Source organism: Dermacentor albipictus, chromosome 1 (assembly GCF_038994185.2).
Source record: "Dermacentor albipictus isolate Rhodes 1998 colony chromosome 1, USDA_Dalb.pri_finalv2, whole genome shotgun sequence".
In the NCBI taxonomy this organism is placed as follows: Eukaryota; Metazoa; Arthropoda; class Arachnida; order Ixodida; family Ixodidae; genus Dermacentor; species Dermacentor albipictus.
In genome coordinates, this window is record NC_091821.1 from 58,507,523 (window position 1) to 58,638,931 (window position 131,409).

General features: G+C 47.2%; 1 protein-coding gene across 2 annotated transcripts; it reads left to right on the forward strand.

Moving 5' to 3' along the window:
* The first annotated feature begins 49,630 nt into the window (after window positions 1-49,630).
* LOC135899374 (sterol O-acyltransferase 1) lies at window positions 49,631-118,295 on the forward strand. 2 transcript variants are annotated; one of them, XM_065428634.1, is made up of 14 exons: window positions 49,631-49,901; window positions 81,411-81,498; window positions 83,345-83,478; window positions 84,952-85,008; window positions 86,735-86,842; window positions 88,442-88,590; window positions 89,086-89,213; window positions 92,352-92,427; window positions 95,282-95,384; window positions 96,494-96,767; window positions 104,826-104,924; window positions 114,175-114,307; window positions 116,064-116,206; window positions 117,895-118,295. In XM_065428634.1, exons 2-14 carry the CDS (start codon window positions 81,445-81,447, stop codon window positions 118,006-118,008), a joined length of 1,572 nt encoding a protein of 523 aa, XP_065284706.1. In that variant the 5' UTR covers window positions 49,631-49,901; window positions 81,411-81,444; the 3' UTR covers window positions 118,009-118,295. The 2 variants fall into 2 exon arrangements, with proteins under 2 accessions (XP_065284706.1, XP_065284705.1); XM_065428633.2 differs by lacking the exon at window positions 49,631-49,901 and adding an exon at window positions 66,950-67,494.
* The last annotated feature ends 13,114 nt before the right edge of the window (window positions 118,296-131,409 follow it).

Below are 131,409 nucleotides of genomic sequence, written 5' to 3' on the forward strand. Positions count from 1 at the left end.
AAAGGCACAGGATAGGTGCGCTATATATTCTACGACGAGAGCCAACAGTAGGAAGTCAAGCAGAAACCTCAACATGCCATTAGAGTAATTAGAGACAACGAATTGAGAGCCACGGTTGTGGATAATCTCAAGCGCGCATTTAAAGGCTGGCTTGATGAAGGCCAATAATGACATTCAAATGCTCAGGTTTAGGTCACTCCGCTCTTTGATTTATTAGTATAATTGGTTATTTGTTGCTTGGTGTAGCTTACACAAGATCTTTCGCCTTCCGAGTCGGTATGGACGAGAGCGCGGCTTGCAGTCGCTGCGGCGGCGAGGACACTATAGAATATGTGTTTTCCCACTGTCCTCAATACAGCGCGCACCGGCTGTCGCCAGCGGCCGTGTTGGCACGCCTTGACGACAGGCCACTTCCAGAACAGACAGTCTTGGAATGCCGACATGAACTGTCGTCGCACCGAAAATCGGTCAAGGCTTTGTTGACCCTTTTACGTGACAGTGGCCTATTAGAAAGACTGTAATGATCCCGTCCTTCTTTCTTTTTCACGCCTTTCTTTTTGTCCCCGCTCTGCTTTCCTATCTTTACTTCCCTTTTCCTTTCCCTTAGGGCAGGGTAGCAAACCAGAGGCTCTAACTCTGGTTAACCTCCCTCTCTCTCTCTTGTTTAGCATTTGTATGGATTATTATTATTATTATTATTATTATTATTTAGACATCGCAGTTATTCCAGGGTACGTTCATTAAGTCATAAACATTGACTAATTGATCGATTGTATTGACTCAGTCGTACCAGCTTTTATACAGCTACAATGCATCAAAGCTGTCCTGTTCCTCACGAGGTTATCTTCAATAATCGATTTGTACGCGCGCACGTTCGCGAGTGCGCCGGTGACATGCCCTTAATTTTTGAAGACTGCCAAAGAAAAACAAAACTTTACGTTGTCTTCCCTCTTTCCGGAGGTCTGTCGAAGCGCTTGCATAGAAAAGAAGGGAGTGAGTGAGAGAGAGAGAGAGAGAGAAAAGAAATATACTAAAAACCGCTCCGTATCTTCCGCGCTCGCTGCGGCCGGTTCCTATAAATATGCGCTCGGCTTCTGCTTGCACAAGCGCGCTTCCCGTCACGAGTTCCTTTGCTGCTCTAACGGCGGAGCGAGTTGCGCTACGGACTGCGCGTTCTGAATGCGTAAGCAAGCGAGGCCCGAGCCGCTAGTTTCCTTTGCTTCACCTTCTTCTTTTCTTTTTTTCGCACACACAAGTCCAAAGACAGACGCAATTACGCAGATCAGCGCGAGACGTTGAGTTGCCGTAAACAAGAGCGATTGGGCTTGCATATTAAGGCAAGCAAAATACCTTCACGTACTCACCTGTGCAGGCGCTGCACGTACACGCATCGCATGCGGGCAGCTCGAAATAATCTGCCAAGTTGCAAACATTGCTGCTTCGGCAGAAATACCGTCTAAGGTATTCTCTCCAATTTAAGCATAGCCAAAATCTAACCAAGTACTGATTGTCAGGACAACAAAGCCCTAAAAAAAGAAAAGCAAAAAGAAAAGGTATTTTCGTTGCTGCGAATCTGCGAATCAAAGCATCAGAAGCGTTAAAAAAATTCGTGGTGTCGCAACGTTCATGCGGGGATGGATTACCAGCGAAGCGTTTTAGGCTGCGTACAAGGATTGCATACATTATGACATAATTTTTTTATACGGCAGCACACAAAGCCGACACAAGTGCCGCCGCGGTTACCGCACCTCCCGCGCCCTATAAGGAAAATTACACCCTTTAAGACGTATCTTGCCACACAACAACAATCGTCATCTGTCTTGCCCGCATTTCCTTTCTTTAACGCTGCGAGCCCGGTACTTCCAAGTCATGAACGGCACGCGCGTTATCAGCGTGCACTCTACACTCTAATGCCATCTTCGGCTGGTCGTTTCTGAGCGCTCTGGAGCGCTCTCGCGAGCGGCGTTGTTTTCGGCTGGTTGAAACAGGGTGCGCGCCCTGCGTTCGGCTGGTTCTTCTCGATTGCTCTTTTCCATCTTCGAGCGCTCTGAGGCGCTCCGAGCCCTGTCGTCGGAGCAGTCGTCGAGATGGGAACGTCATCACAGCGTCGCATCGCTGCTGTTGGCGACGGCCCACCGTAACCTATACATAGTCAACCTAGGCCACTGCATGCGGGCGTCTCGACGAACGCTCGTCCCACCGGCGCGTCCACCGGTCGGCCGATTTACGCTCGAGCCGCCCATCGCCGCAAGCCGCACTGCACGCTTGCGGTCGCGCGAAAAATTGCCCGTATCCAGCACTTGTGCACAAATTACCATTTACACTGTGTGCACAGTGTATACTTTACACATTGTAAACCGAAATTTGTGCACAAGTGTTTGACACGTGCAATCTTTCGCGCGACCGCACGCTTGCGGTCGCGCGCTTACGGGAGCCCCGGTAGCTTTGGATAGACTAAACATCGGACGTTGGCAGCAGTCGCGTGGTTTCGCATGTGCCATTTCCTCCTCCGAGAGCGAGTCGCACGTTCGGCTTGCGCGCTTGTTCTCTACCTCTGACCTCGGGGAACGCCGGATCTGACCGACTCTGCTTCGGGAGATGGAAGCGACCAGTCGAAGATACCATAAGAAAAGTTTACACCCTTTGAGTCGTATCGAGCCACGCAACGATAAACGTCATCTGTCTTGTCCACATTTCCTTCCTTTAACGTTGCGAGCCCGGTACTTCCCAGTAGCGAACGGCATGCGTGTTATCAGCATGACATAGCATTCCCGACAGGAAAGTAGCGGGCGCGGTGTTTTCAAGAAAGGAAATGCAAGCAAGGCAGATGACGATTATCGTTGTGCAGCAGATATACACCCCAAAAAGTGTACATTTGCTACATTGGTGTGCATTGGTGTACGATGCGGCGAGCGCTCGAGTCGGGCGGCGGCAGCAGCTCGCGCAGGCGCAGACGCTCGGGGAAGGGAGTCTTGAACCACGTCGTCTTCTTTATTTATTCGTATCTGTTTGTTTCATCGTATTTGACCTGCATAGTTATTATTGTTGAGTGCCTTTCGCGTCAAATAAAGACCGAGCACATTGCGCCCACATTTTGGTGTCTCTTTCTTGACGAAGCGTATTACAGTGAATAAATATACGTGCATGCACTCAGTACCCCGGCCTTTCGAAAGAACAAACGAAGCATGCTGTCAAAAGAAGTTTGCAGAACGTCGCTATCGCCGATGAAGTCTCAGAGGTTGGCGTCGCACACCGCTTAGTAAACAATATGGGCTCAGTTCCCACAGTAACGATGAAATTCGGGCACTGCTCCTTAAAGTAGCACGCTTCCCGACAATGCGGCCAGCGCGCCGCCGTAGCAGACGACATGGTTGAAGACTCCTTTTTCCTTATGTTTGTTCATAATATCACTCAAGCTGTAACTTCTAGTACGCTCAAGTTTTGTCATTTCCAATGGCGGCATTCAAAAGGCAGATACAGTGCACCATATACTTGATTGTAATCTTTTGGCGCTGACACAGGGTTGCCTGCGCTCTTTTCAACGCCAGCGATCCGTGAGTTCCGTGGCGCGGGTTTTGCGCCGTCTTCAAGAGATGGCGCCTCGCTACGTCACTAGGCCGGCAGCGTCCGGCGCTGCCGGCCTGGATGGTTGTGAGATGGTTTTGAGTAATCGTCCTAATTACTCCAACCAATCTGCTTTGCTGGTAGCCACTTCATGCTTACATCTATTCTTGATTAGGGGAGAGCCGGCATCTTTTTCCCCTCTTCTTAAATATGGATCATAAGTTAACAGCGCGTATGGGACTTTAGTACGATTTCAATGAAATGGTCAAGAGAACGCCACACAATACACATTACACGAGTCTTTCGTAAACACACAGTGAACGAAACAGACTCCTGAAGGAAATTTAGCGAGTTATAACCAGTCACGCAGTTTGAGACCACTGGGCTATCGTGCAGCGACGCCACGGGCCCGGGACACCGCGGACCAGGGGCCTCAAGCCCCTGGCAGGCGTCGAGCCGCATTGCCGCATCGTGTCTTGGGGGCGCAGGGGAACATATGGATGATGGTGTGACTAAACGTTGACGAAGGCCACGCAGACCGCGTGTACGAAGTTGGTGGCCCGCATGGAGCTCACGGGCCGTCCTGCCATACAACCTCTTCAGATGTGCTTAATTGTAGAATGCGTGAGTTGGATCCGTATCCCCGAAGCAGTTCGTATACGCTGTGGTCGATAGTCAATGAGCATTATATGGCCAGTCATGATAGCGAACGTTGTCGGTTGATGACAAATTGCTTCGTACGCTCTTAATCTTGTTCCACATACGTTCCAGATGAAACAGCGTTGCTTATATTCTATGCGGAACGAACAAGATATTTACGAGGATTGGGCGGCTTTGGAGAGTTATATGCGAACCAGCAGTTTTCTTTTGCTTGGCTAGCTTCTAATGCGAATGGACTAATACACAACTATTGGCATTCGTATTCGAAAATGAATTTCGAATACGAATAAGAATTTGGCATTTTTGAATACTCAAAACTTACCAAATCTTTCCCAACAACTGAATGTTAAAGTATGGTTACTCTTCTCCGTCGGCTGAACAAGATATCGCAAACTATCAGAAATCAGACAACGACAAAATTTATCGAAGCAATGCAGGGACAAACTGGATAATGCAAGCTCTCTTCTTGGTTTCCCAGCGGAAGCCTGCATGGCAACTTCTGATTTTGCTTCTAGTCTGTCATGCAGTGTTTTTGACAGGCTAGTCGTGTAGCAGTTTTGTCTTTCAGGCCACAGTCTGTGATGTTTTCCTTGCAACGGCCCATTTTACATCTGTCTACGGCGCACAAGTCCTGCAGCAGCTTTTTTTCCACAACCTAGCTTTCATCTTTTTTCGGCAACCATTTATTTAGCGTTTTTGGAAAGCTGTTGTCGTACAGCAGCAATCCTTTCTTGAAAAGCTTGTTTGCAACCACACTCTGCTCTTGTTGAGAGACTGTTCGTGCAGCTTTTAATGACAATCGGTGATCTTGTGTTTAAAGCAGATCCTTTGTCATTGATAGTTACGTCTCTCTTGCACTAGTCAGTAGAGATATGGTACATTTACAAACCGAAATGAATAGTCCTGCTGTAGATATATTCACCAGTGTTTGACTATTCGCTATGCGATACGAATACGAATAGCAAGTATCGAGTATCTACTCGATACTTGCTATTCGTATTCGACTCGCATTCGAAAAAAGTTGATCTTCGCCCACATCTAATGTTTACTTATTTACGTGAAACAGCTCAGTATTAAGCGAATCACGCTCTTCGTTCCAGCTACCATATTTGATTGTTTTGCTTCCTGTTCTAGTAAAACCTGCAATGTGAGGCCGTTAGAATTTTTGTATCTGGAACCTGTACTCTAGCTATCGGTAATCCTTCCTATGAATCCTTGCTTCGTCTACGAAACTACTGCAGTGGAGGAGCGGCACAAACACGCGCCAAAATTCCGAGTTATACGTCTGCATAAGCGTGGCGACGGTATCGCGACCCTATCCGCATTTCTTCAGAACGAAAACACTTTTTCCATAAAACGCTCTTATCTGTTGACGCTTTAACTGTGTCGGTTCCTTGACTAGCTCCTCATAAGCGGCATCTGTACTCGGCAAAAAATGTCGTGTGTTTTGAACGGTGTCCTTGTGTGCGAAATGATGCACAATTTTTGCGATGGCGGTGCTGTGGGGTTCTTGCAGCTATCGGTTAAATCACCCGGCAGACTTTGCAAAGACCGCGGGGTTGCCCGTTCGTTCAGGCTATTTGATTACATTGACAATCATCGTCGATGGATTTTGCATAGTTTTGATGCGAAAGCTTCGAATGGTCCACTGAGCGAAAAAAGTCGGCGTCTCTCATCTGTAGCCGCGAAACGGCAACTAAACTCACATTGCCAGTGGCTGCGACGCCACGTCACGAGCGCGCCTCGACGGAGTTCCCATTGGCTGCTACGCCAAGTCGCGAATTGCGCCTCGACGGAGCAAGAGTGGGCGAAAGGGAGCCGACGTTAGCGCGCCAGATGTTGCGTGAGGGGAAAGGGCATCGCCGCGACGCCACGTCACCCTGGCTCTTGCTGGCGGCACGAGCGCTCCTCGACGGAGCAGAGCCAGCACATATGGCAGAGCTGGCGAAAGGGAGCATCTGCTGCTGCTTTAGCGTGCCAGATGTTGCGTGAGGGGAGTGACAGCAATGAAAAAGGCTGGATTCTTGCTCAAATGAAAACTGTTTATTATCTGCAGAGCGTCGGCGTGAAACGTGTTGCTGCCTTCCTCGACCGCGTCTCTCGTGCGTCTCCCATGCCGTTCCTCCGGTTCGGCTCTCTCGCCTCGCTCGAACCCCCGTGTCTACTCGCTGGCCTCTTCTAGCTTACAGTCCCAGGAAACATGGCAGGGCATCGGTGCGAAGAGTCTTTCCTCGTGTTTACCCAAGGGTCTCTTGAAGGGAGCAAAGTACCATGCGGGGCGTCTCGTGATCTACGGGATTGCGGCGGTGGAGCACGCTGTCTGACATGTCGGCGTAAAATGCGTGACGGCTAAGTTATGAGTGCGCGCCGCTCACAGGAGAGGGCATCGCCGCGACGCCACGTCACCCTGGCTCTTGTTGGCGGCACGAGCGCTCCTCGACGGAGCAGAGCCAGCACGTGCCAGAGCTGGCGAACGCAAACATTTGCTGCTGCTTTAGCGCGCCAGGGGTTGCATGTGGGGAGAGGGAATCGCCGCGTCGATGGCATGCGGCGTTGGCACCGCAGGCTGCTGCTGCTTGCTGGCTGTCGCAGCACGTACCGATGGTACATTACTTGCAGCACAAAACTCGAAGGACCATTCAGCGCCGTTCAATTGGACATTGATGCTTTCGCATTCACAACTCGCAAGAAGTACTTAAGTGTCCTTGGATTTTTTTTATTACAGAGGTCTGAAGTGTGGCGAGACAGGAAATAACTGCCTGCCTGCCTGCCTGCCTACCACCTGCCGCAACGTTCCTAGAATGAGGCAAAGAATGCTTTGCATAGTAAAAAAGTTTTCAGCTGAGGATAATCACGCAGAGGTGCAACTAGCGAAAAAAGACGCGTAGAATCAGCTTATCAGCGTATGCAGCTAGTATTTTGGTCAGTTCCTAAAACTACAGTCCACGCTGCAGTGGATTAAGAGGAAATGTTTAGTTTACCATTGACTTTTTACTGCCGTCTGCCCTACCACGTCATGTACCTTGCGTCGTCTGCAACTTTTGGTGCCCTAGTTAATTACTTAGTGGATAATGACCTTAGACCGGGAATGCAACATAATGAAATTTTCGTCGTAATCATGCTCGAGATCATGTATTTCAAGCCTGTGAATGCAAAGACGTCTGAGGTGAAAGAGCGGGCTGTTGAGCTGCTGAGACATGCACTTGGCATACTGGTTTAAGGATACCGACGTTCTTGCCATTTATCTTCTACTGGACGAACATGAGAAAACATCAGGAGTGAGCGTTCGCTTTGCCTATCAGTCAGTACGGGATATATGGCTCGAAAAGAGCAAGCAGTTGGTGGAAATTAAGTCTGAAATATACATGCAAGAAACTCTATAGCAAAGCGTGTGCGATCTCGACTCTGGGTAACGAAACAGAAGGCACATGAAAATAACTTCCGATTTCTACGGCACATCATAGGCCGACGCATCCTTGTAAGACGTAAAGGTGAGCTAGTGATAGTTTTAAAATCAAAAGATGGTCTGGCCCCAATTCATTAAGTGTCATGAGACAGTGTAGATAGCTTCCTTTTCACAAAGTACATCGCACCTAATAAATTATGCGAGTATATCGGTAAAAGTACTTGTCAGCCACAACACACACACACACACACACACACACACACACACACACACACACACACACACACACACACACACACACACACACACACACACACACATATATATATATATATATATATATATATATATATATATATATATATATATATATATATAAATATATATATATATTCGTAAACGTGCAATCAGCAAAAATAAACACGCAGTGCGAGACATGATTTTCAACCAGGTTAGCTTTCAGTTTGTTGTCATCACTATTTTTGAAACGTAGGATGATCAAGTCTTTATCCGGTTATAACGTATTTTCATCAAACATTGCGGAAGACATGGTGGTGTCATTACTTGTAAAGGATATGTACTGCTGTGACATTCTCAAAGCACTCACAAAGTGACTGTCAAATGCTCTTTATGTACTAATAAAAATGTTTGTTGTACCAGCTGAGTAGCGTGCTGTCCTCACAATACTAATTTTTCCTATTTGCTTAAGCACATTGAAGGTATTTTTCATTACGTAAACATAAGGAAATTGCACGTGGCTTGGGGCGGTGACGTGAATTTTAATAATGTTGGAAACTTCCCCGGCGTCACATTAGAAGAAATCGTGGATTAAAAGGTTTAGTTTTACGAATAACATCAAGGTGTATACAAGAGTAACTACGCAGTCATCTGTATACTAATCGACATCTCTCTTAGTAGCTCCGCAACGGGCAATAGAAAAGCAGGGGTTTTATCATGTGACCTTAGTGATCACCTTCCAATATTCATGTCCCTTTTGAATCGTCATAAAGAGCCCGGATCCGCCTTCTTATTGCGGGACATATTAGTTCAAAATCTTGATATTTTTGGCAAAGAATAAATAGCATGCCACAGGCTGAGGTACTTAGCTCACGCGATGCAAATACAGCTTTATACATACTTCTTGAAACTTATAAAGATATCATAAAGCTGCAATTATAAAGCTAAAACATTCAATGTATGCTGAATTCCTTGCGCATCATGATCCAGACCTATTAAAGAAATTAAAAAAATTCCCTAATCGTCTGAGTAAGGAAATAAAACGTGTTAGTAATGAGTACTTTAACCATGCCTTTCTGTCGCCGCCGCCGCACAATAATACAGCCACTCCGAAAAAAATTAATTCGCTTTTCGAGTATAGAAAAACCAACAAGACCAAGTGGAAACCTTACTGAAGTTTAAAATTGAACATTGCTGGCAGGACTGTAACAGGAAGCAAACCGGCAAACGCATTTAATGATTATCTCGGGAATCTTTCTTTTCCTACAGCAACCAAGGACTGCAAGGCGGTACGTGAAATAGGTGTGGGCTAAATCTTTTTCGAGTTCCGTATCTAAATCAGAGGTTATAAAAGTATAATCCTGATGTTTTGCGGGCCTAGTTATGAGGCACGCCGCAGCAGGCTGCTCCGGAATAATTTTTACCACCTCGGTTTCATTAACATGCGCCTAAATCTAAGTACACGAGCGTATGTTTTTTTTTTTTTTTTTCATTTCGCTCCTCATCGAAATGCAGCCGCCGCGGCCGGGATTGCATCTGTGATCTCGAGCTCCGCAATTCCATAGCCACTAACGGATTCGCGACGGGTCAGAATTAGAAGTTTTTTTAGCGATGATTATCAATTTAAAACACAGTAGCTCTTGCAATTGGTTTTGCATGCAAGCTCGGCCAATACGATTGTAGCAAACATTACTGCCGGTCGACAAACTTACTTATTTAACGTTTGGTTGACAACGAGTGCTTTCCTTCCCAGTTGCAAATTTCTAATATCAGCATCAGTTTTAAGAAAAAGGACACAAATAATTTGAATAATTACATTCTTCATTTTCATTCATTTCTTCAAGTCTTCATTCATTCATCATTTTGCCTGTACTTCAGAAACTTTTCGTAAGCGTTATTCTTTCTCGCTCAATGTCTTTCACAAATAAACATAAATAAATGACAGATTCGCAGTTTTATTACAGAAAGTATCGCTCTATCGAGCTTGCTCCGCTCAAAACGAACTTATATTGCAGGACTCTGAGCGAAAGAACCTTTTGTTTGGAATATTTATTGATTACTCGAAGGGTCTTCGATTCTATTGACCACCCTTTACTCCTGTGGAATTTGGAAGCCTACGGCATACGTATTCTGGTGCTTGAAATCGTAAAGTCATATTATGACTATTTAATTTGGAATTACTCTTATTTGCCTAAAAACACCCCTTTGGTGTTCCATAGGGCAACATAGTGTAACCGTATCTATTTATCATGTTTATAAGCGACGTCGTCAAAATAGACTACTCTGTAAAGTATATAATTTACGCAGATGATACGAGTTTATTCCTTGAAGATAATAACTACAGAACTATCATATATCCAGGAAAGAAAAATTTATCCAAGTTACCTGTTTGGTCTTCTAGTAATTGCTTGATTATTAATGTGAAAAAAAAGAACTCCGTTTTTCCAGAGAGAGGCAAACATTGAATCCGGCTACCAACACTTCTTAAACGCTGTTCCAACACCGCAAATTACTGTTGTTCTTTTTTTACTTCTATACCAGTCACTTATAATTCTTGCGTGAATTACCATTTCCTCGTGTGTGATACTAGAACACGTACAAATATCGACAGCATCACTCGGGTTCAAAACAGGGTTTTAAGAATTATTTACAACTGTCTCCATGATTTTCAGCAGGACCTCTCGTTACAAAGTTCGGCTTAATTAGCATGGAGAAATAGAATGGGTTTTGCTTACACAAGATATTGCTGAAAATAGTTGAAAGACTAACTTTTTGACAAGTTTGGCTCAACTAGCTGTAAACAATCATTTTTACCCTACCCGAAACATTGAACACTGGACAGTACTGGACAGTATCCTTTTCAAAAAAAGAAACGGCCTGTGGGCATGCATCAGTTACGTAATATAGTTCCCTGATTCTTAAACAACCTGTCTACCAATTACACTTTACATGAGTCCATTCGAATAATCAAAGCTTTGCATGCCAAGTGATAAACTACAGTGTTCCAAGTATGATGTTTTTTTTTTAGCTTTTACGTGTTTCTATTTACATACATGTACTTGTATGTCTAGATAACTGCAAATACTTGATGTGTCGTATGTGTTATATACCGATAGTGTATAATTATAGATTTAAATGTTCTGTTCTGGTAAATATATCTTTTTTCTTTTGTATAAACATATATCGGCACATCTCTTTTACAATAATTTTATAACACTATTTCGTTTCTCGGACACCTGTAACTTGTTAAAGTGCCCGTTATGTACGGGGTCTGAGAACCCGTCAAGCTGCCTATATCGCAGCTTCTTTTTTTTTTCTCACACTCTCAGGTAATGCGAAAAATGAAATGAAGTTTGACAATGATGCCAAGTCGCTTATTACTTAATCGCTTTTTCTCTCTCAACCAAGTCTCATAAGGAAGGCATTCTTTTTTTTTTTTTATCCACAGCCTCGGAAAAGGGGACCTGAACGCGTGGTCTCACCGTAGCAGAAGTGTCTATCTTTGCGAAAGTTGGGCGATCCCTTTCGCGTCGCAAATCCTGGGGCACTCGCCGAGTTTCTTAAAGAAACTAATACTGGCAGGTCGCTCAGCGACCAGCATTGTGGTTGACGAATATAAGCAGTTCTCTACATCATGATGGCATGCTCAGGTCTGTGATACAGTGTGTAGAAGTGCAGGCCAGGGAATGAGCTGTCCCTTAGACGTGTGATGGGTGTTTCCTTGAAGTCCTGTACAAATTTTGAAGTCCACCCTTTCATGTTGGAAAGATGGCGTGTTCATTTAGAAATCAGGGATCTGTATAGCATCTACGGTTGCCCCTCTCCTAAGTGATCTGTTCCTGAGTGAACTTGGTCGTCGGGTGCAACGTGTTTTGGAAGCCTCCGTGATTAAGATATTTCGATCTGCCGATGATAATTTGGTTTCTACATCTAAGCACGGTGGTGCCAGTATGATTTTTAAACTGATATTTTCAAAATGGAAGTAGCTGGACTGAACTCAATGCCTGAAAGGCCAAGTGAAGCTGAAATTCCGTTCCTGAATATCACCGTGCTCTTTTTCTTTTTCGCGATTAACATATGCGCTGGCAATAGGCTCCTAAGCAGTCAGGACCCTTTCTAAATATCAGTTCAAAACACTCGAATATTTCAAAAAAAATGATGTTACTGTGACTGTGCCTGAGCTCTTCCCATCGCAAAGGCGTGTCCTCGCTTAATGAACTCCAGTTTCATTCGTCATGTCATTCATCTGAATTGAGCTGGTTTCCCTCTTATCACTACATCCACGGTTTTTTGAACGCCTCGCGCGGATGGTTAAGCCAGGCAGCAAGTACAAGGTGACCGACCGCAGGGGTAGTAAGGTGACGAAGGTATTTGTCATTCATGCATTGTTTGTCTCACAAAGTGAAGAAAATTAGTTGTTATATATGTGGCGTTGATATATACATTCACAACAGAATACGAGCTACGGAAGCCTGTTCGGCTCTAAGGTGGTGTAATAAATATCGGCTCATAGATATAAGGAGCCCTGACACGGTCTATTTGCACGCAGTAACAAGACAGGGCCAGTGCTATGGCCGCTTCCTCTGCCGCTTCGGCATGTGCCGTGTTCACGGTGACGCTCGTGAGGTGGTTGCCTCGGTGGCTAGTAACTGCTGCCACGAAACTCTTCCTGTCTCGATAGCGGGCTGCGTCGGTGAAGACCGCATCCTTGTCGTTAGAGTAACTTTTGTTCATTTGTTGTGCCCTGTCTTTACGCCTCCCCGTGTGGTGTTGGGGGTGCATGTTGCGAGGCAATGGGGGTACGTATAGTTGCTCGCGTATGGGTCTTGGAATGTCTACTTTGACGCCATGTTGCGAGTGGTATGTGATGCCGAGATTTTCAAGCACGTGTCTGCCCGGGCGGGTCTTGGATAGGCGATCAAGTTGGGACACTTGTTGCGCCTCCACGAGTTCTTCGAGCGTATTGTGTAGGCCTAGTTCTAAGAGCTTGGTGGTGCTGACTCCAGGCGCAAGTCCCAACGCACATTTGTACGCCTTGCGTATGAGCGCGTTGAGCTTGTTTTTTTCCGCAACCGTCCAGTTGTGAAACGCTGCCGTGTACCTTATCTGGGAAATGACGAAGGCTTGGATGAGTCGGATGACGCTGCCTTCGCGCATGCCCGCGTGTTTGTTGGTGATGCGTCGAATGAGCTGCATCGTGCTGGTGGCCTTTGCCGTTATCTTGCGAAGTGCTTCGCCATTGCCACCCTTATGCTCTATCATCATTCCTAGTACCCGGATTTTCTCTACTATCGGGATGGGTAGGCCATTTGATGCCGTTAATTGGATCTTTTGCTTTTCCTGGGGGGTGTAGCATTTAGGTGGGCGCCCCTTTCTGACTGGTCTATACAGCAGCAGTTCGGATTTTTCGGCCGAGCAGGCGAGTCCCGTGCCCACGAGGTAGTTTTCTACGCATTGGATGGCTTGTTGTAAACGTTGCTCGATCGCTCCGTCGCTGCGTCGCTGCCCGTTGTCGTCCAGATCGTAATATCATCCGCGTATAGCGTGTGATGCAGTCCTTCGATTTGAAACAGTTGGTCGGGCAACCCCAGCAGGACGAGGTTGAAGAGCATTGGCGAGATCACCGAGCCTTGCGGGGTGCCCGAGCTGCCGATGTTGATTTGCTCTGACTGTAGTTGCCCCACTCGCATGCGAGCGGTTCTTCCCGTGAGGAAGTCTCGGACGTAGTTGTACGTGCGCAGGCCGAGATTTAGATTGTCTATTTGTCGCAATATGGCATCGTGGCGAACGTTATCGAAGGCCCTCTTCAGGTCCTTCAGGATGTCCTTCAGGATGAAACATTTGTTTTTTTTTTCCGCGATCGATGCACAACACTAAGCGGCAACTGCAGCAACAAGCATTTGGAACGAGTTTAAACGTTTTTACCATAACAGCAAAAAGTTCTGCCAAACTGAGAGCCCACATATGCTCCATTCACATCAGTAAATTCAACAAACAAGAGCAACAGCACTGAAAAACATAACAGGGGCTGCACAAGACCACACTACCAACCACAAAACGCGCTCCAAGGCATAAAGAAACGAGCTGCTCCAGCGTTGCGCCCAAGTGTGGCTCGAGATCGCAAGCTCGAACACCATCCGGTTCTTCCAGCGCAACTAACTAGAACAACATTCTATCACACAACACAGTAAGAAACCGTAAAATTGTGTTTTAGCTAAGCTGAAACGCTGAAGCAGCTCCAGCAGCGCGCGCAAAACTATAAACCGGAACACGCCATACTTGTTTAAACAACGTCATCATAACTGTGACGTCACTTCCGTGCGTGGCAGCAGCGTTTTGGTATGGCATTTCGCTTCTACCACGCGCGTGTCACCAGTTACCGCCATATATATATATATGCGTGCGTGCGTGCGTGCGTGCGTGCGTGCGTGCGTGCGTGTGTGTGTGTGTGTGTGTGTGTGTGTGTGTGTGTGTGTGTGTGTGTGTGTGTGTGTGTGTGTGTGTGTGTGTGTGTGTGTGTGTGTGTGTGTGTGTGTGTGTGTGTGTGTGTGTGTGTGTGTGTGTGTGTGTGTGTGTGTGTGTGTGTGTGTGTGTGTGTGTGTGTGTGTGTGTGTGTGTGTGTGTGTGTGTGTGTGTGTGTGTGTGTGTGTGTGTGTGTGTGTGTGTGTGTGTGTGTGTGTGTGTGTGTGTGTGTGTGTGTGTGTGTGTGTGTGTGTGTGTGTGTGTGTGTGTGTGTGTGTGTGTGTGTGTGTGTGTGTGTGTGTGTGTGTGTGTGTGTGTGTGTGTGTGTGTGTGTGTGTGTGTGTGTGTGTGTGTGTGTGTGTGTGTGTGTGTGTGTGTGTGTGTGTGTGTGTGTGTGTGTGTGTGTGTGTGTGTGTGTGTGTGTGTGTGTGTGTGTGTGTGTGTGTGTGTGTGTGTGTGTGTGTGTGTGTGTGTGTGTGTGTGTGTGTGTGTGTGTGTGTGTGTGTGTGTGTGTGTGTGTGTGTGTGTGTGTGTGTGTGTGTGTGTGTGTGTGTGTGTGTGTGTGTGTGTGTGTGTGTGTGTGTGTGTGTGTGTGTGTGTGTGTGTGTGTGTGCGCAAGAAGTTGCAGCTACTACTAACAAATATTTGGCTTTTTTTTCACGAAGGCTGCCGATGTGGTTTTCCTTTTTTCCGGGCTCAAAGAAAGCGTGCGAGACCAAAAAGATACCACTTGGGTAAGGGCCCTTCAACATGCCCCCATCTAATGATCGATGCTGCAAGCAGACAAGATAAATGAACAGGCCGGAGATGCATCGAAGATAGCGATAGTGGCTACCACTTTTGGCAAGATATCTTATCCTCTGAAGCAATGGAGCGCGATTCGAGCCATGTGTATAGCGATAAGTAGCGCATGGCAACTCTTGAAACTCTGTCAACTTTCTTGCGGTTGGCAGACTGCGCAAAGACTGAAGAGGTGCTGGCGGCGGATGGCGATGCGTCCCAAACGACTGTCACGGCCTCGTCTCTCTACCGTCATTTCTGCTTGCGCTCCATTCCTACGCTCGGCCTGCGCGAAACACAGATTATTCGTTCTAAACCTTGGCGCATATGACGCTGCATCTTTTTTTTAACCCGATTTGCATTCTTTGTGAACAATAAACATATTGCGGTGTGTTTGTTTGCCCGTGCATAACCTCCTTCGCATCCCCAGTGACCCCAAGTTGTCTTCTAGCTTGGACCATTAGGTTTGTGTGGCTGCTGTCCTGCCGAGCAGACAGCACGGGTCATTATAGGTAAGTGCCCGAATAGACCACTTGCTGCTGGCTGCTCTATGGCCTAGAAGGCAACTTGGGTCGCTGGGTTTGTATGTATGTATGTATGTATGTATGTATGTATGTATGTATGTATGTATGTATGTATGTATGTATGTATGTATGTATGTATGTATGTATGTATGTATGTATGTACGTACGTACGTACGTACGTACGTACGTACGTACGTATGTATGTATGTATGTATGTATGTATGTATGTATGTATGTATGTATGTATGTATGTATGTATGTATGTATGTATGTATAACAATTAAAGATAGCACGTCAAACATTTTAGTAAAAACTCTGCACTTGTATACATATCTCAAGTCTGTCGCTGTCTCGTTACTTCCGTCATCTTAATCATCACAATAATCATCGTAACATTTAAAACATATCGCCAGTTACACACCCATAATATAGGACAGATTGCTAATCGCGTTAACGTCACCAATCCTTTATAAAGAATGGATGATACACCCTTTTTTAAAAGGCTTGGCACAAGTTAGCTGAAGCCCGAATCGCCCTGTATAGCGACGCGTTTGAGAGTTGCTTTCATGAACACGCCTTGATTTGCTCAAATCATTTTAATAGGAGACACTCAATTGGTACATGCCAAGTGTGGTTTCAATCCGTGAGGTTGGTGACCTTCCTAGGGTCCTCTTGTGGAGTAACTGTGTACTTAAGCCGCATTACAAAGGCATGCCACTTCTATTCGATCGTCTCGCGCAAAACCAGAGAGGATAAGCACAGATAATAGTATGTAAACTAGCCTTTTTGAAAGGCAACAAAGAGCAGGCAGCTTAACTCTTCAAAAGACTGCTAGGCAAATAATTTCGCTTGTTCAAGATTCTACATCAAAGCATCTCCATAGCAAGGTTAATTGTGTCTGTACAGTTCTTACAACTCTCGAGTAAGCCCCATAGCTCACCCGCAGCCTCCTATTCGCGCAACGACCACTGGCCCTTCGGTCGTCACAGATGTGATCAACGCACATCATCAGCTATAGAACTCCACTTTGGTGTTGCGGTGCTTCACTGCACCCAGTCAACATTTCCTTCCACTTTTCTTCTTTCTATTCCCCCTTTCCCTCACCCCTAGTGTAGGGTAGCAAACCGGATGCTCGTCTGGTTGACCTCCTTGCCTTCCCCCCCTCTCTCTCTCTCTACAACAATAATTGTTTTCAAAGTTTCGTGCCCGCTGCTTGTTCAAGCGTGAATAAGACAATTTCGAAAATCCGAAGCTACCGTGACCTGAAAATAACCATAATAACGGAAAATGAAACGACGTATTTTTATTCTAAACAAGGAAAAGGCAGAGCTTCACTTGCAGACTACCAAAGACTGCATCAGCATTTATGCATGCTCACAGAGCTGAAGAACTAGAGTGAACATGACCATGGGTCACTTTGCAAAAAAAAAAAGAGCACAGTAAGGTCGAATAAAAAAAAAGTATGATTTGAATGCCCTATCTTTCCTGTGAAATTTTACGATACCCCAGAAACGATGCGTTTCTCATTAATTGCAACCCGACTCCTCCACGGTCATTAATTAAATTACGGGGTTTTACGTGCCAAAACCACTTTCTGATTATGAGGCACGCCGTGGTGGAGGACTCCGGAAATTTCGACCACCTGGGGTTCTTTAGCGTGCATCTAAAATTACGTACACGGGTGTTTTCGCATTTCGCCCCCATCGAAGTGCGGTCGCCGTGGCCGGGATTCGATCCCGCAACCTCGTGCTCAGCAGCCTAACACCATAGCCACTGAGCAACCACGGCGGGTCCACGATCATCCATATACGAATAACAGGAGCCGTCCAGAGTAAAACATCAAGTAATTTACACTGATAATTCTACTCTCATCCCTCCCGTGTAAAGAATGCGGCACTTAAAGTTTAGTGTTGAAGTCAATGAGCAAAAATCACCTCGGACTCTTGAAGAAGCACGAGCTTGCTACCGACACGCAAAGAATTTGCGCAATGCAGTGAAAGCTACACGTAAAAACAAGCAACGAACTTAGGAGGTAAGTTGTCTTTCTACAGAAATTATGAAACGAAGAAAACAGCCTCCACCCAAGAGCTATTGGGGAGAGGCGGTTAAAAAGGCGAGTAAGACACATTCGAGTGACCGCGAATAATGGCAGAACAGAACTAAACTCGGGCCAGTATTGTGTAACGAATTCTTTCGCCTCAATTCTGTTTCTTTCTTCTCATGCACTTCCCACGACCGGCCGATCCTGGTGATAGCGTAGACGGAGCGCAGATCGGATTACTGAGCGAGCACCGGCAAGGAGAAGAATTGTAATAGGATCGTTGCACAACACACACACACTGTGTGTGCGAACGAAAAGAAAGGACACCGAGGGTCTATTAGCCATATCATAAGAAGCCAACAAAATAAATACCCCAGACAGTGGAGGGGAAAACGGCGCCTTGGTAGCTCAATTGTTGAGAGCTACGCACGCGCAAGGCGAAGACGTGGGGTTCGTGCCCTATATGTGGCCAGGTGTTTTGTCATCCACTTTCATTTGCATTAATTTATCATTTGTTTCATTAAATTAATAAGTACATGTAATTTCCCCTATGCTGCCCTTGGTGCCTTAGGTTATTGGCTTCTTATGATTTGACTGAAACAAGCACACTTAAACCTTACTCTGCTCACTATTCTGCAGTGACACAAGAGTGTACATTGGGGGAGGGGGGGGGGGCATTTCGTCTGCTGCTGAAGTTGTGATTGGCTGGGCTGGAGTATGCGTCAGAAGGAGACAGGCACCCCCCGCCAATCAGCACTTCAGCAGCGGACGAAATGGACGTGTCCACTCGGTGGACACATTCAGAATATGCCCTCTCCCCGCTCCAAACCAAGCTTAGCTTTAAGAATGAGCAAGTTTAACAGAGCTTGTCTGAACACCTTGACCAGCCGCGGTAGACCAGTGAACATGGCGTTGCTCTGCAGAGCGTGAAGTCACGGGTTCGATCCCGACCGCGGCAGCCGCATTTCGACAGGGCCGTATTACAAGAACGCTCGTATGTTTGGATTTAGGTACCTAGGTGCGTGGGAATGAACCCCTGTCAGGGGGTCCCAAATTAATCCGGAGTCTCCCACTACGGCCTGCCTCACAATGATATCTTGGTTTCGACACTTAAAGGGAAGCTGAAACACTTTTCGAAAAAAAAAATGAGTCCCCTGCGGCATTCTACAGTTTCAAGTCCACTGAACACGAATATATGGTTTAAAAAGGGCGGAAACAAACGCAAGCGGCTGTTTTTTGCAAGAAAACGCGCACCAGCGCCTCAGGGCATCGCGCGAACGCCGCTGTTGCCCGTGATTGGTCGGGACCGCTTTGACGTTATTCACGGGGACCGCCAGTCGGCGCCGCCGTTTCAGAGCGTAGCACGCTGTTCTGTTCTGGCTTCACAGCTGAATTGTAAGCATTATGGAACGTTCTCGCTATCTCGGAGAGCTTGTATTTTTCGCCGTACATGTTCGAACCGACAGCCGATAAACGATGGCGGCAACGGGGGCAACGACGATGTCGAGTGTGCCAACAGCGAGAGCGATGTGTGCACCTTCTCGCGCGTTGGAAATCTTAGCTGCTACATATGTCTTTTCACGTAGCTGCTCGTTCCAATGACGGGAGAAAAAACGCGCTAAAGTGTCACTAGGAACTTGCTGCTGGAAGAATGCCGAAGCACTAACATCTCATTATTTTGTAAACACGGGTGCAATTTCGCGATGTCATGCACCTTGCCGCTGCTTGTCTAATGTTCCGTGGTTTTTTCGTGTTGATACACGATCGCGAACATAAGTGCCGAGTTTGGCTACTTCAAACTCTTCAACATTATCTGACCGTGTCACACTGGCTGCTTCAAACTGTTCGATTGGTGATGGTGGTGGAACAGGTTCATCAAGGGCTCGGTTCTCAAGGTGCTCTGCTAGAACCTGAAAGAGTGCAACCTTTGCACTCTTGAGGTGAGTGCAACCTCACCTTGATTTTCAGCATATCATGCATATCAGCAAACATGACAACAGTTGGATTACTTACAGTAATTGGAATAATTTTTCAGTAAATTTTGTGATGGATTGGTTGTCTAGTGATTTAGTAATGTGAATTATTTGGTGGCTGTAATTTCATGGCTAAAGTAATTTATTAATTGCGTTAAATATGCACCAGTAAGCTGTGTACGGCTCCAGAACGTTGGTAGTGTTGTGAGGTGTTGTGGAGGCAGATGGGGGAGAGGGCATGAAATGTTGGCAAGTGTATGTTACCTTGAAGAAAGGTTGGCGTCCTTTTATACTTTGCTTATTGCTTCTTGTGTGCATGAAAACTTTTTGGAAGCAATCGTAAAGTAATACCATTACTTTTTCAAAGCGGTAATTGGTAATGTAATTCAAATCAATGAGCGTAATAAGAAAGTAGTGAGTTATGTAATATAATTACTTTCAAATAATAATTTTGTCATGCGTGATACATAGCTAGTTAAAGGCAAGAAAACATTTTTTGTCCAGCAGCGATGCCTGTATTGGGCTAGACCACGTCGAACGCTGACAAGTTCAATACCTCACAACGTTACTTCATTATTTGAGCCCGTTCGCCTTGCCACGGGCGCGGCTGTGCCGACGTTCGTTTTTGCGGCATTGCGCTGCTGGTATAGCAAGCTGTGAGTGCGAAATCTACGGAACGAAGTTTTTACACGACGAGTTCAACTACTCTAACGCGAGCATGAAAATATTACCGTAACGCCTTATGTCGTGCGATTTGAACACGAATGCTGAACAGCTAAACCTGCGGGCACCGCGTTGTAGGACAAATAGCAAATATCACTGAATGCGCAAGCGTACCTCCGGCCAGTTAATTCACCATACCAAAACAACGCCGAACAAACAGCCGTAGTACAGTGTTCCGTGACAAAGCGGAGTGGAAAAACAGGATGTAAACGGCAAGCACTTTGCACGCATGTGCACATTCCCGGCTGTGCCTCCACCTCGCTTCGTCATAGGCCGCTGTAAGGCCGTTTGTTCGACACTCAGGTGATCATCCGTTTAAAAAATTGCCCGTGTGCACATTAAAACCCTTACCTCGCCCTTTCTCCTCTTGGCGAAGGCCGCTTTCGGAAGTGGCGAGGTGTTTCTCTTGTGCGAGAATATAGACGGAACAACGCCGGCCTTCAGTCGCGCTGATTTAATTGGAATACCGATTGCCCGCATCGTTGTCAAGCTCCGATGATAATCACTGTCGCGGAAATGGTCCGAACACAGCGCAGTTGATTTCGTCGGCAAAAAATTATCTCTCCTTACAGCACGGACCCACTGCGCTGCAAGTTTCTTGTTCTTCGGGAACATGTGAAACACCACATCGTCTCGCCCGCCTGTGTTCGCACAGCCGAATGCTGCACAGAACGAGGGCATGTTGGGCGCCCTTGGCTGTAGGCACTCACGCAGCACAGAAAGGAAGCACAGTTCACGAAAATCGCAAAAGAAAACAAACGTGCGCGGCGGCACATCTCTCGTAGCGTCGTTTAGCAAAGCGCAGGACGGAAAGAAACATGCCAGCACATGCCAGCACGCCGGTCCGGCAGTACGTTCCCCGGGAATGACGTCACTCTCGCCGGTTCTCTCCTCCGGCTGCCTCCTCACCCGGCGCACCGGGAAGCGACGGGGGCGTGTCCGCGGGGGGGATTTAGAAAGCTATTTCTGCCCCTTATATTAACAAAACAAAGAAAAAAAAATGAGAACCGTAAATGAATAGGTCTGTTCTTCCCAACCCCAGCAATTCATGGAAATTGAAAACCGTTTCAGCCTCCCTTTAACATCCCAGAATTTAACTTTAATAATAAACATTATATAGGAAGCTCTCAGCATAGTCGTTGGCAATCGTTCGGTCCTACCCGCCGCGGTTGCTCGGTGGCTATGGTGCGGTTGCTCACTGGCTGCTGAGCACGAGGTTGCGGGATCGAATCCCGGCCACGGCGGCCGCATTTCGATGGGGGCGAAATGCGTAAACACCGGTGTACTTTGATCTAGGTGCACCGGGGATCTAGGTTATAGAACCCCAGGTGGCTAAAATTTTCGGAGTCCTCCACTACGGCGTGCCTCATAATCAGAAAGTGGTTTTGGCACGTAAAACCCCATAATTTAAAAATTTTCGGTCCAGCTTAAAAATCAGTTTTCCGCTTACAAATCCGGCAAAATAATGCTACAAGCTTAATCTGGGCGCAATACTATCTATAGTATCAAAAAATATACATGAGGATACATGAAGCAGTTAATTATTTAAATTGAAGAATAAAACTCAACCATGCACGAGGCCGAATCTTGGCTTTGTCATGAGTGTGAAGTGATAAGCTAACCTAACAGTTTGAAAATAGTCAATCTATATTACCTGTGTAGCGACGGTTCACTTAAGTTGACTCACGTGACCGTACGATAATCCGCGTGCCCTGCGCACGTAGGCCGCATCCCCCGCAACAAAGTCCGAAGCTCCGCCCCCTTCAGGTACCGCGCGGATTCGCACGCTCGTTGGTGCAGTCATACGAAAATAGGAGAGGAGGAGAGCGCTATATCAGAGTCGTTCCACTTTTCCAAAAACATGGAAGGACTCTGGCAATATCTATCAGGGCGCCGCTCGTTACTCTCCGCAGCTGCTCCTGCTCTCGGACTGCAAACATGGCTTGACCAAAGAAGATTACATATTTTACATATGTAAATACGAGTATATTAAAGACGACAGGGACAGACTGGTCACGTACCACGACATACTGACACACTACACGAAACAAAGAGAAGCATACCCACAATCCCACAAACAACTCGACAGGTCTCAAGAAACAGATTGGAGAAGGTTGCAAACCAGAACGTTCCGAAACCCAGTACACTTAAACAGAATAAATTCAACACAATATCCAGACGCAAGCTGCAAGCTCTGCAAACACGAACGCGCAGACATGGCACACATCTTGTGGAAGTGCACACAGATCAGTTCAGTATACGTAGAGGACAAGATAGAACCGGACCTTCTCGAGGAGCGATGGCTAAGCTCTCTGACTAGCTCAGAATTACACGACCAATTATGGGCTATCCAGCGGGCTCGGGCAGCGGTGGAAAGGCTATGCCTCACCGCACACAATGCCCGGGTGGCCTGAGCCCGGGCTGGCAACCTCGCAGGTCCTTTTTCCATTAAAGTTTTTTCCGTCCGTCCGTATATACAGGGTATACCAGCTAACTTTAGTCAGAGCTTAAAGATATGCGACTGCCGCGTAGCTGGACGCAACAAATGTAATATTGTTTACTGCCGCTTGGAGATACTCAGAGTATCTTTTTATTCCGCCTAATGATATAATTATTCTTGATTAATTAATCAATCAAATTCACATATATAATTATATGAAAAGTGTCAATTAGAAAATTGTAGAGTGACATGAAAAACTCCCGATGCAGCTTTCTGTTGCTCAGTAAGTGCTGCATAAAAGTGTTTTTCCTAGCGTTAAAGAAACCCACAAATGGACGCAAAATTGCGGCGTGACTGACCGCTCGAGGCACTTTGCGCGTATTCGCGGCGTTCTTTCACGCTTGGAAAAACACACTTTTATGTAGCACTTATTGAGGAAGAGAAAGCTGTATCGGTGGTTTTTCATGTCGCTCTACTATTTCCTCATTGACCCTTTTCATCTAATTTTAATGTTTGAGAAGTTGAATAATTAATTAAGAATAATGATCTAATTAGGCGGAATAAAAAAGACAGTTTGAGTATCCCAAGCGACGGCAAATAACCTTACCTTTGTTCTGTCAAGCTACGTGGCATTTGAATATTTTTTCAATTCTGGCTAAAGTTAGGTGGGACACCCTGTATGTATCGTGGCTTTATATGGGTGATACCATTTGACCCTTCCATATAGTGCCTGGTCATTTAAATAAGGACGCATTATATAATGCTTCGCACCACGATCATTCCCCTTAAGGGAGTTTCGGCCATATTTTTTTACTTATCTGAACATCTTAACAGAACAATAAAAAAAGGCGCGTCAACCGGATGCGAACGAAGACAAGGTTGTCGTGCATGATGATGATGATTGGGTATTTATAATGCAAGGGCCAGTTCTGAACAAAAAGCGCCAAATCGAAGTACATGGTATATGTATTTGTATCTACTAAAAGGGGGGGCATTAAAGATGATGAAATGTTGCATGATTCCATGACATCTTTACATTATTTGCATTTCTTTAGTTGCATGTTTCGGATGTTAGTTTCATGTTAGTGCTTGTTTTCGCACCCTCTATTTTATTCATCTCTGCTTCAGTATTTGTAAACAAAATAGAGGGTCCGTCAAAAAAATGACAGATCTGAAAATGAACGGGAAAAATGCAAAGGCGTCACGCAATCATGCAACATTGCATCATCTTTGATGCACGCCCCCCCCCCTCCCCCCACCACCACCACACACACACTGCCCTCCATTTCAGTACATGTATCATGTACGTCGACCTTGTCTTCCTTCGCATCGAACTTGGTTGACACGCCTTTCTTGTTCGGCGTTCGACAGTAACACGGGAAAGGAACTATGCAATAAAGGACCGTGGATGATGATTCTAGAGCGACACCAAAGACGCAGGAGTAGTTCTCGTATGACCACAGCAAGGGGCAGAACACGAAAGATGGAAAACCGAAAGCAGCGCCTCAAAAACTATGGGGCCACAACAACGCAAGCAGGCCACGCTCTCGCTAGCCAACGACTCCACCGCTACCAGAGAAGCGTCACAAGATCGTGCACAGACCTACAGCAGGTATGAAAGTATGAAATTGGAAATACGGAGTGATAGCAAGAGGATTATCCCGATCATGCGGAGACACCCCAGGAACTCTACGCCAAAGTGACCATACAGACACATTGGCAAGAAAACTTAATTCTGGCAAGTACCGAAGAGCGTGGCTGCACGCTTAAACTAGCAGAAATAACAAGCATCCCAATAAGGCAGGTCACATACGAAGTCACACCGTACCTCAAGCGCATTCCGAGCATTGTATGCGGCGTTGTTCACGGAATAGAAGAAGGGATCACTGACGCACAGCTAGATCTGCTAGCAATGACCAACAACTGCAAAATCCTATACGCTAGAATGCTGGGAAGGTCGACGTCGGCAGTGATCACCTTCGTGGGCCCGCACGTGCCGTTCTAGGTTAAAGTGGGATGTACGCTCACCCGTTGCAGACCCTAAAGAAAGTCCAGTACTGCAGATCCTGCGAGGAGATAGGACACAGACAAGACGCCTGCCCTAACCCAAATGACAAACTACGCGACAACTGCGGAAGACAGATTGCTGACCCAAACAACCACCAATGCAAGCGGAAATGTAAGCTCTGCGGAAAGCCAAATGAAACGGCAAGTAGAGACTGTCGAAGGAAGCTGAAACTGGCCTCACCACCATCGATAGTGAAGGAGCGATCAAGATGAAGCTTCTGCTACCAGCCCAGCGTAGTAAGTACCAACGACAGCGAGCCCACGATGACGATGCCACCGCCGCCACAGTCACCGACTAAGACCAAACAGGCAAAAAGATCCAGATCCAAGTCGAGATCGCAATCGAGGGGAAAAGAACAGAGCGTCCCCAGGACAACGGCAACGGGCGTGGAACCCGACAACACGCAGGGCAAGGTAAGGTGCTCCAACGTCGTCACGAGGCACAGTCAGGCGTCGAAGGAGAATAAGGGCGTTCAAAGCATAAGACACTCGAGGTACGAAGACACGATAACGATTCTCCGAAGACAGAATGAAGAATTAAAGCGGGAGCTGGAACAACAAAAGAAGAAGACACAAAAGAAGAAAGCCAGCACAGAAAAGCAGCTCGAATATCTCATAGCGAGAAATAGAAGAACTACGGAGAGAACAGACCCAACAACCGCAACAACCACCACCGCGGCGGTGGTCATCGCAGCCACGTCCAGAACCAGCAACACCGGCAAATGAAACGGTGATAACCCAGAACGACGTCATGACACTTTGAGACCACATCAACGCCAAAGTGACCGTAATGATGGAAACAACAATGTCCAAGGTATCGCAGGTTATACAGACCATGGTAACACAGATGATACAGACTGGGTTTCAGTCTCTCAAGAGCGAAATGGAGAACCAGGTTCAGGCACTAGAGTAAAAAAAGACGCAACCGGGGGAAAACTTCAGTAAACGGATCCACATACTAAAAGAAACAAAGGATACATGCAATAAACCTAAGTACCCAGCGAGAGAAGCCAGGATCCTGCAGAACCTAAGCGAACAAGATGGCGAGGCTAACTAAAGAGAAAGAAGACTACTAGCAACACCGACAGCTCAAAATTTTGCAACGGCACTGTCATTACATCCGAAGTAAGAGAAGCAACCTTGCACAACTATGCACGCACTTTGACACAGATATTATAGCCCTACAAGAAACCGAAGCTGATGACTTCATGATCAGCGGTTACATCGCTCACGTCACCGACAGTAGGATGAGGACAGCAATCCTGACCAAGAGCATCAACGCTCAGCGACATGACATCCAACACCGCATCGAGCACACCCTTTTGGAAATCATGCACGAGAAAAAGTCGCAGTTTCTTCCGAAAGGCGGAGCATCGTTTGCGATAGCAAATTAGTGGACAGCTATACGAAGTAAGGATAGTAGTTTTATCTTCCGCACAAACTTGTAAACAAAGGCATACTAAACTAAATTAACAAGCATGTTGTCACGCGCGCACAAGCAAAGATGAACAGATCTCACCCGATCGTTGCGGAAACTCTCTGTCAAAATGCTGGAATGAGGAAGCGCGGTAATAGCAGCGAGTGAATTGGCTTTCGTGCTGCGTCTCGCAGCAATGCGAACTAAGCCGCGAAAACAAATCGCGCGGCGGACTCTGTCCCTGTCGCAGATGGCTTCCAAGATACAGAGGCCCGGGCGGGCGGGCGCGGACGCCCGGGCCGCCCAGAGAAGAAGGCGCACCCCCTCCCCGCACCTACCCCCGGAGCCTTGCGCGCGACGTAAGACGGCGCGCTTCCGACTCGCTTTCCAACCTTTCGTGTGCGAGATTGAGCCGCGATCGCCGGCTCACCCTAGCAACCCTTCACTTGCACATACCGCATGCGACGCGGGGCGATGATTTTATCGCCCCTGGACTCTATTAGCCCCGAGAACGAACACGAGCGGCGCTGCGAGCGCCGCTCGCGTGACGTCAGGGCACGGACTCGCGCCTGTCGTCTGCTACAGTTCGGGCGTTGTCCGGGCGCTTTCTGCGGTGTCTTCGTTTGTTCGCCCTCGTTCTCTCTGCTTGTGTACTTATGGTGGTCGTCTCAAATATACTTTTATGACGTCTTCCTTTGCGAACATTTATTCAAAGAGCTAATTTCTTAGACAACAATGCAGCTCTCGAAGGCAACGCTACAGTGCCAGCCGAAGCGACGCAGACCAGCCCATTGCGGGTTTTTCATACGCGGATAGACAATCGCAAAAGCATAGCCTATAGGAATCCAGTTATGATACCATACCTGCCGCGGTGCAACAAGTATGTCACAAAGCTGGCTATATATGACTTCTGCAGCAGTTACGTTGATTTTATTCCGCTAAAACAGGTTTGCTCACGACGAGTAGTTCATGGTATAATATCGAATTTTTGCATTTCCTCACAGAAACGCTCGGCAGTAGCACGGTGACTTAACTAATACTGGAGCTTAGATTCTACACGCCTCATTTGCTTCTTTAACTGCTTGTCAACATTAGGCGGTTCTTCACGTGTTTATTTTTTTTTAAGCGGCGGAAATTTGAAGTAAAGTTAATGAAGGCTTACAGCTATTTACAGAGTACAAATAGGAATGTACCAATATATATTCCCTTTTCCGTGCTACACGTTCAACTCACCTCTTTAGAGCGCGTTTGTTAATGATTAATAATGCATGTTTTGTTCCTCTTTTTTTTTTCTATGTTACCAAGTGTATATCATTTATTTATTTCAATGCCGCAGTGTGTTTTGCATTGTTATCGTGGAAATATTTCACTGTGCTTTCATATATTGTATAACTGCAATGTTTTATGGCCACTATATAAATGTAATTTATATGGCGCTTGATGTGTTACCCCATGCAGCCATATTGTACCTAAGAGGGTGAGATTACCTCAAGCCGCGTCTGTGCGGCTTTTTTCCCTCATCCACCTCCATTTACCACTCCTCTGTACATGTGTGTGTGTAAATGGAAATTAATAAATCAAATCAAATCAAACTCACTTGAGAAATTTACTGGTGCTTGTTGCTTGAGGAATATACATGACGAATCTGTTTGGCAAACTGACACAGGCTGCTCGGCCCAATTCTTTTAGTGAAGTATGCCTGCTGGACCACATAGCTGCAGCCAGAAAGCAGTCCAAGCGTCAATGACTAGTAGTATGGGACATATTGAAGATATCGAAATTCCCGCTGTGGAGGGTCAGAAATCAAGTGAAAGTATATGCAAGGCTTGTGGTGCTTTCTTTATGAATGTTTGCGATTGGATTGGAGCAAACTTAAATTAGCCTGCAAGGTTCTCTTTTAAGTACCGACGAAGCGAATAGTTATCCGTTTGTATAATTAAATAACGCTGGATCGAGACATGGTGAGACAAAAGGTGCTTGAATTTTCCTTTTGTAGGCAATCTAAGCTGCGTAGTAGTAGCTCGAGAATACTTTAGCCATTCCAGTTGGCGCTGTAAAAAAAATGCTTTATGGTTTTAATTCGAAGTTGAAGTGAACTGATGGGTTTCGCGAACATAGCGTGCCTCGCCATACGGACAGTCGATTGCTACCGTTACGTGATCAGGGGTGTGCCATATTGTCGATAAAGGCTACTGAGGGCCACTATGATACATTTCATCACTTTCAATTGAGTGGCTGTCGATCTAAACAACGAAACTTTTCTCTCAGGTGATTGCTACTATGGTGTTTGTGATTTAACTATGTAAATACTCTACATGACACGCCGTCGTGTTAGCAGCCATGAGCAACTCGTTTTTTGGAGGCCTGTTTCAGAGGGGGATGAAAGTAGCAGCAAATATTTTCATAAGAAATGCGCGCCTAACTATTTTTTTACGCATTAATGAATGGCCATATTTGAATAGAACAACACACCAGAGTAATAGAAATCATGATGACAGCTTCGCTGGGCAGTGTCTTTCTAACATCGGATAACATGTTGACGCCAATTACCAAATTTTTCTTCCACGTAAAATGCAATACCTCTCATAGCTAAATACTAAAGGAATGTTAAGTGTTTAGCGAAGCATCATACACAACTTCGCGCGTTGAATTTGCAGATATTCTTTATTTAGTCAAAATTTACCGATAGACACGGCGCATATACGCATTGCAAAACCTAGTAGACCCCTTTAACGCTGCTTAGCTTGCGATATCCAAGCCGCAAAGTTTCTCGACTCACACGCTTTTGAAGTAGAAACTGTGGTTAAGGTATTGCAGCTGAAAGAAGCCGACTTATTCTTCAATACGTACGGCTCGAGCCACCTATACCCCAAGCATACACGAAGGGAACGAGCGCGCGCGGCAGCCGAGCGAGCCGGAGCGAGCGGCGTCCTGGCCGTGACGTCACTCGCGAGAGGGCGCCATTCCTCTTTCTCGGGGCTAATACGTAACCTCACGGCGACGGCGACGCCGACGGCAGAAATGCGCCTGGAGTGTCTATATAATTGCTATCACAATGAAAAGTCGCAGTTTCGCCCGAAAGGCGAAGCACCAATTGCGCTAGCGAATTAGTAGATAGCTATACGAAGTAAGGATAGTAGTTTTATCGGCCGTATAAACTTGTAAACATTCGCTTACTAACTAAATTAACAATAATAGAGTGTGTAAGTGCGATTTATCGAGTACGTTGAAATAAACAGACACACAGAGACAGCGCTGTCTCTGTGAGTCTGTTTCTTTCTACGTCCTCGTTCAGTCGCACTTACACATTCTAACATGGATTCAAACCAACTAGCCCGCTAGCGTGTTTTAACTAAATTAACAGACACGGTGTCACGCGCACACAGGTAAGCATGAACACATCTCGCTCAATGAGCGCGGAAACTCGTTCTCAAAACGCTGGAGTGAGCAATCGCGGCAGCAGCAGCGAGCGAACGGATCTTCGTGCATCTGTTGCTTCAAGGCGAACAAAACGTCGAAAGCACAGCGCATACGAAGCCACCGACACTAAACCCACTCTGCAAACATCGCAGATAGCTTTGAAGATGAGACCCGCGCGGGCGCGCATTTTGACAACGTCGCAGATCGCTTTCGAGATACGGCGCCCATACGGCTCCGCCGCAAGCAGCAGCCGCCGGAGAGGAACACCCCCGTGCCTCGCGCGTGACAGGAGAGGGCGCGCTCCTGGCCCGCCATTCTCGCTCGCGCACGCGAGATTGAGTCGCGTTCGCTGGATCAGCCTCGCACGCTTTCACTCGCACATACAGCGTATGGTGCGCGGCGACGGTTTTACGGCCCTTGGACTTTATATGGAACCTCATGGCGACGGCGACGCCTACGGCAGAAATGCGCCTGGGGTGTCCATATAATTGCTATCGCAATAAAAACAGCAGCAAAGCCTCTTTGTGGTAAACATGTACAGCCTGTCAAGAGTCACCTAAAGGACCTAGACAAGCTAATGCGACAAGTAAAGGAGGAGGAGGAAAGAAAGAGAGGAGACAGGGATGTTAACCAGAAATGCGTCTGGTTGGCTACCCGTATACTCTGCGTGAGGGGAAAGTGGGAATAGAAAATTTAGATAGAGAGAGGAGGGGGAAGACGCGGTGCGCTTGCGTACGCACGCGGAGGACCTGAGAAAGTCAAAGGCGTTCACATGGGCCAGTCGCCCTCATCACCATCGTCGTCGTCATCATCATCATCATCAGCCTGGCTACGCCCACTGCAGGGCAAAATCCTCTCCCATACTTCTCCAACCCCAGTCATGTGCTAATTGTGGCCATGTTGCCCCTGCAAACTTCGTCATCTCATCCGCTCACCTCACTTTCTGCCGTCCCCCTGCTACGCTTCCCTTCTCTTGGAATCCAGTCCGTAACTCTTAATGACCATCGGTTATCTTCCCTCCTCAGTACATGTCGTACCCATGCCCCCCCCCCCATTACTATTTCTTAATTTCGACTAAGATGTCATTAACTCGCGTTTGTTCCCTCACACAATCTGCTCTTTTCTTATCCCCCTTAACGTTACACCCATCATTCTTCTTTCCATAGCTCGTTGCTTCGTCCTCAATTTAAGTAGAACCCTTTTCGTAAGCCTCCATGTTTCTGCCCTGTAGGAGAGTACTAGTACGACACAGCTGTTATACACTTTTCTCTTGAGAGATAATGGCAACCGGCTGTTCATGGTTCATGGAATGCCTGCCAGACGCACCCCAGCCCATTCTTACTCTTCTGATTATTTCAACCTCATGATCCGGATCCGCGGTCACTACCTGCCCTAAGTACATGTATTCCCTTACCCCTTCCAATGCCTCGATACCTATCGTAAACTGTTGTTCTCTTCCGAGACTGTTAAACATTACTTTAGTTTTCTGCATATTAATTTTTAGACCCACCCTTCTGATTTGCCTCTCCAGGTCAGTGAGCATGCATTGCAATTGGTCCCCTGAGTTACTAAGCAAGGCAATATCATCAGCGAATCGCAAGTTGCTAAGGTATTCTCCATTAACTTTTATCCCCAATTCTTCCCAATCCATGTCTCTGAATACCTCCTGTAAACACGCTGTGAATAGCATTGGAGAGATCGTATCTCCCCGCCTGACGCCTTTCTTTATTGGGATTTTGTTGCTTTATTCATGGAGGACTACGGTGGCTGTGGAGCCGCTATAGATATCTTTCAGTATTTTTACATACGGCTCGTCTACACCCTGATTCCGTAATGCATCCGTGACTGCTGAGGTTTCGACTGAATCAAACGCTTTCTCATAATCAATAAAAGCTATATATAAGGGTTCGTTATATACCGCACATTTCTCTATAACCCGATTGATAGTGTGAATTTGGTCTATTGTTGAGTAGCCTTTACCAAATCCTGCCGAAATCTCGCCCTCAAGAAACACAAAAGTGCCTTCGCAGCTTTTTGGGCTGACGAGCGACGGGGACGGTCTTCAAGCAGCACCTGCACGGACAACGGCTAATCGTCCAGCCGTCGCAATGAGATAGATAATGTTTGTCTTTCCGACTGAAGTAGATTACAGTGGCACAATAGATGTTGGATGTTCTCTTCGCCGCCACAGACGTCGCACGCAGCACTGCCGGTCATTCCAATCAAAGTCGTGTATGCCTTCGTGTGCGAGAAGAAACTCAGCAAGGGCAACGGGCTGATAGTCGTTGGTGGTTTTAGCGCTCCCCATGTGGCCTGGGGTTACGCGGTCTCAAATAAAAAGAAGATGTGCATAGTGCGGCCCAACAACACCTCACTCTACTCAGTGACCCGCAGACACGCATACACATCGGCAACAGTGTGTACTGAAATATCAGCTCCGTCCTCACGTTCGTACAAGAACTCAAACACTATGAGCAGAGCTGCAGGGACGAGAATCTGGGCAGCGACCATTATACAGCGCGAACAATCATCCCACACCACAAGGTGGCGACGAAGATCGGAAAAGCCAAGATCACGGACTGGAAGGCCTTTCGCAAAGGCGAGAGTGCCGTTGGTGCGACAATAGACGACATATATATGTGAATCAGAAGAGTCGTAGAAAGGGGGACAATCGAACTGTCGCAAGACACGCCCGCGTCGACCCACACGTACTCCACCTGTGGGAGGCGCGGAAGGGACTCGCGAAACGTTAGCAGCGCAAACTGAAAATTCGAATCTCCAAGCTGGTCAAGTAGGCGAAAGAGTACTTTGAACAACTCGAAAGAAAGAGCTGGTACGAAACATGCAACAAGCTTCAGAGGACCTTAAGCACCAAGCGCACCTGTGCGCTACTCGAGACTCTCCTACCATGAAGGCGAACAAGAGCGCCTTAAGGAAGAAAGTACAGAGACTCATACGCAACCACCTGGGGAAACAGGAAGACATTATCAAAGAAGTGTAGGAGAAGTTCCTCGGTACGGAGTGGAACATAGCTGTACATTCGCACTTTCACGAGTATCGAGGCAATGCACATATATGAATGGATCGACCACTCACAGTAGCAGAAACAGAGAGGGCCCTGAGCAAGCTCACCCGCAACACGGTGCCGGGCTACGTCCGAATACACAACAAGACACTCTGGAACCTAGACAGACCCTCTATAAACACACTCTTAAATAGGAAGAGGTTAAACTACCACCGGAATGGAAATATGCCGAAGTAACCATGATTGCTAAACCCAAGAAGCCCATGAGCGTTCAGAACCTGCGACCCATATCTCTCACCTCGTGTGCTAGAAAAATCTATGAGCACATGGTGAACAACCACGTGATGGGTGCCCTGGCTCTCCCGGTCCCAATCGCCACTCTCGAAGACTGGTGTGAAGGCATCCGGAACGACGCTTCCGCGGCCACCAAGAAAGTGGAAACCGATCTCGACGTCGAGCGGATGGACAGCAGACTCGCCCACCTGATCGAGTCCAAAAACGCCCTGCTCCGCCGATGGAATGGTCAAAGGCTCAATCGCAGATTCCGAAAGAAGATCTCGGAGCTCAACAAGGTCATCGATAGCCACAGCAAGGCGCTATGTCAGCAGCAGTGGGACGATCTCTGCGAATCCATCGACGGACAGATGCGCAACGGCAAATCCTGGGGTATGCTGAAGCACCTTCTCCACGAAAGTGGCTCGAAGTTATATACGTATACGTTGGCCCAAGCTCTTCACGAAGCCAGCAGGTCTCACACGGTCGATGAACTCGTCTCAAAACTCATGCAGAAGTACCTGCCTGTACGTCGTGACGGGGATCCTTCGACCCAACTCCAGGACTACCGAGACCCTTCACGCCCCGAGCTGGACGAAGACTTCTCCGTTGCCGAGGTCAGACAGGCCATCTTCGGGCTCAACCGCAAGTATGCGCCAGTTCCGGACGGAGTCACCAACAGAATGTTGAGAAACCTCGACGACACGTCGATTGTCTTTCTCACCGACAAGATCAATGAGTCCTGTAAGAGCGCCATTGTTTCTGCAGAATGGAAGACGGCCTGCACCGTGCTCATTCCAAAGCCCGGCAAGGTCCCGAACATCGAGAACCTGAGGCCGCTTTTTATAACCTCCTGCGTCAACAAGGTCATGGAGCACGTCGTCCTCAACAGGCTTAACGGGTACCTCGAAGACAACGAGGTTTACACGTACAACATGATCGGCTTCCGCGCCGGAATCTGGACGCAGGATGCGGTGAAACTAATCAAGCATCAGACTGTGGATGGCCGTTCCAGAGACGTCAAGGCTCTGCTCGGTCTGGACCTCGAGAAGCCTTTCAACAACGTTCTTCACACCTTCATCGTCAACACTATTTCAGACCTGGGTCTCGGTTCCAGATTCCACAACTACGTCAGCTCTTTCCTAACTGACAGGAAGGCCAAGCTTCGCATTGGGGACTTCCGCTCCGAAGATGTGCCCCTCGGAGGGCGTGGCACTCCTCACGGCGCCGTCATCTCCCCAGCACTGTTTAACATCTGTATGATTGGTCTTTCCTAGAGGTTGGCGCGCGTCGAGGACGTCAAGCACACCATCTACGCCGACGACATCACCATATGGTGCTCCGGCGGCTGCGAGGGCAGAGTCGAAGAAGCTATGCAGGCGGCGATCGACGTGATCGAGGAGTATCTCCGCCCCACTGGACTTCGATGCTCCCCCGACAAGTCGGAGCTTCTGCTTTACAGAAAAGAGAAGGGAGGCAGACCCAAAGATTAAGCCAGTCTCCTAAAGCAGCATATCAATCTTCGCACTTGTGCCGGGGGGGTGATACCCAAGGTCGACGTTATTCGGGTCCTGGGCATGTCTGTCGAAATCAACGGCGGGAACCGAACGGCTCTCCGCATGATCATCGTAAAGACGGACAACGCCTTCCGCCTCGTTCGCAGAATCGCAAATCGGCACCGAGGCATGAAGGAAAACAATCTCCTCAGGCTGATCAATGCCTTCGTACTATGCCAGCTCACGTACACGACTTCTATGCACAACTGGCTGAGAGCGGAGCGAGACAAGCTCAACGCTCTCATTCGCAAAGTAGTCAAGAGGGCTCTCAGGCCCATACCGTTAGGACCCATACCGAGGATATCTTGAAGCTGGGGGTACATAACACCGCCGAGGAGGTTGCCGAAGCCCAAGAACGCGCGCAACTCACTCGCCTTACCACCACAGCGGCAGGTAAACGCATCCTCGAAGAGTTGGGTTACCACACTGCGGGATTCTCGATGGTCAGTACCCCGATCCCTAGGTACATTCGAGACAAGTTCGTAGTGGCCCCTGTGCCCCGAAACGTCCATCCCGTCCATAACGAGGGCAGACGCAAGGCCAGAGCAGCAGCCATCCTCAAACAGATCAAGCAACACGACATTAGAGCAAGCTTCGTCGACGTCGCGGAGTACAGCGACGGGAGGACCTTCGCCGTCGTTGTGGTCGACTCCAGCGGCAAGATTTCCAGTAGCGTCTCGATTCGCACTTCAGAACCCGGAGTCGCCGAGCAAGCCGCCATCACCTTCGCCCTGCTAGACGGTCGTGGGTCCGAGATCTATAGTGATTCCAAAACGGCAGTTAGGGCTTTTCAGAAGGGTTGCATCGCCAAGCAAGCTGCTCGTCTTCTTGGCAGCTCGAGTCCATATGCTCTCACAAACCATTCAACTCACTGGTTTCCCGCTCACGTAGGGTCGGTCGAGGGTGCTCTCCCGAACCTCAATGAGTCTGCTCACGAGGCTGCGCGTGACCTCACCGACCACGCTTCCTCTATAAGGAGCGCTGACTCCCCTCCTCTCTACGGTCACAGGGATGCTCCTGCTACTCACAACGAATTAAATATTTTTACATGTCTAGAAGGGTCTTTCCACCCCCTCACCCCAAGTTGAATAAGGCGCAAGCCGTTTCGCTTAGACTTCTGCAGACCAGCACATATCCGTGTCTGTCCACTCTCCACGAGGCTTACCCCGACGTGTATCGCAACGACGCCTGCCCTTCCTGCGGGCAGACCTCCACTCTAGCGCACATGCTCTGGGAGTACGGGTCGACATACCCCAGGTTCATCAAGGAAGAGTGGGACTCGCTTCTGCGTAGCCCCGCTCTAGAAAAGCAAATCCTGGCCGTCCGGCGTGCCCACGACCGGGCCGGTGGGCTAGACCTGCCGGTCTCGACGTGGGACTAAGCCGGGTGCGCGACGAGTTCGCGTCCTCACCGGACCTGCAATAAAGTTTCTTTACTCACTCACTCACTCACTCACTCACTCACTCACTCACTCACTCACTCACTCACTCACTCACTCACTCACTCACTCACTCACTCACTCACTCACTCACTCACTCACTCACTCACTCACTCACTCACTCACTCACTCACTCACTCACTCACTCACTCAACCACGTGATCGAACATTTCGAAGACAACGGACACGTCCAAAACGCCCTGTTTGGATTTAGAGCTCCCCTGACCACGCAAGACGTGTTACTGCGGAACAAGAAAAAAGTGATGGACAAACTTGACACGCACATCAAGAGAGCCATCCTCGCACTAGAAATGAAAGGAGCTTTCGACAACGTGTCACACGAAGTAATACTACAACAGCTCAACGTCTATAACTGCGGAGAAAATGTATATAATTACATCAAAGAGTTTCTGAAAGAAAAAAAAACGGCCACAGTGGGAAAAGGCAACTTGCGCTCCGAGAAGTTCGAAATACAACGGAAGGGAACGCCACAAGGCTCCTTCATTTCGCCGATGCTGTTCAATCTGGCGATGAGCTCGCAACCCAAAGATGTGAAAGAAATAGAAGGGATTGGCCACGCAATATATGCTGAAGACCTCAACATCTGGACTACGGTTGGGTCGACAGACAGACAGAAAGACGCTGTGCAAGAAGCGGTTGACATAACGGAAAAATACCTGACTGACGTGCCCACTAGAAAAGTCGAAGCTGTTGGTGCTAAGAAAGCACACAAGAGGGCGACAATCTCACGACACGGAAGTAAAGATATGATACATTATGATTCCACAGGCTACGACGTTTCGCACACTCGTACTTCTGATTCAAAAGGACGGGGCTGGAGTAGCAGAGTTGGAAAATATTCAGAGAACGTGCAGCAAGTAACCCACCTGATTGAAAAGGTGACGAGCAAAAGTCACGGACTCAAGGAAGGAGACTGTACGAGGAAGATGCAAGCGCTGATCACGAGCATCGTCATGTACGGGACCTCATACGTTAACATGAAGAACAGTAAACGAGAGAAAATCAACTCTCACAAGAAAAGACTACAAAATTGCCGTCGAGCTGTAGCCCACCACGTCCAGAGCGAAACTACTCAAAATGGGAGTGCACAACACTTGGTAAGAGCTTGTGGAAGCGCACAATGTCAACCAGCTGGAGATGCGAAAGTTGGCAAAAACGAGAAGGGCCCTGCTCCAAGATTTGGGCTACCAAGTTCAGGATCTGGCTCAGTGTATACTGCGCGAGATCGGAGGCAAGCTACACATAAGTAACATTCCCAGAAACATGCATACCGAGTGCGACAAAGGAAGGAGACAGGTGAGAATAGAAGCTCTCAAGCAAATAGTCGAACGAACCAACAACAAAGAAGAAAACGTGAGGTACACGGACGCAGCGGCGTATAGAACGAGCGACCGATTTGGCAGTCAGTGTGGTCGACGAGAAGGGCGAAGAATTGACAGCCGTGTCCATGGGTGCCAAGGACGCGAGCACAGTGGTAGAGATGGCGATAGCCCTGGTCATCGTAACATGCAAGAAGACCCTGGTGACCGCGATGATGGACTTGCAAGAAGCATGCAGAAGATACATGAACGGAAGGATCGGAAAGGCCTCTGGACACCGGGACACGAGTCTTTCGCGGCGAACCAGGCGGCGCACGCCGCAGCTCAAGACCACATGCACCAAGCCATCTCCGGCACGCAGAGAACACGGACCCACGGCTGTCACGAAGAGGATGAACGGACACCCAAGAAGTACTTGGAGATTTTTGGTGCACTACAGGAAGCAGAGGAGTCGCTACTCCCGGCACACAAGAGGCTGAGTATAGGGAACAAGCGGTGACCTGGCGGAGACTCCAGGCTGGAAGCTACCCGCATGGGCCATTGCTGCAGGCCATGTATCCGGGTACCTACGGGCGGGAATGCAAATTCTGCCCGCCGGACACGCCCAACACACTGCGCCACATGGTGCTGGGGTGCAGGAATAACCCAGCCGTACCACCGTCGTCACCACCCCTACGCGATAACGAGCAGAAAGAAGCGGAACCAGAGGCAAAATCGGAAGACCAGTGGGAGGCTCTACATGGTGACGCAAGGTCCTGAAAACCAGCTGCTGTTGGGGAACATTGCTCGTGCGGCGGCAGCGAGCCGTGGCTACCTGCACTGAAGCGACCCAGCTTTGGGCTCAAAGCGTAGAAGCCTGGTCCATCAATAAAGCTTATTTCTCTCTCTCTCTCTGTCTCTCTCTCTCTCTCTCTCTCTCTCTATATATATATATATATATATATATATATATATATATATATATATATTATTAAGGACAATATTTTTTTCATTCGCTTCTTTTTTACGCGCACGTACATCGATGTGTTCTTGACATGCTATTCTTTTTTTTGATCAACTGTCCAGGGAGACAGATTCCGGAGATAGAGCCGTCTATTGTTCGATGTCGTTAATTATTTACTATAGTGGCACTAATTACGCCCGTTGTGGTATTTTTATCTACTATGCGACTAATTCTAGCTGCTTGTCTCGTTGAGACCTACATTTCTACACCTTCTGTCACTCGCTACTATGCTCTAGATGCGCGAATGAGACGATTTTTTCACAAAGAGGCCAGAGCGATACCGAGATGTCACGTGCCTGTGTGAAGTCACAAAAAAAAAACTTGTCTTCAAAACCACCTAAACCTTTTCGGTAGTGCAGTGATATTTATAAGTTAACCCTCTCCGTCAGCGAACTGGAAAATGCAGGATAAAAGAGTGGATACAGCGCAGCAGTGTCAACAGAGGATAACTCGTAAGAGTACCACATAGCGCGCGCGCACTTGCGTACGCTAGTCTTTAATCACTCGGTAGCTTTTATTTTTGAAGCAAAGAAGGACGAACGTCGTGTGTCATCACGTCAGGACGCGGAATGTGTGGGAGCGGAATATCGTGACGTTTTGGCAGTCACTCCGGTTTGAAATAGACAACTCAGAGAGACGGATCCAGTGTCCGAGTGTCCCCGTGCTCTGCTCCGACGCGGCCACCTTCTGAGTCATGACGTCACAACGTTCACACCTCCTGGAAAACCAAACCTAAGCTGGGTAAGTATACGAAAGAAATGCCATGATGTCTTCCTCTCTCTGAACACAGTGACTAGAGGCTGTCGTGCTTCTGCGACGACCAATGTGCTTGACGTCGACTTGGGAACTTCAAGATAAACTCGAATACAAACTCATGAAATTGCGTTTTAGTGGGTTCCCAGTCATAGCGGCATAATTGGAAGTAAACGTGCGCACGAACGTGGAGAAGAATACAAAATTCCGCTCTTCAGCAACGAAGTTATCGTTTGAAACGTTTGCTAAGCAAAAAAAATGAAACCATCAGTTTACAAATGCATTACGAAAACTTTCAGTGAGAAGATCATCTGCAGCATGGTTCGATGAAAAATGCAAAAAATCAATTTTATGTGTCGTAAAACCTGGGTTGATATTCCACGTAAAGGCCACGTTAGGGTACCTGAATGGTCTCTTCCTCGCCAAGGGAGCGGCGGCGAGCGAGAGACCATTCAGGCACCCCAGGCCACGCGCTGCTTGACTGCTCCCTATACTCTCGGCAACGGCAACAGCTTCGCTTCAAACTTGAGGCTCTGGGCAATCATACATTATCCCTTGGCGAACAAAACGAGAACAAGGTGAAAGCAGGAGCCAGCGTTTCGACAAGTTGACTTGTCTTCTTCAAGGCGACGTATACAAAACGAGAACAAGGTGAAAGCAGGAGCCAACATGTCGACAAGTGAACTTGTCTTCTTCAAGGAGACGTTCACTTGTCGAAACGTTGGCTCCTGCTTTCACCGTGTTCTCGTTTTGTATACGTCGCCCTGAATTTCCATCTCCCGCATTCCCCGTGTTCTCCCTGCATTATCCCTAGGTGCAATACTTGCACCATGGCCATTTAGTGGCCTTGGAAGAACAGCTTTCAGGGCAGTGAACTACTTCTTCATAAGGAAGGACATGTGCTCGAAATAGTATAGGGACGATTTTGTGTAGTGTCATGTGTCGCCTGTTATGTTTTTTTTTTACGTTTGTATGTGTGCTTGGGTTTGCTGAAGTGTTATTTTCAATTATCAGTTTTATTTATTTATTTTGCATCTTTCTTTTTTCGCACAGAAGTGAAATGGTATAGCCGGAGGTGTTCCGCTTCTAACCTCTCCAGTTGTCTTCCCTTAATCCTACCGAAATACCTAAACCGAAGCTGGTTCGTGTCGTAGAAAAGCTATTGTAATAAATTATTTAGGGCGCTTTATATCACGGTCCCAAGTCGAGGACCGTCATATAACGCAAGAAAATGATAACTCAGAAATGTTATGTTAGTTCACCTATGATTGACCGCTCCACGCAAGGTTCGTTTTACATAGATTCCAATACGTGTGCAATTAAACAGCACAAGTTTTTTTTTTTTCTGCCGTCTAATTCTGAGGATAACATTACCGCCACGAGTCTAGTTTGCCTTGTTGGCTGGCGCAAAACAGCAAAGCCGCTTTTTCTGGCGCCAATACAGGTCACTGCGCACGTGTTTTAAATCGAATTCTTAACATTTCTCGCGCTGCCGGATGGTAGACGCTTTTTCAACACGAGCGCAACCTTAGACGGGCGTGCAGCGCAGTGCATGTTGTTTAGGTTTCTCTAGAAGTCACTGATCGAACTTCCTGTTGGCCCGTTTCCGGCTCGAGAATAAACGGGCTTCCTGCCACGCCATCCGTGAGTTCCGAGACGTGCAAGAGTAATTCTTACAAGTCTTTATCAGCTTCACAGTGAAGCTGTATATGGCTAAGGTTCCATACATGTTTGTTCTCCGTGAACAAAAACTATCATAATCAATGGCTCATACCCCCGTAAGCATTCATGTTCCCGTAAGCAAGCAAAAAATGCAATAGCTCATAGCCCCGTAAGCCAGAGGCTATAAGCACTCAGCAAAGTGCAGCGGACAGTGGCTAAATTATTTCTAAACACGCATACAACATACACAGAATAGCATATCGAAAGCTGTCATCATCAATCGCTCATACCCCCGTGAGCAATGGCTCATACCTCCGTAAGCAAGTAAAAAAATGCAATGGCTCATAGTCTCGTAAGGTTCATGGCTACTCACTTTGCGTGAATTAGCTGCAATGACAGCATCCCTGTTGTCGGTAATTTCAGTGTGTATGTGTCGGTGCCGAAAAGGGAGCGTTTTACGCGTTCCGTGTTGCAGACATGTCCCTTGTGATGCCACACCGATCCGCACCAACTGACCACCTAGTACTCCTGTAAGGTTCATGGCTACTTACTTTGTGTGAATTAGCTGCGGTGACACTACCCCTGTTGTCGTTGTCGGTGATTTCAATGTGGATGTGTCGGTATCGAAAAGGGAGCAGTTTACGCGTTCCGTGTTGCAGACATATCCGTTGCGATGCCACACCCATTCCAGCCCAACCGACCACCCAGCGGCATACGTGCATTGATTTGACATTATGAAAGAATGTTATTGCAGTTGCGAATTAAATAATGACCACCGATCAAGACAACAAACGAGTGTGCGTACCTTTCGTCACGATGACCACCCATCGAGACAATAAAAGAGTTGGTACCTTTGTTCAAAATTATGTGTGACCTCCGTGTCGTGTGCTTAACAGCTTCGCTGGTCAACCACCGTCAGAGAGTGAAATGGCTCATGATTTTTTCGCCTTTGCCCTGTCCTCGCCAGTCTTTGAGCCCTTCATCCAGCCGTTAGGCTTATGTGGCTCTCTGGCCTCCTTAATACGCGTAAATCACCTCAGACACTTCCCACAGTGAAAGCCGCGCGTCCTGCGAGCGCGATACTGTTCATGGGAAGTTTTGCTATTTGCAAAAAGCGATTACACGTGACGGCGACCGCTCTCACGTTAACACTTGGCGCGCGCTGTGCATGCAGTACTCAAATTAACGCGAAATGCTGGTATGCCGTGGTTTAACTGGGGTCCAACCGGAGAAGTTGGAAGCCGTACGCCTCCGGCTACGCCATTTCACATACAGGAGAAAATATGAATTTTTAAACAATGAAATGAAATATAGTGAAGTACGTACAATGAAATAATAATGACGAAAATGACGTTGCAACTTATACTAAGATGCACAAGAAGGGAATAAAAAAAAACAAGTTAGACGGCCGACCTCTGTCGGAAGAGATAATCCTGCAACATAGGCGTGACACAGTATACCTCATCAGAAGACTGCGAAATCATTATTGGGCTGTCCTTGCGATCCACCGGACTCAGTGAACGCCTGTAGCACTCCATAATAGATTTGTTCTCTCCTCTTCCCTTTCTTTTTAACCTCATTATCCTTCCAACCGAGTGCAGGGTAGCAGACCAGATACTTGCATCTGCAGGTTAATAACCTTGTCTTTCCTCTCTTCCTGTCTCTCCTTCTATCTCTTTTGTAGAGAGAGCCCAGAATGGTGAAATGCAAGGGCTATGATTACAATATAGTTAGAACTTTTGTATTATAATTGCATTCTAATTAGAGTCGTAATTGGAATGACGCAAGCGCTCTACCTTAGCGCGGGTTCTCATCTACTCGCACTCGCTCGATTGCACAGGGAAAATCCTTGCCTCACCATAGGCATAAAAGGGAACAAATGGGCCACCACTGCCTTGACATCGCCAAGCAGCGTTCGTAACTTTGACTGGAACGTGTATAATGCATCAACGTAGCTTCGTACACTGAGCTTCTTGAACTTACATGCGATCTGTGCAAAGCACGCGTGAGCTTTGTCGAGGTGACGGTTCTTGAAAACGCACTTGCTTGCTTTATCTCGCCGCGCCATCGATGACGTTGCGAAACGTGCGCTGTTTGCTCACGTGACTGACCATTATTAACTGGTCATTCGCCAGCCACATCGACGCGGAAAACGCCTTGGTAGCTGCCACGTTCGCCTATAACCACGGGCTATATACACAAGCGCGCGCGGCATAAAATTTTTAAAGGGATTTAGTTGTCACCATCACGCGTTTGCCTTTAATAATTGTGAACGAGCGTGTCGGAAGCAATAAGTCATGACGTAGCACCGGATGTCAACGTCGTCGTCGTGGAAGCGCAGCCAGCTATACAGTGAATTCAGGTGTATGCAATGGAAATGGTATAACCGTCTGCGTGACTTGCCCTGCCCGCCGCTCGGAGCTGAGAACTACGGGGCTCTTGGTCTGCATCGCGCAGCCTGAATCTCTATCTGATCAGCGAGCAGGCACTCACTGGATGGGACACTACTGCGCCTGTGTACTCTGTCAAAGAGGTTATATCGCGCGGGATACGATACGCTGTCAGCAGCAAGTATCGCCAACTTTTCTTTTTATTCCTATACATAGCGTTGAAATACCCCAGCAAACCACGTAGTCGTTGAGTGCTGAGTGCGCAGAGGGGTCGAGAGGAGTGTCGAAACACAATGTAAGCAATAAATGGACGAGAAAGATAAAGCAACACAATGATACAATACTGCGCGATGACCCCGGCCTTACGGGTGCAATTAACATGTAGTTATCGCGTATATCTTCAACATGAACAAAAGCGAGAGAGAAATAGAGATATAGTGAGACCATTTAAATATAGCGTACGATGCAGCGCTCAATGGCATTACGATAAGATATAGATGAAATCAGTCGAAATGAAAGGTGCGTATGGGCTGCGCGCGGCATTCTGTTGGAGTGACGTATTGCGAGTGCACGTAGTGCGAGTGCACGCGTCAAAAGCTGAATGCGCAGATTGAACGACTGACAAAAGAACTTAATGAAGACGCCTGCTGCGCCCTACTAATGTATAACGGAATTGCATATCTACAGGCAGATAACGCGACGGTCCATTTATAATTGCGAAGAAGCCGGCGACGTATATAATTTATAGCGCTTGTTACGAAAATTTCCAATTAAACATTATGGGGTTTAATCTGCCAAAACCACTTTCCGATTATGAGGCACGCCGTAGTGGAGGACTCCAGAAATTTCGACCACCTGGGGTTCTCTAACGTGTACCTAAATCTAAGTACACGGGTGTTTTCGCATTTCGCACCCATCGAAATGCGGCCGGCGCGGCCGGGATTCGATCCCGCGACCTCGTGCTCAGCAACCCAACACCATCCAATTAATGTCAGAACAGAAATGAATGAATGAATAGAGATGATTGTCACAACAGCAGCCCAATAGAGGGACGCAAGCAAAAATGAATGTTGAAGCGAATAGGCGAGCCCATCGACTACATATAGAGAGGCGGCTATATTAGCTATATACCGTCTGTCTTTCTTTCTTTTTATTTTCGAGTATTCCAATTTTTTTAAATTGTCTGTGGTAGCTAGCGCAATTCTAACCCTTGATCTAAATTACTCGATGAGCGGCGATTACATCTACGAGAAATTCAATAATTAACATAACTACCCTAACATTTTATTTAATTATCTTACGGCACATATTTCAATCTACGAATTATACCCGGTGAGTTCGCAAGGCGTATCCACTTGGAACGAATTCTCTGGACTACACCAATTTCGAGATATTAATTTTCAGTGTCCGAGAAATGCAAAGGTGTTCCAGTTAGTTTTGTACTTCGATGCATAAAACAGCGTTTTCTTAAAAGAAGTAACTGGAACGCCAATGCATTTCGTTGGACAATTTGAAAATTAATATCTCGAAACTGGTGCTGTCCAGAGGATGCGCGGCCATTGATTACTGTCTGAGGACAGAAGGAATTCATGATAAGTAGAGAGAAATGGTCATTGATGAGGAAGGGTATAGCAACTTAGGGAGGGACCATAAACGCGTCATTTTGAAAATTGGATATGTAGTTGGGAGATAGAGCAAGGAGCGAAGAATGTCCAGTCCAAATTCGTCGAGCGTCGAGAGAGAATTTGGCAAATTATAGAGTGGGAATGTTGTGAACTTTTAAGCTTAATAACGAGGGAATTAAGAAAAGAGGAGCAACACGTTTGTTGGAAAGGAAAAGGGAAACCAAAAAGCTGGTGTAACAGGGAGATACAAGAAGCGATCGCCGAACGACAGAAAGCATCCCGAGAGCACAGGCAGGAAAAAAAAAAATCGCAGTTGTTGCGGAATGAAGCAGACAGAAAATGGGAAATATACCGGGAGAAAAAAGTCTATGGCTCAAATACTGCTTCAAACAACCATTAAAAATGAAAGTAAACGTTGGTTGTCAGAAATACGTTAGAAAAAGAAGGTCACACCTGGAATATTCTTGAACCACAATAATTTATTAGGCAGAAAGTGTGGAACAATACAACGACGTATCCTAGACGAAGATGGAAACAACCTGTAAGGGGACGCGGTAAAAAATTGCATCCCAAAAATAACACCCGAATATTTCCAAGGAAATGACGAGGTTGTATTTGAGGAAAAAAAAGAGCATGAAAGATAACCAGATGAAAAGGAGCTGGTGCTGAGAAATTTCAGCTGGAAGAAAGCCGAAAAGAAAATTTCTAAGCGCACGGCCACAGGGTTAGACGAGGCTCGATCCCGTTAGGTTGATTAATGAACTATAGGACCAAAAAGTAAGGAAGCCCTGTTGAAAGCAGTAGAAAAAAGCTTAAAAGATAGGTGAATACCACAAAGTTGACGCCAAAGTAGAATGAATTTAATTTACGCGTATAAAGGCAAGGAAAAAAATACAATTCACTCATGTAGACCGCTGGCCATCACAACGGTAATATACAGGTACCCATGGAGGCGATTAAATTAAAGCGATTAAATTAAAAATAATGGCATATAGGGAGAACATCAGAATAGTTTCAAAGTCGGTAGGCGTCTAGATGCTAACTTATTTGCCCTTACTCAGTGTATTGAAATATCCAGAGAAGAAAGGAAACTGCTACATATTACTTTTTTTAGGCATTACCGGAACCGCAACATTCCTGGGGATATTCTGGGAGACGAAGGCTTAGGCAGCGACTGTATACAGCTTTCGAGAGAGATTTGCCTAGAAAATACTGTTTGCGTTGGATGGGAAGGGATGTGGAGCGAGGAGAAAGTTGATATCAACAAGGGACTGAGGCAGGGGTGCCCTCCATTCCCACTGCTGTTTATGATGTTCATGGTGAGGATGAAAATAGTGCTAGAGGAAAGTAATATCGGGTTTAATCTCTCATACTAACAGGCGAGTACAGTTGTACAGCAGCAGCTTCCGGTTTGTTTTATGCGGATGACTTTGTGACCGAGTTGAGGGCGCTAGAAGGAATCAATAACGGGTTTAATTTCTCATACAAAGAGGCGGGTACAATAGTTCAGCAGCACCCGCCGTGGTGGCTTAGCGGCTATGGTGTTGTGCTGCAAAGTACAAGGTCGCGGGATCAAATCCCGGCCGCGGCGGCAGTATTTCGATAGGGGCGAAATGCAAAACGCCCATGTCCGGTGCAGTGGGAGCCCGTTAAACATCCCCTGGTTGCCAAAATTAATCCAAAGTCCCCCTCTGCGGCATACCTCATAATCATGGTTTTGGCCCATGATTCCCCAGAATTCAATAGTAGAGCAGCAGCTTCCAGGTTTGTTTTATCCGGACTACATTGTGTTGCTTGCTAACAAGCGAAGTGATATGCAACGTCTGGCTCATATCTGTGGACGGGAATGTGAGAATTTAGAATTCAAATTTAGCGTTAAAAAATCTGGTCTTATGGTAATGAAAACAGTGAACAGAAAGTGTCAATACAAGGCCAGGAAATATCTTGGTATATGGGTAAACGAAGGCAAAAGATATATGAAAACACAGGAAAACACAGTAATAGCAAAGGGGAAGAGAAACGCGGCAATGCGCTATGGGGATACAATAAATACGAGGTGCTCCGTGGTATGTGGAAAGGGGTAATGGCTCCAGGAATTACATTTGGAAAGTCGGTTGTTCGCTTTAATTTAGGGGTACAATCAGGACTTGATGGGAACCAAAGGTCAGTGTGACACCTCGCATTGGACGCTCACGGGAAGACTACAAACGAACCTGCGCAGGGTGATATGGGCTGGACAAGTTTTCAAGTGAGGGAAGCTCAGAGTCAAATTGATTTAGAAGAACGACTGAGGAATATTAAAGAACGTAAATGGGTGCGAGAGTGTTCAGGTATTAGGACAGGAAAAAGATTGATTCACAATGAAGGAAGAAAACTAGGAAGCTTCCCAACAAGTATGTGACCGGTATAGTAAGCAACAGGGCAACAATGAAAGTAAAACGCAACGTCGGAGAGGTTGAGACAATCTCATGGGTGGCGGCACTGGGTGACGCCGTAGTGGGGGATTCCGAAATAATTTTGGCCGCCTGGTGTTCTTTAACGTGCACCTAAATCTAAGTACACGGGTGTTTTTGTATTTCGCCCCCACGGAAATGCGGCCAGGATTTGATCCCGCGAACTCGTGCGTAGCTCAAGCGAGGTACACCAAGGAAGAAGCATGTGCTTGCTGCGGTAAAGCTAGGCAAACGATGAACGTGTTTTATTAGAATGTGAAGATATCTAACCAGAGGTTTAGGCTCCTCTGGCCTCCTTGGAGCCCTTGGAATCAGGGATAGCAGGGGGGAAAGTAAACATGTCGGCGATAGAGATTATAATAATATGCGTTCGGAGGTTTGGTGGCAGAAAAGTAGGGAGACCACAAACAACGGAGGCATACCGAAACAAAGTTCCCAATAGTGGTTCAGCTAGTTTGATGTTGAGAATTGTTTGTGTGTATATGCTTTTTTTAAATGTAGGTAGGACATTAAGTAAAATAAGAGAAAGAGCTTGGTGGCGCAACCCACCACCCAATTTCAGAGAGGACACTCATCGCATCCATCCATCCGTAAAGTTTCGCACTAAAAATAGTTATAGCGTGAAACTGTGTGCGCTTGGCACCGAGTTTGGCGCATTTACTGCATGCGGATAGCCTGGCGCACACTGAGAGCATGCACGGCCATTTTGCAGTTCGTTGTAAGCGGAATCGGTTGTTTTAGAACGTTTTCCCACAGCGTTACCGCTCTGACAAGCGAAATGGAAACGTTCGCGCAAACAAAACTTTACTCGGGACGATTTCGCACAGATCGATCTGCCGCTGCAATACGCAGGTCGATCAGCACATGCGGCCGGGAATGGCTGCGGGTGTGCAGATGACTTTGCGCTGGCGCGAATCGCGATACCGGACAGTTCTATGCTAAAACGTCGTATTGGCGCGTTAAAGAACTAGACAGACACAACATCGAAGGTAACGGATCCCTATTTTCTCGCACACGTGTCGTCGGTCTGTAGAACTCGCAGCATACCAAGTAATTTCCAGGCGCAGCTCGCTGTGTGTAGCGTGCACTGCCTGGCAAGCGCAAAGCAAACGGCTGCGCAGAGCTGCCTCCACATATCTGCAGCACGTCTAGAGTGCACGTGTCTTGTACAAACAGCCTTCGAAGGCGTGAATTGAAACTTAAAACGTCGCCCCGTGGAGCCAAACTTAAGTTCTACTTTCTTCTTGTTCCTTTTTTTTTTCATGAGACATTTGCTTTTAATAACGCAGTCACGTGTAGCTCCTCCCTGATGTGAGAGAAAAAAAAAATACTTGGTCCACGTGTATCGGCTTACACTCATTTTAGCTGCAGTTCAATAAGCACGTCACATCGGTTGTGCAGGTACCAAGGCGTAATATCTCACTGTATTTACTACTCAGTGACCTTGAAAGTGTATTGAAAGAAGAAATGTTGCCACGAGCCGACCGGCAACGTTATAGCAGTATTCGTGTTACATCAGATCGCAGGCCGGCTTCGTTCATTCTCGCCGCTTCGAAATGTAAGTGCACAAATATGTTTGGCTAATGCACTCTACCATAGAGAAAACCTCTCTCTCTCTCTCTGTCTCTCTCAAATAAAATAAAGATAATAATAAAAGCCTGGACGCGGAGTTTTGGTCGTTTAAATAAAGCTTATTGTAGCTCTCGCGAACTGGACCCAGTTCGGATCAGTCTTAAAGGCTCAGCTTATCATAAGATCGTTCTCACCGTACGGCAGTATGCATCACGCAGACACTCTTGAGACGCAGACTTCCTTGTATGAGGCAGCCTCGGCGACCGGTTACAGAAGCTTATACAATAACAAGCATTCGACGATGACCCTACTATATACAGCCTTCGAGCATGCAACGCCTTTCTGGCAACAGCCAGACCGTCTCTCATGTCACCGAGTGTGTCCTCGCGCTGCGTAAGGGAAACAAAAGTGGAAAGTTGTCACCCCTGGAAAAAGGAATCGACGAGCGCAATCAGTGGCTGCTGCCAAATTTCCGCTGCTCGTTCTCCTGCGCGCCGGCTAGTGCCGGGGATATCCTTCGGTCTGAGGAGAGTCGCTGGTCTTTCCAGTGGGGTGGGAGGTGGGAGGGGGGGGGGGGGGTGACGGAAGGTAGTCGACCGACTGTGCTGGAAGAGGGGGCGGGGGAAGCCGTTGTCGACCCGCCGGCGCTTTGCCTTTGATCGGCAATCGGTGTTGAGGGAGGGTTGCCCCGGTCGGAAGGGATGTGGAGGATGAGGAGGAGGAGGAGGAGGAGGAGGAGGGTGTTAGTTGTGTCTCCGCTGAGTGCACGTGCACTGGTGGCCGCCTAGTCATCTGTCGTACGCCGAAGGGGAGCGCGTCAGTTCCGCCCGTCCGCACCGAAGGGGAGCGAGCACCCGCGGTACGCCGGCTGCGCCGTGCAGGCACTTCAACACCGACTGCTGCCGGAGACGCAGCGCGCGCTCTCGCTCCGCAAAGCGCACCAGCACGCGGACGCTCCCGAGAGGCCAAGCGACCGGACGCGCGAGCCGGCCAGCAAACAGCGAGTGTCAGTTCTGTTGCCTTCAGCGCGAACTCGCCGAGGGACACCCGAGTCAACGCCGGCGGTCTCGAGCGAGGCGGCAAAAGTTTCGTGCCAGGTAGGTTCGCATGCAACAACGGCACCCTTCGCGCAACCGTTGCGTCAGGCTGGCTCTCGCGCGCCAAACAAACAGTTCGCAAGTGTCATTCAAAGAAATAGGTAGGCTGGTCGCCCCCGACCGCAGGTTTCAACAATGATTCATTTCTCTCGGACCCTGCGCCGAAGGAAGGAGTGAAACGGCACAGCCAGCATTCGAGAAAATTCTTGTCGTTTTTATTCCTTGTTCCAGTGGCTTCGCAGGCTATCTTGCGTGCTCATTAGCAGTGAATTTCGAGCTTTGTAAAGGCAAATTGCTCGCACCCGTGTAGCTTGTTCTCGGTTTACTCCGTCCTTCGGCGCCGGGTCCGAGAGAAATGAATCATTGTTGAAACCGGTGGTCGGGGGAACAGCCTACCTGTTTCTTTTCTTTCTTATTCTGAATGCGTTCTGGCACTCTTCGGAGAGTGTTAATACAGAGAAAATTATCTTTGATCATATCTTCCATAGCCCTGCATTTTATATGGGCGTCGGTTGTCGAAAAAGAGAAACGAAAAAAAAAACCAAGAAAACGCAGGTAGCTGTTCATACAGATATCACCACTTCATCTTTACCATAGTAAATTAAGCACCCCGGTGTTTATCAAATTAGGCACAAACATCTGACTGGCTCTAAGCGCCAAGGCTCTTGCCAATGCTTGTCGGCGGTTAGCAAGGTTGAGTAAGTAGAAACTGGCCCAATTAACGTGTTTAAACTAAAGCAACATTACACGCGAAACACGACACGAGTATCGTCGTATACATTACGAAAAAATAGCATAAACTGCCCGTCTTGAGCGATGGACCGATATTTAAACCTTACAATGTTTTTCTGCCAAAGCTCGAGACATTGTACTTAGTGCAAAACTTCTGAAAAGAGAGCGAGGGAAGGGGTGGGAGACTGTGTCATGGCGGCCTTTTGAAGATGTTCACATTCGCCAATTTCATATTCTCGCCCTTGCAAGAAACTGCCTCACGCATGTTTAAAAACAAACGATAAGATTTGCCACGGTGCGCAGGGCTTCACACGAGAGTGAGTGAGAGAGATAGGCTTTTAAACTTATCCTGAAACGGTTTGTCTGGCTTGCTACTCCAGCTTGGGCTGATGAGAAATGAGACGATACGCACAGTGCACGTCACAGACAACACACCATGACTTGATTGCAAATAGTCCCTCCTTGTAGGAGGCAGCGCTCAGACGCGAAGAAAGTTTCTAATGTCACTTAGTGGGCAATAACGGCGATAAGGAAGAGCGGCTATCGCTATACTACAACTCTCTTACCTCGTGAATGCTGTCTCACTAATTCTTGTCCGTCGTAGCTCTTCCTGAACGCTTCGAGATGGCCAGTCGAAGATGGTGTGAGTGTTCTTGAGCCGCTGAGATGTTCCCTTTGCCCCTGACACTCCGAACGACTCTAGTCCACTCGTATGCACAATGTAGATTCCCCAATGGCAGCGGGAATCGAGTTTAAGTGCAGCACACTCGCCCGAAAAAACCTTGTGTAAAAAAAAAGATATTTTCAGCCTATCTGGTCACGGGAAAAAGCTCATCGTGATCAGTGACTTAGCACTATGTGGCAAAGCATCTTCCTGTGCGAAAAGAACAGCGATCCAACAAGGTCGAAATCTCGTCCAGTTGGTAATGATTGAAGGTGAAAAACCAACTAAAAACACAACGTGCAAAGGAATAGACGAGAACGGGACGAAGCTAGACTAACAAATGAAATTTATTGAGGAAGTAACAAATAAATAATACATTAAAAATTCAGTTGTTAGTCCAGCTTCCTCCCGTCGTCTTCCGTTCCTGTGCGCGTTGCGTTCTTTAGCTGTTTTTTCACCTTTTACTAGAAGAGTGATTGTTGCCCGATAAGGCGGTGCTCTTCTGTTCCCGCAATTCATTTTTTTGTGTGTGTGTGTGATGACTGCGCGAAAATTCCCACACTTAGGTACACGAGCGCTTTATTTGTCTTTTCGTTCATCATTACTTTAGAGCCGTTAAGTTTGTCAGAATCTACCCCTGTAAGCAAACTGAAGCCGCAGCACTGAAGATATTAGGGAAGGTGCATGTACTAAGGATGCAAAGGAGGATGGCAGTGCGGCAATTGTTCCTTGAAGCACAGCTGCCACTTACGTTTGCCTCCTTGCACCTTAATGTGCGGAGAGCTAATTGTTCCTTTTTATATATATCGATCTCTCTGGATTCATCAATTGACCCTTTGTCAAGAAACACTAGTTTATTCACCTGGCTTGCTCGAACTAAAATACTGTTTTCAGCACAACGGCAAACTCTACACAAACATTGCTGTAGCTAGACAGAGCAAGGCGGAGACTCAACTCCTGGTTCCTCTTGAGATTCTTCAGGTACCTCTGCTTCTATGATTATGGTCGTTACTGGGCTTGGGAGTAATGCACGGTTCACACGCTCAAGTGAACGAGTGAAGCCTTGCAATTATACGGAAATTTCCCGCCGACACAGCTGCAAAAGTCGTAACGAGAATGATTGGAACAAAAGTGCATAAGCGAAGACGGCGCACACGTAAGTCGAAGGACGAATACGAGACAAGTTCTGAACTATTGAAGTTTGTCGGTCTGTCCTTGTTCTGTCTTGCTGCGCACCGGTATTAGTCGCTAAATTGTCATCGTGGAAGCCCACGTTAGCGGGCCTCCACCCCTCCTTTGCACAATAAAGATCTTGGGAGCACTTCTTGTTGTGGTGACTCATAGTCGAGGGGCACAAATTAAGGCACACGAAGTAGACAGGAGGCGTTCTTCATGTCTATACATAGCCTGTAATCAAAACAAGACCGAGAAGTTCACAGTAAGATGGAGGCTTGACATGAGGACCAGTAGTGGAACAAGGACGTTTTCTCAAGGTATGCTTATCTCCATTATGGCCCTGAACGAGGCAACTCGCTTTGTCGAATCGTTGGCTGTAGCAACATTATGCCTTGTTCCACTACTGCTCCTCACGACTTCGCATGTGCATGTCTTCACTTGAGAACCTCGTCTAATAGCAATAGAGATCCTTCTCGAGCGAAGCTTTCTTTGCTTACACCCCTCTCCGCCGGTCCTCGACTAGCGTAGCGCCAGTGAGCGCGCCTCCGTTCTGCGTAATCAAACAATAAATCGCGACATAAAGCCTGTAAATATAATGTGGTCGCGTGTGTATCTAAAGCGCGCGGGCTTCTTAATGAAATGGCGCTGCATATTCAACGGCTTCCTTGATTTTTGGTACATTCAGTTTATAAACCATTGTTACGCCACTGGGGTTGTGCCCATTCTTGGACAATCCCCAGAATGGGCATTCTCCAATGGGGCACAATGGGCATAGAAGTCTTAAATGCACTTAGACACGTGATGTGCTCCTCTGTGCCGTACGCATCCCATCACCGTTCTTCCCTTGACAAGCACCATCGCTTTCGTGACGCGGTGAGCCAACAGCAACGAGACCGTGCGCGTGTCAATCGCTGCCGCTGCTACTTCGCTAGCTCAAACAAGCGTCGCGTCATTAAGACTTCCAACATAGCGTTCGATCTGCGTGTTTCTCAGAATCCCGCAGAATGGGTGTGTGCCATTGTGACGCAGGGGGTGTAGAAGCCTTGAAATGTACAGCCAACCACAAAAAGTTTACGGACCACGGGTTCTCAGAAAGTGTTCAATTTCCGAGCAGCCAGTAACAGTAGTCAGTAAAACAGAACATCAAATTGTTTTTCACATATACTGGTAGAGGCTGTAAATGCGAATACTAGGCTGCGTTGTGAGGCTGCGCGGACATTCAGCTGTTTCTCAGATTTTGTGTTCCGTAAAATTTTGTGACCGAGTGTACTTGCACCTGTACTGTGGTATATATTACACATGTGCCGTTTTTCTGTCTGCACTGCACCTCTCCTCACCATTCTTCCCCCGACAAGATCAAACATTGTCGACGTCTCAGTGCGCAGCTACCTAAACTGGTAGTTACTTATCGGCGTATATCTTATGAACAGTGTATAGTGTATAAGCATAGAATGACATCACACTTGTGACCTGTGCAGCGCATAAACATTGCATGAAATTACGCGTTGCACAAAATGGAAATAAAGACAATTGTACGCGTCGGCATCTAGTTGCATGTAGCTCTTAATTACCCGCTTCGCGATAATTTCGATTCACATGGTTTACAACATGCGCTTTGGATGCGCACACTTTCTATAATTACTTTTCAGTTTGCCTTCTCTGGAGTAGCGTGCCGCGTTGTGAACTGAAAAGACGAGTGACCGGCGTGGCTGTCGTGACACCCAGCGAGCCCTCGCGAGTGCCTCTGCACCGCATCGCTCGGTGATAGCCGCCTATCACACGTATCGCGCTTCGATAAAGCCTCCACGTGGCTGAAGGACGCCCCTCGCGGCGATTTCGATAGCGCACAACGACAACAGATATGCTGCTACGCCTCGTCGAAGTTGCGCATGCGCTCCGAATCGCGCCCGCTTGTGTGTCGAACGCTGCGCGGAGTCAGCGCATGTTCGGGAAGAGAGCTGACAACAAAGGAAGGGGGACAGGAAGGCGTCGCCCTCTCGTCGCCTTCTTATTCAGGCGAGTGTGCACACTATCGGGAGGCGTGCTCCTCCTTCTCTTAAGTTCCACGATTCGCAAGTCACAACCTACACACGTTCGCATTGCCTGCTGCGTGCATTCCGTGGTTGCATACACGTAACATCCGGCTATCAAATGGCGTCTGGTCTACCGCATGCGCTGACAGGGGTGCCCGCCGGCGAGTGAATGACACTTTATATATATATATATATATATATATATATATATATATATATATATATATATATATATATATATATATATATATATATATATATATATATATATATCATAGGAAGCCAACAAACATTGACCCCACCCGCCGTGGTTGCTCAGTGGCTATGGTGTTGGGCTGCTGAGCACGAGGTCGCGGGATCGAATCCCGGCCACGGCGGCCGCATTTCGATGGGGGCGAAATGCGAAAACACCCGTGTACTTAGATTTAGGTGCACGTTAAAGAACCCCAGGTGGTCGAAATTTCCGGAGTCCTCCACTACGGCGTGCCTCATAATCAGAAAGTGGTTTTGGCACGTAAAACCCCATAATTTAATTTTTTTAAACATTGACCACAAGGACCACATAGGGAACATTACTTGTACTTACTAAATGAATTACAACAATGATCAATTAACGGAAAGGAAAGTGCATGAAGAAAACAATTTGCTGCAGGTAATTTCCATTCCGCAGGTAATTAATTCCCATTAATTTATCATTTCTTCCATTCATTTATTAAGCACCAGTAATTTCCTTTATGTTGCCCTTCGTGTCAATGTTTGCTGGCTTCTTATGATATGCTTAATAAAAACCGGGCCCCTAGGTTGACCCCCTATCTTCTCGAAGGCAAGGGAACGCTTGATAAACTTAAGTTCAAGGTACGTTACGGTGGGTTTCTGCTATTTCTGAAAAATAAAACCATGCAAATATGTCCAACGGACAACTTACGCAAGGCGTGCATAAGCAGAGCCGCATTAATTAAAGCGCACCGCAGGGTCTAGGTGACACAACGGAAGCGGTAGCACGTCAGATCAACACTTCTGTGCCCGCCGCGATAGCTTTGCGGCTATGGCATTGCTTGAGGTCGTGGATTTGACCGAAGCAGCCGCATTTCGACCGGGGCGAAATAAAAAACGCTCGCGCACTTTGATTTACGGACACGTTAAAGAACACCACGGTGCCAAAATTAATCCGGAGTGCGCCACTACGACCTGTCTCATAATCTGATTGTGGTTTTGCACGTACAGCCCAATAATCTAATTCAAGTTTTAAAAAATTAAACTGTAGGGTTTTACGTGCCAAAACCACTTTCTGATTATGAGGCACGCCGTAGTGGAGGACTCCGGAAATTTTGACCACCTGAGGGTCTTTAACGTGCACCTAAATCGCATTTCGCCGCCACCGAAATGCGGCCGCCGTGGCCGGAATTCGATCCCGTGACCTCGTGCTCAGCCTCCCAACGCTATAGCCACTGAGCAACCACGGCGGGCAAATTCAAGTTTAATGCTTCTGCCACGATGCGATGTGCCATGTGAGGCAATGACAATGCTCAACCCTCTCAGAAGTTATGAAATATGGCGACAACGTCTCAAGCAAACACCTCTCTCTTTGTGTTTTTGTGTACTACGCAGGCAGACAGCAGTGCATGGTGCACGCAAGGTAACGTTGAACATCAACTTGCCACTCTTGTGTTGGACAGAATTTTGAAGAAATTAAACATTCGCCGTCAACATCACCGCTAATTATCGTCAATCAAAGCAAACAGCACAGAGAGCTTCGCTTACGTCGATTCCCACAGTGCGTTGGATCTGCATAATTTTTTTCATCCACTTTCATTTCCATGAATTTATCATTTCTTTAATTCATTTAGTAAGTACCAGTAATTTCCCCTATGTTGTCCTTGGAGTCAATGTTTTTTGGCTTCTTATGATATCGCCCCGGAAGCCGTGGCCGAGTGGTAGGATCACGCGCATCTATAATATATTTCTTATGATATGCTTAATAAAAATCGGGCCCCTCGGTTAACCTCATTTCTTCTCGTTTATATATGTATGACACACTCGCGGTAGGTCCGTAACCCCTGACGAAGGTCGCTCCACCGACCGAAACTGTTGAGCATTAAAGGAACGTTACCGCGAAGCTACCCCTTCAGGCGCTATGTGCACAATTGTGCATGCGGAGGTAGTACATCAAAATTAAAAGCACCGATTAAAATTATAATATTTAAATTATAATGCAAACATCTTGAAGCACTCCTTATTGGACGAGTGCTGCAAGGTTGAATGATAAGTGTAATGTATTTTAGTAAAACGAGTTGCAAGGTAGACGGCTGGGCGTTTAATTGCCCTCGCAGTGTCAGCTTGTCTGAACGAGTTCATTGCTTTCATTGTTTTCGCACTGTTTTACGTCAAGTGTCTGGATAGGTGCTTTCCAAGTATGCTAGACATGAAATAGTTGTTATTCTCGTATCTCCTATAAATCGAATCTCCTATAAAGCGTTCTCGCATGGAGTGCATATTTTGCAAAGTTGAGAAAACTCACTGAAAAATTGAAATTTCCCTATTGACCCTGCAAGGGCACGGTTTTCATGATTCTGATGGTACAAGAAATGTTACGAGAGTAAATTTTGAATGGAGAGAATAAATTGGCGCCGCAGTGGACTAATTTAATGTGAAAATCATTTTCATATATATGTGAGGTAAGCTGTGGAAAAGTTAACGCGAGTCGAGTTTCAGCCGGTTACAAAAGTACGTCTTTGTAGCACACGTCTTATGTCATCGAGCTAATGTTGTGACCCGGTTAAACTCCCTCCCTTCCTTTCCTGCTCTCTCTCTGGCCTACAAAGTGCAAGGCCGAGCTCGGGGAACGCGGCAGCGGTGCTTCGACGGTTTCGGCAGAACGGGCCGCTGAGAAGTTTTGAAGTGGCTCCGCCGACGCGATGCCCTTTGCCACGTGCAGTTCAGAAATCTCAAGAAATGCGAGAAATTGCTGTTCCGTCAGCTGACGTGCACAGTTGTTGTAGACGAAATGGAGCCCTTATGAAACGACCAGTGCGCGTGTTCGCACAAATGCAGTTTATACTTTTCTTGTTCTTCGCATTTATACGCCGCTTCGTCGCGCTCCTTTGTTATGGGCTATGTTATACGTTATGGGTATCATGGTCCTGCGTTATCGGTTTTCATTTTCCCAGAATGCGGAGCGGGCGTACCTTCTTTTTCTCTTAGGTGAGGGTGAGAGGGGGGGGTCTTAGACTGAGAACATTGAATCGTAGTTATACGCGAAGTATTGCAGGCCTGCAGTGCAAATGTACAGAAACGCAATACGATCGAGCGCCTGTTTGATCTGCTTGCTTATCGTCGGGAGTATCAAGCGTAGTCGGTTTGAGTGCTTGTGCAATACACGGCGAATTGTATAGATACACAGTTGCACTTGCTAAACGTTACTATGTATGGTAGCTTTCACAGGAGCGAGGGTGCCCCCCAGGAAGGAAAAGAACAACATAAAATCGACGGGTATTGCGGCTTGCACCGACTGTACACACGTGAATGGGAAAGCCCGTGCAGGCGAAGAAGTATAGTGCCTCGCAACTGTATATACTTTAAAAGTTCTGCTAAAGTTCATCGCTTAACAGCTCCTCAGCTTGGAACTTGTCGTAATAACTGTGCCACTCCTGCGTGTTGTTCTTGCGCAGCTGCGCTACCTGTGAGCTTACGTGGCTTTGCAAACGCCTCTTTTTTTTTTACCTTCGCGGTGGTCCTGTGTCACGAAATAAAGGCGGCGAGACAACAATTCGTTGGAGCAATGAGTTGCGACCTCAGCCGTACTCTATAAGGATGATGTCGGTGGGCCAAATCAGGGGCTCTGCCATTCGTAATCCCTTCTCTACGCATAGACAGGCAGAATGAAGGCATCTGCGCATTCGACTTCGTAGACGTTTGGTTTCTGAAACATGCTCCCATCGTAACAAGCGTCCGGTCATTGCACTCCAAAGGAGGCGTTCCCTGATTATATATTTTATCGCGAATGCTTTCGGCGGCCGCGGGCTTTCCTGCGCACGCTCGTCCTTATTACAGCAACAGAGCGCGTGCCTTACCAAAGGGCGATGTCCTTCAAGCGACGAGAGATCAGAAGGATCGCGCGTCCGATTACATGCCGAACGCGTTATGCACTTACTCCCTTTGTCAAAAGCGACACAGGTCACTTTGTAGCTGGTTGTTCAAGATCCTTAATTTGTAACCTTAAATTTCATTTTTACATTCCCGTTTTTCTTCCTACTTTTTTTTTAAAATCATGCGTCGCGTCAACAGGCACGGCACGGCGGTGTTCGAATCCCATCTGAGCCGATGAAGAAGAGCGAAAAGAATGAAAAATGAAATGGATGGTTGTGAAATACGGCTCCTGTTGATATATACCGGCATGCTCCTATGGTCGAGCTTCTGCGTGTGGCATTCCTGGCGATCAAAAGTTTCGAGCAAAGTTATACCCTTGTCGATGCTTTGAATTCTGAAGCTGCGGGCCCAGTACGGGTACTTCGTGCGAATACGCGGAGCAGTAAGCTGGCGTCGTGGATTCCCCGCTCTGTTAGCTGTTACGATCACGAGGTCTCTTTATTTCCTGGGCAAGAACTCGCGGTGATCTTGTTTCGGCGAAATGCCGAATACAATGCGATGAAGCACTACACCGCTGTGCAGCGGCGGATATGCTGTAGCCTTTAGACGAATGCGCTTTCGGGTCTACCATAACCTCCAGTTGACCATTGGCTTCTTAGCGGAACGCGATCAAGCTATACAAGGAGCTAATCTGAAGCACTGATGTTCGAAGCCAATATTTCCTTTTATGGTGTGCATTTAACTCGGAAACGCTACACGAAACATAGCATACCCTGACCTATTTATAGCACACTTGATGCGGGTGTGCTCAGGTGTATGTACACATGCGGAGTGACTGACTTCGGTTATACTGGTCGGTATGACTTTCCCGACCCGATGAGTCCAGTGAACTGCTCTAGATAAGGTCGAATGATTTAATGATTAATCATTCGTAACCATTTTAATGATTTAATGATTAATCAATAAATAAGTCGATTTTATCCAGAGCTCTTGTTTTTATTTATTTTTATTTTGTTTATTTTTACAGTATATTAGCACACAAAACACGGTACAAGTCATGCTGGCGTGAGTCGGTGTAATTCACCGCTAAAGCCGGATCACCCAAAAGTATTTAAATATTCGAGGCTGCGGCACGGGTTTACCTCGCAACATTACGAATCGTTACGGTTTCTACGCTAGAAGTCATCGTGGCGTTCCGATTAGAGTGGCACTGCTTAATGCCAGGTCGAGGCTAAACGCAGGCCGACATTGCGAGGCGTCCAACTATAGCAAGATAAAGAATGGTGGAAAGAGCGGAGCTAGCCTGCGTACGGCCCGCATTGTCCATATCACAACCGCACCGCATCGCTCATCTCGATGGGGGAGGCCCGGCATCGTCCCTCTCTCGTTGGCACTGATGCCAACTTGGTCGGCGGGGGGTGGTTGGCGACACGTGCGCGACACAGAGCCGCGCGCGCAATGCGAGTGTCGTGCGTCCCCCCCCCCCCCCCCCCCCCGCCAGCCGATTGAAAGGTCCCTCCGAGGACACTTGGATTCGGGCAAGACATGCATGAAAAGATAACGGATAGTTTTAGATTAGGGCACGCAAGCAGCTTGCGTACGCAAGAACTAGGGGCCACGATACTGCGCATGCGCAGTACCGTCGTCCCTAGTTCTTGCGTGCGCAAGCCGCTTGCGTCCCCAAACCTAAAATTCTCCAATGTGAAACTCCTCGCTGTCCCTGGGGCTTCAGTTTCGAAGGAGTGGCGCATGGTCGACAATGCTCGAAAGCGGATCGAGTTGTAAACTGAGCCAAGATGCTTCGGCGACACACTCTTACATGTCGCGAGACGAAAGGAAAAGCGAATACTTCTTTCTCGGTGTTAGCACTGTCTCGCAGCTTTGGAAACGAGCAACGCTTGCAGTGTCCGTAAGGACGACGCGTGGGCGCAAAGTGGTGATCGGACGGCAATTTCAATCGGGCACGGCCTGGTTTATAAACAGAAAAGTCGTTCGGCAGCATGTTCACCTCGCCCGACGTCGATAGAAGTACAGCGTTTGCCTGGATGCGAGAACAGATTGTTCACAACTCGACTTTGTTTGCTACAATCGACGAGTGTTGCTTCCCAATCTGCACATGCATTTGTCCGGTTTTTTCAGTTGACATCTGTATATACATGCACAGCCGCTCAACGTTTTCGGACGGCGAAACCCCTAAGCGTCCCATTTTATCGCAGTCTATTCAACTGAATTAAGCCGATGACTGAGGCACGCACTCCATGCTGTGCGACCTACGCACGTTCACGTCGGTCAGCTCCATGGTTGCATGCCAAGACTGTAGCCAGAAAATGATCGCTTCGTGGCTTCGGCATTATACGAAAGCGAAGTGGCCCGTGAGGCCAGTAAGTACAAAACAGGAATACGAAATCTAAATAAATTTATTGAGGCGAGATTTTTTTTTTTGCAGCGAAGCTGTTTATGGCCATGGTTCCGTGTATTTTTCTTGCGCGTCAACAAATACGCATGTCCCACGCGAACGTGCTCGTGCCACTGCTCGCGCGTTCGTCGTCGTCTCCTTCCACAGCTGGCTCGTCGGCGTCTCTCAGATATGTATTTCGAGTAGATTAGTTATAAATAGGCACCATTTTCAATATCAGTAGATCGACTTTCAGGTAGATAATAAAAGTTTCTCGTAGATTCAGCAAAATTTCAAACTGCGCGAGGAAGACAGGACATGAATACACGCACACACAAAGCGCAGTGTGTTGTTCGCGCCTACGTTTCCGTTCATGTCCCGTCTTCGTCGCGCAGTTTGAAATTTAGCTGAATCTGTGAACCGACTAGCCCAACAACATGCCTCGCTCAGTATGAGTCTCAAAGACTTTGTGTCTCCTTTCTTCCCCTCATCACCCGCTACTGTGGCTCAGGGACTGTGACGTCGTGCTAATGAGTTCGAGGTCGCGAGTTCGATCCAAGCCTCGGCGGCCGCATTCCGGTGGGGGCGGAATGCAAAAGCGCTCTTGTACCGTGCCTTGGGTGCACGCTAAAGGAACCCCAGGACGTCAAAATTAATCCGAAGTACCACACTACGGCGTGCCTCGTAATCAGATCGTGGTTACGCTACGTAAAACCACAGAATTTAATCAATTTTCTTCTCGACATCACTTACCCGCCACCTCACCCCAGCCTAACTATAGGGAAGAGGCAGTAACCCTCAGGAAATTACAAATCAACAGCTACGCCCACGGTATCCCATTGCGCCGAATTTCACCTGATCAGCGTCCATACTTCTGCACGTAATGTCCCACACACCCTATATGCCATACGGCATGGTGATATGTCGGGGAAAATGGCACCGTATACACGTAAATGCTAACCGAAGAGCAGTAGGATGTCAAGCTATCGGACCCGGACCCGAAGAGACAGCACAACCTCATCGAACGGGCACGGGAGATGGCCATGACCCGCGGCTACCCGGAATAAGGAGGCCGCCCACCTAAGGCGCAGACTGCGCTTACTCAGATTAAAGGTTTATTCTCTCTCTCCCTCCCTCTTTCTCAAAGATTTTCCGCTGTGCGGCCCGCGTCGGCCATGTCTGCGTTCGCACCACCCTCTTTGTCGGCGTTCCAAGCGGCCCCATTCCATTGGGAACGGACAACAAAAACGCTTGTGCATAATTTATGTAACTTGCGAGATGGTGAACAGCGGCTCATTGAGTTCCTGGAAAGTGCTCGCGTTCGTCCACTGATAGAACGCCAATAGGTTCACCTTAAGGAACTCCAGGTAATCAAATTTAATCCGAAGCCACCTATCCTCGCAGCCCAGTTTATTCTTTCGGGTGGTTCAGACAAAGAATTCGCTCTGAGGCATCGACGTCAACGATTCTGAGTGCGTGAAAAAAATATTGCGCAGCCAGCGTAAGAGGCGGGCAATCTCTGCGCCCTTCCTTATAAATAAAAACTGTCCTTGGAAATCTTCTATATTTGCTTCGTGGCACCTGATGCGACCGCCGTCGCACTTTCATCGTATCGCGCCGAAATCCTGTCGTGGCCACGCGCACCGAATTACAAATCGGCTTAATGCGCCGCGCGCAAACCTTCTTTCCTCGTCCTAGACCCGCGTCCTTCCACAGGGGGGGAGGAGAGAGTTGCCCTCGGGCTTCGAGCCTCGTTCACCCCCTCTTCCGATAAAAGCGGGACTCGGTGGCCTTCGCTATCGCCGCGCACAGCGTGGAAAACAGCCGCGAGCGCGGATTTCTCAACGCGGCGCGGGTACCGAACAAACGCGTGATTGACACAATGCGTAAAGCATGACGCAACAGTGGAAAGGGATCGGGTGGTTCTACTCGACCATTCGCGGTGCTCGAGGAAAATCGAGGACGAGGCGCGCTCTTTGCGGAAAGCCGAAGCGAGGCCCTCGAGGAAGCCGAGGCCCCGTGGAAGAGAGAGGAACTCTTACAACCTTGCATTGACGCCCGAGTGTACTCTTAAATGGCTCCGGTATATTACAGCAAAATCGCAAGCCTTTTGTCTCCTGGACGCGATGACTGAGGCGAAAGGCAAGAAAGTGCTCTTCGACTTAGGTTTAGGCGCACATTAAAGAGCCCCAGGTGTCGTAATTAATCCGTAGCCGCCTTGCACAACACGGCATCTGCCATAGCCCCAGTGTCGCTTTGGGACGTTAAGTCCTATGAATGAATCCCTCATAGCTGGACGCGGTAAATTTTCTTTTTTTTTCCTATGTGTCTGCGCGGAAATATTATTTAACCGGACTGAGTAGAGGGAGCAAGCGAACCACGAAAAACTCTTTATCGTCATGCGTTCGCAAGATGGTCCTGCCGGCCCCGCAGCAATATTTTCAGCTTCGCGTATGCGTATACCCCGCAGATCGACTAGCATAGGAATGATTTCAGCGTGTGTGAGCTTATACCTCTCTTTTTGTTTCTCCTAGCAGGCGTTTTGCCAGATCATTAGACGTCCGCTATTCTGTGCATTACTGCTGCTTCCGCTGATCTTCGGCGCGCGATAATATTCTCATTGACACTTGTGACGTGATATGACCTGCAGCAAGTGCTCTGTCAGACCACGCGGTGGCGTGATACAAAGAAGGGACGCATGTGCGCTCGTCGCATTCTTCGGGGATCTCGTTTATATCGGCAGACGAAACAATGTGTGAGCGCCATTGTTTCCGATGTTGCTAAGCGAGTCTCTTGAGTAAAAAAATAAAATAAAAATCTAGCAAGATACATACTTGCTACATCGCCATCAGGCGTAGTATCACGACTGTTTTGCACGCATTTATACTGGTGGAAAGAATTTTGACGCGTCACGGCGTTTTTTTACTGTAATCGGTAAGAGCTTTCTCGCCAGGTCCCGTTGAATGTTTTGGTCATACACTGCAAGTTCTAAATTGCCGTCGAGGGAGCTCCTACCATAAGGTTCTTTAATTAGAGTGTAGTAATAGCGTAGATAGAAGAAATTTTGCGAACTGATTGTGCGAAGAGGCGCGCTGCCCTCCTCGGTCATGATGAGCGGAGACTGTCTCGTTGACCTTTAACGTGGCCTCCGAAGTCGCGCCGGTGCCGGTGTGATCTTGGAGGCCCTATGCGGCGAAAAGAATTGAAACTCCGAAAAGCACCGAAAAAACACACACACTAAATGTAGTCAAATATCAAGGACGTCTGCGAAATTCCACTCGAGCAAAGGAAGGCAAATATGCGAGTATAACGACGCACACGCGCACACGCAGTCCCGCAAACAAGCGAATGTACGCAAAACAGCCCGAGAAAACGAGCAGAAGCTCTTTTTGTGACAACCCTATTCATGTTTCAAATTCCGTTCTCTCTCTCTCTCTCTCTTTATGAAGGGCCCCGTCTCTGTATTGTAGCTGCAGCACTACTTTTGCTTCTGTTTTCTTTTTGTGATGCGGAATGTAGCGCTGGAAATGCATTGGCGGGGCCGAGCCATACATTTAACAAAGATCAGCGTTCCGGTTAGGTATATATTTGTCGCTAATTTTGTATCAGTTTCGCGACGTCGACTCGGACGATCTGAACTGCACTATATACCAAAGGCCTTGATCATTGTTCAGTCTATGGTAGAACGCCTTTATAACTGAGTGCACAGATCACTTAGTTGCAAATGTCGCGCACTGCACAGCTCACAAGAGAACCGGGACAGAATCATTCCTCCTTATAGACGACATTTTGTTGTAGAGGTGTTAGTTATAGAGACGTTCGACTGTGCCTGCTCTTCACTCACTCACTCACTCACTCACTCACTCACTCACTCACTCACTCACTCACTCACTCACTCACTCACTCACTCACTCACTCACTCACTCACTCACTCACTCACTCACTCACTCACTCACTCACTCACTCACTCACTCACTCACTCACTCACTCACTCACTCACTCACTCACTCACTCACTCACTCACTCACTCACTCACTCACTCACTCACTCACTCACTCACTCACTCACTCACTCACTCACTCACTCACTCACTCACTCACTCACTCACTCACTCACTCACTCACTCACTCACTCACTCACTCACTCACTCACTCACTCACTCACTCACTACGGACAAATGAGCTCCTCATTCACGATTGAGCAATGTGCAGCGCCAGCGGCATAAGCGCACGTCACAGCACATTTGCATGAATTCAGCTCGTTGCTTCGTTTGGCAGATAGGAAACCTTGCACGCTCAATCGCTTTTATCGCACGCAACACACAGTAATAGGACGCACATTTTCGGATAGCCAGAACATTCCATTACATTGTAGCATTGCCATTTGTTGGGCGTGTTGGTAAATTGAAAGCATATTTAGCGCCAGCAAACAAGGACGTAAGGAAGACGACAACACAATGCGCTAACTTCAACAACTTGATTTTCAGGAAGTACACCTATATAAACTATGCACAGTGGCGCCACCTTATCCAAATCTTATCCATCCAAAAAAGCCGTCTCCTTATCTAATAGGTCGATTGAAGGGGCACTAACACACGTGTCTCTATTCCGCCAGATAGCCTGCGCTTCAATGATCTCTCGCACGTCTTTATCTTTGTGCTTCGCAAGAACCCGACAGGATTCATAGACCGGCGCACAGCCGCATTCTTGACAGTGGGATGGCAGATGACCGTTTTGCTTATTTTTCACAGTTTGGCAATGTTCCCGCAATCGGTCATTAAGACATCTCCCTGTCTGTCCGATGTCTGTCCACTGTGCATGTATGTCTGTCCACTGTGCATGGTTTATATAGGTGTACTTCCTGAAAATCAAGTTGTTGAAGTTAGCGCATTGTGTTGTCGTCTTCCTTACGTCTTTGTTTGCTGGCGCTAAATATGCTTTCATTCCATTACCTTCTTCCTTTCCTTGTAATACCGTTTTCTTCATTTCGCTCTCACTCTATCTCTCTCTTTGCGGGGTCCGTCACTAACGTTGCATGGTTAATGAGGGATCTTTATTGCATTGTCGTCCACCAGTACCGTGAATGAAGCTAACTGCTAGCGAGTCGCGCTTTGTACGCTGTAAAGGCACGTCCACACTGGCAGAAAGACACGCGCGGCATGCCACAGCTGACAGAGCGCGCCCCTCACGAGCAGTAACGTCTTCCTGCTGTGGAGCGAATAATTCTCGAAGCTGGGTCATAGGGTCCTCTTCTTTCATTCTTTTCTTTTTTTCCGGCATACTGCTCGTCGCCGATCGAGGCGACCAATGAGGAGCGGTCAATTCATTCACGTGGGTAAATGCGTCAAGAAGCGACCACCTTCTCTCAGCATCGCTGATCACAGCGCACACAGTCCCAGTGCTTCCCGCGGTGGCAAAGCCGCGCACATGTGGGATCATGCCGTAACTGAATACGAGGACGGCGAAAGACTGCGCGTCTGAGCTAAACACTGTACTGTGTCTGCAGTCGTCGTGGTGTTCAGTTAGGGACTGTGGAGAATCAAGTGAAGAACCATGTACAGTCGCCCGATTCCTTAACAGCACCACGCGAGCGTCGATTAGCCGGCCACGGTGAGCGCCTTCTAAGGGCGCGAAGCTACCAGATCATCAAGAGCTTGTTGATCTCTTGCTGGTGGCTCTGACTGACTGCGTTGCTTCGCGCCGTTAGAAAGCGTTTACCAGGCGCCCATTTGACGTCCGCGCGGTACTGTTAAAGAATCGGTCGACTGTACATGGTTCTCCACTTGATTTGCTAATTTCCGGCTCCCGTTCTCCCTCTCTCCGGTATTTCTTTTCCTTTCTTTTTATCTTGCAGCGCGCTTTGTAGAACTCACTTCTTCTTAGCACTAAACAAAATCACCTGATCGTTGAATTCGTTTCTTTTTTTTAAGTGAAATAACCGGAAACAGCGAAGCAGCCGGGCGTGTGTCGTGACGCTTCCGTGAACGCGGCGTCGCAGGCCTCTGGTGGATGACGTCAGAGGAAGGGAGGGGTCTTCTCACGTGCTCCTCATAATGCCAGGAATTCCGCTTCCTGCCTTTCGGCAAATGCATTTCACAGTCGACAAGTAGCTTCTAAATGCGACTGTAATTGTTGTACCTGGTGCGCCAAGTAACTTATGTTCTTGTTTCTCTGCTCTTGACAAAATACAGTGGAAAGGAAGAGTGGGGAGGCGGTTAATTTCTTCTCGCAGTCGCCCTTGCGAAGGAATCACGTAGAATACGTGGTCTGTCATTCGCGAGTATATATATGCCGCAGTATTGCACAATTCGAAAACTTCCCGAGGGCGAATTCCGAGATAAGCGACACAGACGAAGCGGTATGTGTTAAACCCGCCCAGCTGATAAGGCAATGCAGGACGCGTCGTACGCTTGAGCAGCGGGGACTTGCGAAACCCTTCGGACACACTGTCTGTGCCCTCCCCGCGCGCGGACGACTTGACGGCAGCCGGGGCTCACGGCTCTGTAAGGTAAGCGACGCTTACCTTATACCCTCCTATAGCCTTGTTGTAGCTCGTTCTGCACATGCTCTCCAATCCAGTGTTTTACCTGTATCCTAAATGGCCGAAGGGGAGAGTAAACTCGTCGCTACAGCGGTGCATCGGAGACACCCACCGTTCGCCTTCTGCTACGGATATTTGAATGCGCAAAGTAGACCGAAATAGTTCTTTTTCCCCTCTGCACCTATAGATGTTGCTCTTCCATGGCTTACATTGATGTAGCACTGCGTTGAGGGTAGCTGAGGTTAGTAGCTGCAGACTGAAAAGAACTAAGAATCGCACTCCACCTTGGGATTTCGTGCTCAGTATATATACGCTGCGTGCTAGCAGAGTGCGCTTACCTCTATAGAGCCGGCGTAACTCGGGCCGAAAAGTATAGGTGTTCGCATGTCGCGTGATAAGAGCGGTAGAATTGTCTCTTCAAATGTAATGATTGTTGCGGCCTACAAGCGCCTCTTTGCAAACATTGCACCGGTCGTGCGGAGCTCTTGCTAGGCGAGGCATTAAGACTTCAGCAATGAACAATTCTGAAGAAAAATGTGGTGAAGCTCTCGTACGGGGGTGCACAGTTTCAACAGTGTCACTCAATCAACCGTGTAATTAAGCAGAAGGGGGTGCGGTTTTCCTGGCGTGCGTGAACTACAGTTTCGCACTTTGAGTGAAGCGTCGTTTATTTATTTATTTACTTGCTTCAGCAACGTTCCTTGTTCTACCCCCTCCGTGGTTGCTTCGTGGGTTTGGCATTGCGCTGCTGAGCCCGGTAGCGGGATCAAATCCCAGCCACGGTGGCTGCATTTCGATGGGGGCGAAATGCAAGAAACGCCCGTGTACCGTGCACTGGGAGCACGTTAACGAACCCCATGTGGTCAAATTAATCAGGATTCTTCCACTACGGCATACCTCCCAATATCTTGGTTCTGGCACGTAAACCCCACATTTTAATTGAAGATTTATAACGCCTTCCTCCCCCCCCCCCCCAAAAAAAAAGTGCTAACGCTCTTCAAGTTCCCGTAGTTCTCGTGGTGCCATGCATTTTGACGTCGTCTTCGGGGCTCGGTTAATCCTTCATCTGTGAACATGGACTACATCGTATTTGAACAGAGCCTGATAGTTAATTTGCCAAGTTTCGAGAACGTTTACTGAGCCGTCACCGCCTATATACGAAAAAAAATTGTGAAATCCGCGTTGACGTACGTCGCACTGACATACGTGCGCTGGTGTTTCGGGCGCGAAATTAAAAAAAAAAAAGGAAAGCGGAACTTTGTTGTTCATTTCCTCATCTAATAATATTAATCGACATATCACCATGAAAGTAACGCAAATGTGCTATTGCAAGAATACGTTATCAGCCTAAACTGATTTGTGTTTCTATTTAGTGTCTGTTTAAGGGACCTACACACTTTTAATATTCCGGACAAGCCAGCTCCTGGTAAGCATTCTAAGTGTAACCTCCCACTGCTTTGCATAATCATATCGTCTGACGCTCGTCGATTCTATGAATGAACGAAGGCGAAAGCAAAGTTCGTACAAAAGTGTCCTTTCAGGGGCAGCTGATAAACGGAGTCTCGCAACTGCTTCCGCCAAGCATAGTTACCTGCAATAATTACTCGAGGAAACTCTAGCGCTATAGCGTCTACGGGAGCTGCCAGCGTGGAAATTATGGTTAGTACATGACTTTGCACAAACTTCGTCCTTCTCGCTGTAATCGGCTTCGCGATTTTGTAAACGGGTCATTTCCAACAAAAAATACTGCGTTATAAATTAATAAAGTTGTCCGAAGGCTGGATTCGAACAGAGTAGTTCTATAGTACTTATATAAACCCATATTGACGCCGTTACGCCCCGGACGCATGTGCCGACAAGCGGCATAGAACACCACTACGAGTTTCCCGCGGCGAGCCAGCGCGTTGAGATGCTTGGCACGTTTCGATTTGCCCGCTTCGACAGGCAGAACCGCTGCAATGTTGGTATGCGCGTTGGCAGAGTCTTAGTGCCTTCAGCATTTATAAAAGCGTAGATTGCTTTGAAGTATGGGCCAATAAAGGCAGATAAAGCCACGTGAAGGGCCTGAAGCCACAAGCACGAATGTTGGGTAAATCACGTAAAGTTGACCGCGAAAGTTTACGGACCGCGCGAGCCCGTGCCAAACTGCGCTTCCGCGCCACCCAGCGGTCCGGGGCAGCATTGGACCAGAAGTGAGTCCTCTCCTTTTTTTCGCCTGGCGTGTAAATTTTCTCGTGTTGCACCCCGTTCTTCTATTTAGTCGCTCTCGCGCGCAGCTAAGCGGCGCGCGGCTAGTATCGGCGGTATTACGTTCCAATGACGCTGCTCTCGAGACATGCGTGCGTGGCCACGGCTGTCGAAGAGCGCGTTGCGTGACAAAGAGGGAAACGTCGCGCCGAGCGAAGAAAAAAAAATTGACGCGCCGGCGAGCAGGACACATTTGCAGCCTCTAGCGCTGCGTAAGTACTGCAGGCAAGCCGTTTCGCACGCGATCGCATGGTCCGTGAACGCTTGCGGTCGACTGTATAGTAACCATAATTTTCGCGGTAGATGATTGCAGCGCCAGAGTTTCCTCGAGTAGCTTTATTGCAGGAAACTACTGTGCCACCACTGAGTACGGCCACCTTCACCCTCTCGCCGTGGATTCGACATATACGTGTCCCCGTACATTTTTATGGGCCCGAATTTGCGTTATTGCGACCCTGAAATTTGTCTTCTCCAGATAAGTGGAACTTCACTGGTCGGCACGAATGCGGCTGACACCAGTCGTGACCGCAATGGCTGCACCGACTGTCCTGGTGGCGCTATAGGGGGTCAGTGTACCCGCCGTGGTTGCTCAGTGGCTATGTTGTTGGGCTGCTGAGCACGAGGTCGCGGGATCGAATCCCGGCCACGGCGGCCGCATTTCGATGGGGGCGAAATGCGAAAACACCCGTGTGCTTATATTTAGGTGCACGTTAAAGAACTCCAGGTGGTCAAAATTTCCGGAGTCCTCCACTACGGCGTGCCTCATAATCAGAAAGTGGTTTTGGCACGTAAAACCCCAAATATTATAGGGGGTCAGTGAATAAGTACATCGAATACACGATATCACCCGCCGAAAACTCTTACTTTTCACCTGCGCTATAGGAAGATTACCAAGCGAGGATGACAGCTCACAATGAATGATTACCATATTTAATAGGTTCAAACGTGTGCTTTTCTATTTAAGCAAATTGCGCCGAAAATGTATTGCGCAGTGCCATCTGGTACAAACCAAACCAGGTCCGCGACGCTCACAGTAGCATATATATGCCGTCAGAGCCGGCGTTACCACCAGATGACGACAGAACAAGTTCTTGCGTGAGATAGGGCGACAACGACGATCTGCTTTCTTTCGTTACGGAAGCTTTTTCAAAGCTAAGTTATTTTACGTGCTAATCTATAGCGGCAACAAAGTCACGTCACGCGTTTTCGGCGTTCCAGAGAATTGAATGCATCGCAGCGACGAACAAGCGTTGTGGTTAGTCTGGGCATGGGTCTCCATTTCGTTTGCGATTGTTGCGGAGTCGTTCTATACGTGCAGAATATCAAACGCACAGTGTAACGCACGAACGCCGACATGTTGCAGTTAGTTCAGACAGCGATGGATTGGGCTGTCTGAGTGCGATAACGGTGGACATTAAGTGTAAATAAATTTCCGATAAATTTGGCTGATTTCATCCTTTTCTGATTGCCAGAATCGGATGCATCCTGGATGTTTTTGGTAAAAAGTTCAACGGCTATTCAAGCTCCAGTTCACGGCTGTCAGACGCTCTTCCTGAGCGTGTTGGGGGTGAGAAAGGGGTGGATTCACTGCGCACGTCACTCTATCGCGTCACCCCTTGCTTAAAGGGACCAGCAGCGTCGGGCTGCCTAATTTTTTTGGCAGCCCTATCTTAGAGATTACTCTGGATGCTCTAATGGATTAAGTTTACAGAACGGCGATACCTGTTTTTATAGTGCAGAGCTGCCAATTAGTAAACATTTTGCTTCTATCTTTTGCAAACTTACCAACTTAAAAACAAAGAAAAATTCAGGTCCCAAGTCGAAATTCCGCTTCCAACTGCCACTAAAATTTAAATCTTTCAAATGCACCAATTTTGGTTAGGATCGGCATAGTGGTTATTTCAGAAAACCGTTTCTGCGTTTTACATGTATTTGAATAGGCGACATCGGAGTTGCGCCCGAGCTAACGGTTCCTCATAAGCACGAGCCCGATTTGCGTTAATACCTTTCGCTCGCAACATTTGCTTGGTTCTGCGGATGAGGGTAGACCCCAAACAACGATCTTGGGTGAGCTTCCCTTGCAGACACTTTTCCGCATCCATGTTTTATTGCCTACCATGGTGGTTCACTATCTAGGTCGTACTGCTGCGTATCGCAGGTCGCGGCGGCCGCTTTCCGATGGGGGTGAAATGCGGAAGCGCTTGCGTACCGAACTTTGTGTACACCTCAAAGAAAAGAACGCCAGCTGCTCAAAACTTTCCCTCATGCAGCCTATGTCATCTCATAGCCAGTATGGTGCATTAAAGCTTTTATCAATTAATGAGCATTTTGTTCCTCAAGATACCAACAGTGAAAGAAAAAATGCAAAACTAAACAAAAGAGCGGAAATGCGTGCACAAGGCGCGAAGATGCATCAGACGAATAAGAGCGGATTCGTTCTTTAATTTCAAGGTCTCTTCGCATAAGTTGCTGCAATGAACGAAGCTAAGCGATAGCCGTCGGTCGAAAAGCAGATAGCAGCGATACGTGTAGGTGCTGTTACTGCAAGACGGCCAGAAAACGGTAGATTAAACCTCAGCGGCGCACCGACTGGCCGCGATTGGTCGCGTATATTGTGGCAACATTGTTATGTCGCTTTGACTTTCTGTGGAACCGCTAACGACGCAGTCATATCCCGTCGCGTGGTTTTCAAGTGGACGGACACACGTACAGGCCGGTATCATCGCATGCGAAGTGCTCGTGATTGTCTGTGTTGAGAACCCCGCAGGGACGTCTGTGTCAGCAGGCGTTTGGTGGTTAACTTTATTTGCGAAATCGCCAGAACTATATACATGAGCAAAAGTAACGAAAAACATTACTTTTGCTCATGTATGTAGTTCTGGCAATTTCGCAAATAAAGATCATTTGAAGTCAGCGCCTGTGTTGTTCTTCCTTTAGTCCTGGTCCTTTGCGCTCTGCAAAAATGTCGATATTGAATCACCAACTCGCTCAAGCTTCCACCTTATGAAAAGGGGATCCTGGGGTTGCGCCTATGCTGAGTGTTTGTACCGTTAAGGCCCCTCGGTGGAGGCAACACATCGCTTTGGTCTCAGCTTCACGTGAATGGCCCTTCCGGATTGACCCATCCGGAAAAATCAGTAGTTCCCTTTTCCTATCCTCCTTTCCAATCTGTGTTTCCCTCTCACTTTCAATATTTCCTGTCTTTTCCTCCCTTCTGTTTACTTCCGATTTTCCAGGCAGCAAGGGCTAACCTTGTGTGGGTGGCCAACCTTGGGTATTGGAGGGGAGGAGTTACGGAGTCGCCATCTGTCGGAAGCGCCTCCCTTACATAATATGAGGGATCACGCGGCGCGCTCCTCATAGGTTTCGCTTACTGCGTTCAATAAAAACACCACGCGGCAGCCCTCTTGGACACTTATGTATAGGTACTCTTAAAACGAGGGAAGTTTTTGACTGTCGATATAATAATCTTGGGCAAACTGAAAGCACAGAATCGTTTACAGACGCTATCTCTTTAACGAATACGTCCAATACGTGAACGCCACTGCGCGCTGTCGCCGCGATGGAGTCTCCCGAACCGGCTTCTTGCCTGAAAGGTAGGCAAACGCTGAGAGTAAACTATGTGAAATATGTTCTTATAGTGGGCTGTCTGTATAACCAAATGTGGCAAACAGAATGTAGCCTCAATCCAGCGATCGCACGGCCGGGTTCGCAGCGACCGACTGCGCGTCTGCATGCATGTCCACGCACAATGTTTTGCTTTCGCTGTGAGCGCGTTTTCGCACCATGCCGTAAGCTTTAGGCCGTAGCATATAAGCATTTGACAGTACACTAGCAACCATTGTTGCGTGGACCCTATCAGAACTGTTAAAAAAATAATTCCATTATAGAGACTTCGACGCCTAGCTACGGCGACTGTGATGTGCCGTCGCGACGATTCAATCTTTTTTGTCTTCTAAATTCTTGGACATTTCAATATTATTTCTCAAGTTGCGTCGCACAGTATGTTTATCGGTCTTCTCAGCGTGCGATTTCCCTCTGCTTGTTTTTCGTAATCCAGTGCACTAATTCATAACACGAACATGACCATATGCCGTGCCTTTCTTTAATGTGCGTCTTACCGCTCCCTCTCCGTTCCAGTGAACTTCCCAGTATATAGCATCAACAAGTTCATTGACCAAACCGTCATGACATTAGCCGGGCAGCGGGCGCGGGCCAGCGTCTCAGTGCGCGTTTTCTGCTACTCACCGAACATCGCGCAGTCCCGGCGCCGTAGCAGAAATCTTCCTCGCGTCTGTGCTTGCTGCATACCCGAGTTGTAGCCGATGGCAGTCTGCCGGTTCCAAGTTTCGCCAGCCAAGCTTCACGCAGCTCCTTGCCCTGCGGCTACGTGTGAATAAGGCTGACACCGGGCTCCCTTGCGTATACGCCCGGCACTGCGGCACCGAGCAGTAGCCTACCATGCTGCACGCCTCCAAAGGCAGCCACTACCAATTATAGTACTTTCAAATTCTGTCAAGCAGATACCCAAGGCGGTAAAGCCTCACCACTTAATCAGAACCGTGGCACAGGCGGGACATTAAACTTTCGTTTTGAGCTCGCTTGGGCGCTTCCGAGGCAGCCGACGCGGCCGCTGTGTCCACGTGATCCCTCATGCCACGTCACGCCGACGGTGTCGTTAGCTTTTCCAGTGGTGGAGCTCGCCCGCAATAGCATATTGCGTAGTTTCGTACAATACCAATACTGGGAACTCCGGCGTTGCGATCGTTCAGCCACCAGGGGAATGTGTAGTGCATGGATTTCCCTGATCTTCATGCTTGGGGGTTCAGACGTTTTTGTGGCTTCGTGTATTAGGCTTAATCTGTGCTTAAACGGGAATAAACTTCAAAGCAATTCATACTTGTTTAATGCAGAAGGTAATAAGACTGGGCAAGCATGCATAAACGCTGCTAATTGCTGTGGTTCCGCTTGTTCATGCATCTTTGGCATAATTGTTTCAATATCGGACTTCTGTGCTAGACGTCATCTGTTCGAATCCTGCCGTCGGATAACTTTAATAATGTTTATTAAACTATTTTTAATGCAGCACTTAAAAAATATCACTTTGCAAAGTCGCGAAGCCATTTAAAGCCAGCAGGACGAAGTTAAGGCAAATCCATGTACTATCCATCATTCTCAAACTGGCTGAACTGCCCCGCTTGCCGCTCCCGTAGACATTAGCGCCCCTGTCCCCTCTAGTAACTGTATGAAAATCTGCTTAGAATAACGCAATGAGCTGACACTTTGACTAATCGTGTGGCCTCTTGAACTGCTGCAGCCACGCACTCCGAAATGAGTAATGGTTGATAAGGGTATAGCCGGCACGTTGCCCTTGAGATGTGGTCAGCTGGTGCAGTCTGTAACGATGTGCGCAACAGTGTAAAGTAATTGGAAAAATAAATTCAGTGCCCTTCCACTCCGTGAACAAGGATGACCAGCGAAGCTGTGAATGTGGGCCCCTTAATGGCCAACTGTATCTCCCCCCTGGGTCGGCCCGGTATTGCACTATCTTCGGGATCGGCCCACGTATGGGGGCGCTTAACGCCTGCTTCACCTCCGCCGCGGGTCGGCCCGGCATTGCACTATCTTCGGGATTGGCCTAAGTATGAAAGAGCTTTGAGCGGTCGCTGGGCACGGCTGGAACTCAAGCTTGAACAGCTTCGCTGTTAAAACAAAACCGAGATTTCACTTGTTCGTAGGTGACAAAGGGCGCTCGGTGTTTGAGCCATATTTTAACAACACAACACGTCTTCCAACACGACTTACAAACTCGGTCAACTCGACGTACAAGGGGGTTATCAGACACAAGCCTTTCTTTTTCTTCTACAGCCCTCGTCCAGGATGATAACCGGCTGAGCATGCATGGATGCATCTCGAGAGTTTACCCACGTATCACGGAAATACAGTATTAATGATATATACGTGTAAACTCTCTTGAGCTTGTAGACGGTGCACGCGAAAATAGCACCGCGAGATAGGCTATGCGTTCGCCGCGTATCAGAGGGCCGTGAGCCCTTTTTTGAGACGACGGCTGCGTGTTGAAGTGTTTACTGACTTTTGTACACTTGTTCTGAGATGTGGACCGGCGAGTGCATGGGGTATGTAAACTTACTTCAATATCTAGAACGTATTTTGTTGACCCTTGACAGAGAAATAGTATCAGCACGGAAACTTTGTCAAACCTCTCGAAAAAGTGAATGTATTCTATAGTTCACCCTCTCCGAATGTGAACGTACTATTGGGAGATGTCGCAAATGTCGCCGCTTAGTGAAGGGATAAAAATGCTAGCTGCATCTATAGTCTAAGCAGTAGCCACAGAAAAGCAGTCATACCGTGAAAAAAGAATTGCACTCGACAACGAGGATTCCAACTGTAGGCCAAAGGTGCACCTCTAATGGTGAAGTATTTTACGGGTGGATATCATGCTGCAATGGGGCTCAGTCCGAGCGGAAACGTGAACTGTAGTCTAAGTATATCTGTGCTGGACCGATTGCACCAGCGGGACATTTTCCTAATCACACGAGCCACTGATATAACTAACCGCAGTAATAGCAAGATATACAAATATGTATATTTCATATGAATATATATGAATATGAATATGTATTTGAATATGTATTTCAAATACAAATCAAATATTCAAAATCAAATCAAAATCAAATATGAATATGTATTTCACCGCATATACAAATATGCGCTGAAAACACAGGCAAGCATACACATCTGTGCAACAAAGGCAGCCCCAGCAGTGCCGGCTCATGCACCGCGTACATATACGTACGTGCGCAAGCCGCAGATATTCTTGAAAGAAATAAAACCTTTATCTACCGCGGCCTGTAGATATGGCTATCAGAGATATAATTTTGCCTTAGACTAATGAACAACAGTTTCTGTGAAGATATACTCTTTGTAGGAAAAATTCCAGCGCCGAATTAAAGCATTTTGCTATGATACTAAAGCTTCAGGAATTGGTGTTAATGGGTCAGAGCAGACAAGCTTTGGAAGGGCTTACATACTCGCTAGGCGGCATAGCGGTGTTTAGCAGGCTGTGTTAAGCAGTGTTCGGTTACTTGACACCTTTATTTGGACGTTACATGATTGAAGTGGCGGATACAACTTGCTAGCATTGTGTTAAAATTTAGTTCTGACTTAGGCTAGAGAAAAATTGGACATGGAACATGACTCAGCAAGCATATGGTGACGATTCATTATTCAAAAGCCGTGTGTTTGAATGGCACCAAAGATTCTGGAAGGGCAGAGATTCGTTTCAATGTAATCCCAGAGTCGGCTGCCTGCCCGCCGACGCCACATATTACCGCTGCAAATGTGTAACGTGTGAGGCGGTCGCTGCATAAGATTCGCCATGTTGCTGTGGGCATGATATCATAAGAGCTGAAATTCAACAGGAATTCGTGCCACCATATATTGCGCAAACATTTAGGGAACTGAATTAATGCAGAAATTGTCCCGAACACGCGCAGAAATAAACCAGATGAACAACTGCTGCTGAGCTTTTGTGAAGGGCTAGGAGTGACCTCCACATTTCTGTTAAGCACCATTGCGGAAGATGAAAGTTGGTGCTACCAATATGATTCAAACGAAGCTCCGAAGGGCGAGAGAGGGATTTATTGTAACAGAAAAGCTGGGAGGTTGGGGTAATCTAGTAATCTACTGTGTTCTAGCTTGCAACTCAACGTTGGGGCAGAAGGGAAGGGGAACAAAATAAAAGGGAGAAAGGGAGGGTGATAAAAGAAAGTGTATGAATAAATAAATTAACGGGAAACACTTATTACAGCCATACCGGGTGTTTTTTTTTTCGGAGATTGCCGAAAATTCCGGAAAGCACAGCGCTCAAGATAAAGATGTTTAAAAAGAACAGTGGTTATTGGGAACGGTGGAGGTCAGGAAATAGGTTATGTTCTAATTTTCTTGCTAATTATATATATATATATATATATATATATATATATATCGATTATTATATTAACACTGTTACGTGGCTACTGACAATTGTTTGTAGCTACTGACGAGGTAATCCACCAGTTTTCAAATCGCGCGAAAAATCGTTCTCGTAGTTCTTGCAGCAAGAAAAAGTTTCTCAATCTTTCGCTGGGAATCAAATTGGTATAGCTAGAGGAGCGCAGAGAACCACGTGCACAAGCAACTTCAGCTGTTGACGTCCTCCGACATCTCCCGCTCGGCGCCACGCAAACCGAGCCATTTTATTTCGACGTGGTGATTACGGCTCTTGGCGGGCGCTTCCCTCACCACGTCATCGATGCACCAAAATGAAGCTTAGCGCCCTAGTTGTCTGGTCACGCTTGTCTAGAGTTTTGTTTGACTGCGTGTGGTATCCGGACATTTCTCTTTTTTCTTTCTTCCTTTTCGTTTTTTTTTTTGCTTTCTTTAGGACAATGTTTTTCTTGGCGAATCACTCCTACTCTTCCGTATCGGGTATTTGTGTCTAGCCTTTTCTGTGGACCTATCCCGGATATAGTGAAGCCTAACAATGTGGGCCGATACTTTGCGGTACAGGTGGTGGTATCAGTTCACGCGAACTTGGCTCACTGGGTATCACAAAACATCAAGCACCATGCCCTGCACTCCGCAGCACCTCGCAACACGTCGCAAAAGCATTAACCGTTCACTGCATAACAGTTGTGATTAAGATAACAGTTGCAGGTGATTAGGAGAACGGGAGGGGAGAGAGAGATGGAGCACACACAAACCGCGTACATGCACTATAGAGCTGTAGGGGGCGGCGTTATTAAAGTCTATCGTGAAGGCCCGTTATAACGCAGGAATCTTAGTAGCGCGAATAAGGCCTTCTGTGCGGATGTTCTTTGGCGGCACTGGCTTGGAGCTTTTGGTTCTTATGGTGGACGATTATCCAATTGGTCCAGCACTTTGAACATCACTTGTCTGTCGGCACTATAGCGCGGGCAGACAGACATAATGCGTGCGAGCGTCTCATCACAGCTGCATGTGTCACACGTGGGGGTGTTGGCCATTTCAGTAAGGAAGGCGTAAGAGTTTGTAAATGTTACGTCCAGCCACACTCGGTACGGCATGGTCTGTTCACGTCGTGGTAACCCAGGCGGTAGGTGCATCTGTATGTCCGGAGACAACGAACGCAAACGACACATGGTGGAAACGTTCGAGTCCCACAGGGGCAAAGTACATTCATGGGACATCAAATCATGAATGCTACGTACTATGTATATGTCGACTGAAGTTGAATCTGTTCCTTTTTTTATTTAAGTTCGTCAAACGCGTTGTGCATGCGCAGTTATGCGCTTGTGTAATTAGATCTCTTGTTTATTTTAATGCTATAATTTCAAGGATCATTTAGAGAACTTTCACTTTACTACAGTGCGCAAGCCTCGGGCAAAAAATAACATATATGAATTAGAAGAAAGGGGATTAACACTCCCACGTTAGTTCTAGTAGTAACACATAAATACCCCGGAAAGTGGTTGGGAGAACGGCGCCGCGGTAGCTCAATTGGTAGAGCATCGCACGCGTAAACCACACCTGCGGCAAGTTTATTTTTCATCCACTTTCATTTCCATGAATCTATCATTTCTTTAATTCAATTAGTAAGGGCAAGTAATTTCCCATGTGTTGTCCTTGATGTCTTTGATGGCTTCTATGATATATATATATATACACACACACACACTCTTCTTTCTGACCTGACGAGCCATGTCATACATTTTCTTTTTTTTTCCAGAATAAGTTGAAGTGTCGGTTATAATTACCTTGGTTACCTGTTATGTTTTCGGGGTTTGATCGCTCTGTAAGTGCGCATAACTTGCTAGGCTGTGCCCTATTTTAGCTGCGAGCCCGCACAAGTGAAACGGAGCAGCCGGAGTCAGACTGCCTCCAACCTGTTCTTTCGATCTATCAATCAAGTGTGCGGCATTGCAACTAGCTGTAAGCGAAAATGTATGCGTGGGAAGTAGGAGGAGGAAAAGAAGGAAGGAAAGGTAGGGTGGTCAACCAGACGTACATACGGTTTGCTACCTTACACATGGGAAGGGGTTTAAGGGAAGAAAATGAGAGAAAAGGTACTATCTGTGTGAATGCGAGTGGTTTTCCATAACTTCACGCCTATAATCGGTCACTGAGGCCAGTCGATTTCATGAAACGTAGTGCCCGCGTCGCTTTGCAAGCCTGCGACGCGTGGGGCCACGGTCTGAGAATCTGTCTCTGAAAATAGTCTGCGTCTCTGAAAATCATCTGCTATCTAATCAGTTTAACACCCTCCGAAAAACGCTGCGTTCGATCTTGGAGATAATAAAAATGCAACTTTGATCGATCGTCTTTTCACATGGGAAGTAGCGTTGAGATCGGCAAACCCCCTAGAAAACCGCGCCGAGTAGAATGCCAAACGGAAACGTCAAGGCCTTAACGGAGTGGTTGAGCTGTAGAAATTAACTGAGGGAGCTGCGACCCGGGGATCAAAGAAAGCGATCTTGTCCGAAGCGTCTCCAGTCTGAACGCACCGGTAAACGAAGGCAGTGGATGTCGGTCTCCTCACGCGGCTTAGTGTGCCGGTATATGCAGCAGTGTAGCTGATATGATAAGGGGTGACAGGCGATTGGCATCGCGAATGCGCTATTCTCCTCCTCACCTCCCCTCGCGATTTCCCTTGATAAAACCACTCAGCGTTAACCACTCTCTCCGCTTGCAACACTGCACGATGATTGCCCCCATAGGTGGAAGTTCCCACATTGAGTGCCATGTTTTCTGAAGCATTCCCAGGAAATATTTTCATATGCCCACGAAAGCTTCGCAAGACGTTCTTCGACATTCCTTCTAAAGTGCCTTGGCAAGCTAGGTTGCGAGGTGACCCAGGAAATCGTATGCATTTAGAGCGTCTTTTATAGATGGGGAAGCAGTCATGTTTTTTTCGATGCGGCTGTCTTGTTTGCCTCTTGTCTCCAGTGGAAATGGGAGAACGAAAACGCAGTCCACTAGAGCGCAGCTGTTCGTTTATAATCGAAGTGGAAACAAGCAAACGTATAACATTGTGCCGCGACGGGTACCAACGAATTTGTGAGCGCTCGCTTCCGGGTTGTAAGCCCTCGCAGGCGCAGCTGCCGTGCAGTGTCTGTAGTTCAGGATTTCAGACTCCGTGGAACTGTTTCCAATCACGGGCACCGTTTCGAAATTTAGCGCGTGGACTGCACTGTTTCTTCATTTACTGCACTCTTATCAATATTGTACCTGCTTGCGCAGACCGCATTCTTTCCTGAAATCAGGCGTAATGGTATTATTGTTCTCGCCACGAAGTCTGCTGACTAAATGTTCTTCTTAAAATTTATCTTGCGGAATAGCAATTGAGCAAGTTAGCGTCTGGCTTCAGCTTCCAGTATAAGGTTACCTTTCCACGCTTATTATCGCAGGTATATAAATGCTTGCGACACATTTGCACAATCGTACCGCACACTTCCGCAGCTCCATGTTGTTGTTGTTTTTTATTTCCGTCACCGTTGGATCTAGAAACATTCTATCGCTCTCCTGAAAACTAAATCGTTCGCAATTGCTGAACTGCGACACCTGACCCCGAGCGTGCGCTGTTTATTCTGCAGGCTGCACTCTGCCCGTATCCTGCTGCTGACCGGTATGGAGCCCAGCGGGTGCGCCGAGCAGCTTCTGAGCCTCAAGACCAGCATCGAGGTAAAAGTCGCAGTGAAACTTCGCGCTCGCGAAGTGCGCAACTTGCTCGAAGGGGTTAATTACTTGCGACACAAATGAACGCCGACCTACCCTTTATTAATTTTTTTCCCTCAATGTTTGGTGTATTGCCGGTAATGTCGGCGCTTCATGCACCAATAACTCCATAAACACCATATCGCTACTGCTTAGCTGTAAAACCAATACGTTTTTCGATGTGCTAAAATAGAAGTATAACGTAGCTAATGTCTGCTGTTCGTGCGTGCGTCAGTTACCGTTTCTTTAGTTGTTGAATCTATTCGATGGGTGGTTCCGCGCCAGCGGGTGATTATCGTGTGCGTGTGTGTGTAGGGAAGGTTGAGTAAAACTGCGACTTAACCAATCTTGACTGCTGATAACGGCCGCATTATAGAATTTATCCGCACGCTATCAACACCGTGCTGCATATGGTGAGGCCGTGAATTGCTATGTCCACTTTGCATGCGCATTCGAGTGGCCTGTCAACTGGACGCCAAAGTTGACGTTGCTCACGAAGCCTGTCCGCAACTTGCTCCATGACAACCACCAATGAGGTTACGCCACCTACGATAAAGGCTCAGTGGCACGGGAGGCTTTCGAGTATGACTTTGTGAAATGTTGCTTGGTATGCAGCCATCATTCTTGCTTAACTAACATTTTTCTCGCGGCGTAAGCTTTTACACATGATTCTGTTGTAGTGACCATGATCTTCCGGACCATGAAGTAGGAAGGTAGTAGATAAAGGAAGAAATGTGAAAAGGAGGCCGACAGTTATCGACGTGCATATCGCGTGGTCACTGAATCCTAATTTGAATTGAAGTGCCTAGTTTATTTTTCTCTTTTACGCAACACTGCCGGAGCTGATTCGATGTTTGGAGAAGTGAACTTGGTGGCTCAAATAGCATATCGAAAGCGCGATGGTTGCACATGCACGAAGAATTATAACGTTAATTTCCCCAGCTCGAGAGTGCGGCAAGCTTCGGAGTCTGCCCTCGAGGATCACCGTGCCATCGGAAGCACAGTGGTCCAAAAACCCAAAGAGAAAAGTCCAAAGATCCTATGTTAAAGCTGCCTTGGAAGTCGGCATGACCGCCAACTGTTGAGCGGACATTGAACTTTCGTCGTCGACTGTAAACCGTCCTGGCGCCTTTCGACAGTAATATCGAAGTCTACGGCAAGCTTGCCATGTTATATCTTGCTTACACCTCGCGTTGGCGATTTAGCAGAGTGACATCGCCTGTTTCGCTCTAGCATTTAGTAGCGACGTATTGAGCCACTCCAGCTTGGCGCCTGGCTCGGCACTGAAGCGGGACAAACCACTTAGCTGTTGGGACAGTGGGATACATTTTAAATCGGAATGTGTCTCGCCAAGGTGGGATGTATGGTACAGCTTTATACTGTGTGTGCATTTTCCTGATCCCTGTTGTACCTTCCTGTATAATTCATTAACCAGCGTTGTCCAGCAGTCATGATATGTTCATTGAAGGTGCAGTAGTGTTGCGGTAATGCGTTCGTGTGTACGCGACCAGTTGTTTATCAACTAGAGAGAAGGCATAAGGGAAAGGCCCGAACGAATTCATTTCACAGGGCAGGTGGTTTGGGGCCGGCGCATATAGCTGTGCAGTACTTGCTTTATAGTGCTATCATGGTTACACGTTTACTCTTCCTTTCGGTTCACGCTGCTATGGAAGATAGTTCATTCCGCACCGTCAGAAAGGTATATAAAATGCAGTTGCAACCCAGTAAGAATAGCATTCAAATTGAGTAGCGGCGTGTAGGTTTATCTGTGCCACACTAAACGACTTGTTAAAAAGCGATGCTTCTTTCGCAGAGGCTGCGCCGGAGCGTCAACGTTGAGCTGGACAACCTGAGCGCAGTGCTGGACACACTGGCCCACAAGGAGACTGACCGCAACAACCGGGTGAATGGCAGCCACACTACCGAATCCCAGCTTCGCAAGAAGAGGTGTGCGATTGTCCTCCAACCCACGAAACTATCCCGCTAACATTTTGATCTGGGCTACTTCGTTCATCTTCAATCCTTGTGCTTGAAACAGTGTTGAAAAAATCGCCACTCAAGCACTCCGTACAGATAGTTAACCAGCGAAGCTGAAACGTGCGGTCCCAATGTTTATCGCTGCATTAATCCCGATGGTCAATTAAACGACGGCTTGGTAGGGTGTTGGATCCTCGGTACGCAGTAGCTGCTTGCGCTCGGCTGCACGAGCCTGTTCTTGTGCCCAGGTTGCAGCATTGGCACGGCGTAGACGAGCTCATTCCCGGTTCGGCTCGCGGCGTTGCTGATTGAAAGCTGCCTGCTCCTAAGGAGTACGTATGACTCCTTAGGAGTCATACGTACTCGTGGCCTACACTGACACGTGGCCTACCCATTTTCGAGCCGGAGAGAAACTGCTGCGCGCGCGCGCTCGGCTGCGACGGAGAGCAACGACGTCACTACTGGTGCAGCTAATCCAACTGGCTAACCGCGCGCCTCTTTTTTCGCGCATGCGCATGGTGTCGCGCCGGAGGATTTCGGCCTACAGGCGACCGACAGACGGACGGACGCACGAATAGGCTAGCCATAAACAGCTTCGCTGTAAAATTGGCGGAAAAATTGAGCGCTGTCTTCTTCTATTTGGGTAGTGTGCTCAATTCGTTGGGCGTTGATGATGTCTGCTGTTTCACTGTTTTTCTTCGCTTTATTGGTTTTCTTCGTGCAAAAATAATACAATAACATCCTGATTAGAACATGCTGAAACTAAGAGGAGAGCTTGGATCGACGCACTAAATTTTGGCAAGGCAAGTGATACAGTGCCCAGGATCGCAGACATAGTTGTTGAGTGAGGTCAGAATGCCTCAGTGAACACAAAACAGGGAAAACACCGCTGTAGGAAATGTGTACGCGAAAGGAGCACTTACGTTTCTGGGACAATGGTACTCAGCAATAGCGCTGAGCACAAGTTGGCCGTTCCAATTCCTGGCCACAGTTGCTGTATTGAACGTAATGCCAATACATTGTACAATGTACTGAGGTGTCGAGTTCGAAAGACTAACCTATAGGTATACCATTTAGTTTGATTTACTGCCGTTGGAAGGGTCTGATGGGGGTGCGGAAGTAAATTCGTCTCTTCCAAGGTATGAACGAAGCTCCTTATGCCCTTCGAAATGCGGGCCAAAGCACCGCCCTTTTCAAGTTAGATTTGGTCAAACATATCGTGTAAGGAACCCGCTAGTGCTAAACGCGTTTAGCCTCGCTATTGACGTAGCAGTGTTTCCGTTGGTTGCCCGCAACTACTAAACTGAAACATTTTCAGCAAGTCGTTATGTCGCAGATGTGTTTTCTCGCCCAATCTACTGGTTTCTCCCTCTGTGGCATCTGTACAAACTTATCAGAAGTGCTTCGAAAAATTTAACAAATTTTACCGTGTTTCCTCACCAGCTCACCTGGACAGGACCTTCCAGAGAAGTTCTTCGCCATTCGGGAGAGTCGTATTGTGTGAGTTTCGTGCTCTCTCTCTCTCTCTCATATGTATATATATATATATATATATATATATATATATATATATATATATATATATATATATATATATTTATGTGTGTGTGTGTGTGTGTGTGTGTGTGTGTGTGTGTGTGTGTGTGTGTGTGTGTGTGTCTTCGGAAATTTAATTTATCATTGAGTCAGCACGCCTAATGTAGCATAAGGACATTGTCAATTAGATTTAGGGGTGTGCGAATAATTGAAACTTTCGAATAACGTCCTATTCAATTCGGTCTTCGAATCGAACACTACGTATTCGATAAGTGTTCGGAAAAATATTAGCTTTTACGAATATCTCAAAATGTCAACTGCGACCAAATAAACAGAGAATTGGAGCAGAAGTGCGGTAAGCTTTCAACTCCGCGGGCATAGCAAGGGCATGAAACGTGAGAAATAGCGTAGTGGAGCAGGCTGCGTCACCTATGTAGCCATACTTTGCAGGCTGTGCAACGGACATTCGCACTCTTTGCAGAGCCCTGTGCATGCGAAGAATCATGTTTGCTCCTAGTGCTCCATTTGTGCTTTCAATAAGCAGTGCTTCATAACGCACTACGTAATGACACAAACTTGCTGATTGTAAGAATACTGGGATGTGAACGTCGTTTTACAGTAATTGTGATGGCGATTATTCAGTATTCGAAAAATATTCGAAAATTATTCGATATTCGATTCGGCCTCAAAAATCGCTATTAGTATACCACTAATTAGATTTCAGAACAATTATATATAATTCTGTCTTTCTTTTTTATTTCAAGCGCCAAGTACAACGGCTTCAATGCCGGTGCTCGCCTATCGTCGTCGGCAGCGCGTCACTGATGCTCGTTTCAATGATGCGCATGTTCTCTTCTATATTAATACTGATAACTGACAGCCGAGCCTAAACGTGCAAAAAAAAAAACAGTACGGCTTGCTACTTCTTTGTTTTCTATGGAGGCGCTAGCGTTCAGCCCCGCTTTATAATGAGGAACTAATACTCGAACACGTAGTTTCGCTAGTTAAAGAACCACAGGTGGACGAAATCGATCCAGAGCCCTCTTCCGCAAGAGTGTCGCTCATAGCCCCAGTGTTCTTAGGGATGTTAAACCCATCAATCAGTCAAGCAATCAGTCAATAGTTTGGTAGGTTCGCACTACTTGGAGCTCTGTTAGTACATCTCTCCCTCTCCCAAGTTTCTTTGCGTTGAGTACTGCAGGGTCGTTCGCTTTTGCTACATACCCTAAACTCTCTTATAAACCCTTGTTGAAAATGTGGTAATGAGGACCCTGCGGACGTTTGTAAAACCTCAAGGTCAACTTCGCCGCACTGCTGAGGTAGGCTCAAATTTTGTTCAACGACGTAGCGTAGGCACCAGCCTCCAAGGCAGGTGCATTCGTTGTCACCGCAGGATACCAGTCAACGCTCACGAATTATGAAGTGGTAGGCGCATCCAAGGAAAGAACCACGCGCTGGAATACGCCGCGCTGCACCGAATTTTTTTTTACTCCAGCATGGCCCCTATACCTCAGTGGTGGTATGGTTTGCGTGATGTGCATGAGGAAGCTGTACCTTTGAAGTTTTGCAAAGGATCGGTAGGACTGCAGTCCACGTGCTGTCACGATTCTCTTGCACAAACCCCAAGTATTTCTCCTCGCTGAACGTGGCAGCACGTCGTTCTAAAACTGTTCCTGTCGTCTTTCTCCAGGGAAATTATGGCCAACGAACACATCCGGACAGTGTTCAACATCTTCGTGGCTTTTCTGTTCCTCGTCACCGTCATACTGATCACGTCCTACTTTTACGATCCTCAAAGGCAAGTGTTTCTTTTTTTAAGTTTGTGGGCTAGCGCAGCCTCGCCCGCTAGTTCAGTACAAGTAATCGCTTATGTCATGCTCTTGCGTGCCTAATTTTGTGTATAAATATTTCTGGAAGGTTGGCGTCTGATGTCGGCTGCTCGCTCAAAACAAGGAAGAAATGGAAACATTTGGTTAAAGAATTTTAAAATATAAACTCGAGCAGCCGCGCTAGAAGTGCCTGGTGATCACAAAATGCACTGTTTCAATATATCGTTGGGAAATGGTTACAAATGTCTCAAGTTAGTTCGCCAAACACTGTTGAGAAGACAGGCTAAAGTCAATGTATTCTGTAGAGCGAGCACTTCCCTCACGCCCAGGCTTATCTCGAGTCGCAGCAGCGAGTTCATATATATATATATATATATATATATATATATATATATATATATATATATATATATATATATATATATATATATATATATATATATGTTCATTTAGCCCGTTTTATTTACAGAACTCTGCTCTGATTAGATGAGCATCGCTGCGCATACGTTACCCGACTTATTCGCTGGCGATACGCTGCTTCTAAAGTCTTGAGCTGCGAATTCAGGCTCCCTCAGAAGGGACTCAAAAGTCGCGTTACACAGTCGAGCGTATGCTGTAATGCAAGTGATGATTGTATGCAGACCCCAACTGCTGATCTGTAGCACCAGACCTAAAGCTGTAGTCGGCAATGTATGCAGAAATGCGGAAAAGACCTCAAACATTTTTCCCCCCTTTAGGCTGAGTGAACTGATAAACTACACCACCGTGATACGCGAGTTTAAGGGCCTTCTTAATCTGATACATAGCGCCGTGAGGGCGGCAGGATAAGATATCTTGTGCTCGGTGGTTCAAGTTGCCTACGGAAAGATAAGCGCCTCCAACCGAAAACCACTCGCACGATACACACGTTGCTGCGTGAAATGATAAAGGGCGGGAAAACCAAAATGCACTCAGAGAAAAATGGCTTATCTTCAAAGGTCATGCGTATTGACTGCTGAAGACTGAAGGTTCAACTTCTATATGAAACAAGTGTCATCTCTGAGAGTCCCACACATTTCCTTCAATTTGCGAGGTCGAAGCGGGTGATGCCGGGTGTACGGTAGATCTAGAATTTAAAGTTGTTGCTGTTTTTTTTTTCCTTAACGGGAGAATGTCCTTGGCGCGCTACCTGCATGTACGCGCGCTTGGCGCGCACTCACCTCAACTGCATAGCCCCACATAGGACGTATTTCCAACGTGTATTAGATGTCGCGGCATCCTTCTTTCACGTCCCGTAGTGCCCACGCTGTAATCGAGGCTGTTTGCCGTGAAGTTACAAGTCATTATGGCGAGCATACGAATAATGCACAGAGCCAAAAGGCAGCACCGGTAGCGCGCCTAAAATACGTCGGATATAATTCCGTATGTAGCTGTCTGCTTAAGCGTATGATCTTTAAGCATAATAAAGGCAAGCCGTCTTACGCGCGCTGGGACATGACGGTGGGGTTGCAAGGTTAATAAACTCTCGAGACTTGTCAATGTCTGCTTCACCTTGAACTTGTGATCGCCAATCCCACAATCTCGCGCAGGCTACACGACGACATGTCGACCATCGTGGTCAACTCTACCGGCATCGTGGGTGTCTTCGGCCATCTCATTGCCATCAACCTCGCCATTCTATTCCTCCTGCATCCATCGCTGCAGCTCTGGGCTAGCTGTCGAGCGCTCGGCAAAAGCGGTGAGCTCCTGGGGCGAGGCGGTATACCTCCTGCCAACTTCCGTCCTTCAGCATATTGTTCAACACTGCGGCTGAATAGAGAGGCGAGCAGGGTTTTCGTTGCAACACCCATTCTCCAATCTTGAGAGCCCTTGCGTGCTGCTTACGGGGCGTAAGCAGCACCTTGCATTCACCTCACAGTGAATCGAGACTGCCGACGCGGATGTCGCTATAGTCAAGGGGTGACGTTGAGCGTGCTTGGAAAGTGTATTATATAATGCACTTTCCAAGTACACTTAACGTCACCCCTTGACTATAGCGACATCCGCTATATATATATATTTCCGTACCTCGCCTGCGGAAATCAAATAGATAATTCTAATCTTTATTGTTTCATTCGTCGCGTAGATCGATTTTAATAAGCTGGAGATGTTACCTTGGCTGACTGCCTGGCATGCTATTCATGGTGACTGACGTTCACGTTTAAATTTTGCGTTTTGGCACGCTCTCTGTCAGGTCCCGTGGACGCCGTTTTCGGCAGCCTGTTCGCGCTGTTCCTGGGCTGTGTCACCGTGTTTCCTGTTCACTACATCTTCGCCAACGAGTTGCCGCCTCTGTCCTCCTGCATCCTCGCCTTCGAACAGGTACGCATCGGTGCTGTCCTGCTGTGTACATCGGTTTGCTAACCGCCTTTGGCGGGGTCGTCTATGTATGCGGAAACTTTGTAACGACTTGATTGCTCTAAATGGCCAGCTAGCTTTGTCCCTCAATAATCGTTACGGATCGAACGAAAGGAAAAGAAGCCCACGGTACAGCTTAACGACTAAGACGTTCCTCTTCTCCGGCGGCCGAGGAGATTCTCTGCGCGCTGGTCGCATTCTCGTTCGGGGTAAATACGAAAACGCCTGTGCGTGTATAGGGCGTGTATAGATACGTCGTGGAAGTTGATGCGCATATAGACAGGCCGCAATCAACTCGGTTTCGAGATGTTTGTATACACAAAACGAGTTTGTATACCTGGTAGGTATACCTTTATCTTCTTCTGTTGCGCTTAGGCAGTCATAAGTAGCCGATTTCTCATGTCACCACTTCACAAAGTATAGTTAACTAGGAAGCTGTTTGGCACGTTGAGAAATAGCCGAGTCAAATGTTGATAGTCGACTCGCGTATTTGTTATAGGCCCACAAACTGGGAATAAGGCAGATCGTCAGAAATAGCTTATCAAGGTCATAGGCGAAAATTGTCATCCGCCCGAGAGTGGCACGAGCCCAGAGAGGAAACCCATGCGGGTTTCTTATTTAGAAAGCTTTGCTGTTGAAAATAACTTCGTCCTGGCCGGCGGGTCGAAACCGGAACCAATGCTTTTATGGGGTGGTCGCTCTACTATTTGAGCTAAGCCAGGAGGCTTAGCAGATCGCAAGGCGAGGACGAATATCGACAACTCGAGGCGCAGTTACAGTAAAAATGTGGCAAATGAGTTAAGCGGAAATCCCTATTCTCCTCGTGAAACGTCTTGCACCTTGCGAATTTTCGCAAGACTTAGTTGCTGAATTCAGTTCAGTCTCAATTGAAAGCTGTCATCAGGCAGGTAACCAGAATGTTCGTTAATTAGTTAACGACGAGGTTAGTTAATCATTCATTGAATGAATGTTTGGGCTCTGAGAGAAGTATTGAGGTCCATAGGTATACAACAGGCAGTAAAATGATTAATTCGAGTTGAGTACAGCCTTCCGTACTAAAAATCTTGTCGAGAATGTTAGTATACGGTTGTGGTTACGGTTCAATATTGTCATTACGGTCCAATCGAGCACCAGTGCTAGACTGAACCGTAACGCAAATGCGGCCGCATTTCGCAGTATTGAGAAATGGCGTGCGTTTATAAAGCGACTCGCCGTTTAAATCTACAACTACCAGCGGCGGACTAGCAACATTATGCTGCAATACGCCGGTGCACCTCGTGTACGGAGGGCATGAGGCTTATACGTAAAAGGCGAAACGCCCGATGCGGGATGGTCGAGAGTCGAAATAGTTGTGGCTTCGGCGCAGATAGCACGAATAATGCTCCGCAGAAAACCTGACGAACCGCATCCGAGAGCCGTACAGGACGGCTCGAGGTGAGCTGTTCACGAGTGAAGCAAAAGAAGCAGGAAGTTTTTTCGAGGCCAATAGTGATGACGTTGTTTTTCATTAGCATTAGTGCGAGGGCAGCAAGTTGGGATTCGCCGGCCAACTTCGGCGGAGAGAGAGCACAATCGGCGTTTGACGACGTCCGCTCGCTGATCACCGGGCGATATATTGAGACGGCAGCGAACGGTGACGTCACTGCTAGCGCGCGAGGACGGCAGCGGGGCGCACATGTAGGTCGTTCCCGTGCTTCCTTCTAAAATCCACGGCTCCCGCTCGCAGCGCGCAATCTTTCACAGGAGTTCAGGCGGCGAACTTTCGAGCGACATTATTATACATTTTAACCGTGGTTAATATAACTGCCTCGAGGCACGCCTTCCTTGGGGTGTTTCGAAACACCCGGAAGACATAGCTGCTCTCATATCGTTTGCAAACACGTGCTCTCAATAGTGAGGGCTTGCTATGGCGACGTGCAGTGGAAAAGGTGCACTACACTACAACGTACATCTCTGACAAGAAACAAATGCCAAATGTTCCTTAGAAGCACCGCTTGCTCCGTGTTACGCGTATTTCGTGCCAATTTGGCTTTTAGAAGGACCAAGCAAGCGCCGTCATTCACTCCCATGCACCTATAGCGAGCTCGATTCTGTAACGTCCACCACTATAAGAGCAACTTTCCGTTTCGCCTGGAAAATCGACAAGACAATTGTATACGTTTTTTTCGTGTGCCTCCAATGAGATCTACAGTGCCCTTGCAGAGGCCATCGAACGGCGCGCATTTGGCAACTCTTTCTGATGACTGTTTGTAATGCACCTCGGGGAAACCAGTCTTCTCGGCCGATCCACGGCACAAATCGTTGTAGCCTATACAGCGCCAATGTGACTGAAAGCGGCTCTTATTCCTTTCTTTTTCCTTTAATCTGTATAGAGCTGCAGGTACAATGACTGTTTTTCCGTTAGTCGACGCACGTGTGCAGGCCAGTACAATTGCCCTATGCCCACAAGGCAAAATTGGTTCGCCTTTGCTTAAATCACCCTCCCGCACGTGATTTAGTTGTTGGCCAGTTGCTCGTCTGACGACTTTGATCGTCGCAAGGACTGGCGTAACATGACAAAAAAAAAAAACGACCCAGGTTCCTTCGAGAGTTGTGTTGAAACATAGCTTTGTTTTTGTATGTGCACTCGGCATGATGCTGCGCCGCGATGACGTTCGAGTGTAAGCGCAAAGCGATTCTCTGACACACTGTCCTGAATGTGGTTACGTTAGAGGACTTCGACTTTTGTAACTCCAGCTCCCCCCTTTTCGCACCCCCTTTTTCGTAAGCAGCGCAGTGTCATCACAGCGTGGTCATTTCTCGCCAACCCCGCTGTGCTTCTTCTCGTCGATCTAGTGAGTTTACAATGCAGAAGGCGGAGTGAGTGTCAAGGTAACAACTGGTGTGCCTGCTTCATCTTCGTTCATGACCGTTTCACCACCCGGTTTTGGTTGGCTCAGTAAAAAAGCCGGTGCAGTAAAATTCCCCGCCCCTTAACAAAGCTGCGATGAAAACCGTGCCCATAGAGTTGAAAACCAGAACGTTTCCCAAGTCTTCGAAATGTGAGCTTGCACGAAAGCTCATAGTCGTCATACCTTTTTTTTTTTTCGACGATCTTTTCAGGTAAGATTACTGATGAAAGCGTACGCGTACACGAGGGAGATCGTTGGGCGAGTGCTCAAGCATGCAGAGCTGAAAGGTGAGTCATCGTCGCAGTCATCGTCTCTTGTTGCAACTTCCCAGTGCATAGGGTTTGGTGACGCTTTGCTTAGCTAGGACGAAGTACATATGTCGCACGGAAGGTGACAGAGTCCGCAACATTGCTTATTCTATAGTGGCCACAGCAATGGGCATGAAACAACGGTTAAACTAGTTGTAGTATGTTCGAGCGTTGGGTTTTACGATTTTTACAGGAAGGGTTGCATGGCAATACGTTTATTAAACTCTCCCAATCAGGTTCGCGAGTTTTGCAAGAGCAGTAAATTAAAGGGCAAAACCCTAGTAATAATGCGGAAGAGATTGAATGTCGGAACCGCACTGTGTGGCATGGCAGTGCCACTGACCGCGTAACTGCCACCGTCTTCATTCTGTTTGTGCCCGCTTCAGGACTAAGGCCTCTCCCAATGATCTCAAATTACCTACGTCTAGAGTTATCTGACTCCGTTCTATGCCTGAGTAGTTCCTAATCTCATCACACCACCGAATCCACTGTGGACCACGACTGCATTTCGCTTCCCTCGGTACCCATTCCGTTGCTGTAATAGACCGCCAGTTATCTGCTCTGTATATTATATCACCTGTTCACACAGCATATGCAGCACAATATAGACAAGGATGGAGACAGAAACACACACACGGACGTTATACATTTAACTGAGTTCATTAGAAAAGGTGCCGCACATTTTATACATACATGACCCGACTATCAACATTGCGCACACCCAGGTGCATTATCCTTTGATTATTATTATTATTATTATTATTATTATTATTATTATTATTATTATTATTATTATTATTATTATTATTATTATTATTATTATTATTATTATTATTATTATTATATGTAGTGTTTATTGGCGCAAGGATCAAGTGTGGCCAAAGAGCGCCAAGCATTATCCTCAGTGGCGTAGCTAGGTCGTCTGGCACCCGGGGCCCATAGGTCTTCTGTCACCCCCTCCCCCCCCCCTGTTGGTGTAGTCGAGGAAGTCGAGGATATCAACAATTTCTGGGTGTCTTTAGACGTATATGACACCCCTCCCCCCCCCCCCCCCCCTGTTGCTACGCCACTGATTATCCTTTATCTCCTTGCTTCGGTTGCTGGACCACGTATGTATATAATGTGCGGCATCTTTCGTGATGAATTAAGCTGTAAGTACAGCACCCGTGTGTGTGTGTTCCACATCGTTCTTTTCTACTGCGCTGCATAAGCTTGTCACAGTGAACCAACTCTCCCAGATCAAGCTACTTATATACGTGGCCCGCCGAACGTCACTTCTTGCTCTTAACCTCGCCTAAAACATCAGCTATCTGCATTTGCTCTGTGCGAATCATTCAATATCGCTGCTTCCCTGTCACTTAGCGTTATACCTATCTATTCTTTGACGTCGCTCTTAAGAGGTAAAGGGACTGACAACCAATTTTCATGGTACCCATTTTTTTATTTTTTTTTTTTATTTGTGCAATGGAAAGCTTACCAGTCAGTGTCTAATCATGAAGTGCTCACGCGGAAAACGCCGCGGAACACTCTTTATCAGAATTTTTCGTTCTGCAGTGAGGGTGTAGTCGTTCACAGTAAGCATGCTGAAAGCGGTGATAAGTGAGCGCGATAGCGATTATACGCCGGCATTAATGGGAGGCATACATGTGTGGCCGTAGATGTAACAAAGAGTGATTTTGTTTATGATGTCGATGTTCCTGCGATTCATGTTTCTCTAATTGTTAAATTATTTCTGTGATAATAGCTACCTGTTTTCGTGGTTTCCTGTCCAACTGCTTTGGTATTTAACCACTAAAAACGAAACGACGCCTTTACACGTGATGCGGAGTTCAGTTTGTTTCCGTAGCCACGCGTGCGTTTTGGTTTCCGAAGCATAGAATAATGTACGATTGTCTAATGATATACCAACTGCAATATTAAGCAATAATTATGCTGTACTCAATAACAGTCGACTTACGTACAGTGATCTCTTAGAATACATACGAAGTACCAAGATTTCACCGCCAGGTCTCGCCACTCTTACCGATTTTGTGAGACTTTTTTGCCAATTTAAAATTATAATTCCTACTTAAATCGCGAACATAGTGCTGGATTCTATCAATGTAAATCATGGTAATTTCATTTCTATCAACGTCTCACAACACATTCTGGCCAGTTGCCAGTCCCTTTCACAACTAGTATGCAATAAAAACTATCCTTTACAAATCATAAATTTGCAAAAAGGCACGTGTGTGTGTGTGTGTGTGTGTAATATAGCTAATTTTTAGCACAATCCTTCCCGTTTTACTCGACACACAAAAAACACAACTATTCCACGGCGCATAAACTACGAATTTCGGGCATTTTGTGTGATGAAGTCGACTTTTAGGGGGTACAGATCCCCGTAAAGCCTATTTTTGGGCTTTTTGTCTGTGCTCCTGACAAATGTATTTTTATGCACTGTTGTCCAATAAATTTTCACTTAAAACTATCGCTTATACAAATAGGGTTCCGAGCGGTAACATCGTTACCGAACAGTTTCTGCTTTCGCATATTGGAGAAATATGGTCTGAAAGCATAAATGCATGGAAGTTAAGCACCGAAAGTCTCGCATGACGCCTCCTGAATTAAAAAGTGGCAAGCAATCGGGACCCGTGAGTACCGTAACCATGCGGGAATCCTTCATTGCTTGCTTGCGGGAGACAGCATGCTATTTCCACGCTTATTATGATACCCGGTTTCTTAATGTAGTCTCATATTTCCCACTGCAAGATTGTACTTTTATGTAAGCAATGCGTGTGGCTTGATCTGAAGGTTTTCTTTTTTTTTTCTCTCGTGTCACTTGACCATCTAGTGAAGAGCGAAAACAACCACGTGGAGCTGACGCTACCGGGAGTATCCTGCGTCCTCTACTTCCTCTTCGCGCCCACTCTGATCTACAGGGATACCTACCCAAGGCAAGCAAAGACTTTTTTTGCCATGGCAACGCTTGAACTGCACATGCATACTTCGCACGCGCGCCGCTTACGTTCAGGCCAGGTGTCGCGAAACCGCTGAACGAATTTGGGCTTGTTGATTAACGCTCCTTTCGCGAAACCAGCTCGAAGAAGGCAATTCTTTCGTATCTTCTAATTGGATGTCAATACTGGCAATTGCCACTTCTCTCATCTTTTGTTTCAGTGCGCTCGTTTTGCTAAAAATGACCCGTCAACGGGACACAAAATACGTGAGGCAAAGTAGCCGTTCCTCCTAGTATTTGTTAGTGCAATTTCCGTATGGTCAGCATAGATTACAATCCTACAGCGTGTTAATGCAAAGTAATAAGACCGGAGTTGACAGGAAGATGAAGGCTTGAAGAGAGTAACAGTGGTGAAACAAGGTATGTAGCTGCCAACGTTTCGGCGAGGGGATTTGCCTTCGTCAGACGTTGGCTCCAGCGACATTGTCCAACGACTGTTAATCATTACAGCATGTTAAGCGCATGTGCGGTTAAATATGTATATTGACGAGCGACTAAGTATAAACTTAGTTTAAACTTATCGCTTGTCCATGTCCCTTACTACGTCCTTGTCTTGAATTCCGCGTAGTCCGTTTATTTCCTCGCATGTTAAGCGAGCCGCTCGAACACCAGCCTTGAATAGTCATGCTATATATCCAAAGAACATCAGCACGCGTAGTTACCAGCTACTCCAGTAGCTGCGGAGTTGCCTTCTGTGAATAACCTAGCTTCGGAACATCACTGACGTAACTTTTTTACTGTTCAGTTCTCGATCGGTTCTTTGCAATACTGGCCACAGCGTAAACACGGGGAATGCGGGAGATGGAAATTCAAGACGATGAGCAAAACGAGAACAAGGTGAAAGCAAGAGCCAACGTTTCGACAAGAGGACTTGTCGAAACGTTGGCTCCTGCTATCACCTTGTTCTCGTTTTGCTCATGGCCACAGCGTTTTGCACATACGCGCGTTATGCTCATGCTCTGTTGTCGAGCCAGCAATGTTTTAAGACGTCGCTCGGTGCGTAGTAAAGGCACGCCCACTGACTTGCGCGCATCGCGAAAATTGCAGAACGCCCAAGGTTCGCTGGGGCGCCGTGCTGTGGTACACGGGCCAGTTCTTCGCGTGCGTGGCCCTGTATTCCGTGGTGCTGAACCACTTCATCAAGGACCTCTTCTGTGACGCCGGCAAGGATGGCTTCCAGCTGTTGGGTTTCACGCTCACTGGCTGCGCCATTCTGCTGCTGGGCAGCATCAGCATGTTTCTCGTTTTCTACGGCTTCCTTCACTGCTGGCTCAACATTTTCGCGGAGGCTATGCGCTTTGGAGACCGACTCTTCTACCTGGTGCGTGCCCTATACGTATACACACAACCTCGGCCAGCTCGGGGGTGCTCTGAGCACAGCGCTACTAGCATAATTTTTTTAAACGTTACCTTGAAGATCATCATCATCATCATCATCATCAATACCTCGCCAATTTTCTGCCGTCCTCGACGGCGCTTCCCTTCTCTTGGTACACACTCTGTAACTATAATGGTCCACCGGTTATCTACCCTACGCATTGCGTGACCTGCGCTAGTATACAGGAACACTAAGCGCTATTGCGCTGTGCTAAGAGTGCCATGGCGTGAAAAATATCACCTCCTGAAAAGCCCTCTGAAATTGATTCACCTCAGCGTTCGCAACGGCGCTCCGTCGCCGATTCGTTTTCCTTGCGGCCGTGTATTACATCGTTGCTCGTGGTGCTCGCGTTGTGTTTCGAACGGCAGTTCATGGACTGGTTGTAAAACACTATGTGGACTGCAGTGCAATTTTCAGAAAGTTTCAAAAACGCAACTGTGGACCCGGAGTAGTTTCCTGCGCTCAAATCAGCTCTTTGAGGCATCAAAGTCAGCGTAGCATACACGGTACGTTGAGCCTTACAGGGTAAACTAGGTAATTACGCCACAGGGATTTCTGTTGTGCAATTTTAACGTCGTTCGCGTTTTAAAAAAAAAAAGCTAACATTAAGTAGCTCGTATTACCGACCTTAGGTTGCTGCGTAGTTCAAAAGCGCTTAGCATCGCTTAATATAGAGGCACAGCATATTGAACAGAATTGTGAATGATATTTGTCTTGGCAGCGGTTGCGTGCTATTAGTTTTATATGTTGCCAACACCTTTGAAACTCTCTGCACTAAGACCTTAATGAGGAACGGCGCACAATTACCAGCGGTGTGTACAACTATACTGCTGTCGCTATTGCGACATGCAGCCACCTAGCTCAGATTCGCGGATACAGATAACGGGAAATATCCATCATAGTTGCCCTTGCCACAATTACCGCCAATATACGCTGTCGCAATTACCGCGTTTCGAAAAGACCTCATTGTGCATGTAACCACGACAGTGTTTCGCATTAGCTTTTCCTGCAGCGTACTTTATGCTGAAAAGGGCTGGCATTGAGTGGACGCGCCCGTATGTTAAGAAGCTTACAACTTGACCGCATTGCGCGTAAGGGTCACTCCCTTTACCGCGCGACACAGATCAAAAGAAGGCATGCAAAAAGAAAAGAAAAAACGCACTTTGACTCTGCGTACAGCTCGGCGTTTCTCGTCTGCGAATTTCCCTCAAACATGCAGAATTTCACGGGCAGGTGTAGGTGTTTCGTGTTCTCGAGGCTGTTGTGGCACTGAATGACACCGAGCACTGCTGTGTAATAGGCTTGCGGGATGTCGAGGCCACGCTGGATATCGTGCAAACGCAACCACCAGTACCTCAGAAAGCTGTAGGATTCCCCTTGTTGGTAGAACGTGGCTTAATGTCTTGGACAGCGCAACGAAAAACGGAGGGACAGGGGAGTGAACTGCGCTCTGTTCACTCCTACATCACCTCTGTCTTTAATGGGAATTATTCTTGTCGAATGCAGACCAGCTTTTCCTGGCGGTTATCTGACCGATCCCATAGGCGCTGCAGTCTAACAAGCGTCTCAAACAGTGACCTAAGAGACTGCATTTGGAACGACCAGTGTAGGGGTTGGAGGACGGGCTCCGGGATGGAAACCAAAAACTTGGGAGGATTTATTTACATATTATATACAGGGAGGTGAGCGTCAAGTACCAGTCGTACAGACATTACGGGCCAGCAGCAACTCTGACGCTGCGGCCCGCGGCAAGAAGTTCGAGAGAGGTGAATCAGGGAATCAGGGAATGTCCCAGAATGCTCAGGTCTCTCTGGAAGGCTTCTTATAAGCCCTTCGAGCACTGCAAGTCACGTCATGCTTGACCAATGGGAGAGTCCACTCCGATGACGCCACTTGCAGCCAATGGTAGGCGCCCGTGTCGCGTGGCACACCTGTCGGGGCTCTCGGCGGTCTTGCCACGCAGACTGGCAATCCACTTGTAGGCTGGAGAAGGAGTGGGGTCACACCTGGCGGGGCTCTCTGCTGTCTTGCCTCGCAGACTGGCAATCCACTTGTAGGCTGGAGAAGGAGCGGGGGGGCGCCCGTGCACCTGCTTCATTGTCGGATGCCCACCTGCTCCCGGTGACTCGGCTCCGCAGTGGTGGCAAATGCCTTCTTCAAAGACGAAGGGGGTCGATTGCGCTCCATTGTCCCAGGCCCCCTTCTAATCCCGGCGACGCACGAACTTGTTGCCTTAAACTTGTTTGCTCGGCCGCTTCTCTGGAATGCGCTTTCCTGCTTCCGCATTCCTCAATTAGCTGTGCTGCCACTCGAAGCGGTTTGGGGAACTCGAAGTAGCCTCAGGAACCAGCTCCATATCTAACAGCTCGTCCTCGCCCCGGTTGTTCTGAATGGCCGGTGAACTCAATTCGCTGGCCAGGAGGAACGCTGAAAGAAGCTGCAGGGTACTGGGGTCGAGCCTCGTTTGACGAACTTCGGGATCCTTGGCCCTGGAGAACAGACGTCAAACAAACAAAACAGCACAGCGCTGCACCACGCGTAAGCGCAGGCTCTTCACCCCTGACTCGCCAGACTATTACTGAGTCAAAATCAACCCTGATCTTTTATTTCCCCAATTTCGACAACAGTTCCAACCACCCTTCCAAACAGCTATCCATTTCTCCTCGATTGCCGACAAGACCAGAGTACTATTGTTGTTGCAAAACAAAAGGGTCGTTGACGATGCAAACAACAAATGAAAACAGCCGAACATAACTTAAGTGGCCTAACTACACGAACAGCATGTTTCCAATCTATCGCAGTGGCGTACTTATCGCACGTAATGGTGCCACTGAACAATCTGGTCAACCTCACAAGTACGTAATCACAAGCGCACTAGCCTTGTGGTCACTAAACAAAACGCGTACTTGCGTTGTAGGCAAACTTTTCATTCACGCTTACTCACGTTTCTTTCCTGAAAGTCCTACAGGACACGTGACATAAACGAACAATTAAACTTGCGGGACTTACACACTCCGCAGAACCCTTAAAATAATGCGTCTTTTAATAACTCGTTCCACGCGTACTTATCAGAGAAGTCAGAATACGGCTGCCCTCCACACACACTAGCAACCCAGTCATAAAGTCTGCTTCCTTCCGTCCACACAGGACACGCGCTAAAGGAACTAAGAACGCCTCTCAGTGCAACTCATGCACTCACTGAAAATCTATGCGCTTAACCTTAGAAAATTCAACACTTAAAAAGAAAGAAGGTTAAATAAAACACGCGCTTTACCATAGGCCTCTGAACGATAACCTTGACCCTCAGGTTACTCACACACACACACACAAAAAAAAGCCTATCTACTTATTAATGAACATCTCGCGAGACTACATGATTACATAAACCTCATCTTTCAAATCTCGAGCTTCTCGAACGAAAACACAAACAAAGCTCATACGTTTACACATTGAAAGAAATCCTAGTCTCAAATCGCGAAAACTTTTCGATGCTCAAAAATAAAATACAAAACAACACGTTTTCCTACTACGGAAGCTCTCTTGGCCTCTCATTCCAAACGCTTACGTCTGACTCATACTTTGAGTCGTACCCGGGGAGGACGTGGTCTGAAAGCTACTCTGGCTGCCGAGAGACAACAAAAGGGCTGATTCACTATCAGCTCCCCCAAGACGTTACGGTCTCCTGCCAATTTGCGTCCCCGCGCCCCGCTTTCAACACAAGCTCGATTGACCGCGTCGCTACTCCCCACCTGGGCTCGTCCTGCCACCTTGCGTTTCTTCGAACTGCACGCTGAGCTATGAGAAGAACTACGGAACGACGAGGAGCATAACTGCCTCGTGCCCTTTGTCCGCGTCCGCGCAGAACATTCTTCGCGGTCCCCCTTTGACGGGTGGCTCGACCATTTTGGATGCGTCAACATCGTCCTTGACGACCGCACCTTTTTCCTCGCGCCCTGCCCATTTGGGTTTCTCGCCATCTTTGGCGGCGCCTCATTAGTTACCGACTTTCGGTTTTTACTGCGCTTCTTTTTACGGCGCTTTCTCTTTGCACTCGTTTTCATGTAGCCTTCTCGTGCCTCGTGCTGGCCGGTACACATTTCGTCGGCCCGGATCGGCCTCTTACCCGCATTGTCTGAGTGATTTACATTTAAATCTACTCTCTCTCTGCCTCGACTGGCGGACAGCTCAACCGACTCTGGCACAATGCAGTAGGCTTTACTCGAGTAAGACAACTCGCACTCTTGCGAACTGCCCTCTACTACATTGCCCAGCTCACGCTGTGAATCGGCACACAGCCCGTCGGTATCGCTCGCTGTCTCACGCGCACAGTCCGAATGATTAACGACTGAATCATCCCTCTCTAGGCTATCTAGACTGGCGGAGAGCCGCACCGATCCCTGGACAATGCAGTTGTTTTCTCGTGAGCTACGGAGCTCGCCACCCCGAGAACTATTCTCAACTGCATCGTCCAGCTCGCACTTCACTTCTGCACGCACATCTGGCTCTACATGTGTGCTCGCTTCTGTCTGGTCAGCAGTACCCTTTTCTTCGCTAGCAACCTCGCTAACATTACCAGCGACGCACACACGCGGTGACTGTGCCAAATTGTTCGCAGCTGGCCTAGCTGTCTCTATAGTCATCTGTTGGCACAGCACCTCGTCGCTCTCCTTGCGGCCTTTAACGGCCTCTGTTGCCACTAAGGCATCGTTAGCAGCTAGCCTTTTCCCTTCACTTATTAATCGGCAGTCAATCTCACAGGCACTACTCTTTTCGTCGGCTTCTGGCGAAAATCCGCTAGACACTTGCTCTGTACTTCCTACAGAATTCTCAGACAGCCGTTGTCTCTGTGCCAATAACTGATCACAATATTGTATCTCTTTGATCAGCGCTGCCTTCTCTCTCTCATACTTTTCCTCTTGCTCAAGCTTACGTTGATTCTCACGTTCGCGTGCCTTCTCACGTTCGTGACGCTGACACCTAAGAGTAAGTTCTTGAAGCTCCTGCTTCCGTTCATTCTCGCGTTCTTCACGCTTAAGCTCACTCCTAAGTTCACGACGCGCTCGCAAACGTACACGACGCTCTCGCTCCCGTGGCTCCTGTATCACTTCCCAAGCAAGCTCAATGCTTTTGTGATCATTGCCACTATCATTAATCGCCTTTATGATAGCTGGCGTTTCCATCCGTTCGTCCGCCTCAACTCCCAAATCGTCGCACACCAACAACAAATCCAACCTCGTCAACCTTCTTAGATCCATGGCAGCTGCCCCGACAGGTGGTTAAAACTGTTTTCCTTAATTAATTTGTGCAAACACACAATGCAACAAACTCCCGATTCCCAGAACTATCAAAATTGAACACACAACCTTTGAGTCTGGCGAATCATAAGGAAAAAAACCACGCGCTCACTTACGGTTGCAGCACCCTGCCATCCGGTTCGCTTGTCCGCTGTTCCCGGTTCCTTCCGGACTCCCTGGGTCGAAGGCTCGCTCCTTCTTCGATACTCCCAGTTTCTTCGGACCTCTTTCGACGAAGGCTCTCTCTTCTTCGCTCTTCCCGGTTCTTTACGATCTCTCTCGACGAAGGTTGATTCGTAGCGCTGCCACCAGCTGATGCATTCGGAGGCGATCCTACCGCTGCCAACCAGATGTAGGGGTTGGAGGACGGGCTCCGGGATGGAAACCAAAAACTTGGGAGGATTTATTTACATATTATATACAGGGAGGTGAGCGTCAAGTACCAGTCGTACAGACATTACGGGCCAGCAGCAACTCTGACGCTGCGGCCCGCGGCAAGAAGTTCGAGAGAGGTGAATCAGGGAATCAGGGAATGTCCCAGAATGCTCAGGTCTCTCTGGAAGGCTTCTTATAAGCCCTTCGAGCACTGCAAGTCACGTCATGCTTGACCAATGGGAGAGTCCACTCCGATGACGCCACTTGCAGCCAATGGTAGGCGCCCGTGTCGCGTGGCACACCTGTCGGGGCTCTCGGCGGTCTTGCCACGCAGACTGGCAATCCACTTGTAGGCTGGAGAAGGAGTGGGGTCACACCTGGCGGGGCTCTCTGCTGTCTTGCCTCGCAGACTGGCAATCCACTTGTAGGCTGGAGAAGGAGCGGGGGGGCGCCCGTGCACCTGCTTCATTGTCGGATGCCCACCTGCTCCCGGTGACTCGGCTCCGCAGTGGTGGCAAATGCCTTCTTCAAAGACGAAGGGGGTCGATTGCGCTCCATTGTCCCAGGCCCCCTTCTAATCCCGGCGACGCACGAACTTGTTGCCTTAAACTTGTTTGCTCGGCCGCTTCTCTGGAATGCGCTTTCCTGCTTCCGCATTCCTCAATTAGCTGTGCTGCCACTCGAAGCGGTTTGGGGAACTCGAAGTAGCCTCAGGAACCAGCTCCATATCTAACACCAGCTACAGAAACGCCCGGATAGCGCTCAATGTGACCATCAGACCGGGTAGAGCGCCGATGAAACAATGTGAAGTCACTTATCGCTTCATACACGCGCTCTTGTTTCTTGGCATAGCGCATCAGGGTACCTGCACAAATGCGCATTCAAGTCAGAAGTGATGCACATTGGACTTGCTCCACCCAAACCATTACCCACCAGTGAAAACCGCCAGGGATGTCACCAGTCAAGACACGGTCGAAATCGCAACCAGTGAACTGATGGACACTGAGTAATTATGTCAAGTGATGTACATAACTGTACATGTTCTAACAATGCAAAATTGTACATCCCCCGCCTCTAACCATGCGATGCCATCTAAACATTTTACCTTCACAAGCTGCGGTGTACATATCGCTTCCAAAAATCACAATTGTTGGCGAGTGCCCTTCTACTATACCAAACAACAACGCTTCGCATTACGTAGCGCTCAGGTGGAGTTGTGGCTGCCAAATTTTTGTTGCGCTGTCCGTCAAGACGTCAACTTATGTCTGACACCAGTGGCACGCGTTCCAACACAAACGGGCGCGCAGTTGCTCTCGGACGGGGCTGCAGGCGACCCTAGACCTTTCAATCTGCCCGCTAGGGGAGGCATCGTCGCTGGTGTCGAGGGCGGAAACTTGAACTAGCCTCGTCCATTGGCTTAGACAACAGCTCAGCGCGCAGAGACAGTTTATTATCGCGTAGTATTTCCCAGGCATCTGCTTTCGCGTGGCGTTTACGACTATCATGATGTTTTTTTTTTGTGTGTGTGATATGATTAACGGGCTTAGAACATAGGAATATGTCTGCAAAAATTGTGGTAAATGTAATGAAATGAAAAGTCGAATTATAGAATGTTTACCACCTACGTCATAAGCTAGAAAGTGACCATCACTCATGACGAACTGAGGTCGAATTTCCTCAACGGGTTAAATAAGATAATGGCTAGTATTCTGCTTACAGTAGTCATGCATCGTTGTAGAATTGCGCTGACGTCAGCGACTCATGTGTCCCATTGAAGTTTTGCACTTTCAAGGTTGCAAAATTTTTTTTCTCGTTCTTTTTCAACGTCAGCTTGCTCTGAAGACGCGCCTTTTGAGCTATACATACGGACTCTATTAACGATCAGTTATTTTTAGACGCAGAAAAGAAGCAGCAGACTTGGAACAGCAGAGACGGACAAGGAAAACGTTGTCTTTAGATAAGTGACTTTGCCAATTTGTAGCTGATTTCGCCTACTTTAGGTGACTTGTTTGTATAAACTTGCTCAAAGCAAGTGCCTCCTGGCGTCCTTTCAGCATCAGAAGACTTCCACTGGAAAGTGCGAAAGCCATTTAGTTGAGCATTTTCGTGAACAGAAATTATTCGTCGTAAAACTTGACGCAGCATTCGTGACATTGTAAAAAAGGTCCAGATTCGTAAAATTCGGGAGGGTTGGCAGGCATGGCACAATTGACCTGGAAGCTGGGATACTTGCAGGTTACTTCACTCCTGTTCGGCATTAATTCGTCACGTGATTGTTGTTTCTTTCTATTTCTGCGCAAGCCTTGTGTATTTTCTTTCGTCACGTTCGCAGGACTGGTGGAATAGCACTACTTATGCGGACTACTACCGGTCTTGGAACTTGGTCGTCCACGACTGGCTCTTCAATTACGTCTACCGTGATGCCTACAAGGTTAGTGTCTGGCCGTTTATTCTTTTCTGTGTTATCCGATTGGCAACGAGCATTTTGTTTGTCTTATAGGCCCTGATGGCAAAGGCCGTTCTGCTATCGGCAGGACCGTGTATTCAGCAATCGTATCTTCGAGTACAAGTACAACAGAGTTTTGGCTACGGGAAGCCATGCGGTAATGTGAGTGTATATAAGACGCACTCACGCGCAGAAACCAGAAACGAGCTACTCTTGCATCCGCGCCTGAAACAAGCTTTTTTTTTTAACGCGAAAGCGTTAAGGAGCTCGTGTAGCAGAAAATCAGGCGTCGGACGTCGTTTCGGCAAAAAATATTTTCGAGCCACCCATACCCAGGCTATCCACGTGACGCAAGGAATTTACTAAACTGAATTTCTCAAGCTAAAATACGTGGAAACATCGTAAACTACGACATACACACAACTTACAGACATGATATAGCTCTAGGATTGTAAATTGACCATACGAGAAAACATAATTCTGTTACGCGAAAGCTAAAAGAAGCCCCTTTTCCAGCGTTTCCACAATTCACAGACCGGCCGCGGCGTCCGCCATTTGCGCACGCCGGCGCGTGGGTGTCTCGGGGGCCATGAAGCGGCGCGCCCGGTTCCTTGCAATTTATGCCTCCAGCTGACGCTCTGCTACTTAAGAGGACTACTTGAGAGGGAAGAAAATGAAATCGGGAAAGAAACAATTTATAGCTCAAAGGGAAGCTCATTACTTTTCGAAGCGAGATCTGGGATGCCTTAACCTATAAATCAAGATATGAGAAGGAAGTAGCATGTATTTGCTACGGTAAAGCTAGGGAAACGATGGAGTGTGTTTTATTAGAATGTGAAGATATCTGCCCAGCGGTCGATTTAGAAATCACTGGCACTCTTGAAACCCTCGGATTCAGCGAGAGAAGGGGGAAAGTAAACATGTCCGCAGTAGAGATTAGTAAGCGGCGATTGGAAGATTGGTGGAAGTAGGGAAACGACAAACAACGGAGGCGTGCAAAAGCAAAGTTCGTAATAGAGGTTCAGAAAGCTTGGTTATGGGAATTCATCGTGGGTTTTTTTTTCTTTCCTTTTTCCTTTTTTAACATATGTAGGACATTAGGCAATATATTAAGAAGAGCTTGGTGTCGCAACCAACCACCCCGTTCCAAAGGGGACGCTCATAGCATCCATCCATACTTCCATCGCGGCCCACGCAAGAGGCCGTGTTTCTACCACAAAGCCCGCATTCGTGCATGTCGTTCGCGGCCAGCGTTTCCCGGTAAACATTACATATGCTCCAGTTGCCGGGAAGCGTGAGAAGCAGTGAGGGACCTTTGAATGCTGTCGCGTTCCACTCTTCAAGGCGAGGCTTAAGCGTCCTCCAAATATTTCGTTTTGCTTATTACTCGAGTGCGGTTGGCACCTGCCATGCATTATTGCTCATCGTCGCTGTAGCTGTGTTTTATGTGAAATGCATTAACGGCTCGTGTGTTGCTTCGCTCGGCATATCGCACGGTCTATGGCATTGACTCTCGTGAAACCATGTTGAAGCGAAGGGCCACTGTTAATTGTCCGCTGCACAACACACGGGTCGCGGGTTCGAATACCCGACGACCGCAGCGCATTCCGATAGGAGCGAAATGCAAAAACGCTTGTGTACCGAACATTCCGTGCAAGTTAATTCTTTGGTGCCCGATTTATTTTGTACTCGAACAAAAGCTGTGGGGTAAAACTTCATGGCGCTGCTGTGTTTCTCAAAATTGGTATGCATCTAATTCGCGACACTGGGCATTCGTTAAGAAAGCTCATGAATTCGGTCTTGCTGGCTCTAGTGCTGCTAGAAATCGGAGTTGTGTTTATTGAGGCAGAAATGGACATTGCCACTTGGAGCACATAAAAACCATTTACTCTCTACAATTAGGTAATTGGCACCTCTGCCTTACGCCCAAGTTAGAACTGGCTTCATGAGATCCTTCTTCGCCGTTAGGAATCTTTTCATGGACGATGAGTCTGCCGCTCTGCTTTGGTGCCGCTCTGCTTTGGTGCCGCTCTGCTTTGGTGCCGCTCTGCTTTGGTGCCGCTCTGCTTTGGAGCAGTGCTGTTTTTCTCTTATACAGGGTGTCCCAGGTAAATTGAGCTAAACCTTAAAAATATGCAAATGCCACGTATACTATAGCTGGACAGAACCAAGGTAATGTTGTTTGCCGTCGCTTGGACGTACTCAAATTAATTTTGCATTCCGCCTAATTAGATAATTCGTTCTAATAAATTAATGAACTTCTCAAATATTATAATTAGATTAAAAGTGTTGATGAGAAAATTTTAGAGCGACATGAAAAACTGTTGACGCAGCTTTTTGGTGCTCAATACGTGCTACATAAATGTGTTGTTCCAAGCGTGAGAGAAGCCCGCAAATTCACACAAAATTGCCGCGCGACCGGCCGTTCGAGGCACGTTGCGTGTATTCGCGAGCTTCTTTCGCGCGCGGAAAAATACTTTTATGTAACATGTATAGAGCAACAAAAACCTGTATCGGGAGTTTTTTCATGTCGCTCTATAATTTGAGAAGTTAACTAAGACTAATTATCTAATTCGGCGGAATGGGAAACAAAATAGTTTGAGTAGCGCCAAGCGACGGCAAACAAGATTGCCTTGGTTCTGCCCAGCTACGTGGCATTCGCCTATTTTTTTAAACTCTGGCTAAAGTTCGCTGGGACACCCTGTAGACCATGCTGCTTCACAATGTCTGCAATGCTCGATCGGAGTCTTCACTCTCTCACTCGCAGGTAGATTCTTGCCCCTGCGGCATCTCGCAATGCTTAATGCAGAATGTCTTCGTTCACTCCATTTTTTTTTTTCTGTTGACGACGGCACGCTTTCGAAGCGACTGCAGTCTTCGTCTTGCTTGTCCTCGCTGGTCGTGCCGATTATTGGAGATGTCGTGTCTTGAAATCTGCATGCGTAGTCCTCGTCGTGTTCGTCGCTGACACACCTGTCATCATTGTCGTCTTCCCGCTGGAGAACGTCTTCTGAGCCAACTTGATCGCTAAACAAGAACGTGCGTCCACTATATGAAATGAGCACAACATCCTGCAAGAGTAGTTGAAACCCTTCTCCAAGCCGTGTACCCACGCTCAAAAGTAAATACAGCAAGTGGGCATTGCATTGCTCAGAACCTATGAAACTGGGGATTTAAAGCACCACCAGTGTCACGACGTCTGGTCTCGACGGTCTGTCTGCTCATTTGATTTCACCAGCACTGCCAAATGATGTCCCCGTTATATTTGTTTACTTCTCGCTGGGGTTTATTTCCACCTAACAGCGGGAGTACAAAAGAAGGCGCAAACACCCGGTGTCGCGTAGGGAAAATCCAGGTATCCCACTGAAAACCGAATCCTGGAAGGTCTTATAGTGGTAAGAATACATGTTGAGGTGCACGGGAACAAGGAAAAATTTTGCGACCAGTCTTGTCTCCGATACCAGCAGACAACAACGGTAAAACTAGAAAATACACGTGCTCGACTACAGCATAGTTGTCTTGATGCGCACTCCCTTCTCATTTAGATTATTGCCCGGCAGTGGCGATCCAAACTTTTCATTGAAGACGTCGTCTATGGAGAACACAGACCAAAAACCCACCCGTAATTTATGTGCGTTAATGTAAGATCGACAAGGATTCGGTATGTCGCGAATCCTGAGCCCCCGACCTTTTGCCTACTGCAGCGTCTCTCACAATTGCTTCTGGACGTTATACCGGATAACTTAACAATTCACATGCCAACTTTCTTTCTTTCTGAAAACAACCAGTTTCGCTTTGTTTTATTTTTTTACTGATTCATTGTGAACAGATTTCGTTATTGCAATATGAGCAGCTCAGTTATTTCTTGTCACTATTTTGTCAATTACTCTTTTTTCATGCTTTTAAGTTGCAGATAGGCAAGATCACAGAAAGTCTTTAGGAAGTGCGATATTTCTTTGCGCAGAAGTCAAGCGTGCGACGCGTTAGTGCTGGTACGGTGTGGCAAAGAAATCGCCGAGGCGCCGGCGCCAAAGCGTTTTTTCGCGTCCACGCGGGAGAAGTGGCCAGAGGCTGTGAATCTTCATCGCAATCGTCAGTGCTAAGCTGAAGCTCCGAACACTCCTCGCCAAAGTTCTTGGCGACTTCAATGCATACAACTACCTGTGGGGCGACCCCCGTATAGATGGGCGAGGACGTCTTGTTGAACAGTTCCTTTTCTCTTCTGGTGCTTGTCTTCTGAATAAGAAGGAAGCGACATACTATTCTCTTGCAAACAGAACATTTTCTTCAATAGATCTTAGCCTAGTCTCCCCGTCACTACTGTCTGAACTTGAATGGGAAGTTAACGACAATCCTTACGGGAGCGACCACTTCCCCATACTGCTGAGAACATATAAAGAAAACGAATATCTATACCACAGGCTCCTAGGTGGAAAATCGATACAGCCGACTGGGAGAAAATGCGAACTCTCACTAGTATCTCATGGAATGACATGTCTTCTTTAGGAATTGATGCTGCTGTGCAGTATTTTACAGCCTTCATTATAGATGCCGCATCAAAATGCATATCAGAAGTAAACGGCCTGGCAGGCAAACGGCGCGTCCCGTGGTGGAACGACGAATGTAGGACCACCCGTAAGAAACAAAACAAAGCGTGGGGATTGCTACGCGCCTCTCCCACTGTGGAGAATCTTATTAACTTTAAGCAAAATCCGAAGGCAGGAGAACGCGCCGACAGGCCAGAAGAGAGAGTTGGCAGAAGTTTTTATCGGGTATCAACACGTATACAGACGAGGCCAGTCTGGAACAAGGTAAATAGCATAAGACCGACAAACGTACTGCCTCCCTTTGGTAAACACACAAGGCGATACCCTACAAGACCAGGCTGATGCTCTGGGTGAACAGTTCGAGCACGTGTCTAGCTCCACTCACTATTCAGAGAACTTCCTTAAATATAAAGCAATAGAAGAACTCAAGCCTCTGAATCGGAAATGCACGCCAAACGATCCTTATAATCGCCCTTTTACCATTGCTGAACTTAAAGCTTCCTTATCAGCATGTCGGAGCTCTGCACCGGGCCCGATAGAATCATGTATGATATGATTAAGCACCTACACTCCGACACACAAACCACGTTACTCACACTTCTCAATATTATCTGGGCTGCTGGTTGTCGTCCATCAAAATGGAAGGAGGCTATTGTAATCCCTGTTTTAAAGCATGGTAAAGACACTTCATTGCTTACTAGCTACCGTCCTATAGCGCTTACTAGCTGCCTCTGTAAGCTTTTTGAAAAAATGATCAATCGCCGTCTCGTACATCTCCTAGAATCCAGTAAAATGCTTGACCCATTTCAATGTGGTTTTCGGGAAGGGCGATCTACAACCGACCATCTTGTGCGCATCGAAGCGAGCATTCGCGATGCCTTCGTGCACAAGCAATCTTTCGTATCTGTATTTCTGGATATGGAAAAAGCGTACGACAACCTGGCGGTACGGAATCCTGCGCGATCTTTCCGCGCTAGGTATCCGCGGCAACATGTTAAATACTATAGAGAGCTACCTAGAGAACCGTACATTTCGAGTGAAAATAGGTCCTGCACTGTCGCGTACATTCATTCAGGAAAATGGGGTACCCCAGGGTGGCGTACTCAGCTGCACGCTTTTTGTCATAAAGATGAACACGCTTCGTGCATCTTTACCACCAGCTATTTTCTATTGTCTACGTAGACGATATACAAATAGGTTTCAAATCCTGCAACTTCACAGTCTGCGAGAGACAGGTACAGCATGGTTTGAACAAGCTGTTGCACTGGGCAGAGAAAAATGGATTTAAAATCAATCCTCACAAGAGTTCTTGTGTTCTGTTTACAAGAAAGAGAGGCCTAGCTCCGGATCCTTGCTTAAAACTGTGGACAACAGATACCTGTAAACAAAGAACACAAATTTTTAGGTGTTATACATGACAATAGACTCACTTTCATCCCACACATTAAACATCTCAAAGAAAAATGTCTGAAAACAATAAACCTAATGAAACTTCTATCGTGGGGTAGTGACAGGACGTGCCTAATGAATCTCTATAAGAGCCTGATTCGGTCACGATTAGATTATGGCGCCGTGATCTATCATTCTGCCGCCCCGAGCGCGCTAAAGATGCTAGATCCGGTCCACCATCTAGGAATCCGCTTAGCCACGGGTGCTTTCAGAACAAGTCCCATTGAAAGTTTATACGTAGAATCAAATGAGTGGTCACTTCATCTGCAGAGAACATACATCAGCCAAACATATTTTCTTAAAGTGCACTCTAATACTCAACATCCGTGTTTTAATACCGTTAATGATACGACATATTCTACACTCTTTCGCAATCGTCCCTCCGTAAGACAACCTTTCTCGCTGCGTGTGAGGGAGCTTAGGGAAGAAATGCATGTCCCACTCTTCGAGCTTCGCCTAATGCATCCAGCCAAGCTGCTACCTCCTTGGGAGTGGCAGCTGGTACAATGTGATATATCTTTCCTACAAGTTACAAAGGAAGCCCCAGATATCGAAATCCAGATGCATTTCCTGGAACTCCAGTACAAGTACTCCTGCACGGAGTTCTACACAGACGCATCGAAGTCACACGATGGGGTGTCCTACGCAGCCGTCGGTCCATCCTTCTCGGAATCCGACGTACTGCATCAGGAAACTAATATCTTTACGGCTGAGGCCTACGCACTGTTGTCGGCTGTAAAGTATATAAAGAAATCGAAACTCCAGAAATCAGTTATATATACAGACTGCCTAAGTGCCGTGAAGGCCTTAATGTCATTTTCTAAGCACAAAAATCCAGTAATCAATGAACTATATTCCGTCCCATGTAAAACGTATATATGTAACCAGCATGTCATCATATGCTGGGTGCCGGGTCATAGGGGCATCGAAGGCAATGTTCTGGCGGACCAGATGGCCACATCAATTGCATCGTATTCTGTAAATCCTACCACTGCAGTCCCTGTCACAGATCTGCAAAACTGCAAAACTACTGGCAACGCTCGTGGGACCTGGAAACAAATAATAACTGCACGTAATAAAGCCACAATTAGGGTTCTGGCCTTCTGCAACAAAATCACGCCGAACAGATGTCCTATTCTGCCGTCTAAGAATAGGACACACATTTGGCACCCACAATTTTTTACTCTCTGGAAGTGAGCCCCTAACCTGTGGGAGATGCGGGGAGAGGCTGACCGTCCTCCATGTGCTCCTGGAGTGTCGGAAAGCCGAATCTGACAGAAACAAACATTTTCCGTTAGCATACCGGCAGCACATTCCCCCTCATGTTGTAATGTTACTCGGCCCAGAACCGCTCTTTGACACTAACGCAGTCCTAGACTTCCTGAAAGATGTTGTGTTACATGTAATTAGCCCTATACGTTCATAGCGTCTCCTCTCTCCAGAGGATGCCGCTGTGATAGCCATTCCGTATAGCACATGCCTCTCGGCCCTTGCGTTTCAAGGGCTCTGGCGAGGCAGTAGTGCTCTTAGACAATTTTAGCATCTTGCATAATATATAATGCATCATTCTTTTCTAATGCATTTTAGTGATCATAGTACATGTCATTAATCATTGCCATAATTTTATTACGTGTAATTTTATGCAATTTACACAAACTCTTTTAGGCCCCTTTACAGCCACGTCACATTAAATTCAGAGCCCATCAGACCACGACATATTCATTACCACTAGCATGGCGCTCTTTGGCCATACCTGGCCCTTGCACCAGTAAACCTCAAACATCATCATCATCACCAAAGTTTTCCGTATTTAATTGTTTGCTTGAGATGAAGAAACGTCCAAAACCACCGAGATTTCGGCATAGAAAAAAAAAAACAGGCCACCATCATCGCCGTAGCTGCCTCATTCCGGGCAGTCATTTTTAAAACGCAGGGGAGCCAGACTTCAAATCAAAATAAATCAAACTTTTTTCGTTTCCCATTTGCACGAAAATAAATGGAGGGGGTTGAGAGAATAGCCGCGATGAACTGCTTGAGGAGTTCTCAACATCCGCTTTGTTTCTGTCAACAGCGCCCTCAAAAAACATGTTTGTTTCTAGGAAGCTGGTGCCATTTAATAGCGCTAAATTCACACCAAAATGATTAAACGACCACCACTAGTCTGTGTCACTCGGTAGACTAAAGGAAATCCGTGGACCATTCAGACTCGTCCTTGGCACAGAACGCGTTAACTTGAGCATTCTGGCCAGAATGAACCATTATTGTGGTCAAATATTTGGCTGTGAATTTTCTTAACCGACAGGACATTCATACCGGGGCAATTGGCGATTGGCGTGGCGATTGACTACCTGTAGTGGACAACCTTTTTGTCATATGCTGAAATCGCGCCGTATCTTGCGTCATGTTACACATGTCTCTGGCTCTGTGACGGTGCGCGTTTTATCGATGATCAACAGGAGTTTCACTAAAGGTCTGGCGGCTTATCAACGTCATCTCATCATCTGAGATGACGTCAGCACATGCATTATTTGTACACCACGTTTCTTAAAAACACTAGCTAGGGCTTCGCTCACACCTCGAATATACGGGACAGCAGCGCGCTTCAGTCTGTACAAATCGCGCATGTGCCAGCAAGCAAGCTTAAAGGCGACTTGCTGAACGTGAGGGATTTTCTCCCTCGGGCACGTTTTCCTGGCGTGTTATACAAGATTCCATGCTCCGATTACGAATCTGTGTATACTGGCGAAAGCGGGAATTTCTGCAGACGTCTCAAGACGCACAGGTATTACGTCGCCAAAGGCCGCACAGTGACAAATGCCCTCGCATAGCATGCCGAGAAGGCGGGTCACGAGATAGACTGGGACAACGTGCGTATCGTGGCCACCGAGAACTTCACAACGATGCTCAATTTCGAAACACTAATAATTCAAACGACAAATGGCAAAATCAGTAGATCATCTGGCCCTCTAAACCACGTGTATACTCCCGAACTTTGCGTCATGTGCTCAACGCTATTTAAGAAGTTTGTGCATAGCCGACAATCCATTGTGAACAAGGGACCCGTACGGGTCCCGAAACATTTTATTTCAATTTTGACCTTGGTCAGTGACCTGCTTCGTTTTAACAACACACGGTGCTGAATATTGATCGCCTGTATGCACGGTGTGCTCAACGAAGCGTTAAAGTGCACTCCTTAAAAACATCGAAGTTCACGGCCGGGCACCCTCTTCTGTTCGCAGGCCTTCAACTATAACAAGAAACTGGCCATGCTGGTTGTTTTCTTCCTGTCCGCCCTGGTTCACGAATACATTCTGGCACTCAGCTACCGATTCTTCTTCCCCGTCGTCCTGGTCGTCTACGGCACCATCGGAGGTAAATATACGCGCCGCGCTTGCTATGAGAGAAAGTGTGCTCACCACGCTGGAGAGCATGGGACCTTTCTTGTCGGTGACTGTTCCCGTGATTTCACAACAGTGTCGACACAGTGCAGTTCCCAGCCACCCATAATCCGAGAAAAATGCTATCTGGAAAAAAAAATGGCCGGTGGGAGGTATTGTGACATCAGTTTATCAGCATTAATATTAATAAATAACTATGCGAGGTACGTGAATGGCTGCTTTTGTATATGCTTTATGCTCTTTGGCAAATAGCATAAAGAGCACGTTGCAGCTCGGCCTCCTCCTTATAGAATTTGTCGAGGGATCAAATACATGAATAATAACTGCATTGCCATTGTCAAAGATGCTGCAAACGAATTCTTGAACGCTACGCACTCTCAAGACAAGCAAAATATGTATTTTTTCATAAAAGGGTATACTCGTATGTCCCAAAATTTGTGCCAGAAATAACTCATATCAATGCTTCCATGTTTTGTCTATTTAATAAGTGAAGAAAATATCACATGAACTTTTAGAAGTATATCAGTTCAAAACCAGCAAAGCAGTGCACGCCGCTGATATGCAAAACATAAAGGCCACGAAATGAACTATAGTTGAGGACAAATATTTTAACGAAACTTTGTCATTCAAGAACCTTGTTTACATTTTTGTACATATGCAACGGCCAGGGAAAAATCTCAATGGCGCTGTCCTTCGTTCCAGTGTATTGCGCCGGAGCAGCTGTCACCGGTCATGTATTGAGTAATTTTACCGAAATGATACGCACAACAGGCAGCACATAGAAAAAGCAGGAGTTCTGCCAAATATACATCGAAAATGGGAAGATAAAATGGAATATACAAACTGCGAAGATACAGCTTCATAAAGGGCAAGAAAGTGTAACTGGAAACAAAGTTCACTGCATGTATATACACACCTCGCAATAAGATATTTAAATATACGTATAAGTCTCGAATAATATCTAAGCGAAAGTCACTGTATATATATGCGTCAAACAAGGCAAATAAACATGTTGCGCAATCAGATTCACAGATCACACAATCCTAAGGCCCGCCCCACTCTTCCCTTCAATCCCCCCGATGCATAGCGCGCGACGGAAGGCGGCGCGCTTCCTTCCCGCTTTTCTCCCTTGCGCACGCAAGACTGGGCCACCATCGTCGGCTCGCCCATTCCCTCCCCCCCCCCCCCCACGCTTTCACTCGCACATACAACATGCGGCGCGCGGTGACGATGTTATCGCCCTTGGACTTCATACGGAGCATGACGGCGACTGCTACGGCAGGAATGCGCCTGGAGTGTCCGTATAATTGCTATCGCAATAATATAATAAGAGTATCCGGCAGCTGAAGAGTCCCGTGGCCCATTACTCTCCGCAAAAGAAGTAACAAAATCGAACTTTCACCATGCTACAATTCGCTGCGCCGCAACAATGTCTTTTGTGTGTGTGTGTGTGGGGGGGGGGGGGGGTGGAAAATGAAAATGTTCGCACCGAGACGTCTTTTCGAGCGGGAAAAAGGCATTCTAGACAAAATCCAGAAGGATTTCCGGCGCCGGGGGTTGTTTTGGTTATTGGTGCATGACAGCACGAAAAAATTTGGGGAGGGGACTGAAGCCCCAACCCTCCCCCCCCCCCCCCCCCCCCCCACTGGCTACGCCCCTGAATGGCGTGGACGCGCTGTCTGCCGATACTCGGCTCTGACGACCATGTTTGCCCATGCTTTCCTTTCCAGTGGCGCTTATGTTTGCGACGAAAAAGAAGACGGCGCGCTTCTGGAACGTGTTCCTGTGGATCACGCTGATTGCCGGATGGGGCCTGATACTCATCTTCTACACAGTAGAATTCTACTCCAGGATCAACTGCCCCACATCCAAGGTACGTACAAGTCGTGTCTGCGCGATCACCTAAGTCAGCTTGCGCGCGGACCTGCATAGGATGTAATATACGAGTACAGCAACTTGGGATAGTTGTATTCCAGTCGACTTGAGTGCAAAGCGCGCGGAAAAGTCTGAGACACGGTGCTACATGGACTCATCCTGACGTATTTTCTGTATCTTTCTATTCAGCGTGCGTGTAGTAGTAATCAGGCACTTTCATTATAACAGACACTGCTGCACTCGGAAGCGAAGCGCTTGTTCCATGCTCATGAGGGTAGTATTCCGGCGAGCCCGTATTCGACGCACTGTCAACTTCCATGTGGCTAAAAACTTACAGGGGTCGTCTCCTATAGAAAGCACGTGCGCCCCATAACACTGAATTCTTGCGTGGTGATGTACTGTAGCAACAGGTGCAGGACCACACATCCAGTAAAGCAGCCTCGTAGGAATGCAGAGGAGAAAAGAAAGCGAGAAGGCGCGGATGTTAACCAGAAAATTGCCCGGTTGGCTAGCCTACGCTGGTGGAAAGAAAAATGTGAATAGAAAGATCAGAGAAAAGAAAGACGAAGAGAATGCGTGCACGTTCGCGGATGGCGCCGTGCAGTCAAAGGTGTTCACACAGGCCGACGAGTTATGGGACGATGTTCTAGTAGCGCCTGCACGGGGGACTGCAACGGGCGACCGCCTAATCCTAGGAAATCAATAATTGAAGCGCTTTCTTGAGGGCTATAGCGGACCCTTCTGGAAACACATGGTGCCTACACAGCACAAGCGTCTTGTGCATATACGTCAATCTTTCCCCCTTGATGTCTGGCTGGCAATAATTGCCGTTTCACCAACGTGGCTTTCCTAAAAGTCCGAGAAACCTCCGACTAGACACTGCTCCAGCAACTATGTTACATAACTCGCCGGCATGTCTCTGAACAGATGGTATTACCGCCCTAAAACGCGGCCAGCTTTGCGCAAGGAGTGCAGTCGCGCCTCCAGCGGGTACAGGGAAGCAGCTTGGCGTGGTCCACGCTTGCAACATTTGAGTTCGTGGGTCCGTTACCAAAATGCAGCCGTATATTCTCTCGTGCTGGCTTCGGGCACACGCGGCATTGTGTTTAGTTGGCAGGTTAGCGGAAAGGGCGTTTGCCACTAATCCGCCATCTAAACGCAATGCTTTTCATTGCGATGTTTCGGAACGATGCCCACCGCCTGGTCTGAAACTGCATCACAGCGTTGTCGATCGCTTTACTGGATCAACCGAGACCATTGCTACTCATCGCCTCCTATCAGTGCGCCCTTCTTCGAGTATGCGAGAGAACTTGCACCGAGTTCAGCTTGCAGCCATTTTAATTGCACGTGCCGGGAACACTTCAGAACGCCCGCGTTTTGGCCACGTAGTGTACGTATGTGGCCCCATGTGACGCACACAAAGCTCCTTATACTTCGAAATAAACGCCTCAAACATAGACGTTGATTAGCTTTGATCGCACATGCTCGTGAGCGTTATGGGCACCTTTTGTTTGCGTCTTTCTCTGGACAAGTGTGTGTGTGTGTGTGTGTGTGTGTGTGTGTGTGTGTGTATGTATGTATGTATATATATATATATATATATATATATATATATATATATATATATATATATATATATATCCAAAAACACTGAGCGCATCGATATTACTGAAATCTCTGACGCAGAGCGCCCTGGCGGACTTCTTCTTCCCGCGGTCCTTCTCGTGGTCCTGCAATTCCTTCAGCCACTCCAGCTGGTTCTCGTCGTCCTTCTACAAGCAGAAGCCCACGTTGACGTGACGTGCGCCATGCGTAGGAGTGTAAACGCGCCGAGATACGGACGTGCGATCACTGTGTGTACATTCCCAGTTCTGGCGGCCAAGTTGCCTGAACCGTGTAAATATGTAGCATACTCTCCGGATCAAGTGGGAACGACAATTTTACGGGGCAACTGAGTTATTTTCGTGACATATTTTAATAACGTGCTTGTACACAGCCGCGCTTGTTGAAATCGTACTTGTACACCTATTTTTGAAGGCGTTTTACACGCACTGCTGTGTTCGAATAAAGTATTCCAAACAATCTTTTCCCTCTTGTTTGCGTGTGTTGTGTCCGAGAGAGTCGGGTTCTGTTTCAATGGCACTGTGAGCAAAAAAACAGGAAGTCAGTGGTTGATAAGCATAGTTTCCAACAAAAATAACAGAAGCAAATGTGGCGCTAGTGCTTACACAGAAACTGCAAGCATGGTGCCGTGGCCAGCATGCGAATGATGAGTAGCACACGTATTTTATTGGTGCGCGAATATACGAAACTTTCGCACGAGGGCGAATCAGTCTTGCCCCCCCCCCCTTTTTTTTTAGCCAGATTATGGCAGTAAATGCGACGTTAACATATCCATTCCCAGCGGTGGACCTTTCTTGGACCGGCCCTGGCTCATCTGCCGGTAGTTTCGCGGCACGGCGCTGCTGTCAATTGAAGGAAAGAGCAGGACCGATGAAATGGCAACACAGCTAACAAAAAAACTCGTTCGAAAGAGCAAGGCACTGCTGACCAGTGCCCTAAAGCAAGTGATTAAAACGAAGAAAATTCGGCGTAAAAGCAAGACGAACCGCGTCAACAAAGGCGAAGGCAAAGGCCAGTTGCAGTATGGTCGGTGCTATATAGAATGGCAATGCAAGCCATCAGATTGGAACTGCCAAAGTGGGTGGAGAAAATTATGTGCGAGGGCAACTGCAGAATGTGTTCAGGCCAGGCAGACTCGCTTCGAGGATGTGTTTATATTAACTCAGTGCATAGAGATTTCAGTTGCTCAGAATAGACCCTTGTCGATAGCGTTTCTAATATTAAGAGCCTATGACAACGTATGTATGGAATTTATACGGGATATATATTCTTAAGCACGAAGGAATACAGGACGATTTCGTGGAGCTGCTGAGCGAGATATATATGGTATCTTCGACTGGTCCCCTGTACGCCCCGAAGCAGAGTCGGGTAGATCGGGCGTTTCCCGAGCTCAAAGGTGGAGGACAAGCGCGCAAGCCGAACGTGCGACTCGCTCTCGGAGGAGGAAATTGCCGATGCGAAACCACGTGACTACTGCCAACGTCCGATGATTCGCCGATCCAAAGCTCCCGGCGCTGCCGGAAAAACCGGCGGACGTGCCGGCGGGACGAGCGTTCGTCGAGACGCCAGCATGCAGTGGCCTAGGTTGCCAAGGTTACGGTGGGCCGTCGCCAACAGCAGCGACGCGGCGCTGCGATGACGTTTCAATCTCGATGACTGCTCCGACGACAGGGCTCGGAGCGCCTCGGAGCGCTCCAAGATGGAGGAGAGCAATCGAGAAGAACCAGCCGGACGCAGGGCGCGCACCCTCTTTCAACCAGCCGAAGACAACGCCTCTCGCGAGAGCGCTCCAGAGCGCTCAGAAACGACCAGCCGAAGATAGCAATAGAGATAACCAAGTACAAGTTGTATGAAGGAGGTCGAAAAGGTAATGAAGTGGTGGGAATTCACCAAGGGCTGAAGTAAGGATGTCCACCGTCTCGTTGTTCACGCTTTATGTAAAGGGTGTAGAAAGACGACTGGAAAACAGCGAATTAGGGTTTGACGTATCCAATATGCGTAATGGACAAATGACGCAACAGAAGCTCCCTGGACTGATGTATGCGGACGACATAGTGCTAATATCGGACAATAAAAGAGATTTACAGATACTTTCGAACATCTGTTGCAATGCAGGCGCAAATCTAGGCTGCCAGTTTGGCACAGAGAAATCGGGAATAATGATCGTTAATGAAGATACGAGTAATTACGTGGTGTCAATTCAACAGTAAATCATACCCATAGTAAATCAATATAAATACCTCGGCGTATACATAAACGAAGGAAGGACTTACTCAAGCACTCGCCAAGAGAATCTGAAAATAAAGGGGAAGCGGAATGCTGCAATAATGAAACACAGAGCACTATGGGACAACAATATATATGAGGTGATGTATGGAATCTGGAAAGGAGTAATGGTGCCAGCACTAACGTTCACAAATTTCATTCTCTGCCTCGGATATCGGATATCTTGTGAAGGTTGGAAGTTAACGGTCGGTAGGCCGGTTCGCTTTGGGAGCCCACGGTAAAACCACAAATGAGGCAGTGCAGGGTGACATGGGTTGGAACTCTTTTGAAATCAGAGAAGCACAGAGCACAATTAGTTTTGAAGAAAGACACAGGAACATGGATGAAAATAAATGGGCAGATAAAGTGATCTGTACTTGAAAAGCATGGACGCAGAACGAAGGAAGACGTAAGAAAATTACAGGGTGGACGGCGAAAGCGTACTCTTCCTCCTCTTATCATTCGCCTCCTTCTATTTGCCTCTTCTTTTTATCTTCTTTCCTTTAGTCATTACTGCTCACTACTAAGCATTTTTAGTCATTTGTAATCAATTGTGGTCATCACAAGCCGTCGTTAGACATGTTGGTGATATAATAGTCATTAGCAGTCATTACAAGTCATTTCAATCATCATTAGTCATTACTGGTCATTAGTAAGCATATTTAGTAATTTCTAATGAATTGTAGTAGTTACACGTTGTCGTTAGACATATTGGTCATTTCGTAGTCATTACTAGTTAATACAAGAGGTTCCAGTAATTATTAGTAATTACTGCTCACTACTAAGCATTTCTAGTCATTTCTAATCAATTGTGGTCATTACAAGCCATCGTAAGACATATGGGTCATTTCGGAGTCATTAGTAGGCATTACAAGTCATTATTAGTCATTACTAGTCGTTATTAACCTCTACTAATCTATATTATAACATTATCATTCGCTAACTGTCACTATCAATCATTTTTCATTCTTTAATCTGTCTTTAATCTGCCTTCATATGACGTGATGACGCTTCGGCGGACACTCCGGTGGTCAGGTTTGCTGACACAAACTTCACCATGAGCTAGAAAAGCCTTCGCCTTAAAAGTTGGCAACCAAGTACAGGGTAATTGAAACTAAATAGACAACCAGGAATCATCAGAAAGAAAGGGAGAGCAATAGAGGCAGTTATTGGATGCAAAGAATGGAAACAAAAAGAACCATGGAGATTTATAAGAATGAGAAGAAAGAAATTAGAAGGGAAAATCTGTACGATAACACAAAAGGCAATGCCTTGCTATTTGAGGCTCGATCTGGTTACCTAATGACAAAAACATACCGGAGCAAATATTCGGAAACAGATGAGGCATGTGTATGCTGCAGCACAAATCCGACGACCACTCAGCACATACTAATAGGATGCGAATAGATTCACCCAGTGAGAACACCTTCCAGAAGCACCTGGGTTTAAACTGGACGGAAGCGTCAACCGGTCAGCAGTCGAAAAAGCAAGAGACGTTTAGAGTACTGGTGGAAGAAAAGCAGGGAACGGATTGAAGCTTTTAAAGTCGTGGCTAGCGGTACAAGGTATATTTTGAAGGAAAAAGAAGATTAAGGAGCTGTATACAAAAAATGCTAGGTAATAGCATGCCTGATTAATTCAAGCAGGCTAGGGGACTATTTTTCACCGCCCCGTTTCAAAAAGGGATGCCAATAAAGCATCGTCGTCATCATCATCATCATCATCATCATCATCATTATCATCATCGAACGTGGCGGTTGTGCTTCACGTGTCCACGGCGTACGAGCAACGAAGTGTGATTCGTATTCTGCGGAGCAAGGGACGAACGCCCATCGAAATCCACAGGGAAATGCAGCCCACGTATGGGAAAAGGTGTCTCGCTTTGAGAAGCGTGAGGTGGTGGTGTTGCGAGAGCGCAAAAGGCTGTGAAGACTTGCATGACAATGAGCGTTCGGGGAGGCCGCATGCGTCGCTGACTGGCGACAACATGGCACAGAGGCATCTCAAATCTAGTACTGCGATGGGACAGATGGGGTCTGAACCGGTGTGGGGACTTTGTGGAAAAAGAATGTAAGATATGTAAAATAGTGCGTATATTTGTGATTACCTGAATGTACCTAATTTTGGCTAATAAGGAATAGGGACAAAGGCTTTCAGATTCGCCCTCGTATATAAAATCTAATATTGCCCTATTCGATTCGAAGGTTGAATCGGATATTCACTATTCGTAATTACGAATATTTTTCGAATAGTTTTTGAATATTTAAGATCTCCAACTTTACATGATCAGGCATGGAATTGGAGTAAAAGAGTGATACATTTCATCGGTGATCGCAGTAGAAATAAAACGCGGGAAGTTTCGTAGCAGACTTCTCAACGTCGTTCAAGAAGCCAGTTTTTCTGGCTAAACAGTTGTCATGCACCCTCACCAACAATTCCTGAGTATGCGAATAAACTGCTTATTGGCTCCTAACGCTCCTAACATTTGTGCTTGTAATGTACAGGGCTGCACAACCTGCAGCCTAAAGACAAACTTACTACAGCTGTGTATAGACTAGGATGTAAAGATCGTTTGATAATAATGGTACAAACACGAATGCTATAATTATTCGAAAAATACTCGATCCTATTCGATTCGCTTTTGGCACTGTTCGGCACTGTTCCTTATGGCTACAAATGGCTTTCTGACTTTGCAAATTGATAATTTTCAATCCAAAACAATGCGTTGCTAATGCAATGATAACACACGTACGGAGTCTTACTGCCTTCATATGCGTTTAGAAAAACATCGCTGCGTGGCATTTTGACAAATAAAGGTAGATAAAGCTTAATTAATCCACAATAACGTTTGTAGCCCCAAGCACGAAGATTAGATAAATTCATGCACTACCTGTCATTCCCGTGGTAGATGAACGATCGCTGCACCAGAAGTTGTATGCAGTAAATTTAGTAGAAAACTCGGTGATTGATGCAAGTAACGGCGCTGGCGATAAACTACAGTATACGGCCAACCACGTCTGTGCGTGTGGCAGCCACCCAATTTCAACGCAAATAGGAATAAAGGTTGATTAAGAGGAGGCTTTAGGCTCGGTGTCTCCTATTCTAAATGTATGGGAGCGGAGAAATAGTTATTTTCGGTAACCACTGCACCAAATTTGATTAAGATTGTTGCATTTAAAAGAAAAAAGTTAAAGTCTAATGAACGTAGGAAGCGGATTTCTGGTTTATGCTGCCGATATATACATATATTTTTTTTATATTTTTGCAATACTTGTTGATAATAACGAAATTTCAAAAAGAAACAGTCAAGTTCACAACTCTAACTCAGCAATGGAAAGCGATATCACAATTCTATGAAATACGCCTAATAATACATATGAAGCGAGAAAATATATGTATTATGCACCGCTCTGAAGTATACCATTAGTACATGAGTAGGACTCTTGCATAGCCCTTGTAAACTTTGTAACAAATTCGCCTACGCTGTAAAATTGGCATACCATATTTGTCCTGTTTCGATGCTCAATCGGATACACTTTACAGAACTGCGATATTTGTTTCATTTATGTTTATTTTTATTTATTTAGAATATACTGCAGGCCTTACAAGGGGCCTTGCAGGAGGGGCAGAAGCACAGACAAAAGTGAGAGAAAATGCATAAACACGGGACAAAAAAAAAGTGCAAGGAATATATGCAATAGAATTATCGTAGGGAAATATATAAATAACAATTTCAGAAACGCTGCACCAAAACAAGATTAAATAAACAACACCTTTCAACTGTCGTATGTTCAGCTGTCGACACGTTCAATGCTTTTAGTGCTAATAAGAAGCGATATGGGCAAGTTATTTCATTCGATTGCTGTGCGAGGAAACAAGGAAAATTTAAAGGTGCTGGTCCTGGCAATATACGGAGTTAATGATTTGGCATGTTGGCGCCTTGACAATACGCCCTGTTAGCGGTTGCAGAGTTACGGATTCGTAAAGTTCGCGCTCCTACCGTCCTTTAAACGAGCTATTATTATTTTGCATTAAAAAAAATATTCCAGGCCCTAAATCAATATTCTGCTTCCAACAGACAGGGTAATGTTATTTTATCAAGTACAACAAGTTTTTTTTGAAATCGGTTCAAGGGTTGTCTCATGAAAGCATTTCTGCGTTTTACCTATATTTGAATAGGCGGCATCGGAGTTGGCTCTGAGCTAAAGCTTCCTCTTAACTGCGTGATACTGGTTAATTACAAAGGCGACAGGAAGCAGTAGTTCTGCTGCGGGAATTTCATTGCAGCAGCATACCCTCAGCGTGTGGAATTTTAAGTGAAGTTATCGTGGCAGAAATTCTGTGACTGTGACCTACTTCATTGAAGTCGAAGTTTATTTGACGGTATATATATATATATGCCCGGCCACGGCGGCCGCATTTCGATGGGGGCGAAATGCGAAAACACCCGTGTACTTAGATTTAGGTGCACGTTAAAGAACCCCAGGTGGTCGAAATTTCCGGAGTCCTCCACTACGGCGTGCCTCATAATCAGAAAGTGGTTTCGGCACGTAAAACCCCATAATTTAATATATATATATATATATATATATATATATATATATAGTAGCTACGTTTACATGATCCCGATAAAGTCGGGCCGATTGCGCGTCGAGGCAGGGTCGGTCAACTCGGCGGCACGGGGTGGGTCGAATAGCCCAACGCACTTGGCAAGGTGCATTTCGACGCGGTCGGGTCTGGCTGGGTCAGCTCGACTTCTGACTCCACCCGCTCGCGTCGAGTTCACGTAAACGAAGCCAGTCCTTTTTTTTTTTTTTAAGTCCGCGAAGAGATGCTACGCTACGGAGCGTCTATGTGAAGTTCGAGCTCTTATGAAAGCGAATCTGTCTTAATGTTGCCTACCACTGCGCCATTTGGCGTGCATTCGTCGTCTGCTTCGCCGAGTAGAAGCACGGCCGTTTTTATCCAGCAGCCGTGGTATACAAGCATGCCACCATGTCGGAGATACAGTTACTTTCGCGAGGTTTCGCTCGACTCTGCACCGGTTGCGTCGGCGTGATCGTTTCTTACGCCATGCCAACTTCGCTGTTTTCACACCTCGCCGGGAACGCTTTCGACCGTGTACCATGTGCGTCTACTTTGACGCGTCCGGTGCCGCGTCACGCGAAAGCTCTCGAAGGTGATAGTGGTGATAGTATAACCGAAAGTGATCAGCATGGCTCTATAGAATGTCGCCGCTGAATAAAACTTACCTTTGCTTCTGTGAGCTCGTCACCGCGGCTGATTACACCCGTGTACTTAGATTTAGGTGCACGTCAAAGATCCTCAGGTGGTATAAATTTCCGGAGTCCTCCACTACGGCGTGCCTCATAATCAAAAAGTGGTTTTGGCACGTGATGACCGTTACGTGTAGGGTAGCGGACGCGTTTGTCGCCGAAATGCGCTACGTGTCTCTTATCGCGATGTGCCGTTTTATCTTGCCGGATCATCAACGCTCCGCTTATATATACCGATTCCCGCAGTGCGTGGGATATGCATGATTTGTTGTCCTGCGAAGTTTCTCCGTTTTAATTATAGCGTAATCATCGCGTCATAGAGAAACTTCTACAGGACAGTCGTTCGATTTGAATATTTCGCTATGGAGAGTTATGTTGATTTATGGACGATTTTCAATAGATCGAATGTCATTCTCTCAGTATTCTCGGAATCATTTGTTTTTTTTTTTTTTGAAGCGAATGCGTCAAATGGCCCACTGAGCGAAAAAGCCGGCGACGTCTGCAGCAGCGAAACGGCACCTGAATTCCCATTGGCTGGAACGCCACGTCACGAGCGCGCCTGACGCACGCTTGTTCGCGCATGCTCAAAGGAGAGGAGAGGGCGAAAGGGAACACCTGCTGCCGTGGTATTGCGTGAGGGAAGAGGGCGTTGCCGCGACGCCACGTCACCCTCGCTCTCGCAAGCCTGTGTTATCCGAGCGTTCTTTGCCTGCCCAAGCTATCGCCTGCGTTCTAACTGCTCCTCGGTGTGGCCAAATCATGACGCGCCAAGCGTCTAAACACGTTCGCTTGCCCGCGAGGAGTTCGTAACTCAGCGGCGTTCAAATGGACATTACGGCTTTCACATTCATAACTAATAAGAATTGCTTGGGTTTTCTTGGATTCTTTGTTTAACCTTGTAGTATGGTACAGTTATCTGATCCCCGAAGTTACGACAGTTGCGTGCTCTGTGAAGCGCGATCGTAGTTCAGCCGGCCAGGAGCCATTCTCCACAGATCCCTCTGGTTAGTCCGCCGTCCGCCGAGTCGATGGACTCGACACTGCAAAAGTTATGCAGACCGGAGAGCGTTATGACAGCTACCTCGTTTCCTCCAGGACCGATACTCGGCACAAAAGCAAGGCTGTAGCCTGGCCAGTTTCTGTCTATCCATCCAATATGGACAGAGCTTGGTGGACTTTGCATATTCATTTTTGGCAATGGGATGTTAACCTAAGCGTATTTACGACCTCTACTCAAACACACATAGCCCACTTAACACCATGCTAGAGCCTTGGGTTGAGGCCGTGTGGCCAGCAGAATGGCAAATTGACAGAGCAGAGTAGTACTGAAGGGGTAATGACACAAAAATTTTCTATCCCAGTTTTTTTAACGCAATTGGCATTCTTTGGGAACTTCACGCATTTTTTTTTATATTTCAGTCAAAATATAGCCTCTTTCACTCCAACCTGGGCCATTGGGTATTCCTATGAACCAGTATTCGCTGCGATATTTTGGTGTGTCTCTCGATAACTTCCTTAATATTGGACTTCATTGGACCTCCACGATAACCACTATTCGTCGAAAGGTGACAACCTGGCAGGGACGTGACCTCTCCATTTCTGCATGAGCTAAGGTATGCAATGTAATTCTTGCTTCTATGCTTCTTTATGGTCTGCAGGTCTTGCGCTGCTCTCGCATCCCTGTTCAGTCATTTTATAGAATATTTGCATATTTTATTTGGCATTCGTCATGGCAAGCCATGAGAAGGGACCACCTACTTCTTGCATTTGAGAAGGGAGTCCTCAGTCTTGTGCGTTTGTTTGTGCGATATTTGATACCTTAAAAGCATACGTCATCCATTGCTTCTTGCAGCTAGTTGAACACGCCTTGCTTCACTCCTCCCTTTCCTGTTTTAAACGACAAAATTTGCTCAAGAACTGCCGTTGTGGCGCTTCCTAAAAATACTTGTCGACAATCTTTCACTTTTAAAAGCCAGATTGTCCCTAGGATATTTGTTAAGCGTTGATCGAATGTCGCTAATTATAGCACTTGTACATAACTTTTTCCCTGAACCTATGTATCGAAAGCCGTATCTGCCTCTATTTGGTCAAGATGTTCTTTGCTGCGTCCGCAGAATGTGTATTGCGCCAGCAGCGAAAACATTTTCCTTTAAGCGGCCCACTTCCACCCTGCCATTTAAAACATGGCTTCATGAAAAATGATTATATTTGCCCAGGAATACAAATTGTAGATATTATTCTTTGTCGTGCCGCATTTTTTTTTTTACATTTTACAAAGAACTATCAAAAAACAACTTCCTGTGGGATCCTATACGGTATCCGGTTCCTTCCTTTCAAAAAGACAATCAGTAATACACCATATAATTTGTTTATGTTATTAGGGCTATATTCATTATGGAGAAGCCGCGTGATCGACAGACATGCCGAACTACCTCGCTCCACAAGGTCTGGTTTTCGAGAAGAGGCGCTGCTCGAGTGCGTAGTGTGGCTGGAACCTTTCATCCTTCTTCTTGAGTGGATTTCGCGTCTGGACGCTTGTGTTTGTTTGCCTGATTTTCTGAACTTTCACTGGACTGTGTAGAATGTCTGCATTTGTTTTTCATGTGTGCCTAAATGTACTGTAACTAATGTTCGCATGGAACTACTCATAATTCCATGTAATAAGGAAAAAGAAAGGGTAGTCCGTGGTCCAAAGGGTAGAGAATCGGGCTGCTGTGCTGATGGAACCAGGTTCGAAACCAACTATCTCAGCAACATGGATGAAAATCAAGCCCGGACAAGGTTCTCTTTTTCTCTCTCTCCAATAAAGTTTATTCTCTCTCTATAGGTCACTAGCTATGTGCTGTGCTTTCCAAGAAAAAAAAAATGTTTTGCAGTTTTTTTCAACATGGCGATCACAATGCGGTTTTGACTACTGCACTCACCCACTCATAAATGATACTACGTGACCCCCCTCCCCCCCACTCCCAATTTCCGTGACGTACACAGATGACCTGTACACGAACCCTACGCCAAGAAATTTGGCGCGCTTTTTGAATTTGTGACTTTGAAAGCTGTTATAAATCATGATTTGTCGTACATTCGAGGAATTGAGGCATCGCACCATGCTTACGAAGTCGGTGGCTATCTAACGGAGCAAGAAAGAAGCACAAAAAAAATTTGTCATTTTTACTTTAACAGGAACAACTGTCGAGCCGACAGCCATGGCGCCTGGACATTGACCAGCAGCGATGAGTCGTAATGCATGGATGGATGGAAAAACTTTATTGGCAGTCCTGAGATGTGTGATTTGGGGTGAAAACTAAGGGAACAGAATAGAAGCAGCGGCGCAAAAAGTTCCGGCCGCCATGCGGTCCAAGTATCACGTTTCAATCGCTGAGCACTGCGCGTGTAGGAGCAGCCAGGTGTCAAGCCCCGGCGCATCCTGAAAAGCGCACTGCAGGTTCTGGTTGAGTTGCATCTTGCGATGCGCTTGCGATCAGGACTCGTCCTTGGGAGACAATTAAGGGTACCGCGGTCTGTAGATTGATCGCGCACGTGACGGTCGTATATGCGGTCTTCAGTCCCTATTAGTGGCGATATGACTCGCTCAAAATTAGCAATAAACGACATATTGATGGAGTGCAAGCAAAGTGAAGCCTCTGCCAATAAATATTAGCAGCACCACATGGTGGCTCATATCCACAGGCTCATATCCACTGGAACATTCTCATGCTCTATTTGCCAGCTTTGCCTTCTGTCGATGCATGGCCGAGGACGCGGTTTGGCAAGCCTTTGGGCCGGCTGAAGAGATACGACGCAAACCCACATTGTCATCAAAACTAAACGTTGTCGCTCTATCTCCCGGCGTGTTCGACGCTCTAACTTCTGCACGAACGTTTCGGCAACGATGTTGAAGACCGACGAAACGATCAGGTAAGCCGCGATTACTAGCTGAAGGCGCCATCGGTCAGCGATCGGCTCACCCGGCCACCACAGCTAGCCTACATTTGTTGTGGTCAGGACGCGAGTGCATATTCCTAGCAGTGCGAATTAATCTATACACTTACAAAGTCTCAGAGATAGATTCGCTTTGAAAGGAATGGGGACATCGCGAGAACAGCTTTTTAGAATCAGCTCGATAATTCGCATGCGAATCGAGTGTATTTGCTATTCGATTTGATAATTTATTATTCAAAATTGTCGAATATTGGCTTTTTGTTCGAACGTTAAGGATAAGAGCACTTATTGCAGTCTTGGAGGGGGAAAAGACTGATGCACGCGGGCGTGGTTCTAAGTGAGCACAGAGGCCTCAGTTACCCAGCGAACGCTAGAAGCAGTCAACTTTTCTTTAACATCGCATCCAGGCGTTCAATAAGAACGCTTCACCTTTAGGCTAAACCCACTGATTGCTAAATAGCAAACTTTGCCGTAAGCAGACAAATAATGTAACTAATTCTATAGCGTCAAAATCGCTAAAATGGCAACACTGAAAAAATACCGGTAAATTATAAAAGCAAATTTGATTTTGTGTTATCAAAGTTGGTTAAATTAGACGGCCCCAACAAACACGGGATAATGCAAGTGATGGTAAATCAAACTTGTTTTCGACAGCCTAGCGACAGATTTCTTAGCAATGCAGACTTGCAAGGCACGTCCCGCAGGCGTCTCACACTGTAAAGTAGCTGCCGGCCAAGCGTGATCTGCTACAGCACGCGGAGGCGATGCCCGAAAGCAGGGGATACGTAATAAATAAATCGTACCCATGTGAGCCCAATTCTGAGAGAAAACTTCGCCTCACCTGTTGTTTTGTTGTAATTGTGCAATGTACAGCCGTCAGTGCCCGCTTTCACGCACGTGCGTAGGAAGGGGGGGGGGGGCGGAATGGCCTACTTTTCCTTTTCAATTCTGACTGTGGAGGGAGGGGCATACCTCCCCCGAACAGGTAGATACACCTATGACAATCATGGTGTCACGCACGTGCAGACAAACACATCTCACTCGATGACCACGAGCACTCGCTGTCACAGCGCTGACGTGATGAAGCGCGCCGGCAGCGAGTATCGAACGCTTCGTGCTGCCTGTTTCACCGCGAGAACACCTTTCACGATCAAATAAGTGAAAGCAGTCTTGAAAGTTCTGAGAACCTCAATTGCACTATTGACAGATCAAGTAGCCCGAATCAATGTCTAGATCGAGACTTGAAAGACTACTGCAGCTCGTGGAGAAGCCAGACCCCCATTATCAGGACGTCAAGCCCCTTTCTGTAGACCCGAGTGATCTTGGTTGGGACTCTATAGGCCCATATATTGCCTGGTTTCAAAAATGGGGGGGGGGCGGTCAAATGACCTACTTTGCCCCCCTCCCAAGTCCTGAGAGTGGGAGGGGGGCAATCCGTATGAACGCCTATGCCTATGACATGGATTAAAACATGGGACTCTTTTCAGAGGCGATCTCACTTGTGCGTGCTTTGCGTCCATAGCTTTCCCTTCACAGCCACAGTTGTCCGAGAGTATAGTTGCCTCCTACGACGGCACTCCTGCAATGAGCACAACATTCCCTCGACAAAGTAACACACATGTACACATTGTGCATGTGGTGACGTGCTGTTCTCTCTCTCTTTTTTTTTCATTACTGTCATAGATCGCCAACTGAAGTTTATTATTTACAAGCTCCTCTTTTGAGCGGATATCCAGTTGTCGATGGCTTGCATGTATCAAGCAGAGCAAATAAGCCCTTTTTATCACGTGGACTCCACGCTAACTGCATTTCACATTGTTCATAAATCGGAAAACGGCTCGATATTCGAATGTCAATTTCCTCGGATATTCGTATAGGATTCGATTCAGGAATCTGACTATTCGAAAATCCCGTAAAACACCCGATTGACTAGCTGCCGTTACTTAAGCCGCGCACTTTCTTTGCCTCGATCGAAACTCTGACCGATACAAGGGTTTGAGAATGACGCAGCACGTGTTGTACGTATACGTAGGTACTTTATTAGCACCCAGGACAGAATGGCAAAATGACTCGCCCGATCGTTTGCAAAACTGCCGGC

Bases quoted from the DNA above. Each gene is read 5' to 3' on its own strand.
- LOC135899374 (XM_065428634.1), top strand. From the start codon at position 81,445: ATGGAGCCCAGCGGGTGCGCCGAGCAGCTTCTGAGCCTCAAGACCAGC. The intron at 114,308-116,063 runs GTAAATATACGC...TTTCCTTTCCAG, and splicing joins CGTCTACGGCACCATCGGAG to TGGCGCTTATGTTTGCGACG. The intron at 116,207-117,894 runs GTACGTACAAGT...TCTCTGACGCAG, and splicing joins TCAACTGCCCCACATCCAAG to AGCGCCCTGGCGGACTTCTT.